This window comes from Lepidochelys olivacea (genome assembly GCF_965140295.1).
Source record: "Lepidochelys olivacea isolate rLepOli2 genome assembly, chromosome: 3".
Lineage (NCBI taxonomy): Eukaryota > Metazoa > Chordata > Testudines > Cheloniidae > Lepidochelys > Lepidochelys olivacea.
Genome location: NC_140413.1, coordinates 1,199,415 through 1,322,497, shown reverse-complemented (window position 1 = coordinate 1,322,497; position 123,083 = coordinate 1,199,415). Strand labels below are relative to the sequence as shown.

The following is a 123,083-nucleotide window of genomic DNA, read 5'->3' as shown; positions in this document are numbered from 1 at the left end:
CTATACTGTACAGATTTCACAGGGGGGGCCACAGGGAAAACAAGTGTTTCTCAAATTGGGGGACCTGACCCAAAAGGGGGCTGCAGGAGGGTGGTCACGGTATTGCCACCCTTACTTCTGCACTGCCTTCAGAGCTGGGCGGCGGGAGAGCGGTGGCTGTTGGCCACACACCCAGCTCTGAAGGCAGCGCCCCGCCAGCAGCAGGGCAGAAGTAAGGGTAGCAGAACCGCAACCCCCGCTACAATAACCTTGCGACCCTCCCACAACTCCTTTCTGGGTCAGGACCCCGACAGTTACAACACTGTGACATTTCAGATTTAAACAGCTGAAATCATGAAATTTACAACTTTTAAAAACCTATGACCCTGAAATTGACCAAAGTGGACCATTAATTTGGTAGGGGCCCTACCCATGGACTCCAGTCTAACTTCAGAGGAATAAGTTCCTCGATGCCAGCTCTCAAACTCCTCAGCGAGGTGGGTGGCTTGAGAGAACAGAAAACAGTGGCTGTGGGAGGCATAATAATCCCCCCAGCTATACAGTGCCTGGGATCCCCAAGTGCTTTGCAGACTGTAGGATATATACAATTACTCACCCGCCAGAGAAATGCAGCCACCTCTGGGTGGAACACAGCAGCTGGCTAGCAGCTGACAGCAACACTGTAGAGACAGGAAGTGATGGAGAAGAGTTAGAAATAGAAAAGGGGAGGGGAAGTGAGGCCCAGAGGGCAGGGAGAGGGATTGGTTTGAATTTGGAAATGCCCTGCCCGGGGCTGGGACTCACAAAGGGAGTTGGAAGGCAGAGGACTTGCTTTCACACAGAAGGTTCCTTTTGGAAACTGGGCACAAGATCCTAGATAAACAAGTCTCTTATCAGCCAGGACCTTTGTGCCTCCATAGACAGCTTCACGGCCCCACCTCCTGGCTGCCAGGCCTGCCCTGTGACACAGGGAAGGTGAAGTAGGATATTTGGTTCTCAGAGGAGGGATCCAAAGGAGAAGGCAGCCCCATGCTGGGCAGGGCCAGCTCGTAGCTTTGCCCCGTCCCAGCCACTCTGCAGGGCTGGGGCAGAGCAGGATTTGAGCTTGTACTTCCACACCCAGGCACTGCAGCGCAGGAATAGCCTGGCGTACAACAAGGGTCGTACGTACAACAAGGGTCTGTGCTGGGAGCTCCTCTCAGCAGCTAGCCAGGGGACAAACACAGCAGATGGGAATGCCAAGCACCTGTCAAGCAGCAGGCCAGGACATCCACATTAAAGAAAGGCTGGTTCCTGGGGGTGGGGAATTGGATCCAGAGCCTTTTCCCTCCAGGGCCTTGGTTCTGAGGGCTGGATGCAGGCGCTGGGCTCCCTCTGTGTCAGCATTCCCACCAAAGCCCCAGAAACCTCCCTGAGGCTGGCAGATTATAAGGGCAGGCTGACACTTGAAACTCTGCCGCTAGGCTTCAGCAAAGACACTCCTGCGAGACGGATGGGAGAGCGCCTCCTGCTGGCGTCACCCACCCCCGTCCGCGAGAGGCGGGAGAAGCCCCCCTCGGCACAGTGCTGTCTGCACCAGGGGAGATGGATTTTTCTCACCAGAGCTGTCAGTTGATGGTCTAGACCTGGAGAATGCCAGGGACCCTGCAGCTCACAGCTGTGCTGGGTAAGCTCACGCTGGGCAGAGTTAAGGTTACACGGGCACCATCACCTCCCCCCACACATGCCCCTGAGCTTTCCTGGGCTCCTTGCGAGGGGGCCACAAAGAACAATGGGGGAATTTACACACCTCGTGTTGCACGCGTGTGTGAGACTCGAGCCTGGTGCAGGGCCCCCGTGAACCCACGGCCAGAGCCCACGCACGGTGCACCTGGGCTATGTCTGCAAAAGGCCAGGGCGGGGGGGTCAGCCCCAGTGCTATCCTCAGCCGCGGGGGCCACAGGCCAGGGCAGTCCCGGGGGGGGCCAGGCCGGGGGGGGCCTAGGCTGGGGGGGGTGACCCCAGCGCTATCCTCAGCCGCGGGGGGCCACAGGCCGGGGTAGTCCTGGGGGGGGCCAGGCCGGGGGGGACCTAGGCTGGGGGGGGTGACCCCAGTGCTATCCTCGGCGGGGGGGCCACAGGCCGGGGCAGTCCCGGGGGGGTGCAGTCCTCGGGGGGGCCAGGCCAGGGGGGGCCTAGGCTGGGGGGGGTGACCCCAGTGCTATCCTCAGCCGCGGGGGGCCACAGGCCGGGGCAGTCCCGGGGGGGTGCAGTCCTCGGGGGGGCCAGGCCGGGGGGGGCCTAGGCTGGGGGGGGTGACCCCAGCGCTATCCTCGGCCGGGGGAGGGGGGGGCCGTCACCATCCGCGCCCCGCCCCCAGCCTAGAGCATCCGCCCCGCCCCCATCACGTGATCCCGCCCGCTCCTGTCACGTGCTGGGGCGGGGAGTCCGGGCTGGTGCGGCGGGGGGCGGGGCTCTGAGCAGCGGACGGGATTGGAGGCGGGGGGCGGGGCTAGGCAGGGAATGGGCGGGGCCAGGGGCGGGGCTAGGCAGGGAATGGGCGGGCCCAGGGGCGGGGCTCGGTAGCTGCAGGCGGGAGCTTGTGGGGCTCAGGCCGGTCCTGACTCAGCCAGCGGGCGGCGGTACCGGGGGGCAGGGCCGTAGGTTCCCCGGGGGGCTGGTGCCGGAGCGGGGGTCGGTGCCCGGGGGGCTGGTGCCGGAGGGGGGGTCGGTGCCCGGGGGGCTGGTGCCGGGTCGGGGGTCGGTGCCCGGGGGGCTGGTGCCGGAGCGGGGGTCGGTGCCCGGGGGGCTGGTGCCGGAGCGGGGGTCGGGGATCGGTGCCCGGGGGGCTGGTGCCGGAGCGGGGGTCGGGGGTCAGTGCCCAGGGGGCTGGTGCCGGAGGGGGGTTCGGGGGTCGGTGCCCGGGGGGCTGGTGCCGGGTCGGGGGTCGGTGCCCGGGGGGCTGGTGCCGGAGCGGGGGTCGGGGGTCGGTGCCCGGGGGGCTGGTGCCGGAGCGGGGGTCGGGGGTCGGTGCCCGGGGGGCTGGTGCCGGAGCGGGGGTCGGGGGTCGGTGCCCGGGGGGCTGGTGCCGGAGCGGGGGTCGGGGGTCGGTGCCCGGGGGGCTGGTGCCGGAGCGGGGGTCGGGGGTCGGTGCCCGGGGGGCTGGTGCCGGAGGGGGGGTCGGGGGTCAGTGCCCGGGGGGCTGGTGTCGGAGCGGGGGTCGGGGATCGGTGCCCGGGGGGCTGGTGCCGGAGGGGGGGTCGGGGGTCAGTGCCCGGGGGGCTGGTGTCGGAGCGGGGGTCGGGGGTCGGTGCCCGGGGGGCTGGTGCCGGAGCGGGGGTCGGGGGTCGGTGCCCGGGGGGCTGGTGCCGGAGCGGGGGTCGGGGGTCGGTGCCCGGGGGGCTGGTGCCGGAGCGGGGGTCGGGGGTCAGTGCCCGGGGGGCTGGTGCCGGAGGGGGGGTCGGGGGTCGGTGCCCGGGGGGCTGGTGCCGGAGCGGGGGTCGGTGCCCGGGGGGCTGGTGCCGGAGCGGGGGTCGGGGGTCGGTGCCCGGGGGGCTGGTGCCGGAGCGGGGGTCGGGGGTCAGTGCCCGGGGGGCTGGTGCCGGAGGGAGGGTCGGGGATCGGTGCCCGGGGGGCTGGTGCCGGAGCGGGGGTCGGGGGTCAGTGCCCGGGGGGCTGGTGCCGGAGCGGGGGTCGGGGATCGGTGCCCGGGGGGCTGGTGCCGGAGGGAGGGTCGGGGGTCGGTGCCCGGGGGGCTGGTGCCGGAGGGGGGGTCGGGGGTCGGTGCCCGGGGGGCTGGTGCCGGGTCGGGGGTCGGTGCCCGGGGGGCTGGTGCCGGAGTGGGGGTCGGGGGTCAGTGCCCAGGGGGCTGGTGCCGGAGGGGGGGTCGGGGGTCGGTGCCCGGGGGGCTGGTGCCGGGTCGGGGGTCGGTGCCCGGGGGGCTGGTGCCGGAGCGGGGGTCGGGGGTCGGTGCCCGGGGGGCTGGTGCCGGAGTGGGGGTCGGGGGTCAGTGCCCAGGGGGCTGGTGCCGGAGGGGGGGTCGGGGGTCGGTGCCCGGGGGGCTGGTGCCGGAGGGGCAGCCCATCCATGGAGGAAAAGCGTATCCTGTGTGTTGGGCTGGTTTGCCTGGACATAATAAGCGTGGTGGACGTGTACCCGGCCGAGGACACGGACACCAGGTACGGGGGCTCGGCTCCCTGGGGACTGCAGCCCCTGGGGAGGCTGGCTTGGGGGCACGGAGGGGCTGAGCCCAGTCCCAGAGCTGGGCTGGGGGTGCTTGGCCGGGTCAGCCCCTGGGCTGCAGGCTCTGGGAGCCCTGCGCTGGCCCCACGAGCGGGTGGGGGGGTTGCCTTTGCCACTCACAGAAAACGTTCCCGGGGTCCTTCCCCTGGGGTGGTTCTGAGCCTCCCCATCTCCGTTTTCCAGCTGGGAGGGGTGAGGCGCAAGGGGCTGGGACTTAGGGACGTGGGGCTGGAGGGAAGGGACTTCCCGGGCATCTTGGCCAGGCAGCCCCGTCACATCAGCCCCTCTGGAATGGGAGCAAGCGCCACCTCACGCTGGCTGGGTTGTTCCCCCCCAGGCTGGGCATCCCTGTCGGAGCCAGGATACGTCGGGCTCTGGCTTCCAGGCCCTTGCTCACGCGCTAGCCCCAGGCCCTCTCTGGGCCATGAAAATCCACCTGGCGTTCAGGTGGCTGGCAAATACCCGGCTGGCAAATACCCGGCTGGCAAATACCCAGCTGGCAGGAGCAGGCCCGCCAGGGGGCTCTGGCCAGTGGGAATCTGGCGCCCTCTCGACCATCTAGAAATGGCTTTGCCTGTAGCCCGACTTCCCGGGCAGAGCAGCCCAGACCCCCTCGGGCCCTTGGGTTCCTCCAAGCCGCTCCCCTGCGCAGTGCCACCCCCGTGCACTGGCCGCGTGCAGCCCTGGGACCCCAGCCCCAAGTGCTCTCTGCGTAGCGCCATTGCCGCAGCCTCCCATTAAACTGGCTGCTCTGGCACAAGCTTCCTCTGCCCCACCCCATGCCTGTCAGCAAGCAGGGAACCCCCGGCCGGCTCTGTAAGTGCTAACTGCTCCCTCACCCAGCCAATGGGCCTGTTCCTGCGTGTGGATCCCGCTGAGCAGGGGCGACTGGGGTCCCGTGCGGGGCCGGGAGCCTGGTGCCCAGCCATGGCTGTCTGTCTTCTAGGTGCCTGTCACAGCGCTGGCAGCGGGGTGGCAATGCCTCGAACTCCTGCACCGTGCTGTCCCTGCTGGGGGCGCCCTGCGCCTTCATGGGCTCGTTGGCGCCAGGACACGCAGCAGAGTAAGTGATGAACCTGGTGCGGGCGGGGTCGGCAGGGCTGGGGTCCCACAGTGAGATGGGAGCCTGAGTGCCCAAGCCGGTGCCTCGGGTATCCTGCCATGGCCAGTGCCAGTCCCACTGGCACAGATCAGGGGGCCGTTATGCAGCTTGGCAGGTGCCCTGGCCCCCAGCACAGTGGAGTGAGAGAGAATCCTTCCTTCCAGGTGACGGGGCCCAGCAAGTTGGGGGCAGGGAGCCCACAGGCAGGACCGTCCCTTTCCTGGGTGGGGAGACGTGACACCTCCGCTGATCATGGGTGCTCTGGCTGCCTCCTTGTGCTAGGGGAAGGGGGGCAGATCAGACTGGGGGCTTCCTTTACCCTGAGTTTTGTGTACTCTGAAGGTTTGTGACGCCTGGTTTCCTACCCGGCCTGCTCTGACACCCCCCTGATGGGCCCTGTCAGGCCTTTTCCCAGTGGCTGGGCTGTCCGGCTCCTCGGCTGTACTGCCCTCACTCGGGGTCTGCATTCCCAGCTGGCAAGGGGCACCGGGATCGGGTGCAGGGGATCTTCTGCAGCGTTGGCAGGGGGGTTAGCATGGGTTGGTGCTTTTCTAAAATCCACATCTCCTTGGTAAGTGGTATGACCAGCTGCCATTTTGGTGTGACCCACCATAACCTGATGCGTCCATGCTCCCACAGTGGTCCCTGTAAATTACATTGCCATGGAAACAAGATGAGAGGGTTCCCCTGGGTCCCATCCAACCTTTTCCTCTGGGACTAAGGGACGCGAGATCCTCAAAGTCTGTTCTCCAGAGCCTCACTCAGGGGAGTGGGTATATCCACAGCCACAGGGCCAGCAGGGACCCCCCTGCCCACTGGCCCCATCTCCCTGCTGGGGAGTGACGGAGCCCCCAGCCCTTCCTGGGGAACCCCTCCCCCTGTCGCTGGCCCCATCTCCCTGCTGGGGAGTCTCTGGAGAGCCTTTCACCCCCACTCCCGGTTGTAGCCCTGGTGCCGCCCATGATCTGTGGGGCTCCCGGTGCAGAGGGGGCAGGTTGGGTGGCCGGTGCAATCGCTGCTGGGGACTGACTGGGCCCCCAGACCCGCTGCCTCCCCTCCAGCCCCCAGGTACTGCAGGACAGCGGCTCTCCCCTCCCGCGCTAACCCTCTCTGCGCCCCCTCCCCGGCAGCTTCGTCCTGGCCGATCTGCGGCGCTATGCAGTGGAGCTCACCCACGTGGTCTCGCACCCCGAGAGCTCCTTCCCCACCTCCATCGTCATCAGCAGCGTGAGCAGGGGCACCCGCACCATCCTGCACACAAACAGGTGCGTAGGGGCCGTGCCCGGTGCCCGCTGTGCCCGCCAGGATCTAACCCCTCTCTCCCTCCCCCCGGTCTCTCCCTCCCCCGCTAAGTTTCGTCATGGCGGACTTCCGGCGCAGGGGTGTGGATGTAACGCATGTGGCGTGGCAGAGCCGGGGGGACACGCCGTGCGCCTGCTGCCTTGTGAACAGCACCAGCGGCTCGCGGACGGTCACGCTCTACGACACGTAAGGCCAGGCACATCCGCCGAGCCGTCGCGCCAATCGCCCCTAGCCGGCGGGCAGCTCCCGTGGGGGGAACCCCAGTGCCGGGCCCTTGGGTCCTGCCTGTCACGGACGGGGGCTCGGGGGCCGTGCCCTCGGTCTCGCCTCGGCACTGCCCCGTCACGGGGGACCCATCCTGCATGGCTGATTGACTGATTCATCCACTGATTCTGCACACAGACGCCCAATCAGCTGCAGCAATGCTAATCCTGGCCGACCAATCAGCACCCGGTAATTTCACTGCCATAATTGGCACATCTCGATGGCCACTTGTCTTAGGAGGGGAAATCTGCATGTGGGACACCCGCTGCCTCCCCCGGGCTTATGGGGGGTTGCCCTGTGACTGCCCCCCTTTGCAGGTGCTCGGCGTACAGGGGGGCCCTGTGCCACCCCATACTGTACCTTGGGCTGGCCGCTGTAGCGGTGACCTCCCTGTGCTTGCAGGGCTGCGTCAGGGCCTTTTGCTGGCCCTGGGACAGGACGTTCCCTTGGGAACTCGCCCGGGCCGCACCAGCCCCACCCCTCCATTTCCTGGTGGGTGGTCTGGCACTGTGCTTGGAACAGGCCTGGCGAGCTGGGGTGCCCCCTGCTGCCTACCTCGGGGGTGAGCCCCATCTTTGTGGGGCTCCTCAGCCCGGCCCAGCGAGTTAGAATACATGGGAGAGGGCATCAGCACCCCAAGGAGATCCCCTCGGCCCCCCCAGTTAACGCAGCTCCCATGTGGGGCCGTCTCTTCTGCCCAGTGAGCTGGACCTCTGGCCCTGCACTGCTGGGACCAGCAGCAGGGACTTTGCCCTGGGACCCTGTTAACCCTTTGCTGGCAGGAGGGTCGAGCTGGGATCCAGCAGCCAGAGAACTGGGGGGAGCGGTTAGTGATTCACGGGGACCCAGTGCCATTGAGCTCTGTTCCCTGCAGCTCTCGTGTGCCTTGGCCCCTCGTTGAAGGGCGTCAGCGGGCACCCCCTGGCCCTGGGATCTCTGTGATCAAAGTCTGGCTGATGCCCTTTGAGATCAGGCCAGGGTCTCTCCTGCCTTCATCCCCTCGGTGGTTAATCATTGAATCTGTGCCTCGTTAACAGCCCAGCGCTGGGCAGAGTCCAGCCCCTCAGAGCCCCATACAGTCGCACCTGCCTGCCCTGTTGCTTGGTCTTTGTACCCCCCAGGAGCCCTGTGTGGGCAGGGGCCCCGCCAGCCAAGCGTGCAGTGGGAGCAGTGCCCAAGGGTACCGGGCACCATGGTGTCCTCTGGGGCAGGCTCCCCCTGTGTAGCTGGGCAGGCCAGGGAGGCTGCGTGGAAGGACTGCAAGTGCCCACAAGCCACGCTGTGTGTTGGGCCCCACTGCCTGGGAGCTCCACATCCTCACCCAGCTGGGGCCACTAGCCCGGATTCCCCAGCAGCTCAGTGACTGCAGGGGCGGGGCGTGAGCTAAAGACTAGTAGGGCCCCCCCCGTCCCCCTCAGCCCTAACCTCTCTGCTGGGAGAGGCCTCGTGCACCTGCCCTCTGACTTCCCTGTGTTTTCCCCCCTCCCCTGTGGGTTAGAAACCTGCCAGATGTGACAGCCCAGGATTTCGAGCAGGTCGACCTCACCCAGTACAAGTGGATCCATTGGGAGGTGAGTCCCTTCTCCTACTGGCGAGGCCCCCAGGGCCGGGGTGGCATCGTGCCACTGACTGTTCAGTGGCTCCCCAGAAGTGCCTGGCGCTGCCCGAGCGCAGAGGGAGGCTAGTCCCTACCCCAGGCAAGCGAAAGCAGACGCAGGCCAGAGGAGTGGGATGGCACATACATCTGCGTCCCCAGCTGCCACATGGGCGTGGTGCCCAGCCCAGGGCCATGTCATGGAGGTGCCAGGAGCTGAGATCTGAGGGGCGGGCCAGGCAGCGGGATGGGGAGGGGCTGGGCTGGTCAGCGTCGGGGTGGCCAGAGAGGGTGGTGACAGTAGCCCTGCAGGAGACGAAGACGTGGCCAGGCGCTCACTCCTTGGCACAGAAAGGAAGGGGCGGCTTGAAGTCGCAAGGAGGAAGCACCAGTAGGATTTAGTGACAGGGAAGGGCCTGGTTGACCTGGAATAGAGACTGGCCCCAGTGCTTCTGGCTAGGGACTGGGGGCCTGGAGGTGGGGTGGGAGGCAGACACGCCGGCTCGCTGCTTTCTGCTCTGCGCTTCCCTCTTCGCAGGCTGCTCCGTGCGGGACCTTGCTCCTGACTGGCTCCGGGTGTGGATGCTGTTATCTGGACTGAGTGCTTGGTGCTGGGTAGCCCTGTGTAGACAGGTCTTTGCTCATGCCAACTCCCGTTCTGTGGCCACATGGCCCAGGCCACCTTCCCATGCAGCACGAAGCTGCCGGGTGGCTTAGGCTGGGGTCTGCACTAAGGCACTGCTTCCCTCAGTCCCCACTGTGGCACTTAGCCCCAAGCCAGGCTGGCGAGCTGTGCCCAGGCCTGTGGGCGCAGGGGGATCAGGGAGACTGCCCTGGCTCTGCTGAGAGCTCTTCCTGCTTCCAGGGCAGGAACGCTGCGGAGCAGGTGAAAATGATCCAGCGCGTGGAGGCGCATAACCGGGCCTGCCCAGCCCACCAGAGAGTCTCTACGTCGGTGGAGGTGGAGAAGTCCCGGGAGGAGCTGTACCAGCTCTTCGGCTACGGAGACGTGGTAGGAACTAATGGTGTAGTGTCCCTGCCATCGACCCCTGTTCCTGTGTCCTGGCATGGGCCGGACACTGCAGGGGCTATCTGGGGGTGGTGGGGAAAGCTGAGCCAGAAGAGACCTCCCACTGGCTGTTGGGGAAGCCTTCCTGTCTGCCAGGGAGGTGGGTCTGGCTAGGGTATTTCACACTAGGCAGGACAGAGCCCTAGAGAATGGGCCGGAGGGACTATCCTGCCCTGGCAGGCCCAGCAGGTCACATCCAGGGTTCTCTGATGGGGCTGAGGAATGACACAGAGAGGACAGGGGGCACTGTCGGAGGGCAGGTGGGCAGGAGGGCTGGGAACCTGCTAGGGGCCAGGAATCTGGAGGTTGTATGAAAATGAGCCAGTGCTCTAAATTGCATATATGAATATGCATTACCTCAATTACACAAATAGCCCAAAGCGGTATCTGCATAACAGGCTGTCACGGAGTCCCCAGGCGATGCTCTGGAACTGCTCCCTACAAAGCCGTCAGGACTCTGGGGCAGTCGCCTTCCTGTGAGCAGCCTGTCTGCAGGACACACAGCTCACCCGGCTTCCACCTTCCTGGGTCTGACCTCGGAGCATTCAGCCTCCTCTGCCCCTCCCTGCGCTTCCCACAGCGAGTCCGCTCAGGCGGGGTCCTGGGGAAGCCCGAGGGTCCTGCCCCCCAACTCCGCAGGCAGACGGGACTCTCAGCCAGCCAGTAAAACAGAAGGTTTATTAGATGACAGGAACATGGTCTAAACGAGAGCTTGTAAGTGCAGAGAACCGGACCCCTCAGCTGGGTCCATTTTGGGGGGCAGCGAGCCAGACAACCACGTCTGCCCTTCACTCCATGTCCGCAGCCAGCCTCAAACTGCCTCCCCCTCCAGCCCCTCCTCCTCTGGGCTTTGCTTTCCCCTTTCCCGGGCCAGGTGGTCACCTGATTCCTTTGTTCTCCAACCCTTTAGCTCTCATCTTGCAGGGGGGAAGGGCCCAGGCCATCAGTGGCCAGGAAACAGGGTGTCGGCCATTCTCTGTGTCCAGACCCCTGCACACACCTGCCCTCTAGGGCTCTGCAAGGATCATACACCCTTATCCCACTGCATAGGGGAAACTGAGGCACCCCCACACAATTCAGAGGAAACATTAAGAACAGTCACACAGGCAACATAGCACTGCCCTGTGTGACCCCTGCAGAGGACATGAACCTGCAACCTCCAGCCTGAGCAGCTGCCTCACCCCGCACCCTTCGCTGCACCCTTCGCTGCACCCAAAACGCTAGATCACACTAGGGTGGGCTGGATTGTTTTGGGGGGGGGTGTTATGCCTTGGCTGGGCGGGGCAGCATTGACCTCAGCTGCATTAATGGGGTGAGGGATCCTCTCTGAAGCCCCATCTCTCAGGATATCTGGCTGCGGCACGAGCATCCCCTGCTCCTGGGGGCGGCTGGGATCAGAGGGGTCAAGGCTGTGGGGGGCAGAGAGCTTGGCTCTCCCAGCCTGTCTTGCTGGGGGGCTCCACTGCCTGGAGGGGGCGCCTATAGCGGGAGGTGTCACGGCCCAGAGCGAGGCCCCTGCGTGGGGGAAGCTAGAGAGTAGCACAACTGAGGCCTGCCCCATGGGGGTGCTGCAGGGGGCCAGGCCCCACCCACACCCGGGTGACAGAGTGTTTCCTTTGCGGGGTGCTCTGGGCAGCTGGCTCGTTCTCCGTGCCCTGGGGGGGGCGCTCTGAGCAGCTGGCTCATTCTCCGTGCCCTGGGGGGGTGCTCTGGGCAGCTGGCTTGTTCTCCATGGCCCGTGCCGGGGGAGGGGGGGCGAGCTCTGGGCAGCTGGCTCGTTCTCCGTGGCCCGTGCCTGGAGGGGGCATTCTGGGCAGCTGACTCATTCTCCGTGCCCTGGGGGGGCGCTCTGGGCAGCTGGCTTGTACTCCGTGGCCTGTGCCTGGGGTAGGGGGGCGCTCTGGGCAGCTGGCTTGTACTCCGTGGCCTGTGCCTGGGGTAGGGGGGCGCTCTGGGCAGCTGGCTCATTCTCCATGGCCCGTGCCCTGGGGTGGGCGGGCACGCGCTCTGGACAGTTGGCTCGTTCTCCATGGCCTGTGCCCGGGGGGGGGGTGCTCTGGGCAGCTGGCTCGTTCTCCGTGGCTCGTGCCCTGCGGGGGGCCGTGCCCGGGGGGGGCGCTCTGGGCAGCTGGCTCGTTCTCCGTGGCCCGTGCCCTGGGGTGGGGGGCCTACGCTGTGGGCAGCTGGCTCATTCTCCGTGGCCCGTGCCCGGGGGGGGCGCTCTGGGCAGCTGGCTCATTCTCCGTGGCCCGTGCCCTGGGGCAGGGGGGCGCACTCTGGGCAGCTGGCTCGTTCTCCATGGCCTGTGCCCGGGAGGGAGGGGGCGCTCTGGGCAGCTAGCTTGTTCTCTGTGGCCCATGCCCTGGGGGGGACGTGGCTTCTGGGCAGCTGGCTCATTCTCTGTGGCCCGTGCCCAGGGTTGGGGGGCGCTCTGGGCAGCTGGCTCATTCTCCGTGGCCCGTGCCCGGGGGGGGCGCTCTGGGCAGCTGGCTCATTCTCCGTGGCCCATGCCCTGGGGCAGGAGGGCGCACTCTGGGCAGCTGGCTCGTTCTCCATGGCCTGTGCCCGGGGGGGAGGGGGCGCTCTGGGCAGCTAGCTTGTTCTCTGTGGCCCATGCCCTGGGGGGGACGTGGGTTCTGGGAATGGCTCGTTCTCTGTGGCCCGTGCCCGGGGTTGGGGGGCGCTCTGGGCAGCTGGCTCATTCTCTGTGGCCCGTGCCCTGGGGGGGTCCGTGGCCTGTGCCCGGGGGGGGAGCTCTGGGCAGCTGGCTCGTTCTCCGTGGCCCATGCCCTGGGGGGGGCGCACGGGGCAGCTGGATCGTTCTCCGTGGCCCGTGCCCGGGGTTCGGGGGTGCTCTGGGCAGCTGGCTCATTCTCTGTGGCCCGTGCCCTGGGGGGGTCCGTGGCCTGTGCCCGGGAGGGGGAGCTCTGGGCAGCTGGCTCGTTCTCCGTGGCCCATGCCCTGGGGGGGGACGCATGGGGCAGCTGGATCGTTCTCCGTGGCCTGTGCCCTGGGGTGGGGGGGCGCGCGCTCTGGGCAGCTGGCTCGTTCTCTGAGGCCCATGCCCTGGGGGGGTCCGTGGCCCGTGCCCGGGGGGGGCACTCTGGGCAGCTGGCTCGTTCTCCGTGGCCCATGCCTTGGGGGGGGTCTGTGGCCCATGCCCGGGGGGGGTGCTCTGGGCAGCTGGTGCCAGCTCACTGCTCTGGGAGGGGCTGTCCAGGTGGGCACCTGCCTGTGGGAGACAGGACAGGTGTCTGGGGTGCCAGCGAGGAGGGGAGCTGATTGGCCAGCTGAGCAGTCTCACTAGCCAATCAGATGCCAGCTCCTGCATGGCTCAGGGGGCTGGGGCTTGTGGCTCCTGCTGAGCTCGCGGGGGGGTGTTGGGGCGGGGGCTGGGCACTGGGGCATCGGGGGCACTGGCTGGGGGGCAGGGGCTTGGTGCTGGCTCTGGGGCATTGGGGTCACTGGCTGGGGCAGGGGCTGGGCACTGGCTCTGGGGCATCGGGGGCACTGGCTGGGGGGCAGGGGCTGGGCACTGGCTCTGGGGCATCGGGGGCACTGGCTGGGGGGCAGGGGCTTGGTGCTGGCTCTGGGGCATTGGGGTCACTGGCTGGGGCAGAGGCTGGGCACTGGCTCTGGGGCATCAGGGGCACTGGCTGGGGGGCAGGGGCTGGGCACTAGCTCTGGGGCATCGGGGGCACTGGCTGGGGGGCAGGGGCTTGGTGCTGGCTCTGGGGCATTGGGGTCACTGGCTGGGGCAGAGGCTGGGCACTGGCTCTGGGGCATCAGGGGCACTGGCTGGGGGGCAGGGGCTGGGCACTGGCTCTGGGGCATCAGGGGCACTGGCTGGGGGGCAGGGGCTTGGTGCTGGCTCTGGGGCATCAGGGGCACTGGCTGGGGGGCAGGGGCTTGGTGCTGGCTCTGGGGCATCGGGGGCACTGGCTGGGGGGCAGGGGCTTGGTGCTGGCTCTGGGGCATCAGGGGCACTGGCTGGGGGGCAGGGGCTGGGCACTAGCTCTGGGGCATCGGGGGCACTGGCTGGGGGGCAGGGGCTTGGTGCTGGCTCTGGGGCATTGGGGTCACTGGCTGGGGCAGAGGCTGGGCACTGGCTCTGGGGCATCAGGGGCACTGGCTGGGGGGCAGGGGCTGGGCACTAGCTCTGGGGCATCGGGGGCACTGGCTGGGGGGCAGGGGCTTGGTGCTGGCTATGGGGCACTGGCTGGGGGGCACTGGTATTGTTCATTGGCTCTGGCTACCTGCCCCCGCCCCCTCACTCCCCTTCTTTCCTGGCAGGTATTTGTCAGCAAGGACGTGGCGAAGGACTTTGGTTTCCAGTCGGCTGCGGAGGCCGTGAGGGGGCTTCACACCCGCGTGAGACCAGGGTAGGCCTGGGCCACGTGGGCCCAAACTGGGAGGCTGAACCTGGCATGGGGGGGCCAGGGACTCACTGCCCTGCCCTGGGCAGAGCGACGCAGCCGTGGGCGGCCTCCAGGCCCTCCTCAGCCCACGCTGCCTGAGGCATGGGGGGAGCAGGACCCCTCTGCTCACCCCAGAGGAGGGGGCAGGGCCCAGAGCTGGCTCTGGAGGGTACCGGGCGCGGCTGGCTGCGGTGAATGGGCCGGTGGGTTCAGAGCGGTTCCCGCGGGGCCCTGCCTGGGCTGGGGGCAGCTGGCCGAGCGGGGGCGGGGCGGGCTGTGGGGTCACGGTCACGCTGCACTGCTGTGCCCCCAGGGCCACTGTCATCTGCGCCTGGGCCGAGGCAGGGGCTGACGCGCTGGGGCCGGACGGGGAGCTCGTCCACTCGGACACCTTCCCCCCAGAGACCATCCTGGACACGCTGGGCGCTGGAGACACCTTCAACGCCGCCGTCATCTTGGCCCTGTCGAGAGGTGGGTCTGCGCTGCTGTCGGGGGCCTCTCCCTGCCAGCTCCGCCACCGGCTGACGGGCGGCTTCTTCTCCCGTGACAGGGCAGAGGCTGCAGGAGGCGCTGACCTTCGGCTGCCAGGTGGCCGGCAGGAAGTGCGGGGTCCACGGGTACGACAGCATCGTGTGAGCTGGAGGAGGCTGCGGCTGGGGCTGCCGAGCTGGGATTTCCTAGGGCGGGAGGGCTGAGCTGCCCGCCGGGTGCCACGCTGCCCTGGCACTGTACCAAGCCCTGTGGGTCCCCTCCCTGTCCAGTGGAGCCAATAAACACTTGGGAACAGCTGCTGCGCCCACTCTTCTCACTGCAGCCGCAGTCCGGCCGCCAGGGCCCGGCGGGCGAGTTCCCAGGGTGCTGCTGAGCTGGCCAGACGGACGTCGGCATGTGAGCTGTGCCCGCCCAGGAGCCCCCTCCCCAGCCTGGGGTGGGCAGTCGGAGCCGTGGTGCAGCTGTTCCTGTGGCTAGCAGACCCTCCTGCCTGGGGTTGGCACTGGCTCCTGGACCCCCAGGAGGGGGCTCCCCGCTGCTCCCCGCCTTAGAGGAAGCGCAGCGGGGGGAGCTGCCTCTCTGCAGAACAGGCTCCTCATGCCAGGGGCTGCCAGGCTTCCTGCCCAGGCCGCTTCCCCCTGATACCAGCTCGAGCCCCTGGCAAGATGGGTGAGGGGTTGGGGGTAGGTGGGGCCATCTGAAGGAGGGGCTGCCCCCGCTCTGCCCTCTGGGCTCCCAGGCCCCAGCCTCCATTCTGACTGTGATTGGGGGTGTCCAGCTGTCGGTCGAAGTGCTCCAGGGCCTGGCTCCCAGGGAGCTCTCCTCAGCATGGTGCCTGCCCACCCCAGCGCCCGGAGCAGGCAGGGCTAAGTCTGGCCTCAGGGGAGCGGGAGGTGCCCAGGAACGGTGGCCATGGGCTGAGTGGAGGGACTGGCCTGGGGCCAAGGGGCGAGGAGGGCCCTGGAAGGCCCCCTGGCTGTTTGGCTGGGCTCTCATGGGGTGGGGCAGTCTCAGAGCTGGCTGGGTGGACCTGGCCTCCTGCCCGCCTCATGGCAGCAGTCGTTAGTGGGGGCAGCTAGACCCTGGCTGGGGGGTACACTGCTCCCCTTCGGGCTGGCCACTGGGGCTGTGGTGCCCGTCTCAGGGGCAGGGCAAAGCTCCTGCGCCAGTCACTGAAGGAGGCAGGGGTTAAACCCCTGGCTCTCCCCAAAGGGAATGGCCCCCGGTATAGCTGATGGAAGCACCCCCACTTTCTCCCACCCTCTGGCTCGGGGCCTGTGGGGCCCTGCAAAGGAGGCAGAAGGCTTGTGCCAGGCCCTGCTTCCAGAGGGATGGGCTAGTTATAGAATCATAGAATATCAGGGTTGGAAGGGACCCCTGAAGGTCATCTAGTCCAACCCCCTGCTCGAAGCAGGACCAATCCCCAGTTAAATCATCCCAGCCAGGGCTTTGTCAAGCGTCACCTTAAAAACTTCTAAGGAAGGAGATTCTACCACCTCCCTAGGTAACACATTCCAGTGTTTCACCACCCTCTTGGTGAAAAAGTTTTTCCTAATATCCAACCTAAACTTCCCGCACTGCAACTTGAGACCATTACTCCTTGTCCTGTCCTCTTCCACCACTGAGAATAGTCTAGAACCATCCTCTCTGGAACCACCTCTCAGGTAGTTGAAAGCAGCTATCAAATCCCCCCTCATTCTTCTCTTCCGCAGACTAAACAATCCCAGCTCCCTCAGCCTCTCCTCATAAGTCATGTGTTCCAGTCCCCTAATCATTTTTGTTGCCCTTCGCTGGACTCTCTCCAATTTATCCACATCCTTCTTGTAGTGTGGGACCCAAAACTGGACACAGTACTCCAGATGAGGCCTCACCAATGTCGAATAGAGGGGGACGATCACTTCCCTCAATCTGCTCGCTATGCTCCTACGTATACATCCCAAAATGCCATTGGCCTTCTTGGCAACAAGGGCACACTGCTGACTCATATCCAGCTTCTCGTCCACTGTCACCCCTAGGTCCTTTTCCGCAGAACTGCTGCCTAGCCATTCGGTCCCTAGTCTGTAGCTGTGCATTGGGTTCTTCCGTCCTAAGTGCAGGACCCTGCACTTATCCTTATTGAACCTCATCAGATTTCTTTTGGCCCAATCCTCCAATTTGTCTAGGTCCCTCTGTATCCTATCCCTGCCCTCCAGCGTATCTACCACTCCTCCTAGTTTAGTATCATCCGCAAATTTGCTGAGGGTGCAATCCACACCATCCTCCAGATCATTTATGAAGATATTGAACAAAACCGACCCCAGGACCGACCCCTGGGGCACTCCACCTGATACCGGCTGCCAACTAGATATGGAGCCATTGATCACTACCCGTTGAGCCCGACAATCTAGCCAACTTTCTACCCACCTTATAGTGCATTCATCCAGCCCATACTTCTTTAACTTGCTGACAAGAATACTGTGGGAGACCGTGTCAAAAGCTTTGCTAAAGTCAAGAAAGAACCGCTTTCCCTTCATCCACAGAACCAGTAATCTCATCATAGAAGGCGATTAGATTAGTCAGGCATGACCTTCCCTTGGTGAATCCATGCTGACTGTTCCTGATCACTTTCCTCTCATGTAAGTGCTTCAGGATTGATTCTTTGAGGACCTGCTCCATGATTTTTCCGGGGACTGAGCTGAGGCTGACTGGCCTGTAGTTCCCAGGATCCTCTTTATTCCCTTTTTTAAAGAAGGGCACTACATTAGCCTTTTTCCAGTCATCCGGGACTTCCCCCGTTCGCCATGAGTTTTCAAAGATAATGGCCAATGGCTCTGCAATCACAGCCGCCAACTCCTTTAGCACTCTCGGATGCAACTCGTCCGGCCCCATGGACTTGTGCTCGTCCAGCTTTTCTAAATAGTCCCTAACCACCTCTTTCTCCACAGAGGGCTGGCCATCTCTTCCCCATGTTGTGATGCCCAGCGCAGCAGTCTGGGAGCTGACCTTGTTATCTGTGCCCTGGCAGCCAGTACCCAGAGCAGGGTCACTGGTCAGCCCACACAGCTGCAGCCTGCTCAGGGCGGGACAGGGGGGAGATTTCCCGATGGCCTCAGCCCCCTGTGGGGATGGGCAGGAGGCACCCTCAGCTGGGCGAGCCCTGCTGGCTGGGCAAACTCCTTTCCCTCTCTCCGCTTCCCCCCACCAGTACGTGTCCTACCCCCACAGCTCCTGGGGGCATGGCGCAGCGCATCCAGGGAGGGGGGCCAGGAGCCCTGGGGCTCAATGTATATTTTTCTCTCTTCAAAGTGTAAGTTACATGATCGATTGCACATGTCCCAGTGCCCCCCCTCCCCCGCCGGCCCCTCTATCCAGGCAGCCAGCTTCTGCCGCTCTTGGGGGCCAAGTGGGGGGACAGTTCAGAGCTGGCGAGGGTAACCCTGCTTTGATGCTTTGCCTGCAGCTCCCGGGGTGGCTCCTGGGTCCCCCAGCCCAATTAGGGGTCAGGTACCTACGGCCCCTTGTCCTGAGGGGTTGCCTCACACACTCCCCACAGGAATTGCCCCCCTGGGGCCCAGGCAGGCTAGACAGGGCTGAGCGCAGCTACTTTCCCCAGGGGTGGGGAGGGAGGCAGCCCCTCGCCACCCCACCCCCCCTGGCACCACTCACAGCCAGATCCAGGGTGTGTGGGGGGGTCCCTGGCAGATGTTTCCCCTCCACCACCTCAGTTTCTCTGTGCACAGCAGCCCCCGCACCTGCATTCCCCGTGCCAGCTCTGATCTGCCCCGGCAGTGCCCTGAGCTTGCCGTGGATCTAGGCTGGGGGCCTAGATCTCTGCATTGGGGGCCCCGGCCGGGGCCCCTGGAGACTCCTTGGCAGCCTCCTCTTCGGGCTGAGCCACCTCTGTCCCCGTCTGGCTCAGCAAGAGACCCCTAGCCTCCGGCTCCTCGGCTAAGGGCCCTGCTGCCTCTGGGAGCTCCACACTGGGGTCTGCTGCCCCCTGGGCGCCTGCGAGCGCCAGGGCCGTGGCAGGTTGCTCTGGCTCCTCACCTGCCCACTGCACAACCCCTTCTCCATCGGGGGCCTCAGTCTGGGCTGGCAGGGGAGGCTGGCTCTGGGCTGGGGGCAGCAGGAGCTCCAAGGGGTTCAGTAACCCGTCCCTGTTCAGGTCCTGAGTCTCCAGGATCCCGTCTACCACCACGATCACCTGCAGGGGTAGGAGAGCAGAGATGGGACGTTTGCACAGCGCTGCGGGGAGCAGACTGTGGGGCGGGGAATGGGGCACGGAGCCTGTCCCCTCTAGGGGGCGCCGGCACCAGGGCAGGGACTGTCTGGCTCAGGGGTGGGGAAGGGGGCATGGGGCCTGTCCCCTCTAGGGGGCGCTGGCTCCCAGCTGGCCCAGGGTGGGGACTGGCTGGCTCTTGGGAGTCAGCCTTTGTGTTGTGGGGTGCCTGAGCTGTCCCCCCTACAGGGGGTCCCCCAAGATGTTCTCCTTGGTGCTGCCCGTGCTCTGAGCGGAGAGGGAGGCTGCCAGTCACCAGCCAGGCCCAGATCTCAGCCCAGGGGAGATGCGCCCACCCCCATGCCTGCTGGCCCCGGCCATGGCATGGACTCCCGCTGGCCCAGAGTCCCGCAGCACCTGGGGGTGGAGGGAGTTCTGAGCGGCACCTACCGCGTCAGGAGAGGGCTGCCCCTGGGCGTGCTGGGCTATCACGTCCAGCAGCAGCTGCATGAACTCCAGCCCGTCCAGCTGCCCAGTCCTGTCGTAGTCGTGTAGCGCGAAGAGGTAGAGCAGCACTGCGAGAGAGGGGGAGTCGGGGGGCATCAGCAGTTGTGGCAGGCAGGAGGGCCGGGGTGTCTGCATGGAGCCTGGGCACCCCCTGCCCAGGAATGGGGCCGGAACATGTCAGCTGCCAGGGCAGCGTGAGAGCCACTGGGCACCTGTGGGGGGCCCTCTCACCACCCCAACCCCACATGAACACAGCCACCCCCTCATGCTCCAGCCCCCCTCCCTTGGCGCTGGCGGGACATGCCCCTTACCCTGCTCTCTCGTCATGTGAGCGGGGTCCTGGGCCATCTGCCGGACGCTTTGCAGGTAGCTCTGCAGCAGCCTGGAACAGGGAGCAGAGTGAGGCCGGGCTGGGGGCTGTGGGGGTGCCAGGGGGGTACGGAACAGCAGGGGCAGGGGAGAGCAGAGAAAGGGCCAAGGCGAGCCAAGGAGGGGGAGGCTGGACAAAGCAGACTCAAGTAATTAACCCCAGGGACAGTTTGCCAAGGCTGGCTAGTCCTCTGCCAGCTCTGCTCTGGGGCAGGCCTTGGGCTGGTGCTAGGCTGGGGGTCAGACCCCATGGTCTGCAGTGCACCAGGCCTGGAGCCAGCAGGGCACGTGTGGTGAGCCAACAATCCCCCATGGGTCCCTTCTGCCCGTCAACTGCTCCCATGGGCCCTGCCCCATCCCTGCTGCACTCACCCCTGGGACCCAGCGGGACCTGACCCAGCCCAGCTCTGGATCAGTAACTGGTTAAAAGGAAACAAAGGGGAGGAATAAATGGTCAGTTCTCAGAATGGAGAGAGGTAATTAGTGGGGTCCCCAGGGGTCTGTGCTGGGCCCAGTCCTATTCAACATTTTCATAAATGATCTGGAAAAAGGGGTAAACAGTGAGGTGGCAAAATTTGCAGATGATACAAACCTACTCAAGATAGTTACATCCCAGGCAGACTGTGAAGAGCTACAAAGGGATCTCACAAAACTGGGTGACTGGGCAACAAGATGGCAGAGGAAATTTGGTGTTGGTAAATGTAAAGTAACGCACATTGGGAAACACAATCCCAGCTATATGGACAAAAAAGAAAGATCTTGAAGTCACTGTGGATAGTTCTCTGAAAACATCCACTCAATGCGCAGCAGCAGCCAAAAAAGCAAACAGGATGCTGGGAACCATTAGGAAAGGGATAGATAGGAAGACAGAAAATATCATGTTGCCTCTATATAAATCCATGGTACGTCCACAGCTTGAATACTGTGTGCGGATGTGGTCGCCCCATCTCAAAAAAGAGATACTGGAATTGGAAAAGGTTCAGAAAAGGGCAACAAAAATGATTAGGGGTCTGGAACGGCTTCCGTATGAGGAGAGATTAATAAGACTGAGACTTTTCAGCTTGGAAAAGAGACGACTAAGGAGGCATATGATTGTCGTCTCTAAAAGCATGACTGGTATGGAGAAAGTGAATCAGGAAGTGTAATTTACTCCTTCTCATAACACAAGAACCAGAGTCACCCTATGAATTACTAGGCAGCAGGTTTAAAACAAACAAAAGGCCGTATTTCTTCACACAACGCACAGTCAACCTGTGGAACTCCTTGCCAGAGGATGTTGTGAAGGCCAAGACCATAACAGGTTCAAAAAAGAAACTAGCTAAGTTCCTGGAGGATGGGTCCAACAACAGCTATTAGCCTGCTCTGGGCATCCCTAGACCAGAAGCTGGACTGGATGACAGGCTACGTCACTCAACAGCTGTCCTGTTCTGGTCACTCCCGGTGAAGTGCCTGGCACCAGCAGACAGGCTCCTGAGCCAGCTGGACCATTGGTTCTGCTGATGCTTTCTCTGATTCCCATCCTCAACCCTCCCAAGCCCACTGACACCCCCCAAACCGCACGGCCCTTCATGGGACTCTGTCCTGCCAACTCCCTGTCCCAGCCTGTGACTCCCCCTGCTGCTCTGCCCAGGCCCCAGCCAGGCGCATCACTGCAGCAAAGCATCCCGCAAATGCTGCGCCCTAAAAAGACAGACAGATCCCACCCCAGTCAGTGCCCCTGCCCTGCCCCCATCGACACATCCAGGGAGTGGGGCCCCAGGGAAACCCCCAGTGCATCAGTCGGCCCCACAGACCCGTCCCACCACAGGCAAGGCTCCCTGCCAGCTGCTCAGCCCCAGGCCCGGGGTCCCTCCCTGGGGGAGTTGGACTCACCGCAGCTCCTCTGGCTCGGGGTGCAGAAGGTTGGGAACAGGCTCCGCAGCAGGGTGCTCAGACCTGGGAGCAACAAATGGGGAAACAGGGCTCACAGGGGTGGGATCCAGCCCCACAGTGCAGCCCAGGGACTCCAGTGCCTACAGCAGCCAGTGGGGCAGTACAGACACCAGGGCTCCCCACAGCACCCCCCTGCAGGCAGGGGTCCGGCCCCGCCCCACCCCACCAACATCCCCCCTGCAGCCAGGGGTCCGGCCCCGCCCCGCCCCACCCCACCAACATCCCTCCTGCAGCCAGGGGTCCGGCCCCACCCCCCCACAGCACACCCCCTACAGACAGGGCTCCGGCCTCTCTCCCCACAATGCCCCCCCAGCCAGTGCTATGGCCCTGCTCCCACAGCACCCCCTGCTGGGAGCTCTCCCCCCCCATGCTCCTGCCCCGCTCCCCACCCAGGCTCCCCCCTGGCAGGGCCGTGGCAGTCCTGCTTTCTCATACCTGTTGACGCTGTCCTTGGGCGCGGCCCAGCCAGGAGTCACGGCCAGCAGCAGAGATGCCAGCAACAAGCTCCTCATCCTGAGACCAGAGTGGGGGACGGCCTGGGGGGGACAAGCAGCCACGTCACCCCCTGCCGGAGCCCAGCGTGAGGGTCCCTGTAACTCACGGGCTGAGTCTCCCTCCGGTGGCGTCCAACTCCGCCGGGGCCTGGCCCTTTGGTGCAGTGCCCTGCTGCGTGGAGTGCCTGGAGCCCAGCGAGGCACCGTGTGGGAAGCAGCCGTATGTGCGGGGTTCCCTGGGCATGCGCCCAGTGGGGTAAGTCACAGCCCCAGGGCCGGCTGGCCACGGCTGTGGGAGGCTGAGCCAGTGGGGAGGCTGCTCTGGGGGATCCAGGCTCCCCGTGCCCTGCTCTGGCACCGTGACCGTTCTGCACCCGCAGCCAGGAGCCCAGGTGGCAGCGTGGGACTGACCTCACCCCATGCCACCCTGTCTCCACTGACCTGGTGCCGTGGCAGGTGCCACTTTCCCAGGGCAGGCGTCAACAGGAGATGGGTCTGGGGGAGAACAAGGCCCCAGCCCGGGGCACAGCATCTCCGTGGTGGGGGCCCTCTGGAGAGGTGCATTATGGGCCGTGCAAGTCCCTTTGCTCTCCACCTGCCCCGCTCCTGCCCCGTTTTGTCCCTCCTCCCTGGCACCCGCTGGCGTGGCCTGACCCTGTGCATCCACCCTGCTCTGAGGTGCCTCGTCTGTTTGAATGCCCCCCAGCCCTGGCACACAGAGTGTACCCAGCATGCACTGGGGCAGAGATGCCCACAGGACTTGCATTAGACAAAGACACCCCGAGCTGGGCTGGGCCAGGCCCAGTGGGCAGGACGGAGCACCCATGTAACATGACTAGGCAATGCCACCACTTGCCCATCATACACACAGACCCGGCCAGGGCGCAGGGCAGGGCGCGTCCCCCACCGGCCCCCAGGGTGGCCCCAGAGCCCTTTGCAAGGGTGACCAGAGCCTGCGGCGGGGCCCCCCTCTCCCCCTGTAGGCAAAACATCCCCTAGACTAGAGCCGGGCCCCAAGCTTCTCCCCACACACACAGAGCAGCCAGCGCCAGGCCCTGGACACCGGGCACAGCCAGACATCACCCGCCGGGCACAGCAACCCAGACACAGGGACCCTCCCACACACAACAGCCTCCCACAGCCTGCCCCACACGACACCCCACGGCCCCAGCCACACGCAGGGCCACGCGCCGGCAAAGCCCCCCACCCCCACACCTGTCCAGCAGCTCCCTGGTACCCCCCTGGCCAAGGCAGGGACACGCCGCACACACTGTGCACACGGAGTCTCACGCCACCACCCAGACCCAGCACGGAGCACCCAGAGCCACACGGCCCCCCACAGCCAGCCCGGGGAGCGCCAGCGTGCGGCTGTGCCAGAAACACACACTGCCATAGTGCAGCCCGGGCAGCCACTGCACGCAGAGCACCCATGGCACCCGCCTCCACGGCACCCGCCTCCACTGTACGCAGAGCACCCACGGCACCCGCCTCCACTGCACGCAGAGCACCCACGGCACCCACCTCCACTGCACGCAGAGCACCCACGGCACCCGCCTCCACTGCACGCAGAGCACCCACGGCACCCGCCTCCACTGCACGCAGAGCACCCACGGCACCCGCACCCACGGCACCCGCATCCACTGCACGCAGAGCACCCACGGCACCCGCCTCCACTGCACGCAGAGCACCCACGGCACCCGCACCCACGGCACCCGCATCCACTGCACGCAGAGCACCCACGGCACCCGCCTCCACTGCACGCAGAGCACCCACGGCACCCGCACCCACGGCACCCGCATCCACTGCACGCAGAGCACCCACGGCACCCGCACCCACGGCACCCGCCTCCACTGCACGCAGAGCACCCACGGCACCCGCATCCACGGCACCCGCACCCACGGCACGCAGAGCACCCACGGCACCCGCCTCCACTGCACGCAGAGCACCCACGGCACCCAGAGCACCCACGGCACGCAGAGCACCCACGGCACCCGCCTCCACTGCACGCAGAGCACCCACGGCACCCAGAGCACCCACGGCACGCAGAGCACCCACGGCACGCAGAGCACCCACGGCACCCGCCTCCACTGCACCCGCCTCCACTGCACGCAGAGCACCCACGGCACCCAGAGCACCCACGGCACCCGCCTCCACTGCACCCGCATCCACTGCACGCAGAGCACCCACGGCACCCGCTGTGTCTGCTGCACCCAGGGCACTCACTGCATTCACATCCGCTGCATCTCTGCCCACTGCCCCGGAGCCCGCACCCCGCGCTGCGCTCACTGCACCCCGCGCCCCGACACACGCACCCGCATCCCGCTGGCTCCGCAGCCGCTCCCGGTCCCGGCGGTTCAGCAGCGGTCCCGCCCCGCCCCCGCTCGGCTCCGCCCCTACGAGGCGAGGCCACGTGGCCGGGACACGTCCCCGCTCCCCCGGGACCCGCCCGCCCCGCGGCCCCCGGCAGACCCACCCCTCCCCGTGCCGCCCCCCGCCCCCCTACCCCGCGCCTGGCCCATCCCCCCCATGCCACCCGCCACCCCCCGCGGCCCCCGGCAGACCCACCCCTCCCCGTGCCGCCCCCCGTCTGGCCCATCCCCACCCGTGACACCCCCCGCCTCCCCTGCCACCCGTCTGACCCATCCCCCCCGTGCCACCCCCTCCCCGCGCCAGACCCACCTCTCCCCGTGCCGCCCCCCGCCCCCCTGCCCCGCGCCTGGCCCATCCCCCCCATGCCACCCGCCACCCCCACCCCCAACGGCCCCCGGCAGACCCACCCCTCCCCGTGTCGCCCCCCTGCCCCGCGCCTGGCCCATCCCCCCCCGTGACACCCCCCGCCCCCTCTGCCACCCGTCTGACCCATCCCCCCCGTGCCACCCCCGCCCCGCGTAAGGCCCACCCCTGCCCGCGCCACCCGCCGCCCCCGCGACCCCGGCCTGGCCCATCCCCCCCATGCCACCCCCCGCCCCCTCTGCCACCCGTCTGGCCCATCCCCCCATCCCATGCCACTCCCCGCCCCAAGTGCCCCCCGCCAGAACCATCCCCCCATGCCGCCCCCTGCACCACCTACCTGGCCGATCCCCCATGCCACCCGCCAGGCCCATCCCCCATGCCACCCCCCTCCCTGTGGCACCCACCTGCCCCATCCCCCCATCCCGTGCAACTCACCTGGCCCACCCCCCCGTGCCACCCCCGCCCCCCGTGCTACCCGCCTGGCCCATCTCCCAGTCACGTGCGACCCCCACACCCAATGCCACCTGCCAGACCCATTTTCCCATCCCGTGCCACCGCTCTGGCCCATCCTTTGTGCCACCCAGCTCCCCCCGCCCGGCCCATCCCTCGGTCCCATGCCACCCCCATGCCACCTGCCGGACCCATCCTGTGCCACCCACCTCGCCCATTCCCCCGTCCATGCCACCCCCATCCTGTGCCACCCCTGTGCCACCTACCAGATCCATCTCCCCACCCCGTGGCACCTGTCCCGTGTCACCCACCACCCAGTTCCCCCTGTCCCGTGCCACCCACCAGACCCATCCCCCATGCCACCCACCAGACCCATCCCCCATGCCACCCCCTGTGCCACCCACCAGACCCATCCCCCATCCCATGCCATCCAGAACCCCCTGGGCCACCCGCCTGGCTCATCCCCCTACCTGGTGCCACCCACCAGACCCATCTGCCCACCCCGTGCCTCCTGCCAGACCCTGCAACCTCCCTGGCCCATCTCCCCACCCTGCGCCACCCGCCTGGCTGCCTGCCACCGATGCTCTGCCCAGGTCCTGCCTGCACCCGGAGCACCTGGGAGATGCTCAGGGAAGGAGTGGGAGAGTGGGGTGCTTTCCCTGGAGGAGAGGGCACCCACAGGAGCAGTGGGCTCTCAGGCTGTGCAGGGGTGGGGCGGGGGTTGGCATGGGGAGGGGAACGGGGCGCTCCAAATCCTAATCGCTTTCTGCCTCAGGGGCAAGTGATGGGAATGGATGTGATCCATCTACAAGCAGCCCGAGGGAATATTTTCTTACCAAACTGACCATCCGGCTGCGGAACGCATGGCCACGAGACGGCGACGAGGCCAGGGGGACTCGGAAAGGGTGAGCCCTTCACACGGCCCGTGAGAGCGTCCGGCGCTGTACGAGCAGAGCCGGGGCACGCGCCAGCCAGGAGCTGGCCGGCTGAGGGGGCCGCGTCCCCTGCTGAGCCGGGGACGGGGGGTTCTTGTGCCATCTCCTGGGGGGCGCAGCCCAGGACGGGAGCGCTGGGTCCCCGGGCTGAGCTAGCCTGGCCGCTCCTCCTCCGGGGCCCAGCCCCGTGCGGCCCGGGCCCTGGGTGGGCTGCTCGGCGCCCGGGGGAGTGCCGGGCTGGCCTGGCCCCAGCCTGGCAGGGCCGCGCACTGTCCCCGGAACAACGTGCCGGCCCCGGGGTGCTCCCGCGCCGAGCGACTCTCCCGGCCCCGGGCCCGCGCTGCCCCCGGCGCGACACGGCCCCGGCGGTGAGCACGGCGCGGGGAACACGCCGTCCAGGGCGCCCGGAGCTGGCGCTGCCGGGCCGTGGGGCAGCGACCCCCACTCGCTCCCGCCCCCCCAAGACCCCTCTGCCCGCGGCTCGGCGCTGCCTGGGCCCTGGGCGCGGGGGGTGCCTGGGGGAGGGGCTGCGCCCAGGACTCCTGGGTCCCGCGCGACCCTCCCCTCCAGCGCAGAGCTACCCTCGCTCCGCGGCCGCCCGGCCCCTACGGGGTTAACCACGGCCGGCCTGGCCTCGCCTCGCCTCGCCTGCCCCTCACAAACATGGCTGCCGGCTTGGCCTCGCCTCGCCTGCCCCTCACAAACATGGCTGCCGGCCGGGGCGGGGCCTGCCCCTCACAAACATGGCTGCCGGCCTGACCTCGCCTCGCCTGCCCCTCACAAACATGGCTGCCGGCCTGGCTGCCCCTGCCCCTCACAAACATGGCTGCCGGGCGGGGCGGGGCCAGCGCAGGGCGGCCGGGAGCCGGGAGGAGCCAGATTCCGGCGGCCGCAGGATGTGTGGGGCGCTGGGGTCCCTGCCCGACCTGCTGCTCCGGGGCTGGGGGGAGCCGCTGCGGGTGCTGCTGGCGGCCAGCGCCGCCTTCCTCTGCTACTACTGGGTGCGCGTCCCGCAGGTCCGTCCGTCCGGTCAGCGCTGCGGGGGGTCGGTCCGTCCGTCCGGTCAGCGCTGCGGGGGGTCGGTCCGTCAGTCCGTCCGGTCAGCGCTGCGGGGGGTCGGTCCGTCCGTCCGGTCAGTGCTGCGGGGGGTCCGTCCGTCCGTCCGGTCAGTGCTGCGGGGGGTCGGTCCGTCAGTCCGTCCGGTCAGTGGTGGGGGTCGGTCCGTCCGTCCGGTCAGTCCTGCGGGGGGTCGGTCCGTCAGTCCGTCTGGTCAGCGCTGCGGGGGGTCGGTCCGTCCGTCCGTCCGGTCAGTGGTGGGGGTCGGTCCGTCCGTCCGGTCAGCGCTGCGGGGGGTCCGTCCGTCCGTCCGGTCAGTGGTGGGGGTCGGTCCGTCCGTCCGGTCAGCGCTGCGGGGGGTCGGTCCGTCCGTCCGGTCAGTCCTGCGGGGGGTCGGTCCGTCCGTCCGGTCAGTGCTGCGGGGGGTCGGTCCGTCCGTCCGTCCGGTCAATGGTGGGGGTCGCTCCGTCCGTCCGTCCGTCCGGTCAGTGGTGGGGGTCGGTCCGTCCGTCCGGTCAGTGCTGCGGGGGGTCGGTCCGTCCGTCCGGTCAGTGGTGGGGGTCGGTCCGTCCGTCCGTCCGTCCGGTCAGCGCTGCGGGGGGTCCGTCCGTCCGGTCAGTGCTGCGGGGGGTCGGTCCGTCCGTCCGTCCGGTCAGTGGTGGGGGTCGGTCCGTCCGTCCGTCCGGTCAGCGCTGCGGGGGGTCGGTCCGTCCGTCCGTCCGGTCAGCGCTGCGGGGGTCGGTCCGTCCGTCCGTCCGGTCAGCGCTGCGGGGGGTCCGTCCGTTCGTCCGGTCAGCGCTGCGGGGGGTCCGTCCGTCCGTCCGGTCAGTGGTGGGGGTCGGTCCATCCGTCCGTCCGGTCAGCGCTGCGGGGGGTTGGTCCGTCCGTCCGTCCGGTCAGCAGTGGTGGGGGTCGGTCCGTCTGTCCGTCCGGTCAGTCCTGCGGGGGGTCGGTCGGTCCGTCCGTCCGGTCAGTGCTGCGGGGGGTCGGTCCGTCCGTCCGGCAGCGCTGCGGGGGGTCGGTCCGTCCGTCCGGCAGCGCTGCGGGGGGTCGGTCCGTCCGTCCGGCAGCGCTGCGGGGGGTCGGTCCGTCCGTCCGGCAGCGCTGCGGGGGGTCGGTCCGTCCGTCCGGCAGCGCTGCGGGGGGTCGGTCCGTCAGTCCGTCCGGTCAGTGGTGGGGGTCGGTCCGTCCGTCCGTCCGGTCAGTGCTGCGGGGGGTCGGTCCGTCAGTCCGTCCGGTCAGTGGTGGGGGTCGGTCCGTCCGTCCGTCCGGTCAGCGCTGCGGGGGGTCGGTCCGTCCGGTCAGTGCTGCGGGGGGTCGGTCCGTCGGGTCAGCGCTGGGGGGGGGTCGGGCCCGAGGAGCCCCCCTTGCTGTGACACCCCCCTCACGGTTCCCCCCCCCCAGCTCTCAGCCCAAATAACTCCTCCCTCCCTGGGAGCCCCCCCGGGCAGACTTTGCCAGCCGTTATTTCCATTATCAGCTGTCCAGGTGGCACCGTGGCCGTGCCCAGTGGCGGGGCAGCTCTGAGCAGCCCCCCTTCTTCGCGCTGTCTTGGCCCTGAGTTCCCCAGTGGAGGGCCCCTCAGGCAGGGGGCTGGAGCGATTTGTGGAGTGGTGCTGGGTGCAGCCTGTCCCGGGCAGTGCCCGTCCCCACCCAGACACCTCACCAGGTACCCGGCCGCGTGCCCCTGGGCATGGCTGCGCTGACCTCGCTCTTCCTCGGAGAGGCCGGGCGTGGAATGAAGTGTCCCTGCCCCACAGCACAGCTGGGCAGTGACTCACTTCCCCCGGGGGGAGCCGCAGTGGCTGGGGGGCACGGGCTGAAGTCGGGGAGGCCCCCTCCACGCTGCGAGGTCACAGCTGAGCCGAGCGCCGCAGCTCCGGGCCGCGCTGGTGTCTGTCTTGGTGTTTTCGGCTGCTGAATGCCAGCTGGCCAAGCTGTGATGAGAACGACCCTCTGGTCGACCCCCACCCCATCCCTCTGCTCTGGGCATTGGCCCAGCAAGGCTCCTGTCTGGCTGTGTCATCACCCCACATACTGGGGGGTGCCTCTGCCTTTGGGGTGTGTGCCCTTGGGGACAGCTACTCCCTCCCGCTCCCAGGCCCCACTCGGTGCATCTCTCTGTTCCTGGTTCCTCTCCACCCTCCTCACGTGGCCCCATCTCACCTCGGCTCAGAACAGTGTAACGGGCTGCCCTGCCCGTGGAGCCAGCTAAGGTCACTCAGTCAGGGTGAACTGCAAACAGAACGGGGCGGACAAACCCCAACCACTGGTGGATATTCCACTCCTTGCCAAAAATCCTTTTAGAAATAGTCCACGGGTTACAGTCCAATGTCCATGTTCAGGGTGACTCCCGTCAGTGACTGGGGATCTCAATCCTTACGGCTCAGGGTTTCCCCTTCTTGAAACCCAGAGCAGATCGGAGATGAAGAAGGATCGTGTCCCAGGGTATTTATACATTTCCAGCAGCCTTTTGGCCTGAGAAAACAATCGGCTTCTCTTTCCTTCTCCCAAACATCCTGGCAATTAGCCCAGGGTCATTTATCCATTAACAGTTCAGATACCGGTTACCACAACCTTCAAAGAGCCATATAGACAATAATACTATGTCACTCCAGTGTCTTCCTAAATGTTAATATTCCCCTTTTGATCTTTGAATCAAAGCCAGAGCCATAGACAAGACTTGTTTGCTGACATCACAAGACCTGAGCACACAGCTCCCCTTCTCTCTCTCACAATGCCGGCTGCGTTTCACAGCTCTGATTGTTTACATCTCATGTGAGGTTAGGAGTGTAATATAATATCTCATTGAAAGGTGACACAGGGCCAGAAAGAGTTAATGAACTTTAGAGACTGGTTAGGAAGATCTGTAAAACCTCTGGACTATTTCTAAAAGGACTTTTGGCCTCTGTAAGCTCAGCTCTGCTCTGCATCTGAACCTCAAGAACTGAACTCAAGTCTGTCTGTATATCGATCTTTTAACCAGCACGCACGCTCTCTTCTTTTTTTATACATTTTAGTTCAGTTACTAAGGATTGACTGTAAGCGTGTATTTGGGGTAAGATCTGAGTTATCATTTGACTTGGGTCTGGCGCTTGGTTGGTCCTTTGGGGTCAGGAGAATCTTTTCTTTTCTATGATGAAGTAAGACTTTCAGAATTTAGCATCCTATGTTTGACGTGTGTGTCTGGATGGAGGCCGGAGGCTGGGCACTTTAAGGGCACTGCGTTGTTTGGACGTCTGAGTACCCAGGGAGGTGCTGGAGAAGCTGGTTTGTGCTGGCTGGGTTAATCTAAGGAGTGGAATATCCACCAGCGTTTGGGGTTGTCCGCCCTGTTCTGTTTGCAGTTCACCCTGATGGAGTGACCTCAGCTGGCTCCCACGGGCAGCCCCGTCACAGTGGCGTAGTCGGCAGGACCCACAGAACCAGGTCAATTAAGCTTTGGGTCAGAACCCCACACTATCCAAATTTGAATTTTGGTAATGAGAGTTCGGTTGGTTAAAGAGCAGTTGCAATGGGTGAGCAAAGAGCATCACCCCTGATATCGGGGGGTGCCTCTGACTTTGGGGTGGCGCCCAAGGGGACAGCTGCTCCCTCCCCCTTCCAGGCCCTACTCAGTGCATCTCTCTGTTCCTGATTCCTCTCCGCCCGCCTCACGTGGCCCCATCTCACCTCTGGCCTAGAACGGCGCCGCCCGTCCCGCCTCAGCTGGCAGTGGGACAGGGCCATGGCCTGGACTCAGGTTGCTCAGGGATGATGGTGTTACACCCTCCCACCCCCCATCTCTGGCCGCTGCCTGACTCCTGCACCTGGGGCCTGGATGGGCAAGCAGGGGCTCCAGGCACGTGTGCTGGGGGAGGAGTCTGCGCTGTTGGGGCGGGGCTCTGTCCCTGAGGGCTCAGCCCCATGTCGTGGGATCTCAGGGCCCGTGTCCGTGGCTTGTGCCAGGGCCTGTGAGCGTGACAGGCTCTGACAAGCCCAGGCACGCTGCAGCTGGTGGGGAGGTGGGGCCTGGGAGCCAGGGCCCGTCTTTTGGCTTGGGCTGGCCCCAGCTCTCCCCGAATCTCTTCCCAGAGGCCCCTGCTGGTGGGCGGGCTGCCGTTCCGTGCCTTCCTGGAGACACACTGCCCCATTGTCAGCGAGCCCTTCTACCCCACGCCCTGGTGCTACGAGGGCCGGCTCCAGACTCTGCTCCGCTTCTTCCTCCAGTCCCGGCCCCTGGTCTCTTACCGCAGGTGCGTGCTGGGCTCTCGGGCTGGGCTGGGCGAGCGCTGGGGACGCTGCTCAGTGACTCCCAGGCTGTGCCCTGGGGTGCTGCCCAGGCCCCTGCTGCTCGGGGCTCACTCCACCCTGTGCTCCCTGCCCAGTGAGTTGCTCCACACAGCGGATGGAGGGCAGCTGCTGCTGGACTGGGCGGACAATGCAGAGAGCCAGCGGTACCCGGAGCCTGGCACATGCCCCACCATCCTGCTGCTGCCAGGCCTCACCAGCAACAGCCAGGCCACCTACATCCTGCACCTGGTGCAGCAGGCCTCCCACGCGGGGTACAGGTGAGACACGCTGCGGGGGAGCTGGGCCCCTGGTGACTGGGGGGGGCTGCAGGGACCCAGCCTCATGGTCACCCCCGGAGGGTCAGGTAGTGATGGGCATCTGGGGCAGTGCCAGCCGGAGGGGGATTGGTGGGGAGAGATGGGGTCGTGGGGGAAGGGGGTTGTGGGGGGAGATGGGGGGGTCGTGGGGGAAGGGGGGCTGGGGGAGTGGGGATGGACGGGTCGTGGGGGAAGCGGGCAGGGAGCTTCACCTGTCTCCTCTCCTCTCCCCCCAGGACTGTCGTGTTCAATAACAGAGGGTGCAAGGGGGAGGATCTGCTGGTGAGTGAGCTCTGTCCCCCGGGGGGGCCTTGGGTCCCAGCTCCACCACAGAGATCCTGGCCCAGGGCACTGGAGGCCCTGGGAGTGGGGGGCCGCACACTCCGTGGGCCCGGGAGGGGAGGGCAGGGCTAGGCCCAGGCCCCTGGGTCCCAGGCTCCTGGGTCCCAGTAGGTCGGAGCTGCTGTCCCATCTATACAGGCAAAACAATGGGTCCAAACTAGCTGTGAGCCCTCAAGATAGATCTTGGCCTCCCTGGGGTGGTTCTCTGAGAACAGCCGCTCAACGGGCAGCAGCAGCCGGACCAGCTACCAGAGCGCGGGGAGCCAGCAGGAGAGGGATGGATAAGAGCAGAAACTATCACATTGCCTCTGTAGAAATCCCCGGGACGCCCAGCCCGGAACGCTGGATGCAGCTCTGGTCGCCCCAGCTCAGAAAAGATCCTTTACAGTTGGAAAAGGTGCAGCAAAGGATTAGGGAATAGAACTGCTTCTGTATCAGGAGAGATTAATAGAACTGGGATTCTCAGCTTGGAAAAAGAGGTGACTAAGGGGGGATAGGATAGAGGTCTATAAAATCACGACGGCTGTGGAGAGAGTGAACCAGGAAGTGTTATTTACTCTTGCTCATAACACCAGAACTAGCGGTCACCCAATGACATTACTAGGCAGCAGGTTTAAAACAAACAGAAGGAAGTATTTCTTCACACAACGCACAGTCAACCTGTGGAACTCCTTGCCAGGGGATGTTGTGAAGTCCAAGACTAGAACAGGGTTCAAAAACAGCTAGATATGTTCATGGAGGACAGGTCCATCAGTGGCTATTAGCCAGGCTGGGCAGGGCTGATGCTGCTGTTTGCCAGGAGCTGAGAATGGGCGACAGCGGCTGGATCACTGGGTGATTCCCTGGTCTCTTCATTCCCTCTGGGGCACCTGGCACTAGCTGCTCCCAGATCTGGGGTCCTGGGCTAGCTGGCCCAGTCTGGCTGTTATGAGCTGCTCCCCGGGGCAGGAGGCGTTGGCCCATCCCTGGCTGCAGTTTGCTCCACCCCATCCTGCCAGTGGCTCTCAGGGCTGAACCCTCCCCGTGCCCCCTGGGGGGCCAGGACCCCCCTCCCTTGCGTGCAAGCATGGGGGATCCAGCAGGAACATCCCGATCCACTCCATGGCCCTCTGTTAACTGCGGTCAGGTGGGGACAGCCCCCCTCCCGCAGCACTGCCCCCCTGGGGACACACACACCCCCCCAGCCTGCCCCAGCACTGCCTCCCCGGGGACACCCCCCCACCCAGCCAGCCCCAGCACTGCCTCCCCGGAGACCCCCCTGCCCCCCTCAGCTCTGCTCTTGCTCTTAGACCCCCAGAGCCTTCTGCGCTAGCAACACGGAGGACCTGCAGACCGTGGTCACCCACATCAAGGCCCAGCACCCGCGGGCACCACTCCTGGCTGTGGGTGTCTCGCTAGGCGGGTGAGCAGGGGACCTGGCCCAGGGAGGTGAGGGGTGAATCTCCCAGGTACGGGGTGGCCTGGGGTGGTTAATGGCTGCCCCCCCTGCAGCTGGGGAGCAGCAAGAAGAGGGGGCTGGCAAAGCACAGGCAGGGGAAGGGTTAATTGGGGGGACACTCCCCAGGGGGAGCAGATCCCTGGCCCCAGCCCACCTGTGGTGCTGTCTCTCCAGGATCCTGGTGCTGAAGTACCTGGCGCAGCGGGGACACGACACGGGGCTGGTGGCGGCCCTGACCTTGTCCGTCCCCTGGGACACCGTGGAGTCCAGCCGCTCGCTGGAGGAGCCGCTCAACAGCCTGCTGTTCAACCGGCACCTCACGGCCAACCTGCTCCGCCTCGTCAGCCGGTGGGGCGGGGCTGGGGGGCTGGTTTGGGGAGGTGGGGCGGGGCTGGTTCGTGGGGGTCAGGTATGGGCGGGGCACGGCTGGTTCAGCAGGGTCAGGTATGGGTGGGTCAGGGTTGGTTCGTGGGGGTCAGTGGGGCTGGTTCAGCAGGGTCAGGTATGGGCAGGTCGGGGTTGGTTCATGGGGGTCAGTGGGGCTGGGGGGGCTGGTTCAGGGGGGTCAGGTATGGGCAGGTCAGGGTTGGTTTGTGGGGGTCAGTGGGGCTGGTTCAGGGGGGTCAGGTATGGACGGGTCGGGGTCGGTTCATGGGGGTCAGTGGGGCTGGTTTAGGGGGGTCAGGGGGACTCTGGGGCTGATAACTGGGGGTCGGGGGGCAGCCCCCCCCCACTGACTCTGGGGCACTTTGCAGGCACAGGAAGGTGATTGCAGAGAAGGTGGATGTGGATCACGTACTGAAGGTATGGGCCCCCTGCCCCTCCCCGGCCAGCCATACCCCACAGCAGCTCCGGCCCTGACCCCTGCTCTCTGCCCCAGGCACGCAGCATCCGGGAGTTTGACGAGCGCTACACGGCCGTGGTGTTCGGCTACGGGACGTGTGCCGAGTACTACCGGGCCGCCAGCCCCTCGCACTTCGTGCATGCCGTGCGCCTGCCCGTGCTCTGCCTCAACGCGGCCGACGACCCCTTCTCGCCGCTGCAGGGTGAGTGCAGGGGGCGGCCGGGGGGCTCCGGGCCCAGGGCAGGAGGCTGGCGGCTGCCTGACCCGCTCTCTTTCAGCCATGCCCCTGGCCGTGGTGCGGCGCCTCCCCACGGTGGCGGTGCTGGTGACGGTGCACGGCGGGCACATCGGCTTCCTGGAGGGGCTCTTCCCACGGCACGGGAGCTACATGGACCGCGTCTTCGCCCAGTTCGTCACGGCCGCCTTCGAGCACAGCCAGGAGCTGGGCCGCAGCCCGAGGGCAGGGGACGGGGCCAGCTGCGTGAGGCCCCAGCACTGACGCAGGCGGGCCCCAGAGCAGGCTGCAGCCCCCCAATAAACCTCCTGCCTGGATACCTCATGTCCTCCATGAGCTGCAGGGAGGGATGGAGCCAGCTGCACGTCCCCCAAAGCCACAGGGCCAGCCAGGGCTCTGTCGCAGTGACACCAACTGCGTGGGGGTGCCAGGCTTCCACCCAGGGGCCAGGAACCGAGGGGCAGGGCTGGGACCCAGGCCCTAGAGGGGAAATACCCCGCTGGAGCCCCTGCCGGGGAGGAGGGGGAAGAGCTCTATGGAGACCAGTTTCCAGAGCCTAACACTGTCCAGGCTCTTGCCTGGGGGGGGATCCCTCCCCCTGAGAGAGACACCCCCACCTGTCAGTCCCCTGTGGGAGGGGCAGGACAATGGCCATACAGCCCAGGGGGCAGCTGAAGCGGGGAGGGCTCCCCACAGCGAGGCTCTGGCTCAGAGCTTGTAGCAGGCCAAGCCTGTAGGAGACGCCCTGCCCGGGGCCAATGGAGCCAACTGCCTGGGGGGTTGGGCCAGTGCCAGGGGCCCCCCCGCAGTGACTGGCCCATCGCACCCCTGCAATTCCTCCATGGGCTCCACAGCCCCCCCACCTCCGGCACAGACAGGCAGGGGAGCGACAGGTCAGACTCCAGTTTTAATGGCAGCCAGCAAGCTGCAGGAGCGCAGGTTGGCCCTGCTGGCACACAGCTGGATGGGCGTCATGGGGCCGACTGGCACAAGCTGGGCTCTGCCCACCCCCCCAGAGCCAGCTCTCAGCCCCGTGCCACAGCTGAGCCAGCCGGGCCCAGCCAGAACATCTCACCGTCACCGAGAGCTCAGCCCAGGGAGATGCCGGGAGCACACGTCCCGCCACGGGCAGCTCACCAGTGGCCTGTGCCCCCTGGCTCCAGCAGGGGTGGGCAGGGCAGGGCCAGGCTCTGAGCAGGAGCACCCGGCGTGGGGCCAAGGGGCTGCAGGTCTCCGAGCTGCTTCACATTGTCCTGGGGGGGAGCCGGGCAGGACCAGGCAGGCGAGGATCCCGCAGCCCTGGGGCGATGTCCCGCCGTGCCCCAGGCAGGGGAGTCTGTTGCTGTCCCCAGGGCCAGGCCGGAGCCCAGCCCCCCGCCTGCGGGGCTCCTCACGGCTACAGGAAGCCGGGGAAGGCCAGCTGCAGCAGCAGGATGGTGGCCACCACCAGGCCAGCACAGAGCAGCAGCAGCAGCCACACGGGGAAGCTGCCTGTGGGAGAGAAGGACACGGCTCAGGGGGGGGACCAGCCACCTGGGGGGGAAGAGCCAAAAAGGGGGGGAGGGGCCAAGGAAGAGGGACCCCCTGAGCCTGGGCAGGGAAGGGGGCCTCAACCCACAGTAGGGCCCCAGATCAAGCAGGGGGCGCGATGTCAGGGGGCTCCGCTAGGATCTAGCCAGAGCAGGGAACAAGTCTGTGCCGGGGCGGGGCGCACGACCCCCACAGGACCCCTCCCCCCACAGGCCCGGGGCACATACGCCTGGGGGGCAGCAGGTGCAGCTTGCAGCGGCTGTCCACAGCGACGCTGAGCAGGGCAGCCTCGTTCTCCACCAACAACTCCCGGCCCCGCCGGCTCTCGGGCAGGAAGGCCACAGCCGTCACCACGATGCCATGCGCCTCCTTCACATAGTACAGCCTCTGCGGGGAGGGCAGGGTCACACGCCGAGCAGCGTCCGTGCGCCCTGCCCAGGATGCAGCTGCCTCTGGGGTGGGGCAGCAGCTGCTTCAGCCTTGCCCAGCCCGAGGCAGGAGCTCAGGAGGCAATGGGGGTGGCCGGAGCCAGGCCAATGCCCAACCCCCACTGGGGCCCTGGGGATTCCCCCCCCAACCCCCACCAGACAGCGCCTCCCGCAGCACAGCCCCCAGGGAGCCCCGCCCCCTCCAGGCGCCCGGGCAGCCAGTTACCTGCAGCGAGAAGGAGACGTGAATGGCAACCGAGCCTGTCACGGTGCCCAGCCCCAGAAACGTGCCCGAGTCACTGGTGGGACAGATGGCACCAAAGAGCTGGTCAGACAGATGGACAGCACAGTGCCCCCCCAGCCCAGCCTGCCCGAGAACCGGGCCAACGCCCCCGCCCTCCCCCCCCCCGTACCTGATGGAGAGGCAGGAGATGACCTCGCCCCCGCAGGGCTGGGTGAGCAGCGGCAGGAAGCTTTTGCCGTCCCACTTGGTGAGGTAGCAGGGTGGGGGGCGGCGCTCACGCTTGTGGGGCACCTGCACCGTGTAGAGTCGCAGCTCCTCTGCCTGGTCCTGCACCGCCCCAAACCTGCCGCCGGGAGCCCGTCAGCCCAGCCCAGGGCCCCCCAGCACCCGTGCCCAGCCCCCGCCCCCACTGGGGGCCTGTCAGCCCAGCCCAGGGCCCCCCAGCACCCCCATGCCCAGCCCCCACCGGGGGCCCGTCAGCCCAGGGCCCCCCAGCACCCCTGTGCCCAGCCCCCGCCCCCACTGGGGGCCCGTCAGCCAAGCACAGGGCCTCCCCAGCAATCCAGACCCCACCACCCAGCCCCCGCCCCCACCAGCAACCCTGAGCCGAGCCTAGCCCCGGGCCCCCCCTGCACCCAGCCCCCATCCCCACCGAGAGCCCATCAGACCAGCCTAGGGTCCTTCTTCCCCGCCCGCCCCCCCCAGCACCACTGAGCCCAACCCTCACCAGGAGCCCCGTCAGGCCAGCCCCAGGGTCCCAGCCCGTGCCCTGAACCCCACCTGTGAGACCAGCCAAGCACCCAGGCCCAGGGGCCCAGCTCAGCGGCCTGTCCCCAGGGATAAGTGAATGTGGCCAGGCCTCGCTCTGGGCCTGGGCAGGGCCCTACCTGCAGGCCTGGTAGCGGTAGGTCTTGTCAGGGACGCCCGGCATGTTCTCATCCCAGCGCAGCCGCAGCACCAGCTGGTCCCTCTGCCACACACAGCATTGGAAATCCCGGCCCGCCGTCACCACCTGCCAGGACACCGCTGTGAGAGTCAGGAGCCATGGAGACCCAGCAGCCTCAGTTTCCCCAGTCCGTCTGGCCTGCACCAGGCTGCGACTCCCCCTCTCCTGTCTAAGGCACCACGGCCGCTCCCCATGTGCCATCTCCCCGGGCCAGCACCAGCATCCTGAGCCCCCGGGGGGAAAGGGCCCAGGGCAGGGTTTGAGTCCCCCTTCCCTGCCCATGGGACCCTGGCGTGTGAGGGGCAGGCCACGAGTGCACCGAGGGGCAGGAGGGGCTCACCCAGGGCTCCAGGGTCAGCTCGGCTGCTCACCTTGTTATCGGGACCCAGCGCAATGTCCTCAATCTCCCCATCATGTGCTTTGAACTCCCACACCTTCTTCATGCTGGGGAACTGAGAGAGAGCCAGGCTCAGCACCACCCCAGCAGCCCCCCACCCCCTGGGGAACTGAGACAGAGCCAGGCTCAGCGACCCCTCAGTGCCCCCCCAAGCCCCCTACCTACTGGGGAACTGAGAGAGAGCCAGCCTCAGCACCACCCCAGCGCCCCCCCCCAGCCCCCCACCCCCTAGGGAACTGAGAGAGAGCCGGGCTCAGCAACCCCTCAGTGCCCTCCCAAGCCCCCTACTTACTGGGGAACTGAGAGAGAGCCGGGCTCAGCACCCCCCCAGCCCCTCACCCGCTGGGGAACTGAGAGCAGGCCAAAAAAAAAAATTTGAAGAGCAACTAGCAAAAGACAAAAACTATCAGCAAGGTTTTTTCTAAGTACATGAGAAGCAGGAACCCTGCCAAACAGTCAGTGGGGCCACTGGACACTGGAGGTGCTAAGGCTGCACTCAAGAAAGACAAGGCCGTTGCACATAAGCTCAATGAATTCTTTGTGCACAGGGAGATTCCCACACCTTAGCCATTCTTTTTAGGTGAAAAATCTGAGGAACTGTCCCAGACTGAGGGGTCATTAGAGGAGGGTCTGGCACAAATCGATAAGTTATTCAGCAGTATGTCCCCGGACCAGGTGGCAGGCCCGAAGAGTTCTGAAAGAACTCAAATGTGAAACTGCAGAGCTGCTATTACTTTAATCAGCCTCTGCACCAGACGACCAGAGGGGAGCTAATGTGACAATGATATTTTAAAAAGGCTCCAGAGGCGAATCTGGCAGTTACACGCCGGTGACCCTGACTACAGTACCAGGCAAACTGGTTGAAACTGTAGTAAAGAAAAGAATTATTCGACACACAGATGAATACAATATGCTGGAGAAGAGTCAGCATGACTTTTGTAAAGGGAAATCACGCCTCACTAATCTTCTAGAATTCTTGGAGGGGGTCAACAAGCATGTGGCCAAAGGGGGATCCAGTGGATATAGTGTACTTAGATTTCCAGAAAGCCTTTGACCCTTACGCCTTTGACCCTCACCAAAGGCCCTTAAGCAAAGTAAGCAGTCATGGGATAAGAGGGAAGGTCCTCTCATGGACTGGTAACTGGTTAAAAGATAGGAAACAAAGGGTAGGAATAAATGGTCAGTTTTCAGACTGGAGAAAGGTAAATAGTGGTGTCCCCCAGCGGTCTGTATTGGGACCAGTACTATTCACCGTGTTCATAAATGAGCTGGAAAAAGGGGTAAACAGTGAGGTAGCAAAATTTGCAGATGATACAAAACTACTCAAGATAGTTAAATCCCATGCAGACTGTGAAGAGCTACAAAGGGACTCACAAAACTGGGTGACCGGCCAACAAAATGGCAGATGAAATTCAATGTTGATCAATGCAAAGTAATGCACAGTGGGAAACATAATCCCAAATACACATGTAAAATGATGGGGTCTAAATTAGCTGTTACCACTCCAGAAAGATCTTGGGGTCATCGTGAATAGTTCTCTGAAATCATCCACTCAATGTGCAGTGGCAGTCAAAAAGCAAACAGAACGTTGGGAATCATTAAGAAAAGGATAGATAATGAGGAAAAAAATATCATATTGCCTTTATATAAATCCCTGGTACACCCACATCTGGAATACTGTGTGCAGATGTGGTCACCCCATCTTAAAAAAAAGATACATTGTTACTGGAAAAGGTTCAGAAAAGGGCAACAAAAATGGTTAGGGGTCTGGAACGGCTGCTGTATGAGGAGAGATTAATAAAACAGGGACTTTTCAGCTTGGAAAAGAGGCGACTAAGGGGGGATATGACAGAGGTCTATAAAATCATGAGTGGTGTGGAGAACGTAAATAAGGAAGTGTGATTTACCCCTTCTCACAACATAAGAGCCTGGGGTCACCCAATGCAATTAATAGGCAGCAACAGGAAGCGTTACAGGCCCATCTAAGCACTGATCGGCCCCCGCCCATCCAGTGGGAGACCTGAAGGATCTGCGGCTGCACAAAGCCAGCCAGGGACCCCCACCTGACATCACTTCCCACAGGGCAGCGGGCTCCACTCCTGCCCGGGCCAGCTGAGCGGCCCAGGCTGTGCCAGGCCAGCTCCTACCTCCCAGACTCGGAGGAAGCCGTCGGCGCCGCCCGTGACCAGCAGCGAATGGTCCGCGCTGACACGCACGGCCTTCTGCAGCGCCTCGGGGCTGAAGTCGGTCTGCACGTTGCACAGCGTCTCCACAGCCACCTCGCCCGTCTCGCTCCTCGTGTCGCCCTCGCCCTTCTCAGAGCGGTTGGAGGCCTTTCGCTTCCGGGGGCCCTTCTCCGCACCGCCTGGGACAGACAGAGCAATGACTGCCTGCACCAGCTGGGCACCTCAGACCCCTGCCCACCAGCCTCTCCCCACAGCGCTCCCTGCTGGGCGAGGCCGGGACAGAGTAGCCAGGCGCTCCCACACTGCCTGCTCCTGCCCCGCTCCCCACAGCGCCCCCTGCTGGGCGAGGCCGGGACAGAGTAGGCAGGCGCTCCCACACTGCCTGCTCCTGCCCCGCTCCCCACAGCGCCCCCTGCTGGGCGAGGCCGGGACAGAGTAGGCAGGCGCTCCCACACTGCCTGCTCCTGCCCTGCTCCCCACAGCGCCCCCTGCTGGGCGAGGCCGGGACAGAGTAGCTGTTACTTTGGTACAGCTGGGAAGCCAGCCCTGGCTAGGAGCTGCAAACACCTGCCCAGGCCGCCCCTTCCCGTGCTGGCAGCGGGGGCTGTGCATCTCACCAGCCTTGCTGGGGGGACTGCCACCGCTTTTCTCGTCGGGCCTCTGCAGGCGGAAGCGGAGGATGTGGCAGCTGGCATCCTGCCCTGCCGCGATGACGTCGCCAGCCAGTGCCATGCTCATGGTGGCCCGGGTCTCCGTGTCATGGGAGTGCAGCAGCGAGGCGCTGAGCTGGCCCCCAATCTGCTCCAGCTGGAGGAAATGCTGCAGGGAGCAGAGGGAGACACCAGGGCACAGGGCGATCAGTTACAGCCCCAGACGGGAGGGATATGGGGCAGGGGAGCCCGGAGGACACCCAGGGCTGGGCCCACCGCGCAAATCCCAAGCAGGCTTCAGGCAGCCCCAGAAGTGGCGCTCTCCAGCCGAGCCGTCGCACCCCAGCAGCACCCGGCACAGGCTCCCACCAAGGCAGCTGCATGGGGGGGGGGGGGAGAAAGGCTCCACACAGGCCCGCTGCCTGCCCCCAAAGCCGCAGGAGCCAGGCCCCGGAGCCCTGGCACAAAACCAGCAACAGCCCAGAAGGTGCTGAAAGAGCATGATCCACACAGCTCTGCAGTGCCCCCCACTCCCGACCCCCAGCCCCGCCCCCCGCAGCTCTGACCCCGCAGCCCTGCCGGTGCCCCCCACTCCCGCCCCCCAGCCCCGCCCCCCGCAGCCCCGACCCCGCAGCCCTGCCGGTGCCCCCCAGCCCCGCCCCCCGCAGCCCCAACCCCGCAGCCCTGCCGGTGCCCCCCACTCCCGCCCCCCAGCCCCGCCCCCCGCAGCCCCGACCCCGCAGCCCTGCCGGTGCCCCCCACTCCCGACCCCCAGCCCCGCCCCCCGCAGCCCCAACCCCGCAGCCCTGCCGGTGCCCCCCACTCCCGACCCCCAGCCCCGCCCCCCGCAGCTCTGACCCCGCAGCCCTGCCGGTGCCCCCCACTCCCGCCCCCCAGCCCCGCCCCCCGCAGCCCCGACCCCGCAGCCCTGCCGGTGCCCCCCAGCCCCGCCCCCCGCAGCCCCAACCCCGCAGCCCTGCCGGTGCCCCCCACTCCCGCCCCCCAGCCCCGCCCCCCGCAGCCCCGACCCCGCAGCCCTGCCGGTGCCCCCCAGCCCCGCCCCCCGCAGCCCCAACCCCGCAGCCCTGCCGGTGCCCCCCACTCCCGACCCCCAGCCCCTGCCCTCCTGCCCCGCCCCCCGCAGCCCTGCCGGTGCCCCCCACTCGCGCCCCCCGGCCCCGCCCCCCGCAGCCCCGACCCCGCAGCCCCGCCGGTGCCCCCCACTCCCGACCCCCAGCCCCGCCCCCCGCAGCCCCGCCGGTGCCCCCCGGCCCCGCCCCCACCAGGCCGTTCCTGACGCCGGTCCGGGCCGCGCCGCCGCCGCCCGCCGCCAGGGCCAGCCCGCGCGGGTGGATCTGCAGCGCGTAGAGCGGGAACGGGGCCCGGTAGAGCTCGGGCGGCCGGCGGGGCCCCATGGCGGCTGCGCTGCGGCTGGGGGTCCCGGGCCGCCCGACGTCCACTGCGCACGCGCGCGCACGCCCGGCCGTCCTCGCCGCGCCTGCGCACAGCAGCCCGCACACGTCAGCACGAGGCGGCGCCGACCGCCGAGGAAGATCCGGGATCACGTGACGCCCGACGCACGCCGCTGCGCCGGCGCCATCTTTGTGCGGGGCGCCTCGAGCCCCCGGGGCCGGCGGGACCTTAAAGGGGCCGCGTCCCGCAGAGACCGAACTGCGCGGGCTGCCCACCCCGCCCCCTCCCAGGCCCCGCCCCCAGGGGCCCCACAGTCCCCCCGCCCCCTCCCTACGCCCCACCCACAGGGACCCCATAGCCTCCCCATCCCCATCCTCCCTACAACCTGCCCCACCCCCAAGGACCCCATATCCCCCCGTCCCCTTCCTACGCCCCGCCCCCAGGGGCCTCATATCCCCCCGCCCCCTCCCTAGGCCCCACCCACAGGGACCCCATAGCCTCCCCATCCCCATCCTCCCTACAACTTGCCCCACCCCCAAGGACCCCATATCCCCCCGTCCCCTTCCTACGCCCCGCCCCCTGGGGGCCTCATATCCCCCCGCCCCCTCCCTAGGCCCCGCCCCTAGGGGCCCGCACAACCCCCCAGCCCCCTCCCAGGCCCGCCCCCAGGGGCCCCCCCAGCCCCCCACCCCCTCCCTATGCCCCACCCACAGGGACCCCATAGCCTCCCCATCCCCATCCTCCCTACAACCTGCCCCACCCCCAAGGACCCCATATCCCCCCGTCCCCTTCCTACGCCCCGCCCCCAGGGGCCTCATATCCCCCGCCCCCTCCCTAGGCCCCGCCCCTAGGGGCCCGCACAACCCCCCAGCCCCCTCCCAGGCCCGCCCCCAGGGGCCCCCCCAGCCCCCCACCCCCTCCCTATGCCCCACCCACAGGGACCCCATAGCCTCCCCATCCCCATCCTCCCTACAACCTGCCCCACCCCCAGGGACCCCATATCCCCCCGTCCCCTTCCTACGCCCCGCCCCCAGGGGCCTCATATCCCCCGCCCCCTCCCTAGGCCCCGCCCCTAGGGGCCCGCACAACCCCCCAGCCCCCTCCCAGGCCCGCCCCCAGGGGCCCCCCCAGCCCCCCAGCCCCCCACCCCCTCCCTATGCCCCACCCACAGGGACCCCATAGCCTCCCCATCCCCATCCTCCCTACAACCTGCCCCACCCCCAGGGACCCCATATCCCCCCGTCCCCTTCCTACGCCCCGCCCCCAGCTAGCTCCCCTGGCCCCAAACAGCCTCCCATAGCCCCCATCCCCATCCCTCCCTGTACCCTGTCCCCAGCCATCTCCCAGAGACCACTATGGGGCCCCCTGCCAGCCCCCCTCCTCACAGGACATCCCCTCGGCCCCCTGCCGTCGCCCCGGAAGGCCGTACCCCCGCAGTGACGCACACGGGCAGGATCCCAGAGCCGCCTGCAGGGGGCGCTTGCCCTGGCCCCTGGCAGACCTGGGTGCGAAGTGCTGGGAGCTGCCACCGGTCCCAGCCCAGCTCTCGGAGCCCCAGGAGACGCCTGGCTGTGGGGCCGGCGCCTTCGATCCAGCGCCCCCATCCCTGGCATTGTCAGCTGCTTCCCCATCCCCCAACTCTGCCTCCTCGGGGCCCTGCTTACAGCCCCAGCTGGGCTCTTCCCAGCCGCAGCCAAGGGTCCAGGACTCTGCCCTCCCCCTGCTCCCTTGCGCCCTGGACTCATCTGTTGGCGCACAGCAGCCCCCTCCTCCAGCTGCTCCCTCCTCCTCCTTCTCCTTGACCTCCGGCCGCCCTGGACCACACGGCGCTCTGGGGCGCTTGGCTCCATCACGGCCTCGCGCCCTTGGCCACCCAGCTCCGCCTCCTCTCAAGGGCTGGCGGCTCCAGACCCCTCCCCTGGGGCTGTGCTGGGGTGGGGGGTTCACCACTCTCTGTCATGCTCCCGGGGTTGGTTTTCCCCGGCTCTGTGCTGGGGGGAGCCAGGCCCCCCAGGAGAGCAAGCTCCGGGGAGCGCAGGAGACGAGGAAGGGGCACAGAGGGGAGTCCCCGGGGAGAGGATGCTGCACCTCAAGATGGGGCTGGGAGTCTCAGGTGGGCCCTGCCCTGCGTGTCGCCCGGTGTGGGGCCAGTGCACAGCCTGGAGCAGGCAGCCCGGCTCCGTCATCGCCACCCTGCCCTTTAATCAGCAGCACGGCCCAGAGCTGAGCTACAGGTGGTCACTGAGGGGGGCTGAGCCGGGTGTTGCAGCCTGGGAGCGGGAAGCCAGGGCGGGGCATGGAGTCCTGGGCCCCCACATGGCAGCGCCAAGCACTCGACCCTGAGCCCAGGCCCAGCATCCCAGCCATCACTGAGGGGCGAAGGACCAGGAGCCCGCCTGCAGCTCCCCGGCACGGCCAGGCACAGGCAGGGCGTGTGGCACCGGGCGGTGCCCTTGCCCTGGAGAGAGCCGAGCTCCCCAGCCCAGGCCCTGGGAGAACTGGAGGGAGGCTCCGACCGGGGCCGCTCGTTCTCCTCCCATGCAAAGTGCCAAGGAGGGGGCGGCCGGGGAGCGTGGGATGCTCGCCCGGATACTGCTCCGAACAGGAACGAGCTGCGGCGTCTCTCCTTACACGTCCCAGGAGGCAGATAAGGAGCGAGCGCTGTGGGGTACTCCCAGCAGCTCCCCGCAGGCAGGGCACCCGGCACGCAGCACCTCCCAGTTCTCCCCAGGACCCCTCGCCTGGCCAGCGCAGCCGCCCAGACCTGCCGATGGGAGCAGGCTGGCCCGGGGCACCGCTGCGCTGGGCATGGCCGAGAGCACCTTTGCAGGAGCGGAAGGGAAGCGAATGGCTGGCCAGGGGCCGGCGACATGCACACCCAGGCCAGCCTCTGCCCCAGCTGGCGGGAAGATGAGAGGCAGCCCAAGCTCACCAAGGCTCCCCCCGGGCTGGAGGAGAGCAAGCCAGCGAGAGGTGGGCAGCAGCCAGGGAGCCACCAACACGCCCAGCCGGTGGCACAGCGCAACGGGGACCCTCCCAGCTGCAGGCAGGGTAAGGACCAGAGGGAGAGTGCAAGCTGGGACTCGCACCCGGCACCCCCAGCAGGGGGCACCGTGGGGAGTGGGGCAGGACTGCGGGTTGTGGGGGGAGCTCCTGGCTCCTCCAGCCCCAGCCCCTCCCAGCAGGGGGCACTGTGGGGAGCAGGGCAGGGCGCAGGTGTGGGGGGGCTCCTAGCTCCTCCAGCCGCTGTCATTCTACGTTTAGACTTTCTGAAACCCTGGGGCACGGCCCCGGCTGGTGGAAGGCAGCCGGCCTGGCTGGGGCGAAGGGAGGAACCTGAAGGCAGGGAGGACCCGTTCCCAGTGGGGTGGGGGGCTCTGCGCCGGCTGGGGCCGTTAATCAAGACGTTAACGACCTAGCGTGGCGGGGACTGGGCGAAGAGCAGGGGCAGCGTTTGCAGGTCACACGATCACAGACTGGAGGAGCTTGGGGCTGCCAGGGCGGCTGACCCAGGGCCGGGCAGCACCAGGGTGGTGGGACTGGACACTCTGGACACGCAGAGTACCGATGTGCCCGCCTTGCACCCCTGGCTGGGCACCACATGGGCGCCAGTCGCTGGGGCAGGGCAGGCCGCGGTGTGGTGGGCAGCGGGCGGCCCAGGAGCGACCAGCCAGCCCGGCTGCACAGCGGGGGCCGGAAAAGGCTGGGAGCTGCTCTGAGAACTGAAGGGCGCCTCGCTGGGGCACGGTGCCAGGGCTGGGCACCCACTTCACTGGAGCAAGCAGGGCCGAGGGGCGGGCAGGCGGCGAGGGAGATGAGGGCCGGCAGGGAGGTTCAAGGCTGGGGCTGCTCAGCGTGAGGGGGGATGTGACGGGGGGCCCAGAACGGGGCAGGGGCAGGGCTGCAGGGCCCCCCAGCCGAGAGCAGTCAGGGATGCTCTGTGGAGCTGAAATCGGCACAGTTAACAGTGATGAAGGGAATGCTGCCACAAAAGACCCTGGAAGCCAAGGGCCCAGCAGGCTTCAGGGCGGGGCTGGAGGTCTCTGTGGGGACCAGGTTAGGGTCAGGGAAGAGCCAGGCTGCAGGGAGTGGCCTGCTCTCCATGCCGGGTCTCTGCCCCTGAGAGGCACTGACAGGAGGGGAAGGGGCAGGCAGCAACTTGTGGCTCCTGATGGGGCCGGGCCGGGGCCATCTCTCGGCTTAGGGCAGGGCTCTTCCCTGTGCCCAGCTGGGTGCCCAGGGAGGGGGCAAATGCTCAGGGTCTGGGTGCTGCCTCCCACATCTGCACTGCCAGGTGCCAGGTTCTCTGGCTCAGCCTGGCCACCAAGGGCTGGCTGGTGTCACCAAGGAGAGTCCCCACGTGTCCTGGGCTCATGGGCCAGGCATAGAGCCGAGACAGGGAGATTAGGGATGGGGTCTCTGGGCCCCAGGAGTGACTGTGGGGCGTTGGGGCAGAGTCTCCAGGCCCTGGGAGTGACCACGGGGTGTTGGGAGGGGTCTCAGGGCCCCAGGAGGGATCGTGGGGTGTCAGGCAGGGTCTCAGGGCCCCAGGAGGGATTGTGGGGTGTAAGGCAGGGTCTCCGGACCCCAGGAGGGACCGTGGGGTGTCCAGAAGGGTCTCCTGGCTCTGTGGGCAGACGTGGTCCCCGCACTTCTCGGGCTGGGGACTGGCCAGGTCACACCTTTGGCCGCGTCCGGGCTCAGTGCCGTCTCTCTCCCCAGGGCCATGCCAGCTGTGCTCTGCCCAGAGGGAGTGCGGGGAAGCTGTGCCCCGAGAATGCAGCCCGGGAGCGCAGCCGCGTGCGGACCCTGCGCCAGGCCTTCCTGGCACTCCAGGCTGCACTACCCTCAGTCCCGCCAGACACCAAGCTCTCCAAGCTGGACGTGCTCGTCCTGGCCACCAGCTACATCGCCCACCTGACCCACACCTTGCACCAGGGCCAGCAGCCCCCCGAGGCAGCCCCACTGGCGAGGGCGCCCAGCTTCCTGCACCCCATGAAGGTAACAGGCCAGGCTCCCCAGCATGCACTGGGCTGCCCAGGGTCCCTGGCTCGCGCCAGCACAGGGCCATGCGTGCTGTGCCCCTTGGCAGGGTGGTGGGCCCTGGGACACCGGCCCAGTTCGAGTGCTGCTGGGAGGCCGAGGGGCGTGAGGGGGGCAGGCAGCTCCGGCTCTGCTCACGGCAGGTCTGTCCCATCCCCCAGGCCCCGCGCGGACGTCCCCCACCCAGAAATGCAGGAAAAGCCCTTTCCGGGTATAGCTCTGCAGGAGGCAGGGGTATTAGGGCTGGCAGCAGCTGGTCTGAGGGAAGTGACGGGTGGGGGTGTCTGGGCCAGGTCCTGTGAGACAGCTGGGGGCATGAACGACCCCCCTGGGTATGCAGAGCCAGGAGGCCCCAGGGCGCCCCATGGATTTGGCCTGGAGTAGCTGCCCTCCCCAACCCCTGGTTGTCTGTCTCCCTCCTGGGGCCTCCAGCCTGGCACGTGGTCCCACTGCAGAGCCCTTGCCGCTGTGTCTTGCAGAAATGGCCCATGCGGTCCCGTCTCTACGCTGGAGCCTGGGGAGCGGATGTTGCTGACCTGCCTGCAGCTGCCCCCGCAGCCCCCGGCAGCAGGATGAGGAGGGGCTGCGAGGGGGGCAGCCCGGAGGCCAGCGGGGCAGCCCTGTGACACCTCCCAGCCTGCAGCCCAGGGCTCCGGCTTCCTGCATGGAACCGAGCCCGGGGCTGGCCGAGCCGGCTGCCTGCGCCCCAAGGGACCCCAGCACTCTGCAGGGTTGGCCCGGACTCGCCTCATCTCTGATCTCCCAGACCCCTGGCAGCAGCAGCCAAGTGCACCGGCCCTGGCTGCCCCGGCTGGCACCGCCTCCTCTCACTGGCTCCAGCCCTCCTCGGGGTCTCTGCTGGCCCCGTTGCCCCAGCTCTCAGCCGACCCAGCCTGGCCATCAGTGGAACGCAGGCAATGGACTGATCCCCTCCCTGCGGGGAGACAGCTGGGCTCCCAGGCCGAGAGGAAGAGGAGGGAAGAGATGGGGGAGGAGGAAGGCCTCAGGCCAGAAAGCAGGTGGGAGCCACATCACAGCGTGCCCTGCCCAGCCCTTGCCATGGTCCTCGACCCACATTCCAGCCCACGCTGTGTGATCCGGGTTTGACGGGCAGCACGGTCTCGTCCTGGGCATCTGGACTCCTGGGTTCTGTTCTCACGGACGCAGCTGGTAGCCTTGGCCGGATCGCCGGAGCATGTAGGGATGGGATCCGAGCCAGGAGCCACCTCGCCCGTAGTCCCGGCTCTCACAGTGGTCAGTGCCAGGCGCTGCACAGGGGAGGTCCCAGAAACCCACCGTGGCAGCTGCAGTTAATCTGCCCCGTGAAGGTCTCCCTGGTCTCTAAGCAGGAGCCACTCGAGGCCTGAAGCTGGGGTTTCACTGGCTGCCCCGAAGTGCTCTTAAGGCCGAGTTCAGGTCGAGTGCTGACCCTGCCATGTGCCCACCCACAGCATGGGCTGCACTGAGCCTTGGTCCCATCTCGGTGCCCTTGGGAGCCCGACCGCCCCTGCAGTGCAGACGGGCATCCGGGACACTCCCTGTGCATGTGGCTTGGAGAGCATTAATGGGGGGATCGCCCCAAGCCCTGCCCAGCACTATGTGCCTGACTCAAGCCAGTGCCCCGGCATGGGGACCTTCGAGCGGTTTGGCTATTAAAGTGGGTGCCTTACGGGCAAACGCCCCCTACCCGCACCACTAACCCTCCTCCCGCCCATGCACGGTGGGCCCGTAGCACCCCCAGGGTTTACGGGCGCAGCAGGATTTACATTTGAACCAGGGCAAAACAGAGCTCCAGCCATTGCGTGTTTTGCTGTATGGTGTGATTTGTACCTGCCCCATGTGGTCTGGGCACGGCTCGCGGTCGTGGGTGGGGGCGCGCTGAGGTCTGCTGCAGCTATTGTGAAAGGCCCTGGCAGTAAATGTTTTCTAGTGTCCAACACGCCTGCAGAGCCCCTCCCCCACGGACCAGCCTGCTGCAGGGGGCGCAGCGTTGGGGGGCGCTGGGTTCGCCTGGCCTGGAGGAGTTTGTGCGGGAAGCGCTTGGTTGGGTTTATTTTCCACGATAAAGGCGAGTTCCTGTTTCTCGGGAGGTCAGCGGCCAGGTGCTGCCTTGGTCCCTGGCCCAGGACTTGCGTGCCAGTGTGGGTGCCCTTCTGGGTGCTCGGACCCCTCCGCAGCTCCTGGCCTGGCGTCGCTCACTCTCGTGCCCGGGGTTCAGGGTGTGGAGAGGAGCATGGGGCACAGGGATCTCCCCTGGCCGCAGCCCCTTCCTTGCATCTTTCAGCTGCCTTTTCTCGCAGCCCTGCTCTTCTCCCGGGCGACTGGCTCTGGAGTTGGCAGTGCCAGAAGCAGGAACTGCTCCCTGGAAAACCGACCACACACAGCACAGCCTGGCCAAGAGCTGCCAGGGCAGGACTCCGGCCTGCAGGGCTTGGGTGCCACCCAGGCGGGCTCAGTGGCCGCAGCCTGCCTGGGAACAGGCACAAGGGACTGCTGGTGGCTCCCCCAGCCTTGCCTGTTTCCCAGAGGGGCCATAGGGGGCAGCAGCTGAAACCAGGCCCCGCGGTGAGATCAGCCAGTCTCAGCCCCAGGTGTGTGCCAGGCATGTTACCAAATGTGGCCGTGTTGGGGTGTCCCTAAATCTCTGGGTCCCCTTGCTGGGACCACAGGGCCTACCGCGGGGCCCCTGAGCACAGCCATTCTCCGGCCAAGCTGAGACACGGGAATTTCCCAGCACTCAGAAGAATCAGCTCTTAAAGAGTGAGCAGGTTTCAACCACTGCCTTCCAAACAGTGACTCTCACTTACACCGGTGCTGGAGAGTCCTGTGAGCCAGAGGCAGCCCCTCTTTTAATCTTGCCAGATACTTGCCTCACAACTTCCTGTGGCAGTGAGTTCCACAGGCTAATTGTGCAGCATGTAACCAAGTCTGCATTATTCCCTTTGAATGTCCTTGATGGTCCCCTTAGCCTTGTGCTGTGGGGTTTGGAGAGCAGAATCTGCCTTCTCTGAGCGTCCTGGTTTTACAGACTTGTAGCACATCCCTTCTCTGTCCCCCTGGAAGGCAACAAGCCCAATTATCTGTCTCTGCACAGCAGAGATTTTCCAGCCCGTGTTGCCCTCTGCTGACCCCCCCGCTCTGCTCTCTCCTTGGCAGGGGAGGGCCCCGCACTGCACATGGTGTCTCTGGATTATTCACCACCTCCTTCCTTGTGCAACCCAACGCTTGGGCTCTGTCCTCCGGGCGCTCCCTGCCCCCATGGGGGGCTGGGCCAATGCACAGCTGGGGTGCAGCCGGGCCCGGCCCAGCGAAAGGGGGGACCTGGCCCAGCCAGGCAGCTGACTCCTGGTGCTGCGGGTGGGAGGCTCTGGAGGAGCTGCCGGTGCAGTGAGAGGAACCAGCAACCCAGCTCCATGGGAAAGAGGCCAGGGCCAAGGCTAGGGCCGTAAATCTGTCCGGCACCTGGACAGTGTCCCGCTCACTAACGAGGCTGCCTTCTCCTCCGCTCAGCTGCTTCTGCCGGGAAGGGGGGGTCCTTCGCAGCACAGCTGGGGCCTGGGGAGCACTGCCCCCCAGCCAGCCCTGTGCCAGCCCTGCGTGCCCCTGGCTCTCAGCAAGGAGCCACTGGGAGCAGAGCCGGGGGGCCCCCTCGCTGGGGATGGCTGGATGCAGCTGCCTCAGACACCTGGTCTCCCCGTCCACAGGCTGGGCCAGGGGTCTGGACGAATGGAGGGACGGACAGACGGGGCCCATGATGCTGAGCAAATGCGGGGGGGGGGGGGCATTTGGTCCTGCAGGGTGTTGGGGGGGCGGGGGTTGGAGCTTCAGCCTCTGGCAGCTGGAGCCTGCCTAGGGGCCAGGACAAATCACCCCACCATTCATGTCTGGAAAGGGGCTGCCCTTGGCCACGGGTTCAGTTCTGCCGTGCCCAGCCCCTGGCACTCAGGGCCCAGCTCTGTGCATGCAGTGACCCCCCCCACCCCAGCCCTCCCCCACGACCCAGCCCTGGGGTTACTGCCTGGCCGGGATTTGACCGGCCTGGCCCTGTTTTTTAGGGATTTGCAGTTGCCAGGAAAAGACCGGCCTGTGCTGGGCTGTTTGACATGGGGCCAAAGCAGCGTTCTCCAGCGGGGGTCGTGCGCTGTGACCCCACCCCGGCCAGGCGGGACGGCAGGGTTTGTGTCTTTGATTTCTAGGGGGCTGGGCGCACTCAGAGGCTTCCTGTGTCAATACAAAACATTTGAGAACCACCGGGCTCCAGCGTCGTGTCTCCTCGTGCGCCGGGCTGGCCAGTGTGAAAGGTCTGGGGCCTTCTCTTCCCACGGCCACAGGCCAGGCGATGCCCGAGCAGCCTGGGGGCCAGGCAGCGGCTGGCTGCCCCCCGCCATGCGAGCGGCCGTGCGGGATTGAGTCACTGCCATGCGCCCTCAGGCGTGCCGAGCTGTGTTACCTCGCTAGGCGCGGCTGCTGGGGGAGGGCAGGGTTCCCTGGTGGGGCTGGGTTTTTTGAAGCTCAAAGGTGGTAACCCTACCTGCCCCACAGCCATGCCCAAGCCCACTGCATTGTGCCAGCCCAGCCCCGGGCACTCCCAGCCCAGTAGCCGGCACCCCTGGCTCCAGCTCAGCAAGGGCTCTGCTCCCCACTGCACACGTGAGCCCCGGGCTGGGCCAGGCTGTGCTAGGAACCACAGCGTGGGCCGGAAGGGGGGAGGGGGCTGGGAAAACAGCTGGAGGTGTGGGGAGGGGGCACTTCCTGCTCTACAGATAAGAGCCCCCAGTGTATTTGCAGCCTGGCTGTCCCAGGGCAGCGAGGGGGGCTGGGAGCACAGCTGGGGTCCCTGCTGCTGGGCGGCACAGGACAGCTCCAAGGCAAGGCAGAGAGAAAGGCTGGCAAGGCGGGGGAACGCCCAGCTGCCCCTCGGAGAGGGCCTGGCATCAGCAGACAGCACAGGGTGCAGCTGGACCCGGGCTGCAGGGGTAGCCACAGGACTTAGGGGAGCCCCTGCCCCCCAGGGAGAGCCTCAGGAAAGCGCTCAGCATGGCCTGCTAGAAGGGGTGGGGTCTTGCAGGCTGGGCGGGCTGGGGGGCTTGGCCTTGTGATGCACTGGGGTGGGGGGGCCTCAGGCTCACCGGTGAAGGGCTGGGGTAGCTGACACCGACCCACATGAGAGCTGGGGGGCAAATTCCCATTGTGTGCCATGCACAACAGGTGGGGCAGGGCAGAACCTGGCACTCGCTCACCCGCACCCCCGGGGCAGCTCAGTGAGGCTGGCAGAAGCCAGCACCAGAAGCAGGCGCAGCCCTTCACCGGCCCGGAGGGACCTCGAGAGTCACCGAGCCCCGTCCCCTGCACTCAGGGTGGGACGAAGGATTAACTAGGGGATCTCCCAACACATTTTCTGGTGGCCTCAGAGTGCCATTAACTTTAGGACAACCAAACAAATGTGCACAGATACGTGTCCAAATCCTGGTGACTTATTTATCTAGGGCTTTTTTTGCTGACTCAGTAATAAAAATAACATACAATTGTCTCTATGCTTTACTGGACCTAAACAGAGTAGACACAAAGAAGGTGCTTTGCACACTCTTGTCTTTTTTGTTGTTCTTTCTTTAGATTCTTTTTGGTTTAGTTTTGCTGGCTAGTAACTCTGCTGCTGTGAAAAGTGATTCTTGTACGTTTACATCACTTTTCACAGCCTCCAGCTAGCTACTAAGTCTGCTGTGAAAAGTGATATTAACGAACATAGAAGTATCCCTTTTCTCAGCAGATTGCCTCAGCCCGGGTAAGCCTGGAGACAAATTAAGCCCTGGATGGGGAGATAGGGAGGGAGGCCGACGGGGAGGTAGTGAGCTGGGGGACGCAGCTCGATGCCCCACACCCAGGGGATAGAGCCCGATGCCCTGTGCCCCAGGGTGGAAGTCTGACACCAGCACCTCCGGGAAGGTGGGGAACTCAGTGGCTGCCTGCTCCACTGTTTGTCTCTCCAGGGGTGGGCAGGGTCCAACCCCTGCTGGGGGCCCTTGGGGAGGGGCCACTGCTTGGCCCCCCCAAAGCAGCACCCAGGAGGCTGTGGCCACAAGAAAAGCCCCTGGTGGCCGCATGCAGCCACGGTGGCCGCATTTGAGAAACTAGACTATCCCTGACAGGTGTTTGTCCAACTTGCTTTTAGAAACCTCCAGCGACGGAGTTCCACCACCTCCCTGGGTGATTTATCCCAGCGCCTGAGCACCCTGACAGGTCGGACTTTTCCCTAATGTCCGACCTGAATAGCCCTGGCTGCAATGTAAGTCCTTGTCCTGTCCACGGAGGTTAACAAGAACCATTTTTCTCCCTCCTCCTTGTAACAACCTTTTATGTACTTGAAAACTGTTCTCATGTCCCCTCTCAGTCTCCTCTTCTCCTGGATAAACACACCCAGTTTTTTCAATCTTCCCTCACAGGTCATGTTTTCTAGACCTTTCAGCATTTTTGCTGCTCTTCTCTGGACTTTCTCCAAATCTTTCCTGAACTGTGGCACCCAGAACTGGACACAATACTCCAGTTGAGACCTAATCAGCGCGGAGTAGAGCAGAAGAATCACTTCTCATGTCTTGCTTACAACACTCCTGCTAATACAGCCCAGAATGATGTTCGCTTTTTTTGCAACAATGTTACACTGTTGACTCCTATTTAGCTTGTGATCCACTACGATCCCCAGATCCCTTCCCGCAGTACTCCTTCCTAGGCCGTCATTTCCCATTTTGTACGTGTCCCACTGAGTGTTACTTCCTAAATGGAGTACTTTGCATTTGTCCTTATTTAATTTCATCCTATTTACTTCAGACCATTTCTCCAGTTTGTCCAGCTCATTTTGAATTTTAATCCTACCCTCCAAAGCACTTGCAGCCCCTCCCCGCTTGGTATCGTCTGCAAACTTTATAAGTGTACTGTCTATGCCATTATCTAAATCACTGAAGCTATTGAACAGAACCAGACCCAGAACCGGTCCCTGCGGGACCCCACTCGTTATGTCCTTCCAGCATGACCGTGAACCACTGATAACTACTCTCTGGGAACGGTTTTCCAACCAGTTTTGCACCCACCTTATAGTAGCTCCATTGAGGTTGCATTTCCCTAGTTTGTTTACGAGCAGGTCATATGAGACAGTATCAAAAGCCTTACTAAAGTCAAGATAGACCACATCTACCGCTTCCCCCCCATCCACAAGGCTTGTTACCCGGTCAAAGAAAGCTCTCAGGTTGGTTTGACACGATTTGTTTTTGACAAATCCATGCGGACTGTTAGTTATCACCTCATTATCTTCTAGGTGTTTGCAAATTGATGGCTCAATTATTTCCTCCATTATCTTTCTGGGTACAGAAGTTAAGCTGACTGGTCTGTAATTCCCCGGGTTGTCCTTATTTCCCTTTTTATAGGTTGGCACTCGATTTGCCCTTTTCCAGTCCTTGGGAATCTCTCCTGTCTTCCACGACTTTTCAAAGATAATCGCTAATGGCTCAGATATCTCCTCAGTCAGCTCCTTGGGTATTCTAGGGTAAATTTCCTCCAGCCCTGAGGACTTGAAAGCATCGAAGGACACGTCTTCAACAGCAACGTGGCTGTGTAGTCGTGGCAGAAAGCTCTCCCAGTGCTGTAAAATACCCACCCCTGCGCGGCTCCCAGCGCTGGGCCAGTCTACACTGGCGCTTTGCAGCCCTGAAACTTGCAGCGCTCGGGGGCGGGGGGGCTGGGGGTTTCACTCCCTGAGCGAGAAAGTCGCAGGGCTGTAAAATGCCAGTGTAGACAAGGCCTGACTCACGGGCTCTTTTAGCCTCTGACCCGACCTCCTTTGCGCTGGCATTCACTGGTAGACGTCCAGTCGCCACCCACGGTGGTGAAACCCAGAACAGAGACGCCACGCAGCAGCTCTGCCATTTCCCCACGCTCTTACTGCTTCCCCCCTCGCTGAGTAATGGGCCTGCCCTGTCCTTGGGCTTCCTCCCGCCTGGAATGTATCTGGAGGATGTTCCTTGTTCCCCTTTGTGGCTCTAGCTGGTTTAATCTCCTTTTGTGCCTGGCCTCTACCTGCTTGTGTTGCTTTTCAGCAACATTTGCTACAGGTCACTGAGGTCCCGTCTTACCCCCCACCCCCAGGGCTGGCTCACCCCCCTTGCAACCCACACCCCTGGGCTCATTTCAAAGGCAGCAGGTGATGGGCTCCCAGTCCTCCCCCCTAGCGTGCCCAGCTCCCTGCCGGGGAGGCTCTCGGGACCAGCCAACTCTGTCCCCCCTGCCCCTTTACAGCGCCAGCCCCTGGGCTTTCTGCCCTGCCCAGCGAGCTCAGGCAGCCTCAAGGGCCCTGACGCACCATCAGAGCCGCGACTGGCTCCTTCTGCTGCTTGGGGCATCCAGCCCAGGACAGTCAAAGGCTGGGGAGCAGCCCACCCCCACCTGAGAGACGGGGCCACCACAGAGCCAGCCCCAGCCCCCAATGCTGGGCTGGCCCGGCTCCGGGCACACGGGTGGACAGCCTCGGCCCGTGCCGATTGGCACCATTGGTCCCACCCGTCAGAGCTGGGCCCAGCCCCGGCAGCCCCCACACAGCCCTGCTGCTGGCTGCAGCCGCCTCCCTGGCCCGTGGGCATGTGCGTGGGCAGCATTCCTGGCAGGTACCCGGAGCTCAGGAGTGCCCCATCCCTGTGTGCGCCCAGGCCTGAGCTCCTGCGCTGGGGGCCAGCACACCCCTGGCTGGGTCTTAGGCGGGGGAAGGGGTCCCTTTCCCTGCAGTTGGGTGGGGAAGGGTCCGCAAAGCAGGGCCCAGACCATGACACGGCAGCGTCATCGCAGAGAATCACTTTACTGAGACGACAGCCCCCGGCGCTGGGGGCTAGAGACAATTAACGAACCATTAGAACAATTAATTAAACAGAACCAGGGAAGGGCCTGGAGGCAAGGAGGGGGTGGGGGGTCTGAGAACAGGGGGCACTGGCTGTGGGGGGGCTGCAAGCAGTGGGTAGGAAACAAGGATGGGGTGGGGGGGGCGGCTGTGGGGTGCTGCAAGCAGGGGGAAGGGGGCTTCGAGTGGGGAGCAGGGGTGGGGTGTTTGGGAGCAGGGGGCACTGGCAGTGGGGGGCTGCGAGTGGGGGGCAGGAGGCTGCAAGCATGGGACATTGGCTGTGGAGGGGGCTGCCAGCAGGGGGTACCATTGCAAATTGTAGCTGCACCCCCACGTACCCGCAGCGGGGCAACCAGCGTACGGCTGCCCTGCCCCAGCTGGAGCACCCCTGCCTGGGGTCCGCATTGGGACACATCAGTCTACTCTGCAGCACAGTCACTGACCCCTGGGGTAACGGGGGGGCACAGGCCGGGCTCTGCACCAGGCAAAGGGGAGCCCAAGATGGCGCAGCACCAGGCGCCAGCAAGGGCTGGAATGGCTGCTCCGAGCCCAGGTGGCAAGGGCAGAGCTGCAGCCCCCAGGAATGCAGCTGGTCCATCATCTCCCCTGCGAGCAGAGCAGGGGCCTGAGCGGACTACGGCCCCCAGCACAGACTGCAGCCTGGGGCAGAGCCTGGCCTGGGGGCCGCTGCATGCTATGAGATTGTAGTGCAGAATCCCAGCACCCCCCAGCCAGAGCGGGAGGGTGCCGTCCCAGGCTGGGCCCACGCAGCCACCTGCCAGCACCCCAAGGGACTGGCTCACAGCCTCGCTTCCCCCTTGTCACGAGCCGAGCCGACCCGAGCCCAGGGCCCGGTGGCACTTGGCTCCGGGGGCAGACAGCCCAGACCTCAGCCAATGAGTGGGGTCCAGGGGTCCTGCAGAGACCCCCTCCGCCCCCCATGGGCAGGTGAGGCCTGTGCAGGGATGGACGGACTCCAGAGATTAGCGCACATAGAAATGAGGGCCTGATCCGGGGCACGTGGCCCCACACGACGGAAGGCCAGCTGGTCCCCTCACAGCATCGCCTGATGCATCAGTGCAAGGAAGGCCCAGCTCAGGCCTGGGAACCAGGGGGTTCCCACCCTGCCCCCAGGCTTGGCACATCACAGCGTTAACCCCATGCCACCCAGGGCCGGGGCCTGACTCCCATCAGCCGGGCTCCGGTAGTGCAGGTTGGGCCCCAGACAGCCCCATGGGTCATTTGGTACTTTGCGGCCTGAGTGTGGGTGGAGCCCACAGCAGGAACAGCGTGGGGGGGCCCGGGAACCCGCCCAAGGAGGGGAGCAGCCCAGCTGTGAGACGAGTAGCCCCCTCGCACTGTGCATGCTGAGCGGGGCTGTTCCCAGGGCAAGCCCGGTGCTCGCAGGGTGGCCTTTGTGCTCCACCCCCAGCAGCCGGACACCATCTCCCACCCTGGTGCCTGGGGCCCTGTTCAGAGCGACGTCTCCTGCAGGACGTAGGTGTGAGCGCCCTCCACCCTGGCAAAGCCCTCGCCCTCCGCCTCCTCCACACGGGCCAGGCCCCCGACAGGGCCGTTCAGCATCCCATTGCTGGTCTTCTCTGGGGCGCAGGGCGCGGGCTCCTCACAGCTCCCGGGCTCCTCGCAGCTCCCGTCCTGCGCAGGGAGAGACGAGCGTGAGAGGGGAACTGGGGTCTTTCCCTGCTGGCAGGCACTGGCCCCTATCTGGTCCAGGGGGAGTGGACCGGTGGGCTCAGGGGGCAGGAAATAAGACTGGCACCACAGACCTGCTATCTACGCCTACCAGCCACCAGCTGCCTTTGTTCCCAGCATTCAGGACAGGCCCTGCTCGAGGTCCGGTCTCGAGCCAAGCGCTGGGCAGAATCCTGGGGCCACTCCTGCCTGGAACAGCCAGCGCCTCCCTTCCTCCTTCCAACCCACAGCCGCCTGCCCACCCTGCAGGGCCCCACCCTGAGCCGCCGGCTCTAGCCCAGCGGTTAAAGCTCCCAGCCCTGAGCTAGCTCAGAAAGCAGTAAACTCCAGCCGGCTACCTGGAGCGAACGTCCCGGACCCGGCCCAAGCTGGACTGGGACCAGGCCCTGGGATGGAACCCGCCCTAGAGATGCTGATGGATGGCTCCCGCCTGCCAGTGGACAGAGGTCAGACACCCAACCTTGTCCTGCGTCCCCTTGGCTGAGCTTGACCTGCTGACCAGGGCACGCTTGGCTCGCCCGAGAGTAGAGGACGGATCCAAGGGAACGCGCTGAAGTGGGCTGAGTCCTTCCTGGAGGGATGCACCCAAAGAGCAGGGTTGGGAAGGGCCGCTCCCCCCAAGCCACTCCCTGGCTGTGCGCTGCAAGGACCAGGTCTCCTTCGGGCCCGTCTCAACAGCCACCTGCAGCCGCCAGGTGAGCCGGTCAGACACCGGGGCTCCAGCACCACCTCCCGCTCTGTCTGCCCTTTGCCACGTTCCACCCCACACGACCCCCGAGATGGCCCCGGGCCTGGAGAACAGCTGGCTGGCAGCACCCGCAAGCCAGGCTGAGGAGTTCTGGCCCGGTGCCATCTCCACGGGTGAGGGTCAGGTCAGTCCCTGGCTGGTGGTTCATGTTCTTGCGTGATGTACGTGCGGTGTGTAGTAAGAGTTATGGATACACACTGGAATTACACTAACGGGGGTTTAAACCAGGCACGTCAGGGGGGTTGGTAAACAGGTCTGCCCTAGACAAAGGAAGGCGTCTTTGCTTCTACGCCCAGCCCAGGGTCAAGCAGAGACAATGCAGGTCCACTGACGTGTCAGGCAAACGAAGCCCCAAGCTACCAAACGGGGCAGGAGAAAGCTCCCAGCAGGGAAGAGAAACTTTATCTGGGCTATAAAGACAGGGGGTCTGAACATCAAGTGCTAAGCAATTGGATCACCTGATTGTGTCCAATATTTCTGGGTTATAACCGTGTATGGAGTGAGGTGTTTAGTGAAGGCCTGGCACACTAGTGATTAACAGCATCACCAAATGTCTGCACGGCCGTGACACTCCATCAGGAACTTTGGGCACTCATGGACACTGGGCTTCACAGAGTGTCCTAGCAAAGGAGAAACGGGTCTTTCCCCGCCAGCAGGGAACGTCACCACTGTCCACCTGTCTCCTATGTCCATTAAGTGTGGTGAAGTCACAACCTGGAAGCCCCATTTTCAGGCAAGGGATGGGAAAAACATCCAGACAACCGGCCTCTTGAAACAAGGTCATTGGCCTTTGGGAGACATCGGCAAAACCAGCTGCCATCTGTGACACCTGGCACTAGGCAGGCACAAGGGAATAGGGCTCTGGCACGCAGAGAAAGGTGGGTCCTTCAAGCCAGAGGAGGGGGCATGAAATCTCTGCAAACTAAATGCAGGTGAGACACCTGCGTAGGCCAAGAGCTTTCACCAAAAGAAACCAGCCTCTTACACGTCTGTGGAGAGCCAGCCAGCCATGGCTGGGAAGGAGAAAGGTCGGTAAGAAATCCACCTTGAAGAAAGCCCAGGTCACTGGAAAGTGTAGATGGTTGTGTTTTACTGGTCACTGTCTGCCTCCATTCCTTACGCCCAAAATCCCTTACCCTGCTGGCTACGTTGTGAATCATTTGTTTATTTGTACAATAAACCAGCTCTGGGTGGTTTGTGAAGAGCAGGGTGGATTCGCCCCGGTTAGGGTTACAAGATGTATTCTGCTTTGGTCTCTCTAAAGGAGCAAGGAGCTGTATTATGCTCTGAGTGTGCGGGGGGGGGGGCTGGGCGCTGCAGGGCACAGGGCTTTAGGGACATTCAGGACTGGGAGTCTGTAGGGGTCGGGGACGAAGTTGGGAATTTTCTTGTGTTTTGCATGAACACTGTATGTGCCTCAGTTTCCCTGGGTGCTGCGTGTGTAACGAGAGGGTGGAAGAGGGGGGGTTGCAGAGGACCAGGTGTGACTTCGCCTAGCAGCCGGGACCCTGGACACAGCCTGGAGCTTGGGGACCCAGTGACAGGTGCCTGGGAGGCCCAACCCAGCTCGGGAGCCAGCCGGTTCTGGCCAGTGGGAGGACAGTGGGCTGAGGAGAGAGGGGCCGGGGGGACCTGCCCCACTGGTTCCAGCCCAGGTGGGGGAACAAAGGCTGGGAGAGAGTCTCCAGGCGGCCTGTCTACCTGGGACAGAGGACACAGGACAGAGGAGGGACTGGTGGGGGAGGGGAGATAGAGGCTCGGCTGGAAGGAGGGGGCTGCACTGGGACAAGCTACTTGAAGCTACTAGATCGCATGCCCTGGTTCTCATGGGTGACTTTAATTTTCCTGATATCTGCTGGGAGAGCAATACAGCGGCGCATAGACAATCCAGGAAGTCTTTGGAAAGCGTAGGGGACAATTTCCTGGTGCAAGTGCTAGAGGAGCCAACTAGGGGGAGAGCTTTTCTTGACCTGCTGCTCACAAACCGGGAAGAATTAGTGGGGGAAGCAAAAGTGGATGGGAATCTGGGAGGCAGTGACCATGAGTTGGTTGAGTTCAGGATCCTGACGCAGGGAAGAAAGGTAAGCAGCAGGATACGGACCCTGGACTTCAGGAAAGCAGACTTCGACTCCCTCAGGGAATGGATGGCCAGGATCCCCTGGGGGACTAACTTGAAGGGGAAAGGAGTCCAGGAGAGCTGGCTGTATTTCAAGGAATCCCTGTTGAGGTTACAGGAACAAACCATCCCGATGTGTCAAAAGAATAGTAAATATGGCAGGCGACCAGCTTGGCTTAACGGTGAAATCCTAGTGGATCTTAAACATAAAAAAGAAGCTTACAAGAAGTGGAAGGAGTTGGACATATGACCAGGGAAGAGTATAAAAATATTGCTCGGGCATGTAGGAATGAAATCAGGAGGGCCAAATCGCACCTGGAGCTGCAGCTAGCGAGAGATGTCAAGACTAACAAGAAGGGTTTCTTCAGGTATGTTGGCAACAAGAAGAAAGCCAAGGAAAGTGTGGGCCCCTTAATGAATGAGGGAGGCAACCTAGTGACAGAGGATGTGGAAAAAGCTAATGTACTCAATGCTTTTTTTGCCTCTGTCTTCACGAACAAGGTCAGCTCCCAGACTGCTGCGCTGGGCATCACAACATGGGGAATAGATGGCCAGCCCTCTGTGGAAAAAGAGGTGGTTAGGGACTAGGTAGAATCTCCTTCCTTAGAGGTTTTTAAGGTCAGGCTTGATAAAGCCCTGGCTGGGATGATTTAACTGGGAATTGGTCCTGCTTCGAGCAGGGGGTTGGACAAGATGACCTTCTGGGGTCCCTTCCAACCCTGATATTCTATGATTCTATGATTCTATTTAGAAAAGCTGGACGTGCACAAGTCCATGGGGCCGGACGAGTTGCATCCGAGAGTGCTGAAGGAACTGGCGGCTGTGATTGCAGAGCCATTGGCCATTATCTCTGAAAACTCGTGGCGAACGGGGGAAGTCCCGGATGACTGGAAAAAGGCTAATGTAGTGCCAATCTTTAAAAAAGGGAAGGAGGAGGATCCTGGGAACTACAGGCCAGTGAGCCTCACCTCAGTCCCCGGAAAGATCATGGAGCAGGTCCTCAAAGAATCAATCCTGAAGCACTTACATGAGAGGAAAGTGATCAGGAACAGCCAGCATGGATTCACCAAGGGAAGGTCATGCCTGACTAATCTAATTGCCTTCTATGATGAGATTACTGGTTCTGTGGATGAAGGGAAAGCAGTGGATGTATTGTATCTTGACTTTAGCAAAGCTTTTGACACGGTCTCCCACAGTATTCTTGTCAGCAAGTTAAAGAAGTAGGGGCTGGATGAATGCACTATAAGGTGGGTAGAAAGTTGGCTAGATTGTCGGGCTCAACGGGTAGTGATCAATGGCTCCATGTCTAGTTGGCAGCCGGTATCAAGTGGAGTGCCCCAGGGGTCGGTCCTGGGGCTGGTTTTGTTCAATATCTTCATAAATGATCTGGAGGATGGTGTGGATTGCACTCTCAGCAAATTTGCGGATGATACTAAACTGGGAGGAGTGGTAGATACGCTGGAGGGGAGGGATAGGATACAGAGGGACCTAGACAAATTGGAGGATTGAGCCAAAAGAAATCTGATGAGGTTCAATAAGGATACGTGCAGGGTCCTGCACTTAGGACGGAAGAACCCAATGCACAGCTACAGACTAGGGACCGAATGGCTCGGCAGCAGTTCTGCGGAAAAGGACCTAGGGGTGACAGTGGACGAGAAGCTGGATATGAGTCAGCAGTGTGCCCTTGTTGCCAAGAAGGCCAGTGGCATTTTGGGATGTATAAGTAGGGGCATAGCGAGCACATCGAGGGACGTGATCGTTCCCCTCTATTCAACATTGGTGAGGCCTCATCTGGAGTACTGTGTCCAGTTTTGGGCCCCACACTACAAGAAGGATGTGGATAAATTGGAGAGAGTCCAGCAAAGGGCAACAAAAATGATTAGGGGTCTGGAACACATGACTTATGAGGAGAGGCTGAGGGAGCTGGGATTGTTTAGTCTGCAGAAGAGAAGAATGAGGGGGGATTTGATAGCTGCTTCCAACTACCTGAAAGGGGGTTCCAAAGAGGATGGCTCTAGACTGTTCTCAATGGTAGCAGATGACAGAACGAGGAGTAATGGTCTCAAGTTGCAGTGGGGGAGGTTTAGGTTGGATATTAGGAAAAACTTTTTCACTAGGAGGGTGGTGAAACACTGGAATGCGTTACCTAGGGAGGTGGTGTAATCTCCTTCCTTAGAGGTTTTTAAGGTCAGGCTTGACAAAGCCCTGGCTGGGATGATTTAATTGGGGATTGGTCCTGCTTTGAGCAGGGGGTTGGACTAGATGACCTCCTGAGGTCCCTTCCAACCCTGATATTCTATGATTCTATAAGCAGCAGCCTGGGCCCACGGGGACAGGGACAGACCCAGCTAGCCGGGGCTGAGACTGGCCAGGCCCAAGGCCCCTGAGAACGGCCTGGCTGGGTCCAGATGCTCAAACCTCTGGTGTGACGCTGGCTGAGTCACTGCTGGCTACAGATCGGGGAGGCGCTGCCCCCTCTGGGAGGGCGGCCCTGGGGGCCCAGAGCGAGGGGGCTCCCTGAGGGGGCCCATGGCAGAGACAGGCGTGCTGGAGGCTCAGAGGGGTGGTGCCGGGAGGTGGTGGGGCCAGAGGGCCTAGCCCCAGAGCCCGACGTGGGGGGCCTGTCGCACTAAAGGGGGTTCCTCCCAGCGGTTGTACAGAGCCCAGAGCTGGGGGGCTGGCAGTCTGGGACAGGGCCATCTGGCCTGTGAGCACGAGAGGGGCTGCAGCCAGGCTGCTGGGTGCGTGACTGGCAGGCTGGGAGTTCCAGGGCGCAGGGTGAGGGGTGACAGCCCCCGAGCGCTCTGACCTGCCCCTTGCCGAACGCTCCCCACCCCCTCCATGGCTAGGAGACCCCGCCCCAGTTATTCACGTTTCAACCCCCCCTCTGCATTACAGCAACGCGACACACCTGGGCAGGGGGCCCGCGGGGACTCCAGCTCGCTCAGCCTCTGCACCACGGCTCCTGCCAGCACAGCCCACCTGCCCGCCGCCCCCTAGGCTGGCTGCCCACAGGCATCAGGTCAGGTTCAAGGTCTCGGCCCTTCCCTCTGGGGCGCGCCTGGGATCTCGGAGCCAAAAGCTCCAGGGTGGGGATGGAGGTCGACAGCTCTGTCCTCAGGCCCCCATCAGGGCGGGAGACAGAGCTGCCACGGGGCCTAGTCTGGAACCAATTCCCCTGGGAAGCCAGGACCAGCCAAGCGCCCTCGGCCGCGCCCAGCCCCAGGCCTGCGGTGCCACTTGCCCGCCTCTGACAGAGCCGCCAACCAGCCCCTGCTGGCGCCCAGCCCCCCCGACAGGGGCTCAGTGCCCGGCGACGACGGGGTGTCAGGCGGGAACCGTATGGAACAGTGGGGGGCGCCAGGGGTGCCTCGCCGGGCAGGGCCAGTAACTGGGGTCCCGGCCTGCACTGCCCTGCCGCACTCACCTCCGCGGAGCGGCCGACCCCACAGCTCAGCTGCTCCCGGTACCTCTGGGGCAGGCAGCACAGCAGCTGGGGCAGCACGGGGTAGATGGTGCGCGGGTTCACGGTCGCTCCCTTGGTGGGGCCTGCCCGGGCAGAGGGACAGAGCACAGCGGGTTACACGGGCCCTCCTCACCCCTCCAACTGTCCTGCTCCCAGTGCCAGGCCTGGCCCTACGTCCGCACTTCAGCCTGCCCTTCCCCAGGCCAGGGGCGCAGAGAGCCCCGGTGCCAGGGGAGGCAGGGTTGGGTCTATTCTCTCCTTCCCTGCCCTCCCCGGGGGCTACTGAGCCCAGCCCAGCCAAGGCCAGGAGCCCGCAGCCCCACGGCACCCAACAGCTGTTCCTGGAGCAGGCCGCAGCCCCCATCCTCAGGACAGACGCCCCCCCCAAGGGGCAGCACTACATGCTGGGCTGTATCCTCTGCTCTCCGGTCATGGGCCAGGCCCAGGCTGCGCTGCCAGGGGCGTCCAGCCCCCTGTCCTAACAGGGAGCCCGGGGGGCCCAAAACCGAGCTCCTGCCAGCAGCCACGAGCCCTTCATCCCCCCTCCCACCCCCAGTCCCTCCCCCTGTCCCAGCCAAGAGTGGGATTTTCTGTCCTGTCCCTGACCGACGGGCCTGGCTGTGACCCGCCGGGCTCAGGGCTGCCAGCCCTTGGGGGCTGCTCTTGGGTAGGAGACAGGAGGTGGGGGCACGGCCCCATCGAGGGCTAGGACCAGCTACAGCCACATCCAGGCAGACAGCAGGAGCCCAGGACAGACCCACAGACAGCAGGGACCTGGTTCCTGGAGCAGGCTGGCTCCAGGGGCCCTGGTGTCGGCCAGCAGGGACTTAACCCCGACTTCTCTGGGCCAAGCCGAGGGCCCCCCACGCCGCGCCCAGGGGGCCAAGACCGGCTCTGGGGGAAAGGCTGCCTGGCGTCTCTGCAGGCACTGGCGGGCGCAGGGGGCCCTGCAGAGCGGCCGCGTCTCTCCCGGGCGTCTGGCTCAGCGGGGCAGAGCTACGGGCTGAGGCTGGAGCCCTCCCATTGCGGGACTGGCACGCCAGGGCCTGCTTAAAACTGGGGTGTAGCCAGACCCTCTGGGTCCATGAGAGCCCCTCCCAGGGCACGTACCCGTGAGCAGGCTGACCAGCAGGCCCACCAGGATGACGGTGGAGGAGTTGTGGGCGCTGTACCACATGTACGACAGGTTGTAGAACTTCTGGAGGCCCGAGAGGCTGCGGGGGAGGAACAGCCGGGTTAGGGGGCAGCCGGAGGCCTGGCACACAAGCCGCGGGCTCCAGCTGCCACTGGACGCCTCTGCTCCCTCCGCAGGCCCAGGACCCCGCGCACCTGCGTCTGCAGCCTGGCAGGATGTTAACAGGCCCTGGCCGGTTTGCGGCTGCGCTTCGGAGCCCCCAAGGCAGCCTGGACCCACCAGCTCCGGCCCAACGACCCTTCGCCCCGCCGGGGGATGCTCCTTCTGTCTCCCAGCAGCCTCCAGCCAGGGCCCAGCACCCTCCCCTGCGCCTGGCTGGTACCAGAGCCCTGTCCCCAGCACCCTCCCCCATGGCCAAGATGCTCAGGGAAGGGCTGGGGCCAGACTCCCCCCGCAGCACGGCTCCCCCCACTCACCGCCTGGGGGCCGGGGCCGAGGTCAGCAGCGTGGTCGCGATGGCTGTGGTCAGACTGCTGGCCTGGGGGAAGTCGGTGCTGTTGGACAGCGCCGGGACCGAGGGGGCCGCCTGCAGGTTGGACACCAGGCTCCCAATGCCGATCCAGAAAGCCATGGCCAGCCCAGCTGCCAGCCCGGTGATCGCACCCTGCACGCGGGAACAACAGTCAAGGGCAGCCCATGCAGCTCCGGGGCCTTCCCTGACCCCGAGGGGCACTGAGACCCCAGCCCAGCCGGCAGAGGGGCCATGCCCCAGCTGAATCCATCTCCCCGCTGGGCACAGCCTCAGTTTCCCCCGTGGCGTGTCATTTGTAGCGGAGCTCAGCGATTCACAGCAGCTGGGGCCTGGCCAGTACCAGGCCTGCTGCGCTCCTCCCAGCCCAGCTCGGAGGCCAGGCCCAAAGGGGGACGGAGGCAGGCCCAGCAAGGGGCAGGGGCCCAAAGACCCTAGGGAGGGGTCCAGGAGGGAGAGAGACTCACGGTGGGGTTGGCACACGGGAAGAACATCCCCAGGCAGAAGAGTCCCAGCAGCGGACCGCCCACCATGCCGAAGATGCTGATGGCAGCCTGTGGGTAGAGAGCATGTCACCCCTGCAGCCAGGGCGCAGCCCCCCGGGACAGAGGGCAGCTGGGCTCCCTGCCTCAGGCTGCAACACACAGGCTGGGGGAAGACACGCACCAGGAGCAAACCTCTTAGGGCACCTGCCGGGCGTTCAGAGGCACAGGCCAAGAGACAGGGACGTGCTGGTACCGTTACACAAGGCACGGTGCGCTGGGGACGTCTCCCTTGGAAGCAAGGGAGGAGGAGAGACCCGGGTGCAGGGGTCGATCACAGGGGGACTATGAGCCGCCAGCGTGATGCGACCGTGAAAAAGGCTAACACAGTTTTAGGGTGCATCAGGCGAGGGATTTCCCGGAGAGATGGGCAGAGTTAGTATCACTCTACCAGGCACTGGTGAGCCCTCAGCGGAGCACTGTGGGCAGGGCTGCTCTGCCACGGGGAAGGACGATGAATCCAGACTGGAAGAGGTGCAGAGAAGGGCGACGAGGCTGATCGGAGGAATGGAGAACCTGCCTTACGGGAGGAGACTCAACGAGCTCGGCTTGTTTAGCCTGACCAGACGCAGGCCGAGGGGAGATGGGATTGCTCTCTCCAAATCCACCCCAGGGATCAACACCGGGCTGGGGGAGGGGTTATTGAAGGGGCACAGGAACACACGGCTAGAGACTAGCCATCAGCACGTTCAGACTTGCAATTAGATGGAGGTTTCTCACCACCAGAGGAGTGAAGTTCTGGAGCAGCCGCCCAAGGGGAGCAGTGGGGGCAAAACCCCGAACTGGCTTCCAGCCTGAGCGTGATCAGTTTATGGAGGGGGTGGTGTGATGGGGCTGCCTGCGATGGCATGGAGCTGATCTGCGACCGCTAGCAGCAAATCTCCCCAACGGCCGGTGATGGGGCACTGCGGGGGAAGGGCTCTGAGTTGCTGCAGAGAATTACTTGGTGTTTACCTGTTCTGTTAATTCCCTCTGGGGCACCTGGAATTGGCCAGTGTCGGTAGACAGGATACCGGGCTAGATGGGCCTTTGGTCTGACCCAGTAGGGCCATTCTTATGTTTCTTATGTAATTCTTCCCCAGCTGTCTGGCTGGTGGGTCACACCCACATGCCCAGGGTCTAATTGATCCCTGGATTTAGGGCGAGGAAGGAATTTTCCCCAGGTCAGGTTGGCAGAGACCCTGGGGGGGTTTCGCCTCCCTCTGCAGCCTGGGGTCCAGGTCACTCGCTGGTTTGAACTACTGTGAATGGTGGAATCTCTGTCATGTGAAGTCTTTACATCCTAATTTGAGCACATCAGTGACTCAGCCAGAGGCTCTGGGTCTATTGCAGGGGCGGGAGGCGGTTCTGGGGGCTGCAGTGGGCAGGTCTGACTGGAGGATCAGGATGGGTCCTGCTTTTGAGCAGGGGGTTGGACTAGATGACCTACTGAGGTCCCTTCCAACCCTGATATTCTATGATTCTATGGGCCCTTCTGGCCTTGAAGCCCAGGAGTTTATGAATCTGAGCACAAAGTCCTTTGACAAGTGGCCAGAACACCAGCTCCCCCCCACACCCGCTCCGGGCTGAGAGTCCCGAGGGGCCAGGTCCTACCTGCAGCATGGGGCCCATCATGGAGGAGAGGTAGGCCATCCCCAGGCAGAGCAGACCATAACTGAGAGCTGGGGATGGGGAGGAAAAGGGGGTTAGAAGCTGCAAGCATCCCAACCAGCATCACTCAATACAACCACCTGCCCCGGGGCAGGGCACAAGCAGGAGCCTGGGGCAGCAGGGGCTGCAGGTCAGGACTAGAGGGCACTGGCAGAGCTGGGGAAGCAGATCCAGATGGGGAAGAGCTCCCACAGACCTGCCTGCCCTGGGGCTGGCTCATGGCAGCGTTGGTCTTTCTTTGCATGGCTACTGGGACCTGGCAGCGGATCAAGGGGCTGGGAGGACACCCCTCCCCCCAGAAGTGTGGCACGGACCCCCAATAGGGAGCGCAACTCACCCAGCAGCTTGGAGAGCAGCGTGGCCCGGGACTCCCGCAGGCCGGGGAAGTAGGGGTGGATCAGGTCCTCCATGGTCACCGTGGCCAGGGAGTTGAAGGCCGAGGAAATCGTGCTGCAAGGCAGAGAGAGGAGCTGGGGCCGGCTGGGAGGGGCCTGCTCCCGTCACCCCCAGCCTGGACTCAGGGGACTCTCCGCACCTGGCGTTGGGCGCTGCCCGGGCACAGGGCACTCACCTCAGGGAGCCGCTGAAGAGGCAGGCGACAAAGAGGCCAGGCAGGCCAGGCAGGTCCTTCAGGACGTCCATGACGAAGTACAGAACCAGCTGCAAAGGCAGGAAGCTGGTCAGGGCACCAACCAGGGGATGGGAGAGAGCACAGGAGGTCAGGGCACTGGTTGGCCGGGGGGGTGTGGGTGAGAGGCCAGGGGCATCCAGGGGAAGGGAGAGCACATGAAAACAATCAGCAGCACCGTCGCTAGCAGCGTCACCATCACTCAGAGCCACCATCCTTGGGTTTCAGAGTTAACGCCCTGGGGCTACGCAGTGCCGTTCCCCTGCCCAGAGCTGTCTTTGCAGGCTCTCTGCTGACTCAGGCGGGCATCGGGCCACTGGGAAGGTTTCCCTTCTAGCAGTGAGCCCATGGGGCCCCGATGGGAGCAAGGCCGAGGGGCCATCTACATGCAAGGAAGAAAGCTGCCCAGTGCTCTTGCAGACTAGGGGACTGTCATAAATATAAAGGGAAGGGTCACCACCTTTCTGCATACAGTGCTGTAAAATCCCTCCTGGCCAGAGGCAAAACCCTTTCACCTGTGAAGGGTTAAGAAGCTAAGGTAACCTCGCTGGCACCTGACCCAAAATGACCAATGAGGGGACAAGATACTTTCAAATCTGGAGGGGGGCAGTGGGGGACACAAAGGATCTGTCTGTGTGATGCTTTTGCCAGGAACAGATCGGGAATGCAGCCCTTGTTAAGTTAGTGAGTAATCTGGCTAGAACATGCGTTAGATTTCCTTTTGTTTAATGGCTGGTAAAATAAGCTGTGCTGGATGGAATGAATATTCCTCTTTTTGTGTCTTTTTGTAACTTAAGGTTTTGCCTAGAGGGATTCTCTGTGTTTTGAATCCGATTACCCTGTAAGGTATTTACCATCCTGATTTTACAGAGGTGATTCTTTTACCTTTTCTTTAAATAAAATTCTTCTTTTAAGAACCTGATTGATTTTTCATTGTTCTTAAGATCTAAGGGTTTGGGTCTGTGTTCACCTGTACAAATTGGTGAGGATTATTATCAAGCCTTCCCCAGGAAAGGGGGTGTAGGACTTGGGGGGAAGACGTCTCCAAGTGGTCTCTTTCCCTGGTCTTTGTTTAAAACGCTTGGTGGTGGCAGCATAGGGTTCAAGGACAAGGCAAAGTTTGTACCTTGGGGAAGTTTTTAACCTAAGCTGGTCAGAATAAGCTTAGTGGGTCTTTCTTGCAGGTCCCCACATCTGTGCCCTAGAGTTCAGAGTGGGGAAGGAACCTTGACAGGGACCGTGGGCCCCAGCCCTGGCTTTAGGCCAGGGGGTCGATCCCAGCCCAGCCCAGCACTCACTTGGTCCGAGGAGGCCTGGCTCTGGGCTGCCGTGGGCGGATGCTCCTGGTAATAGGCGAACATGACAAGGCCCGTCAGGCAGCTGAGGCACAGAACCACCTGCTGGCAGGGGAACACGGCGTAGCAGGAGCTGTGAGGGACGAGGGCGTGTTACAGGGGTGCGTGCAGGCAGGAACCCCTGCGACCGGCTCGCCAGAGCGCCTCGCCAGCAGGAGCCGGGCCCAGCACTGGGAAGACGCCGGGGTCTTGATGGTCCCAGTGCTCCCCAGGCACAGCCCTGACGGGCTTGGCAGGCTATAGGGGCCAGAGGGGACTCTGAAGGCCTTGGCTGGTGGGGTTCCTGCCCCGCTGGAGGAGAGTGGAGCCCGCACAGAGCACCTCCCAGCTGTCCCCCACTGCTACACAGTGGTGAGCTGCCCACGGCCCGGCGGGGCTGGCCAGCCCGCTGGTGGGACTCTGCCCGGCTGCAGGCTCCCTGCGCCCCCCATACTCACAGCACGGCCTCCCGCTCAGTGCGGGAGCTGAGGTAACGCTGCACCTGGGCCTGGTTCACGCCGTACAGCGACAGCATCATGAAGACGCCCCCGACGGCCAGGGTCCAGAAGGTGTGACGCTCAAAGGGGTCGGGGCTGAGGCTGCAGTGAGACACAGATGGGCAAGTGCTGGAATCTGGGCGTGTGGGGCTGGGAGTGATGGGTCCCGGCCCCTACCAAGCACTCGGGGGCTGGGAGCACAGTGCGGCTGCTCCCCACGGCTACAGGGCAGGGCAGGTCCCTGGGCTCTGCTCTACGGGACCGTTTCTCCTGCACAAAGTGGGGTCTGCATCTGGCCATGGCTTGTCTAGCGCCCCACGGGGCCTTTCCTGACCCGCAGCGCAGACAGGTCCAATGGGCGTGGGCTGGGTTCTCCCCACCACCCCATTAACCAGGGCTGAGTGGGCAGCTCCCAAGGCAGCCAGCCTGGGGGACTAGGCAGAGGTTACAGGGTGTGACAGCCGGGGACCCGGGGGAGCCAGCGGGGGGGGGGGGGGTCTCCAAGATTCCACTTACTCGATTCCAGAGATCTTCCCCTGATCAGCTGCCAGCTGCCAGACCCGCCCCATGCCGCCCACCTTGACAGTGCCCACCACGATGACGGCCAGCTGCCCTGCGAACATCACCAGCGTCTGGAAGACGTCAGTCCATATGACGGCCTTCAGCCCGCCCTGTGGAAGGAACGGGGCCCACAGCACAGCCCTGAGCACAGGCCAGGAGTGTGGGGGCCGCCCTCCATCAGCCCCACCCAGCAGGGGCCAGTCCCAGAGCTCTCCGGGGAGCGGGGGCAGTGAGCCCCCAGCACACCTGGGGCCGGGGAGAGCCCTTGACACAGAGGGGCAGGGCACCGACACCAGGTTGGGGGCAGACACGGGGCATCACCAGAGGGCGGGGGGGGGGGTCAGGGTGACTCTGGAGAGACGGGTCTGGCTGGGGGCAGGGGAAGGGCTAGGGGCTGCTCCCTAGCAGGGAGATGGGGAAGGGCTGGATGCCCCATCCCTGGGGTGTCCAGAAGCAGCCCTGCCCTGGACACACAGGGAGCTGCCTAGCTGGGACCCCGGGGGGGTCTCTCCGTCGCCCCTTGGCCCGCTGGTGCTTCTTGCCCCAGGCCAGGCTGGGCGCTGACAGACCCCGGGCCACGGGGAACGCGTGTCCGCTCCCGTCTCGCCTCCCGGCCCAGGCAAGCACCGTCCCCGTCCCGCATCCCACACGGCCCCACCAAGGTTCCCAGAGCAGCCCCGGTGCTTACCAGGGTGGTGTACAGGGTGCAAACCAGGCCCATGGTCAGCACTGCCCCCCAGAGGTCAAACTGAGTCACTGCAAGCAAAACACCAGCCATCAGCAAAGTGTGGGGACCAGGCAGCCAGCACACCCCAGAGACCCCAGTCCTGAGCCTGGCCCCTCGGCCTGCTGCCCCTGCTCACACCGGGCACGCTGGGGCGGGAACAGCCCCCGCCAGCCTGGGAATGGGCCTCGCCCTCACAGCAAGAGGAGCATGAGCTGCACGGCCCGGCCGCACCTCGCCCCTGCTGGGGTGGGGGAGGTCTCACTGTGCCCTGATAGCTCCCCGCCAGACCCCTGGAGCAGCGAGAACAAGCCACCTGGACCTGGCACACGGAGCTCCGGCCTTGGGCCACCGCAGTGCCAGGCAGGGCCACCACAGGCCTCACCACTACCACTACAGGCCCCTCCAGCCATGGTCCAGATGCGAGAGATGTGCGGGGTCACCTGCCCCCCGCGGCTCTGATAACTAGAGATGGGATGAAACGCCAAAGCAGGAGGTTTAATCTCCCTGCCAGACGGTGTCGCACTCACCAGCCTAACGCTGGATATTCTGTGAGCCAGAGAAACGTCCGATCCCTCTATGAATCTCGCTAAAATCTCGACCTCAGTGACACCCAGTGGCAGTGAGTTCCACAGGCTATGGGAACCTTGGGTGAAAACCTCTTTCCTCTCATCAGTGTCACTGAATGTCCCCTTATCCCTCTGTTAGGAGAGCAGCTGCTCCCAATATCCCTCAGCCACGGCCTTAGGTACGTCTATCCCCTCCCCTCCGTTCATCCCTCCCGCCCCTCGTCTCAGGGCCCCACCCTCCCTGCGTTACCTGCATTGAGAGCCAGCGCGGGCGCGTAGAGAACAACCCCCATGTAAATTACCTGCAGGGGAGAGAAGCGGCAGCAGTTACGGTGCCCAAGTGGCCTGAGCCAGCCAGAGAGACACGGAACAGAGGCAGCCAGGGCCCAGCCGGGACCCCGCAGGGCCCCCCACAGGCCAGTGCAGGGCCCAGCCGGGACCAGGCTGATGGAGGGTGCGGGGAATTCAACTCCCAGGAAGCGTGAGGATGAGCAGCACTCCTCAGAGCCAGGTGTGGGGCAGGCCCCCTCATGCCCCACGTGCAGCCCCCTGCCAGCGTGGCCCTGGCCAACAGAGGCTCCCTGTGCTGGGGGTTTCTCCTGGAGGCCCCGGGAGGGAAGTGCTGGGTGAGACCACAGCCAGGGCAGGTTCCCAGAGGGTGAAACACTCAGGCCTGTGCTCCCTGAGCCCAGGGACCCCGAGGGGCTGCTGTCCATCCCACCCCAGAGGCCTGAGCTAGCAACGGGAACGGACTCGAGCCCACGTCCATGCCGGCCCAGCGAGCACATGGCCACTGGGGTCCTGGCCGAGACACGGAGCTCCAGCCCCGAGCGCCTGCCCTGGCCGTCCCGGCGCAGGGGCTCCCCCGTGCACACTCAGCCCCGGCAGGCCCCACGGTGCGGAGCGGAGTCTGGGATCGTGGGCGTGCGCTTGGGACGAGCCGGGGCGACCAGCCGCAGCTCCCGGGATGGGAGATCTCTGACCCCACTGCACGCTGGGGCCTGCGTCGGCCCCTCACCTCCCAGCAGAGCCCAGCCACCCCACGTGCCGGGGGCCCAGGGCAGAGCCGGCGCTGGGGGCCAGTCGGACGTGCTCACCATCTGGAAGATGAAGGTCACGGTGCCGCACACGCGCACAGCCTTGTTAAACCGCAGCTCCAGGTACTGCCAGGGGAGAGGAAGGCGGGTGAGCGGGGGGGGGGGGGGCAGGGGGGCTCTGTCTACAGGGCTCACTTCTGCCCCCTTCTGGGCCCACGGTGCCCGCTCCTGCTCCCGCATCCCACAGCCCACTAGTCAGCTCATCGCCCCGCCCACCCCACCATCACCGGCCCATCACCCTGCCCCCCACCTGCTCCATCACCCCGCCCACCCCGCCCCCCACCTGCCCCCAACCTGCCCCCTCACTGGCCCATCGCCCCGCCCACCCCACCCGCTCCATCGCCCCGCCCACCCCACCCATCACCTGCCTCCAACCTGCCCCCTCACCGGCCCATCACCCTGCCCCCCACCTGCTCCATCACCCCGCCCACCCCGCCCCCCACCTGCTCCATCGCCCCGCCCACCCCACCCATCACCTGCCTCCACCCTGCCCCCTCACCGGCCCATCACCCTGCCCCCCACCTGCTCCATCACCCCGCCCACCCTGCCCCCCACCTGCCCCCAACCTGCCCCCTCACTGGCCCATCGCCCCACCCACCCCACCCATCACCTGCCCCCTCGCCCCACCCACCCCACCCATCACCTGCCCCCTCGCCAGCCCATCGCCCCGTCCACCCCACCTGCCTCTTCTCCAGCCCCCTCACCGGCCCATGACCCCTGCCCCCACCTGGCCCATCGCTCCGCCCACCACTCTGTCCGTCCTGCCCGCCGGGCGCTCACCTCGTAGGTGCTGGTGAGGTGGAGGCGGTAGAAGACGGGGATGAAGACGTGTGCCGGGATCAAGAGGCCCAGGAAGTAGCAGCAGCCCAGGAACCAGTATTCGGTGCCGAAGCGGTAGATCTCGGCCGGCACGCCCAGGATGGCCACGGCTGACTGGAAGGTGGCCAGCAAGGACAGGGCCACGGGCAGGAAGCTCATGCTGCGGTTGGCCAGCAGGAACTCCTGCACCGTGCGCTGCCGGCCGCCGCTCAGGGCGTAGAACAGCCCGATGGCGGAGGAGAGCACCAGCAGCAGCACGAAGACGGTGTAATCTGCCACCGTGAACGCCATGGCAACGCTGCCGGCCGGCCGCGCTAAACCCTCCTGCGCCCGCCGGCTCTGCCCAGGCCGGCCATGCCAGCTGCGCCGGCCTCGCGCTCGTCTCTACCTGCCCCAGGCCATGCAGGGGCTCCGCCGGCCCCCCTCACCGACCCCCCGCGCCTCCGGCCCGGGCCTCGGTCCCAGCCGCCATCATGCACAGCCGCTGAGCTGGAAGAGAAGAGAGGGGTCGGTGAGCAGCGAGGGCTGGCAGCTCCCACTGGCTCTGCCCTGGCCCCAGTGCCCAGGGCTGGCCCATGGGGAGGGGTCACATGCCGCAGCGCAGCCAGCTGCAACAAGGTGCCCTCGCCCCAGGGCTGCCCCCTCACCCACTTCCCATGGGCAAGCCGCCAGCGAGGAGATAGCGCAGCAAGGACCTTTGCTCGGCTCCGGCTAATCTCAGCCTGTCTCAAGGACCCAACTGCTCCAGGCTGCGCTGGGCCCTCTGCAGGGATGGGGGGCCAGAGGAATGCCACATTAACCATTTCACCGCTGCTGAGCCGGGCCTCTCCCTCCCAGCCCCTCAGCACCCACGGGGAGCTGACACCCGCCCAGATTTCACCTCTGCGGCCCCGCCGAGGCGGCAGCCCCTCGGGGCATTTCCAGGGCAGCGGGCCTGTGCCTAACCTGCCCCCTCCTCAAGGGCGGCGCAGCGGGGCCATCTCTCACCATGACTCTCATGGGGCCGCAGCAGCCCCGGCCCCGCGATGCCGTCCTGAACCTTGCCGGCTCCACAGGCAACAGGGAAACGCTGCCAAAAAACACAGGCAGCGCGGCTGCAGCAACAGCCCTGCCCAGCAGCTACAGCACGTGGCAAACCAGAGCCCCACCCACCCCTCTCCCAGAGCCAGGAGAGAACCCAGGAGTCCTGGCTCCCAGCCCCCTGCTCTAACCCACCAGCCCCCACTCCCCTCCCAGAGCCGGGAGAGAACCCAGGAGTCCTGGCTCCCAGCCCCCTGCTCTAACCCACCAGCCCCCACTCCTCCCCCAGAACCCAGCTCCTGGGTTCCAGCTCCCCTGCTCGGGGAACCCTCTTACACCTTGTGTAGCATGCCCCAGAGCAGGGATGGCATGGCACGGGCCTCACCCCCAGGTCCTGCTCTGGGCCTCTGGCTGGTCCCTCTGCTGCCCCCAAAGAGCTGCTGCCTGGCCCCTCACTGCAGAGCCCCCGAAGCCGTCACCGCGGCCAGGCTCCAGGGGTGTCAGAGTCTCTGTTCCCTAGGCCCCAGGGCTGCTTCCCGTGTGGAGTGACTGGCTGCCCTAGAACTGTTAGGCTTTGGTTTCCTTGGCAGTCCCTCCCCGGCAGGCGCCGCTCAGCGAGCTCCCTGCGGAGAGGCTGGGCTGGGCTCCGCAGACACCCGACAGCCCAGGGGCCAGCATTTCCCCGGGTCAGGGAAGGACGCTAAGCAGCGGCTGCTCCGGGGGCGGGGGGGGTCCTGCCCTGGGAAACATTTCCTGCTGGATCCAGCCCTTCCTAACAGTACTCCCGGTCCCCACAGCTCTGTTGTTGCGCCCCCCGACACACACACGGCTTCTCTGTGCTCCGGCACTGTGACCAAGGGGAAATGTTCTGTAATATCTTTATGACCCTGGTGTGCCCCTCAGTTTCCCTATATTTTGCATGTTCACCCAGAAGGCGAAAAGGAGCGTTTGCTCTCAGGACAGGCTGGGAGACCGTCTCCTGGCTGTCTGAGCCCGGACAAGTCATTGCGAAGGACTGGCCGAGGCAATCCCATAACACTGGAAAATCCAAGGAGACAATGAAAAAGTGCGTCAGAGCTCCTGGGGTGAAGCAGAGGGGCTGCTGCCCCAGAGGTTCAGACTCGGGAAGTGCTGAGGCCAGGTGGCTGACCCGGAAGGATGAGTGGGACCCGTTGGGGGTCTGGCCCATCGAAGAGACAGTTCCCAAGCTGGGGGTAGCTTGGAAACTGCACAATAAAGTCAACGGATTTCAAGAAGGCAGACTTGAGCAAACTCAGGGAGTTGGTAGGTTAAATCCTAGGGGAAGCAAGTCTAAGGGGAAAAACAATTGAAGACAGTTGGCAGTTAGAAAATTAGGAAGGCCAAGGCACAAAACGAGATCAAACTAGCTAGGGACATAAAGGGTAACAAGAAAACATTCTACAACTACATTAGAAGCAAGAGGAAGACCAAGGACGGGGTAGGCCCGTTACTCAATGTGTGTGTGTGTGGGGGGGAGAGAACAATAACAGAAAACGTGGAAATGGCAGAGGTGCTTAATGACGGCTTTGTTTTGGTTTTCATGACGAAGGTTGGTAGTGATTGGACGTCTAACGTAGTGAATGCCAGTGAAAATGAGGTAGGATCAGAAGAGGCTAAAATAGGGAAAGAACAAGTTAAAAATTACTTGGATAAATTAGATGTCTTCATGTCACCAGAGCCTGATGAAATGCGTCCTATAATACTCAAGGAGCTCACTGAGGAGATATCTGAGCCATTAGCGATTATCTTTGAAAAGTCATGGAAAACAGGAGAGATTCCAGAAGACTGGAAAAGGGCAAATCGAGTGCCAATCTATAAAAAGGGAAATAAGGACAACCCGGGGAATTACAGACCAGTCAGCTTAACTTCTGTACCCAGAAAGATAATGGAGCAAATAATTGAGCCATCAATTCACAAACATCTAGAAGATAATAAGGTGATAAGTAACAGTCAGCATAGATTTGTCAAAAACAAATCGTGTCAAACCAACCTGAGAGCTTTCTTTGACAGGGTAACAAGCCTTGTGGATAGGGGGGAAGTGGTAGACGTGGTCTATCTTGACTTTAGTAAGGCTTTTGATACTGTCTCATATGACCTGCTCATAAACAAACTAGGGAAATACAACCTAGGTGGAGCTACTATAAGGTGGGTGCAAAACTGGTTGGAAAACCGTTCCCAGAGAGTAGTTATCAGTGGTTCACAGTCATGCTGGAAGGACATAACGAGTGGGGTCCCGCAGGGACCGATTCTGGGTCTGGTTCTGTTCAATAGCTTCAGTGATTTAGATAATGGCATAGACAGTACACTTATAAAGTTTGCAGACGATACCAAGCGGGGAGGGGCTGCAAGTGCTTTGGAGGGTAGGATTAAAATTCAAAATGAGCTGGACAAACTGGAGAAATGGTCTGAAGTAAATAGGATGAAATTAAATAAGGACAAATGCAAAGTACTCCATTTAGGAAGGAACACTCAGTGGGACACGTACAAAATGGGAAATGACGGCCTAGGAAGGAGTACTGCAGGAAGGGATCTGGGGGGTCATAATGGATCACAAGCTAAATAACACTGAGTAAATAACACAAGCTAAGTAACACTGTTGCAAAAAAAGTGAACATCATTCTGGGCTGTATTAGCAGGAGTGTTGTAAGCAAGACACAAGAAGTAATTCTTCCGCTGTACTCCATGCTGATTAGCCTCAGCTGGAATATTGTGCCTAGTTCTGGGTGCCATGTTTCAGGAAAGATGCGGAACAACTGGAGAGAGTCTAGAGAAGAGCAACAAAAATGATTAAAGGTCTAGAAAACATGACCTATGAGGGAAGACTGAAAAAATTGGGTTTGTTCAGTCTGGAGAAGAGAAGACTGAGGGGGACATGATAACAATTTCAAGTACATAAAAGGTTGTTACAAGGAGGAGGGAGAAAAATTGTTCTCGTTAACCACTGAGGACAGGACAAGAAGCAATGGGCTTAAATTGCAGCAAAGGAGGTTTAGGCTGGACATTAGGAAAAATTCCTGTCAGGGTGGCTAAGCACTGGAATAAATTGCCGAGGGAGGTTGTGGAATCTCCACCATTGGGGATTTTTAAGAGCAGGTTGGTCAAATACCTGTCAGGGATAACACTTAGTCCTGCCGTGAGTGCAGGGGACGGGACTAGAGACCTCTCAAGGTCCCTTCCAGACCTATGATTCTGTGATCCTGTGGGTCTTTGACAAGCCCCATTTCCCAGAGCCAGGTCCTGCCTCCAGCCAACCCCACCAGTCCAGATTAGCCAGCCAGGCAATAGGCAGGAGACTGGCTCGGAACCTGCCACAGCTCGGGCCAGCAGGGCTCTGTTGCCTGGGGCATCCCGACTAGGGAACTGACTGGGACAGAGGGGGCTCTGGGGGGGTCACTGCAGGAGCTGGGGCAGAGGAGTGAAAGGTGTCCAGGTTGGGTTCCCCACCCTCCCTGGGGCTCAGGAGACCACGGGGTGTCGTCACTGCGGCCAGCACCACCCTGGCCCCGGGCTGGGCAGAGCCCCCCTTCCTCCACCACGCTCAGAGCAGGCATGGGCAGTGCCCAGGCTGGAGCTGGTGGCGTGCCCAGCCGGACGCTGCAATCACAGGACACGCAGGGCAGCCCCTGGGCCCGGCCTGCAGGGCACAACAGTGGGTCATGGCTGCAAATGCCTAGTGCTGAGGAGGGGAGACACCGCCCACAGGGTACCCCAGCACTGCCATATCGGGGGAGCGGGATGGCCCCAGCCCTGTAGGGGACACCTCCCAGGAGATGGCTAAGTGGACGACCTGCTGGCTAAGATGCAGGGAGGAGGGGTGAAGGGCCAATTCCCTGCCTGCAAAAAGGGGTCAGTGGGGGCCCAGGGCCCAGGTCTGAGCCTGCACAGGTGCCGGGGGCTGGAGATGGCTAGAGGGGAGCACAGATGGGGCTCCTGGCCCCTGTGCAGGGCGAACCCCACAGCACCACCCCCACACCACGGCAGGGAGGCAGCTTTCCCTCTGGAGGGGGAACCCGGGGGGAGCAGGGCCAGAGCCGGAGGGAGTGGCAGGTGGGACTTGGAGCTGGGGCTGCATTGCTCAGAGGCTTTGTGGCGGGAGGAAATTTCTGGGGCATATTTGCTGGGATTACGGCTCAGCCCAGGATGGCCTGGCACCTCTGCGAACGGCTTGTCTGGGCTCGCCTGCGGTGGGGTGAGCTGGGGGGGCTCTGGGACCGGCCAGGCAGTGCCAGGACAGACCCCCTGCGATGGGCACGAGCAGCTCCCCATGTCACCGAGCCAGGCCCATGGGTGGGGACAGGAGGCGGTGCCCTGCCTCTACCCTCCCAGCTCACAGCGGGGCCACAGGAAGGGCGACACTGAGCAGGGTGAGTGCCAGGGGCTCGAGGGCTGCGCCCCACAGTGGGGCCAGGGGGCTGGGAGCCTTGAGAACCCCCCAGTGTGTTATCCCCACAACTGCTCTCCCCAGACAGGCCCCTGGCAGTAACTAGAGGCCCTGCTGGGGGGGTGAGCATGGTTCTACCCAGCCCCCAGGGGGAAGGGCTGCACGGGGGGCCAGCATATAATCATAGGTCTGGAAGGGACCTCAAGAGTCATCTCGTCCCGTCCCCTGCACTCAGGGCAGGACTAAGTATTATCTAGTCCAGGAATCTCAAACATTAACAACCTGTGAACCCCTTTCACTGAAATGTTGTCTCTCTCGAACCCCCTCCTAAAAACGAATATTTCCAGGGATTTTCTCCTTTACCTGAGTATAAATTAGAAAAGCAGTGATCTTGGAAATAGAAAATTTGTTTTTATGACATGCTTATTGCATACCATTTATTATTATTCATTACAGTATTTTTATTACGTTATGAAAACGGCAACACTCTTCCAAGAGCTCACTTTCGTAGCTTGTATCACTTGGAATAAGCCTGTTATAGGACAAGGCTCGTACGTTTCCTCCAGGAGTATCCGATGTGAAACAGCAGGAAGGGATTTAAGAAGCCAACTCAAAGAGGTCCCCCTATACAAGCACTCGGGTCTTGAGCAGTCCAGGCAGACAGCGCAGGTGACAACAAAGCTTAATCTTGTTCTTCAGAATAATTTTAAAAACAACACTAGCTGCCTATTCAATTTTAAAAACAGCAAAAATATCCACCTCCCTTTCCATTTCTTCTAAGGAGTCTTGAAGTTTAGATCTCCTCAGTGCAATAGAGATGCTTGCTTTGACCTGCTCAGCTCTTGGAAGTCCCGGGGCCCCGGGCTGCTGGCCCTGGGCTGCCCGGGGTCCCTAGGGACAGCTCTGTCCGCCATGAGGGAATTTTTTCCCCAAGAACCCCCTATAACGTTGGGTTCACGAACCCCAGTTTGGGAACCACTGATCTAGACCATTGGTTCCCAAACTACGGGGCGCGCCCCCCAGGGGGGTCGTGAAGAAATTCCAAGGGGGGTGCGAGGCTACCCGGCCCTTCAGCTCCCGGCCGGGGAGGCTTGTCCCCGGCCCCTCCCCTCCTGTCCACCCTCCCCCTCAGCCATGCCACCACATGGGCAGTGCGGCTTGCGCCCGCCCACCTCCCAGGCTTTCCAATAAGCCAGTCCTGCCGCTCTGAGCGGCCTGGTAAGGGGGCGGGGAGGTTGGGTAAGGGGCAGGAGGTTCCGAGGGGGAAGTCAGGGGACAGGGAGTGGTTGGATGGGGCGGAGGTTCTGGGAGTGGTGCTCAGGGGATGGGGACTGGGGGGTCAGATAGGTGTGGGAGTCCTGGGGGGGGGGCGGGGTGTGCACAGGGGGCGGGGCAGTCAGGAGACAGGGAGCAGGGGGGTTGGATAGGGAGTGAGTTCCCAGAAGGGGGCAGTCAGGGGACAAGGAGCAGGGGGGGTTGGATGGGGGTGGGGTCCTGGGAGGAATGGTCAGGGGACAATGATATGGTGGGGTTGGATAGGGAGTGGGGTCCCCTGGGGGCGGGGGCCACAGTTAGGGGCAGGGGAGTCCCAGGAAGGGGTGGTCAGGGACAAGGATCGGGGGGGGGGTTGGATGATGGTAAAGGAGAGGTGGGGGGGTGTGAAGGTTTCTCGAAAATTAAAAAGGGGGCATGATGCCAAAAAGTTTGGGAACCACTGATCTAGACCATCCCTGAGAGGGGTTTGTCTAAGCCGGTGGTTTTCACACTGTGGGTTGTGGAATGGAAGGCACTGGGTCGCGGCGGCTCTGGTCAGCACCACTGCCCGGGCTGTTAAAAGTCCCGTCGGCGGTGCTACCCGGCTAAGGCAGGCCAGTTCCTACCTGTTCTGACACCGCGCTGTGCCCCGAAAGCAGCCAGCAGCAGGTCCGGCTCCTAGGCAGGGATGCCACGGGGCTCCATGCGCCGCCCCCACCCCGAGCACTGGCTCCGCACTCCCACAGGCTGGTTCCCAGCCAATGGGAGCGGGGGGTGGGGGGACGTGCCTGCGGGCGAGAGCCACGTGGAGCCGCTTGCGTGCCTCTGCCTAGGAGCCGGACCTGCTGCTGGCTGCTTCTGGGGCGCAGCGCGGTCCACAGTGCCAGAACAGGCAGGAAGCCTCTCTTAGCACCCCCGCTGCACTGCTGACCGAGAGCCACCCGAGGTAACCCCACGCCCCAACCCTGCACCCCAATCCCCTGCCCTGAGCCCCCCCAACTCAGAGCCCTTTCCTGCACCCCAAACCCCTCATCCCCGGCCCCACCCCAGAGCTTGCACCCCCAGCCCAGAACCCTGACCCCCTCCTGCAAACCAACCCCAGCCCTGAGCCTCCCCAAACCCAGAACCCCCTTCTGCACCCCAAACCTCTCATACCTGGCCCCATCCCGCAGGCCTCACCCCTTCAACCCAATCCTCTGCCCCAGCCCTGAGCCCTCCCACACCCCAAACCCTGGCCCCACCCTAGAGCCTGCACCCCAGCCCAGAGCTCTGACCCTCTCCTGCACCCCAACCCCAGCTCTGAGCTCCCCCAAACCCAGAACCCCTTCTTGCACCCCAAACCCCTCATCCCTGGCCCCACCCCACACCCCAACCCTCTTCCCCAGCCCTAAGCCCCTCCCATACTCCAAACCCCTCATCCCCAGCTCCACTGGGTCACCAGAAAAAAGTTTGAAAACCACTGGTCTAACCTGCTCTTAAAAACCTCCAATGACAGAGATTCCACAACCTCCCTCGGCAATTTATTCCAGTGCTGAACCACCCTGACAGTTAGGAAGTCTCTTCCTAATCTCCAACCTAAACCGCCCTTGCTGCAATTTAAGCCCATTGCTTCTTGTCCTGTCCTCAGAGATTAAGGAGAATAATTTTTCTCCCTCCTCCTTGTAACAACCTTTTATGTACCTGAAAACTTATGTCTCCTCTCAGACTTCTCTTCTCCATACTAAACAAACCCAATTTTGTCAATAGGTCATGTTTGCTAGACCATTAATCATTTTTGTTGCTCTTCTCTGGACTTTCTCCAGTTTGTCCACATCTTCTCTGAAATGTGTACTCCTGGGGGAATTCTGCACCACTGCACATGCACAGAATTCTCCGCAGATTTCTTTGCTTCCCCGCAGAAAAATGACTTTCTGATGGGAGAAGCAAAGCCAGCAAGTCCCTTCCCCTCAGGGGCAGGCCCACACCACACCACACAGCCCCCCCTCGCCCCCCTATGGCCAGAGGCCCCTTGGACCCACTATGCCCAGCACCCCCCCAGACCTACCCACAAATGCACAGCACCTTGCACAACACCACCCCTGCCCACAGCCCCACCACAATTGCCCAGCACCCCCCACAGAACCCCCACTCCCTAGTGCCCCAACACACACAGATCCTCCCCGCCCCTTCACAGCCCAGCAACCCCCATACTCCCCATTCACCCACTCCCCCAAGCCCTGCCTCACGGCCACACTCACCAGGCCTGCTGGGAGGCGACTGTCTGCCGGGCTGAGCCGGCAGCGCAGCCAGGGCCAGTCCCAGGGCTGGGAATCACCCCAGCCCCTTGGGAGTGGTGCGATCAGCCAGGCCAGGACCTGCCCCAGCCGGGGACCCAAGATGCACTTGCCTGGAGGGCCCCAGCCAAGCCCTCCACACTATTCCCTCTCCACCCGGCTGAGACTGGCCAGGCTTCTGCACCAGTCCCAGGTGGCTCAGCTCTGGGGAGACGGGTGGGGCCCCACCGGCGGTGGGAAGCAGAGACTGCCCAGAGCCAGAGGTGCACTGGGGTCCGGCCAGGGGGCTGAGAGGAGCAGCAGGGTGGGACAGGGAGTGGAGAGGAGCTCTGGGCCAGCCAGCAGGCAGGCCGAGAGGAGCAAGTGGTGGGCGGGGGAGGCAGTTCGGTTTTGGGGCACAGTGCAAACGGAGCAGGCCGGGGCCCCTTCCGAGCAGGGGCCTGGCTCCATGGAGCCACTGGCTCCACTACAAACCCCTTCCGGATCCCAAACAGTGGAGGAGCAGGCAACCAGGATGAGTTCTCCACCTTCCTATGGGTGGTGGGGCTCGGGCGTCAGCCCTAGGGAGGTGGGCAGAAGGCCCTAGCTGTGCGGCAGTGGGCTCCATCCCACAGCCACCGGGCTCTGGCCCTGGGCTTGCCCTCCCATGTTACCCCTGATCCCACTGCCTCCTCCAGTCCCCAGCAGGACCCCAGGCTCCAATCCCAGGCTCACCTCCCCACCACTAATTGCCCTGACCCATGCTGCCTCCTCCAGGCCTCCACAATTCCCTATCTATCTCCCCAGACAGGGCTTAATTTGCCCTCCAACTTGCGGGGGCCGAGTAAGTCTGCTGTGAAAAGTGATATTAACCAATATACAACGACCCATTTTCATAGTAGCAAGCTTACTAGCTAGCCAGTCTGGGGAAAACCAGCTGGAAAAGCAGAGCCAGCAGGTGTGCCTCGTCTGCTTCGGCCCAGCAAGGAACACAGAGGACCGTGTATTCCCCTTGGCTGAGCCGGCATCAACCCGACACAGACAAATGACAACGATTTGGACACGTCTGTGGGCGCGTTGCTTTGTTTTTCCTAGAGTCAATTAAGTGTTTTAGGAAAAAACTGTCAGAGCGGCACCAGCACGAGTCCGCGGTCGCCCTCGGGGACCACCGCTCCCCGCCCCAATTGCCCCTGCAGCCCCCCGGCGGGTACCGAACCCGGGGTACCGCCCCCCGCCCGGTCCGGCTGCCACCGGCTGAGCTAGCACCGCTGCCCCCCGTGCCCTCCCGCGGGGTCCCCGCCGCCCCCCGCCTCTCCCCGGGGCCCCCCCGCGGGGTCCCCGCCGCCCCCCGCCTCTCCCCGGGGCCCCCCCGCGGGATCCCCGCCTCTCCCCCGTGCCCCCCCCGTGGGGTCCCCGCCGCGCCCCCGTGCCCCCCCCGTGGGGTCCCCGCCGCGCCCCGCCTCTCCCCGGGGCCCCCCCGCGGGGTCCCCGCCGCGCCCCGCCGCTCCCCGTGCCCCCCGCCTCTCCCCGGGGCCCCCCCGCGGGGTCCCCGCCGCCCCCCGCCTCTCCCCGGGGCCCCGCCGCGGGGTCCCCGCCGCCCCCCGCCTCTCCCCCGGGCCCCCCCGCGGGGTCCCCGCCGCCCCCCGCCTCTCCCCCGGGCCCCCCGCCTCTCCCCCGGGCCCCCCCGCGGGGTCCCCGCCTCTCCCCCGGGCCCCCCCGCGGGGTCCCCGCCGCCCCCCACCTCTCCACAGGACCCCCCCCGCGGGGTCCCAGCCGCCCCCCGCGCCCCCCCACGGGGTCCCCGCCGCCCCCCGCCTCTCCCCCGTGCCCCCCCGCGGGGTCCCCGCCGCCCCCCGCCTCTCCCCGGGCCCCCCCCCGCGGGATCCCCGCCTCTCCCCCGGGCCCCCCCCCGCGGGATCCCCGCCTCTCCCCCGGGCCCCCCCCCGCGGGGGTCCCCGCCGCCCCCCGCCGCCCCCCGCGCCCCCCCACGGGGTCCCCGCCGCCCCCCGCCTCTCCCCGGGGCCCCTCCGCGGGGTCCCCGCCGCCCCCCGCCTCTCCCCGGGGCCCCCCGCGGGGTCCCCGCCGCCCCCCGCCGCTCCCCGGGGCCCCCCGCGGGGTCCCCGCCGCCCCCCGCCGCTCCCCGGGGCCCCCCCGCGGGATCCCCGCCTCTCCCCCGTGCCCCCCCCGCGGGGTCCCCGCCGCCCCCCGCGCCCCCCCACGGGGTCCCCGCCGCCCCCCGTGCCCCCCGCGGGGGGCCCCGCCGCCCCCCGCCTCTCCCCGGGGCCCCTCCGCGGGGTCCCCGCCGCCCCCCGCCTCTCCCCGGGGCCCCTCCGCGGGGTCCCCGCCGCCCCCCGCCGCTCCCCGGGGCCCCCCGCGGGGTCCCCGCTGCCCCCCGCCGCTCCCCGGGGCCCCCCCGCGGGATCCCCGCCTCTCCCCCGTGCCCCCCCCGCGGGGTCCCCGCCGCCCCCCGCCTCTCCCCAGGGCCCCCCCGCGGGGTCCCCGCCGCCCCCCGCGCCCCCCCACGGGGTCCCCGCCGCCCCCCGTGCCCCCCGCGGGGTCCCCGCCGCTCCCCGGGGCCCCCCCGCGGGCTCCTGACCCCCCCAGGTCACTCACCGAGGAAGCTCCGAGCTGCCCGGCTCTGCCCCCTGCGTTCCCCCCACACGTGCTCGGGCCGCACAGCGCAACGGGCGGAGGCCTCCCGCTCCCCCGGCGCAGAGTGATGACGTAACGCACGGGCACTGACGCCCTTTCCCTCCTCCCGAGCCGCCATCTCTACTCCTGGCAGCGTCACCTACCCCGCCCCCGCCAGGCGCCTGCCCGCCCCCAGCCCCTCCCCCACGACCAGGGCCCTTCCAGCATCCGAAACCTGGGGCCCAAAGCATGGCCTGGGGTCAGAGCCTCGCTTGGGAGCTGCAGGGCATGGGGCATGGTTGCAGTGGGGCAGCACAGCCTGGGGGGGGAGGCCTAGGAGCTGGGGGGCAGCAGAGCAGTGGGGCGGGAACCAGGGGGGTGTGGGAGCTGGGGGGCAGCAGAGCTGGGGGGTGGTAGCCCGGGGACCCTGGGCCAGCAGAGCTGTGGGGCATGAGAGCCATGGGGCAGCAGAGCCGGGGAGCGGGAGCCATGGGGGCACTGGGGCAGCAGAACCGTGGGTCGTGGGAGTCATGGGGGCACTGGGGCAGAACCGTCGGTCGTGGGAGCCGGGGCGGGGGGGCAGCAGAGCCATGGGGCAGCAAAGCCATGGGAGCTGGGGGGCATGGGGGCGCGGGGGCAGCAGAACCGTGGGTCGTGGGAGCCAGGGGGCGGGAGCTGGGGGGGGCAGCAGAGCCATGGGGCGGGAACCCTGGGGGCCCTGGGGCAGCAGAGCCGTGGGGCGTGGGAGCCGGGGGGCAGCAGAGCGGTGGGGCAGGAGCCGGGGGGGGGGGGACCCTGGGGCAGCAGAGCTGTGGGGCTTGGGAGCCATGGGGCAGCAGAGCCACCAGGCCTGAGATTTTTCTGCCCTTTGCACTGAGCCGAGATTCTCCCCTAGTCCCGGGGGCGGGGGGCCCTGCTACATGCCCTGCTGGGGCTTTAAGGAAAACACCAAATATCACAAGGGCCGGCAGCACTGCCCAGCTGGCCGTCTCTGTCACCCTGGCATCTGAGCTCCTCCATGAACCCCTCCAGCGCCGGGCACAGGCTCCCGCTGAGCTCTGGTTCCCATCCTGGCTCCCCAGCCGGCCCCGCCGAGATGTCAGCCAGACAGATACACACCGAACGTGAGAACGGCCACGCTGGCTCAGACCCATGGCCCGGCTAGCCCACGATCCTGTCTGCCCACCGCGGCCGGCGCCAGGTGCTTCAGAGAAAGCGCCCAGAACGGGGCAATGCTCGAGCGATCCAGGCCTGTCACTGGTCCCAGGCTCGGGCGGTCAGCAGCTTAGGGACACTGGTATTCCAAGATGGAGTCCAGTACCAGGTGACCTGGTCACATGCCCCTGTAGGGCCACCGCAGCCATGACTCGGAGGCTGTTTGTAGCATCCTCAGAAAGGCTCCCAGGTGGGAGATTAGCATCTTCTAAGACCTGTTGTTCTCCCTAAGAGCCCTTCCCAGCCCGTGGTCTAGACTGATTGCATGCTGCCTAGTGGGTGCTCCCCAGGTGTAAACACATTTGTAATAGGATCCAAAAGCTGAACCCGGCAAACCGCTCCAAAGCCATAAGGGAGATCCTTGACGGGCCCTCACCCTGCTGCACGATCCCATCTGAGCGTCTCTACAGCTACGTCAAGGACGTGTTCGACCGCACAGCCCAGTGCCTCCGCCCCCTGCCCCGTGTCGACGAAGCAGGTGTCCTGGAAACTGACTATACGCCCAAGGAAGTGATGGCCAGACTCTCAAAAACAAAAAACACAGCTCCCGGAAAGACGGCATCCACTACAGCCTCCTGAAAAAGCGAGATCCCGGCTGCCTGGTCCTCGCCACGCTCTTCAACCAGTGCAAGCGATTCCGCCGGACTCCCAGCTCCTGGAAGAAGGCCATGACGGTACTGGTGTACAAGAAGGGTGAGCGGGATGACCCCAGCAACTGGAGGCCCATCTCCCTCTGCTCCACGATCTCCAAGCTCTATGCCAGCTGCCTGGCGTCGAGGATCACGGAGCGGTCAGTGAGCGGGGGAGCCATCAGCTCCACCCAGAAAGGCTTCATGTCCTGCGAGGGCTGCTATGAACACCACTTTGTCCTCCAAACCACCATCGAAACAGCCAGAAGAGTGCGGAGGCAGTGCACGGTAGCATGGCTCGACCTGGCTAACGCCTTTGGGTCCATGCCCCACCACCACATCTTTGCCACGCTCCACGAGTTTGGGATGCCAGAGAACTTCCCCCTTGTGATCGGAGAGGTGTACGAGGGATGCAGCATCACCATTCGCTCGGTCGAAGGGGAGACCGCCGAGGTCTCGATCCGGAGCGGAGTTAAGCAGGGCTGTCCCTTCAGCCCCATCATCTTTAACCTCACCATGGAGCCAATGGCTTCAACCTCCACGGTGAGAGGGTGAGCATCCTGGCTTATGCGGATGACCTGGTCCTGACCGCGGACGACCCAGAGAACCTCCAACCTCTAGATGCCACCAGTCGAGCTGCCGATTGGATGGGGCTCCGCTTCAATGCAAAGAAGTGCACCTCTCTCCACATAGACGGCAGCAAAAGGGACTCGGTGCAGACGACTGGGTTCCAGATCCAGGGAGAGCCCATCATCCCCCTGGCAGAGGGGCAGACGTACCAGCACCTCGGCACGCTGACGGGTTTCCGTGTCCGGCAGACACCCGAGGACACCATCCAGGAGAGCTTGCAGGATGCCGCCAAGATCGACACCTCCCTGCTAGCACCATGGCAGAAGATAAACGCCCTGAACACCTTCCTGATCCCCCACATCTCATTCGTCCTAAGGGGATCCGCCGTGGCGAAGGTACCCCTCAACAAGGCAGACAAGATCGTCTGGCAGCTGGTGAAGAAGTGGCTGTTCCTTCCCCAGAGAGCCAGCAACGAGCTGGTCTACGTCGCCCACAGGCATGGCGGTGCCAATGTCCCCCGCATGGGTGACCTGTGTGACATCGCGGTGATCACCCACGCCTTCCACCTGCTGACGTGTCGCAACGCCATGGTAAGGAACATCGCATCAAACGCCCTCCATGATGCAACAAAGAAGCGGATCGGCAGAGCCCCCTCCAACCAAGACACCACCAGCTTCCTGAGTGGCTCCCTGGATGGCAAATTCGGATGGGATGGGCGTGACATCGTTTCACCGTGGTCCCGCACTCGCCCAATGCCACGCGTTGCCTGGGGAAGCACGTTGGCTGGCGCAGGGTGTGGTGCGAGGAGCGCCAGGAGCTGGGAGTCCTGGTGCCGCAGATCAGGTCCGACGACAACACCATCGTCACCCCGAGCGCCAGGGGCATGCTGGAGGGGACCCTGAAGGCGGCCATCCACTCGCTGTACATGGAAGCCCTGAAGCGTAAACCGGACCAGGGTAAAGCCTTCGAACTGACCAGCAAGAGGGACGCCAGCAACCACTTCCTCGCCGGAGGCGGCTTCACCCATTTCACCAACTGGCGGTTCATCCACCACGCCCAGCTCAACTGCGTCCCGCTCAACAGAGCCGTCCGCCACGGGAACCGAGACGAGTGTTCCAGGAAGTGCGGCTACTCCAACGAGACCCTGCCCCACGTCCTGTGCAGCTGCAAGCCCCACTCCAGAGCCTGGCAGCTGCACCACAACGCCATCTAGAACCGCCTGGTGAAAGCCATCGCACCGCGCCTGGGGGAGGTCGCCATGAACTGCACCATCCCCAGGACTGACAGCCAGTTGCGACCTGACGTGGTCATCACCGACGAGGCCCAGAAAGAGATCATCCTCGTCGACATCACGGTCTCCTTCGAGAACAGGACCCTGGCCTTCCGCGAAGCCTGAGCTCGTAAGCTGGAAAAATACACCGCCCTGGCCACCACCCTGAGAGCAAAGGGCTACGAGGTGCAGATGGATGCCCTGATCGTTGGAGCCCTGGGCGCTTGGGACCCCTGCCACGAGCGTGGGCTGCGGACCTGTGGGATCGGTCGACGCTACGCACGGCTCATGCAACGCCTCATGGTCTCAGACACCATCCGATGGTCCAGGGACATCTACAAGGAACACATCACCGGCCACCGACAGTACCAGGAGGTGTGAGCCGGTACGGCATCGTGCATCCACTATGGGAAAGGGACTGAGAGGCTTTTTCCACTGGTCTGTATGAACTGGAACCATAAACTCACTGAACATTAAATCCCACCAAATGAGGGTAAATCCATCCTCATCCTCGTATCCGCTCATTATACTCCACACGTGAACATAGCCATTATATGGACAACATACCCCCATAGCTCAATGTCTGTACTTTGACCCGTTAACCTTTTACCCCCAATCGGGGAGATTGCAGATGATGTATTCCTTACGCCACCCGCTCCTAAACCGAATTTCGCACCCCTTAATAATCTGTACCTTATTCCCTGATAACCAGAAACTTCTATGCCTAAACTCTGTACCGTTTTCTTTCTACTTCAACATTATCTTAATAAAATTATTAAATCAGAACAGGAGGGCTTGTGGCACCTTAGAGACTAACCAGTTTATTGGAGCATGAGCTTTCGTGAGCTACAGCCCACTTCATCGGATGCTCACAAAAGCTGATGCTCCAATAAATGGGTTCGTCTCTGAGGTGCCCCAAGTCCTCCTGTTCTTTTTGCGGATACAGACTAACACGGCTGCTCCTCTGAAACCTGTCATTTGTGATAGATGCATAGACAATATTCCTAATTCAGATATCAAAAGGATACACGCCTACAAATAGGATAATCGTATTCAGTGACTCAGAACCTTTCCAGGTTTCAGAGCAGCAGCCGTGTTAGTCTGTATTCGCAAAAAGAACAGGAGGACTTGTGGCACCTTAGAGACGAACCCATTTATTTGAGCATTTATTTGAGAACCTTTCCAGTGACATCTCCCATGCCCTGGCTTGCCTAGAAGTGCCGTAACGTATCACCCTAAGATCACTCGGAGGAGTACGGTCTGCAATGCCACACCCTTGGCCTGCCTAAGCAGTAGGGCACCGGCTCCAGGTTACAGAGGGGAGCTGTGACCCAGAGACACTGAGTGACTCACCTGGGGGCGGCAGGGGAGCTGCTCCTTAACTGCCAGGCTGATCTTCCTCCCTGTGTTTTGCCCCCCAGGGCCACACGTCAGCCCAGCACCTCCTTCTGCCCGCTCTGCGGCTGCTCTGATAATGTGTGTTGGGCCCTGGGGCCTGGATAGCATCCAGGACCCATGAGTGTGCTGCCAAGGAATGCAGGGCAGCAATCTCCCTGCCCTGCACGATGTCCCTCCCCTTCTGCCCCCTCCTGCTGACCCGGGGCCGGGGTCACACACAGCAAGGGCAGCACTGGTGGCCAGTCTGGCTGGGAGCTGCAGGGTCGAGCCCCTTGGGCCACACGCTGGCTCGAGTGCGGAGGCGCTGGTGGTCAAGGAAAGGATGCTGTGTCCCGTGTCCTCCTCCCCAGTGAGCTGGGGGCCCCCCCAGCCACTCCAGGGTGTATCCCCCACCCCCACCCCCAGGCAGGGCGTTAGTTCAGAGTCCTTAGCGCAGCAATTTGCCCCCCACAGCCAAGGACGGGCAGGCTGGGATGACGTGAGATCTCCCGTTACATCAGAGAGCAAAGTCCATTTCCCTCCTGCTCTTTCTAAGCAGGACTTGTGGCACCTTAGAGACTAACCAGTTTATTTGAGCATGAGCTTTCGTGAGCTACAGCTCACTTCATCGGATGCATACTGTGGAAAATACAGTGGGGAGATTTATATACACAGAGAACATGAAACAATGGGTGTTACCTACACACTGTAACGAGAGTGATCACTTAAGGTGAGCATAAGCTTTCGTGAGCTACAGCTCACTGCATCCGATGAAGTGAGCTGTAGCTCACGAAAGCTTATGCTCAAATAAATTGGTTAGTCTCGAAGGTGCCACAAGTCCTCCTTTTCTTTTTGCAAATACAGACTAACACGGCTGCTACTCTGAAACCTTTCTAAGCAGTGAGTTCCTGGGAGGGACAAGGGGCTGGGCAGGCCTGGCTCGGACTCAGAGAGGAGTTTAACACCCAATGTCAGCATTACATTTTAACCAGAATGGCAGCTCTCTGCAGCCCAGGCAAACAGGGCCACAGCCTGCAGGCAGGTCCAAAGGGCAGGGAGGGAATGCTGCATTCGTTAACCTGCCATCCGAGCTGCAGGAGGGAAAACAAGGGGCAGTGACTCAGGGACAGGAAATAACAGAGGCAAAGAGCATATGACCAGTGAATGTGTGCACAAGCATCTAGGAACAAGTGAGCGTGCCTGGGAGCGAGCGCGTGCACGAGTGTGTGTGTGCAAGCGTGTGGGTGTGAGCACGCTTGGTGGAATCCTGGGGGGTGGAAGGGGTGCAGCACCACACGGGAGCAGGAGTCGGAACAGAGGTGACTTAGTGGGAGGGCAGCTCTCCTGTGCCAGGGGTTACATAGAGGGAGGGCAGTGCTCCTGCTCTGGGTTGGGGAGGGTCACCTGTTCTGAAGTGGGCAGGGGTCACACAGGGGTAGGCAGTGCTCCTGCTCTGGGGGGGGGGTCACACATGGGGAGGGCCGTGCACCTGTTCTGAGGTGGAGTGGGTATGATGAAGTTGGAATATTTTTGTAATATTTGTATGAAGCCTATGTATGCCTCAGTTTCCCCTCTAAGCATCATTGTTACCTAGTGGGGGGGAAGATCTGTTTGCTCTCTGGGCAGGCTAATACACAAGTGATGGCAGAGGTGGGATGCTGAATGCACAAGAAGTACTTTGCAGGAAGTGGTGTGCGGCTGTAAAACAAGGCTAGTTAAAGGAAACAGCAAGAAAACCATCTCCCTGAGAGGGAGGTCGCAAGCCTGTGCAGGGAGAGACATTACGTGTGGGGCAGCTCAGCAAGGGGCAGCTGGTCACACAGCTGGAGGACGGTCGGTGCGAGAACCAAGCAGGGCTCCAAGAGGCTCGGAGAGTGACAGAAGCAGCAGCAGGGCAGGGGCAGAGAGAGCAGCCAGGGCCTCAAGACCCAGTTCCCCATGCAGCTCCAATCCCCACTTCTTCAGCTCTGTTGACGGGGGCCAGGTCCCTGGTGGAAATGACCCTGCTCCGTTCGGTCACAAAGTGGGGAGAGATGTGACCCAGGAGGAATTTTTTGTCATGTTTGTATGAAGCGTGTGTGTGCCTAAGCCCCACATCCACGGAGCACTGGGAGGCCATGGACAAGGCCGGTCACCAGGGCTTTGATACCTAGCAACCAAGATGGCCCAGAGGGACAGCGACTTCCCCACCTCTCCTTAGGAAACCCAGAGATACCAAAGTCCCGGTGATTGGATCTGCCATTGTCTTCTCAGATCCTCCACTGAGATGGGACCTAAGGCCCCAGACAGCTGGACACCATTCACAGCAGTGTCTCTGAGCCTCTGCTGAAAGCAGACTCCTCCCTCCAAGTGACAATGGAGCACACTGGGGAAACTGAGGCATGCATAGCCTTCATAGAAATGTTATAAACTTTGTCACATCTTTTCCTGCTTCCAGACTGAACTGAGCAGGGTCCTTGTACCAGTGACTGGGATTTAAAGCACTGGGAATTGGAGCTCCAGCCACAGAGACTAGCAGACTGAGAGAGGGAATGAGTTGGCCAGAAGCAGTGCAAGCATGACCTGGAGCTGGAGAAGCCGAGGGGCAAATGCCCCCACAAGGGGTAAATGGGGAAAGACCCCAGGATGCTAATTCCACAGGGAACCAAATTGTTGCCCCAGTTTAAGGTATTGTGTTTGCCCAGCTTGTGAACAAAATACTGGGGAGGTGAGGGTGAGGGGGGTGGCTAAGAGTTGGCTGCTGAGGGCTTATTGGGGGCCCACAAACTGGGACAAACAGGGGTTAGAGGGACAGGGCTCTGTGCTAACCAGGACGGACTCTGCTGTAACTTTCTTTTCTCTGGGCTACCCAAGGGCTGCCTGTGCCATGTGCCAGGCCACGGATACACCCGCCTGTCTGCCCGCGCTGGCTGGGTGTCCCTGCAGACGCTGGTGAGGGGGCGGGGGACGCTGCTTCCCCAGATTGTACAAGTCTTGCCCAGGGTCTGTCCCAGACTTGCTGCCCAGAGCTCCCGGGGGGCTGCAGGCCCAGGGGCCCAGTGTCAGGAGGCAGTGAGGCCGCGTGAGGTTATTGACATAATCTGTACCTGTAGCGATCACTGTTGCGAGCACTGTTCTATATTTGCAGCACATGTTGTACAGAGGTTGTCGTGTAAGGGGTCTATGGAGAGGTGATGGTTGGCTGGTTAGGACTGTGCTGTCTGGATGTGGGTATCATTTTGTAGTGGAAGTTACGAATATTGGCTCTGTCCTGTCTGTGGTTCAAACTTGTGCTCTGCTTCCGGCGGACACCCCAGACACGTTGGCCTCAGCTCTGCCCAGCCGGCTGGACGGCCCAGTAAGGACCATCAGGGACACAACTGACCCTCTGAGAGAAGGCAGACGCGCCTGGGGACTCAGCAAAGTGTGCCGGGACTTGCCCCTGTGACTCCAAACTCCATTTTGCTGTAATTTTCCACAGTAAGAACAAAGAGGGGTTCTTACACCTGGAGGAGACTATAAAAGGCTGATGCCTCGTCTCCATCCAGTCTTTAATCCTGCTTCATACTCTGGAAGGACTGGGCTACACTGAAGCTTTGAACCAAGGACCGAAGGACCCCTCCCAGCTGGGGATGTTCTCCAGAGACTTGATCTGAACCTGCCGTTTATTCCATCACTGCTGCAAGCCTCAGCCAAGCACTTTGCAATGACTGTATGTCAGTGATTCCATTTCACCAATTCTAGCTCTCGTCTCTATCTTTTCCCTTTTATGAATAAACCTTTAGATTTTATATTCTAAAGGATTGGCAACAGTGTGATTTGTGGGTAAGATCTGACTTGTATATTGACCTGGGTCTGGGGCTTGGTCCTTTGGGATCGAGGGAACCTTTTTTCTTTTACAGGGGTATTGGTTTCCATCACCATCTGTCCCCACAACGAGGGGCACTGGTGGGGATACTGGGAAACTGGAGTGTCTGAGGGAATTGCTTGTGTGACTTGTGGTTAGCCAGTGGGGTGAGACCGAAGTCCTCTCTGTCTGGCTGGTTGGGTTTGCCTTGGGGTGCACAGAAACCCCAGCCTTGGGCTGTGACTGCCCTGCTCTAAGCAATTTGTCCTGAATCGGCACTCTCCGTTGGGTCCCGCCAGAACCAGCATCGTTACATCACTCACTGGGGGAAGAGTGAGACCCCGGGGGGGTCTGAGTCACTGAAGGCCCCTCCCAGAGACTGTTCCAAGGCTGGGCCATAGCCCCCAACCCTGTGAATCATGATGGGGGGGTCACACATGGAGAGGGCAGCGCTCCTGCTCTGGGGTGGGGGGTTCACACTCGGGAAGGTAGTGCTCTGGCATGGGGGTCACAGAGGGAGGGGGCACTCAGGGGGTCACAGGAGTAGGGTGGTGCTCTGGGGTGGGGGGGTCACATGGGGAGGGAGGGGCTCTGGGGGGGTCACAGGAAAGCAGGGCTCTGGGCAGGGGGTCACACTGGGAGGAGGGACTCTGGGTGGTCATGCTGGGGGGAGCGGAGTTCTGCAGTGGGGGGTCACATGGGGAGGGAGGGGCTTGGGGTCACTCTTGGGAGAGCAGGGTTCTGGGCATGGGGGTGTGACATTTCCCAGGGGACAGTCTGCACTGTGACCAGCTGTGTCCCCTCGGTTCTCCAGCCTGGGGTGCCTTTTACACCGCTTTGCGGGGGAACAGCCACCCCTGGCCGGCTACCACCCAGCCTCCAGCACGTGTCTTGCTCCCAGGGACACAGCACCGAGTGCTACCAGCATGGCAGAAGAACCGCAGCAGACTCTCCAGCCCCAGGCTTTCCCCCGGAAACGTGCGTCTTGTACTGCCCAGCACCTTGCCGGACAAGGCCGGCTCAAGTCCGTCCTGTCATCAATGGAAACGATAGGCCCCAGCTCCGTTGTCCCAGGCGGAGCCTCCCGTGCACTGTCACCCAAACGCACTGGCTAGACACAAGTTCAGCGGCCACAGGAGGAACAGACAGATTTGAAGTAACTGCAGCTAATGAGGTATGGAAGTCCGGATTGGTTACAGAGGAAATAAAAAGCTAAAACACGAGTTAATGCCGAACTGAACAACTCCGTAAACTCACAAGCAAAAGGTTTTTCTCCCCAGAAGCTGAGAGCAGTCTGTACGGGCTGAAAAGCCTGCAGCCAGGACTCCCCCGCCCGCCATCTGTGAGAGTCCTCGATGTCACGAGCAGAGATGAAGGAGGAGCGTGAGCTCAGGCGTTTTCTGCCCCTCTTTATAATTCAACGTCTCGTGTTGGAAACATCCTTGCTGAGTCCTGGGGACAAACGCCTCTTGTGGCTGTGAGGTTTGAACCCTCCTTGTGATGAAATGTAACTGTCTTGCTCACACCTTCCCCCGCCAGAGAATGGCCCTTGAAGCAGCTGATGGTCCATTAACATCTGGCTGAGGTGCCAGTGTGTCTTTGTCTCTGAAGACTAGTTTGGGCCTGCCTTTCTAACTCTGGAGTACCTTACAGCAGTGGTATACAGGAGAATCTTGTACCCGTTACATACAATGTGGATACACACATTTTACCGGGACAATATTGTTCAGCAGATTATGAGTTTCCAAATGAGACCTCGCAAGGCAATTTTGTACTAAATTTACAATAGTCTTGTAAAAGTGGTGACGATCATGGTATAAACTGTCACACGGGGAAGGAGGGGTTTGGGGGGGTCACTCTTAAGGGGAACGGGGCTCTGGGCAGGGAGGTCACATGGGGAGGGCAAGCCTGGGGGGTTCACAGGGTTACAGGGAGGGGCTCTGAGTGGGGGGTCACTGGGGGGCAGGGGGTTCACAAGGGGGTAACAAGAGGAGGGCAGGGCTGAGGGTACAGGGAGGGGCTCTGAGTGGGGGTCACAGGGGGGCAGAGGGGTCACAAGGGGAGGGCAGGACTTGGGGGTAGAGGGGGGGCTCTGAGTGGAGGTCACGGGGGGGCAGAGGGGTCACAAGGGGGGCAGGGCTGGGGGGTACAGAGAGGGGTCTGAGTGGGGAGTGGGGTCACAAGGGGATGGCAGGGCCCCAGGGGGTACAGGGAGGGGCTCTGAGTGGGGGTCACATGGGGAGGGCAGGGCTGGGGTACAGGGAGGGGTCTGAGTTGGGGTCACTGGGGGGCAGGGCTTGGGGTACAGGGGGGACTCTGAGTGGGGGTCACATGGGGAGGGCAGGACTGGGGGTACAGGGAGGGGTCTGAGTGGGGGTCACTAGAGGGCAGGGCTGGGGGTACAGGGAGGGATCTGAGTGGGGGTCACTGGGGGGCAGGGCGGGGGGTACAGGGAGGGGCTCTGAGTGGGGGTCACTGGGGGGCAGGGCTGGGGGTACAGGGAGGGGTCTGAGTGGGGGTCACTGGGGGGGCAGGGCGGGGGGTACAGGGAGGGGCTCTGAGTGGGGGTCACTGGGGGGGCAGGGCGGGAGGTACAGGGAGGGCTCTGAGTGGGGGTCACTGGGGGGCAGGGCGGGGGGTACAGGGAGGGCTCTGAGTGGGGGTCACTGGGGGGCAGGGCTGGGGTACAGGGAGGGCTCTGAGTGGGGGTCAGTGGGGGGCAGGGCGGGGGGTACAGGGAGGGCTCTGAGTGGGGGTCAGTGGGGGGCAGGGCGGGGGGTACAGGGAGGGGCTCTGAGTGGGGGTCACTGGGGGGCAGGGCGGGGGGTACAGGGAGGGCTCTGAGTGGGGGTCACTGGGGGGCAGGGCGGGGGGTACAGGGAGGGCTCTGAGTGGGGGTCACTGGGGGGCAGGGCGGGGGGTACAGGGAGGGCTCTGAGTGGGGGTCACTGGGGGGCAGGGCTGGGGTACAGGGAGGGCTCTGAGTGGGGGTCACTGGGGGGCAGGGCGGGGGGTACAGGGAGGGCTCTGAGTGGGGGTCACTGGGGGGCAGGGCTGGGGTACAGGGAGGGCTCTGAGTGGGGGTCACTGGGGGGCAGGGAGGGGTCTGAGTGGGGGTCACTGGGGGGCAGGGCGGGGGGTACAGGGAGGGCTCTGAGTGGGGGTCACTGGGGGGCAGGGCGGGGGGTACAGGGAGGGCTCTGAGTGGGGGTCACTGGGGGGCAGGGCTGGGGTACAGGGAGGGCTCTGAGTGGGGGTCACTGGGGGGCAGGGCGGGGGGTACAGGGAGGGCTCTGAGTGGGGGTCACTGGGGGGCAGGGCGGGGGGTACAGGGAGGGGCTCTGAGTGGGGGTCACTGGGGGGCAGGGCGGGGGGTACAGGGAGGGCTCTGAGTGGGGGTCACTGGGGGGCAGGGCTGGGGTACAGGGAGGGCTCTGAGTGGGGGTCACTGGGGGGCAGGGCGGGGGGTACAGGGAGGGGCTCTGAGTGGGGGTCACTGGGGGGCAGGGCGGGGGGTACAGGGAGGGGCTCTGAGTGGGGGTCACTGGGGGGCAGGGCGGGGGGTACAGGGAGGGCTCTGAGTGGGGGTCACTGGGGGGCAGGGCTGGGGTACAGGGAGGGCTCTGAGTGGGGGTCACTGGGGGGCAGGGAGGGGTCTGAGTGGGGGTCACTGGGGGGCAGGGCGGGGGATACAGGGAGGGCTCTGAGTGGGGGTCACTGGGGGGCAGGGCTGGGGTACAGGGAGGGCTCTGAGTGGGGGTCACTGGGGGGCAGGGCGGGGGGTACAGGGAGGGCTCTGAGTGGGGGTCACTGGGGGGCAGGGCGGGGGGTACAGGGAGGGCTCTGAGTGGGGGTCACTGGGGGGCAGGGCGGGGGGTACAGGGAGGGGTCTGAGTGGGGGTCACTGGGGGGCAGGGCTGGGGTACAGGGAGGGCTCTGAGTGGGGGTCACTGGGGGGCAGGGCGGGGGGTACAGGGAGGGGTCTGAGTGGGGGTCACTGGGGGGCAGGGCTGGGGTACAGGGAGGGCTCTGAGTGGGGGTCACTGGGGGGCAGGGCGGGGGGTACAGGGAGGGGTCTGAGTGGGGGTCACTGGGGGGCAGGGCGGGGGGTACAGGGAGGGGTCTGAGTGGGGGTCACTGGGGGGCAGGGCTGGGGTACAGGGAGGGGCTCTGAGTGGGGGTCACTGGGGGGCAGGGCTGGGGTACAGGGAGGGCTCTGAGTGGGGAGGGGGGTCACAAGGGGGGCAGAGCTAGGCTCACTGGGCTCGGGTCACACTTGGGGGGGTCGGGGGGGCCCCATCTTCTGGCTCGCGGGGCTGCGGCAGGGTCACGTGGCGAGACCCCGCCCCTAGGCGGAGCCTGCCGCGGGGAGGTGCGGGCGGGGCCTGGGGGCGGGGCTCAGGGTCTGGGGGCGGGGCCGGCTCCTTCGGCGCCGGGCGGGAGGTGCCACGTGACGCGCCGGCTGCGATCATGTGACGCCAGAGGGGCAGCGCGCGTCACATGACCCGCGTCCGCGTCACGTGTCGCTTCCGAACGGGAAATGGGGTGTCCGGGGGCGAGCGGGCCTGGGCCCCGCGCCTGGGTCCTGCGGCTGCTGCTCGGGCTGGCGGCCTGGCGGGGCGGCGCGGGAGGGCGGAGCCCGGTGAGGGCGGGGGCCCGGCCCGGTCCGGTCCGGGGACCCGGGTGTCTGGCCGGACCCTGCCGGGGGTGGGGGCTTGGCCCGGTCCGGGGACCCGGGTGTCTGGCCGGACCCTGCCGGGGGTGGGGGCTTGGCCCGGTCCGGGGACCCCGGTGTCTGGCCGGACCCTGCCGGGGGTGGGGGCTTGGCCCGGTCCGGGGACCCGGGTGTCTGGCCGGACCCTGCCGGGGGTGGGGGCTTGGCCCGGTCCGGGGACCCGGGTGTCTGGCCGGACCCTGCCGGGGGTGGGGGCTTGGCCCGGTCCGGGGACCCGGGTGTCTGGCCGGACCCTGCCGGGGGTGGGGGCTTGGCCCGGTCCGGTCCGGGGACCCCGGTGTCTGGCCGGACCCTGCCGGGGGTGGGGGCTTGGCCCGGTCCGGTCCGGGGACCCGGGTGTCTGGCCGGACCCTGCCGGGGGTGGGGGCTTGGCCCGGTCCGGTCCGGGGACCCGGGTGTCTGGCCGGACCCTGCCAGGGGTGGGGGCTTGGCCCGGTCCGGTCCGGGGACCCGGGTGTCTGGCCGGACCCTGCCGGGGGTGGGGGCTTGGCCCGGTCCGGTCCGGGGACCCGGGTGTCTGGCCGGACCCTGCCCGGTCGGCGCGGTCCGGTCCGGGGATGCCGGGGGCACCGCGCTCTGGCCGGACGCTGCGTGGCGCCGCGCTGAGCTCAGGCAGTTGCGGGCTGGGATCAGCCCTGGAGTGGGGCCAGGCACCGCGGTGGTGGCTGGAGAGTTTGGGGGGCTGCTCGGCCCCTGACTCCCCCTGCCCTCCCCCCCCCAGGTGTGCGGCTGCTGCCCGGGCCCGGCGCGGAACGGCTCCAGCGTGGCCAGTTACTGCAGGGCGCACCCGGCCTTGGAGCTGCGGGGACGCTGCTGCGTCGGCCCGGAGCCGGGTGCCATCGTGGGGTGAGTGAGCGAACGAGCGGGGCGCCCCTGTGCCTGGCAGGGCAGTGGGCCCTGGGCACGCGCGGCCCCCAGGCGAGTGAGACCAGGGTGAGCAGCCAGCAATGGGGCAGCCGGGACGTCTACCCCCAGAGGTCATGTTCTGGGCGTTGGCAGCGCCCGGGCCCCAGTGGGTCTCTGCTGCCAGGCTGAGGGGGCGGCTGGTTGTGAGATATGTAGGAGAGGCGCAGACTTGGGCAGGGGGGTGCCTCACCCCTACATCTGCTGAGTTCCTGGGGGGGCAGGGAGCAGCCCCCATAGGCGACACCACCTGGGTTTCTGCATCCCAGAAGAACCAAGTGCAGGTCGGGAGAGCCCAGAATCTGCTGTTGCCAGTAGGAGCTCCCTGCCTCCGAGTGTGAAAGGCAGCAAAGCCCTTCACGGAGCCAGCCCTGCCCAGCTCAGACCCTCCGGCCTTGTGCCTGCCTTGGACAGGGGAAATGTTGGGGTGGGGAGAGGGAGGCCTTGGGTTGCATGGAGAAGGAAGGGGTGGGGCGGGGTGTATGGAGTCATGTGCAGGGCAGGTGGGAGGAGGAAGGGATGGGGGAGGGGATAGCATTTGTGGGGGTGCATTGGGGCTCCCAGTGCCTCTGACAGTTCTGCTTTCCCCAGGCTGGATCTGGGCAACTGCTCCCTGACGCTCCTCTGTGCTGGGTTCCCGGATGCCAGTGCTGCTGTTGTCATGTGAGTCCAACCACCGCGCTGGGGCTGTAGGGAGGCCTGGGAATTCAAGCTCTAGAGCAAGGGGTGGGGAGGGAGCTCCTTGCCGGGGAGAGGCTGGGTGCAAACCCCAGACCCTCTGTGCTCCTCTGGCTCGGGACCTGCTGCATCACCATCCCCCACAGACTGCTGGAGAAGGGCGAGGGGGGACTAGACCGTCCCCTCTCAGCACGAGCCTGAGCTTGTTCTGCACTCACTGGGGGGATGGTCCCTGCCCCATCTCCCTGCTGGAGAGCAGTGAAGCGCCCAGCCCCTCCTCGGTGCTCCCCCAGCCAGGCCCCCCTCTGCTGGGGGAATAGCTTTGTGCCTGACTCCTGCTCTGGCCTCCCATCCCTCCTGCCCAGCTGGCTGCTCTGAATGCTGGTCTCTGTGCTCCTGGGTGTGGGAGCTGTGCCCTCTGGGGGTGTGTTATGCTCCCTTCCCCCTTTGTTAACTATGGCAGGTCCCTGCAGTGCAACACCCCCCTTCCCCCCAGGAGTGAAGGCACAGGAATGCTGGGGGATCCTCCCCAGGAGTTGGGGGGTGGCCTGGTGCGCCTGCTCGCCCAGCCCTTGTTACAGCCTCACCCTGGACCTAGAGGGTCCCATTGTGCTGGGCACTAGTCTCGCTGGGATGGATGGCCCCAGTCTGATAGGACTGGGTGGGGTGGGAGGGGAGACAAGACAAGACAGACCCAGGCAGGGCAGAGACTCTCCTGAGGTCTCACAACAGGGCGGGGGCAGAGCGGGAATAGCAGCCAGAGTCCCAGCCCAGAGCCCTGTCTAGGGTGGGGAGGGGACCCCAGCCCCAGGGAAAGCGCTCTTTCCAGGCTGGGGGAAGGCCTGAGTGCGCATGTTCTCCCAGGGTGCTGGGCAGGCCCTGGGTGCAGCGGGGGGAGCGGAGGCTTAATGCTGAGGGATCCATCTGTTTGCAGTGACCTGACAGAGAACCCCCTGGAGAACATCCCCAACGCCTCCTTCCAGGGCTTCACCAGGCTGCAGAGCATGTGAGTGCCGTGCTGGGTGGGGCCTGCAGCCCTGTGGCCTGGGGGCAAGGAGGGCACCAGTGCTGTCCTGCTGGGAGGAAAAGGGGGGCATGGATAGGGGCTCAGCAGGGAGACTTGGGGAAAGGGGCTCAGAGCAGCCCTGCTCCTGTGAGCACGTGGCTGGGTGCTCTGCCCCCCACCTCTGACTGTCTCTTGTCCAGATCCTTGCCGCTTGCCCTGGAGTGCCCTGGAGGGAGTATGGCCTGGGACCGCATCACCACCCACAGGGACAGTCGAACCTGCCAGGGGCAGAGGAACCCCTGCAACAGCTCGGGGGAGCTTGGTACAGTGCAGGGGAGAGAGGGGCTCAGTATTGGGGGGCCCAGGAAGGAGTGGGGAGGGCCACAGGATGGGTTGGGGGGCTTGGAAAGGTGCTGGGGTGAGGGCCCCCATGACTGCTCCCCTGAGGCCCCAGGCTGGAAGACCCATGGCAGCTGAACTGGGAGGCACCAGGGGCAGGATCCCGGGCAGGTGTCCAGGGCAGGGCTCCCTCACCACCACCTGCAATGGAACATGCAACAGAAATACAGACCCACCCCCCGCTCCTGCTGCCAGCCTTTGTCCAGTGCTGCCTCCATGCGTGCCTCCCTGCCCCGGGCTCCCCCGCCCGGCCTGGGCCCAGCACCACCCACCCTGCACGCGCCTCCCTGCCCCGGGCTCCCCCGCCCGGCCTGGGCCCAGCACCACCCACCCTGCACGCGCCTCCCTGCCCCGGGCTCCCCCGCCCGGCCTGGGCCCAGCACCACCCACCCTGCACGCGCCTCCCTGCCCCGGGCTCCCCCGCCCGGCCTGGGCCCAGCACCACCCACCCTGCACGCGCCTCCCTGCCCCGGGCTCCCCCGCCCGGCCTGGGCCCAGCACCACCCACCCTGCACGCGCCTCCCTGCCCCGGGCTCCCCCGCCCGGCCTGGGCCCAGCACCACCCACCCTGCACACGCCTCCCTGCACGCGCCTCCCTGCCCCGGGCTCCCCCGCCCGGCCTGGGCCCAGCACCACCCACCCTGCACACGCCTCCCTGCACGCGCCTCCCTGCCCCGGGCTCCCCCGCCCGGCCTGGGCCCAGCACCACCCACCCTGCACGCGCCTCCCTGCCCCGGGCTCCCCCGCCCGGCCTGGGCCCAGCACCACCCACCCTGCACGCGCCTCCCTGCCCCGGGCTCCCCCGCCCGGCCTGGGCCCAGCACCACCCACCCTGCACGCGCCTCCCTGCCCCGGGCTCCCCCGCCCGGCCTGGGCCCAGCACCACCCACCCTGCACGCGCCTCCCTGCCCCGGGCTCCCCCGCCCGGCCTGGGCCCAGCACCACCCACCCTGCACGCGCCTCCCTGCCCCGGGCTCCCCCGCCCGGCCTGGGCCCAGCACCACCCACCCTGCACGCGCCTCCCTGCCCCGGGCTCCCCCGCCCGGCCTGGGCCCAGCACCACCCACCCTGCACGCGCCTCCCTGCATGCGCCTCCCTGCCCCGGGCTCCCCCGCCCGGCCTGGGCCCAGCACCACCCACCCTGCACGCGCCTCCCTGCCCCGGGCTCCTCCCGCCCGGCCTGGGCCCAGCACCACCCACCCTGCACGCGCCTCCCTGCCCCGGGCTCCTCCCGCCCGGCCTGGGCCCAGCACCACCCACCCTGCACGCGCCTCCCTGCCCCGGGCTCCTCCCGCCCGGCCTGGGCCCAGCACCACCCACCCTGCACGCGCCTCCCTGCCCCGGGCTCCTCCCGCCCGGCCTGGGCCCAGCACCACCCACCCTGCACGCGCCTCCCTGCCCCGGGCTCCTCCCGCCCGGCCTGGGCCCAGCACCACCCACCCTGCACGCGCCTCCCTGCCCCGGGCTCCTCCCGCCCGGCCTGGGCCCAGCACCACCCACCCTGCACGCGCCTCCCTGCCCCGGGCTCCTCCCGCCCGGCCTGGGCCCAGCACCACCCACCCTGCACGCGCCTCCCTGCCCCGGGCTCCTCCCGCCCGGCCTGGGCCCAGCACCACCCACCCTGCACGCGCCTCCCTGCCCCGGGCTCCTCCCGCCCGGCCTGGGCCCAGCACCACCCACCCTGCACGCGCCTCCCTGCCCCGGGCTCCTCCCGCCCGGCCTGGGCCCAGCACCACCCACCCTGCACGCGCCTCCCTGCCCCGGGCTCCTCCCGCCCGGCCTGGGCCCAGCACCACCCACCCTGCACGCGCCTCCCTGCCCCGGGCTCCTCCCGCCCGGCCTGGGCCCAGCACCACCCACCCTGCACGCGCCTCCCTGCCCCGGGCTCCTCCCGCCCGGCCTGGGCCCAGCACCACCCACCCTGCACGCGCCTCCCTGCCCCGGGCTCCTCCCGCCCGGCCTGGGCCCAGCACCACCCACCCTGCACGCGCCTCCCTGCCCCGGGCTCCTCCCGCCCGGCCTGGGCCCAGCACCACCCACCCTGCACGCGCCTCCCTGCCCCGGGCTCCTCCCGCCCGGCCTGGGCTCAGCACCACCCACCCTGCACGCGCCTCCCTGCCCCGGGCTCCTCCCGCCCGGCCTGGGCCCAGCACCACCCACCCTGCACGCGCCTCCCTGCCCCGGGCTCCTCCCGCCCGGCCTGGGCCCAGCACCACCCACCCTGCACGCGCCTCCCTGCCCCGGGCTCCTCCCGCCCGGCCTGGGCCCAGCACCACCCACCCTGCACGCGCCTCCCTGCCCCGGGCTCCTCCCGCCCGGCCTGGGCCCAGCACCACCCACCCTGCACGCGCCTCCCTGCCCCGGGCTCCTCCCGCCCGGCCTGGGCCCAGCACCACCCACCCTGCACGCGCCTCCCTGCCCCGGGCTCCTCCCGCCCGGCCTGGGCCCAGCACCACCCACCCTGCACGCGCCTCCCTGCCCCGGGCTCCTCCCTCCCGGCCTGGGCCCAGCACCACCCACCCTGCACGCGCCTCCCTGCCCCGGGCTCCTCCCGCCCGGCCTGGGCCCAGCACCACCCACCCTGCACGCGCCTCCCTGCCCTGGGCTCCTCCCGCCCGGCCTGGGCCCAGCACCACCCACCCTGCACGCGCCTCCCTGCCCCGGGCTCCCCCGCCCGGCCTGGGCCCAGCACCACCCACCCTGCACGCGCCTCCCTGCCCCGGGCTCCCCCGCCCGGCCTGGGCCCAGCACCACCCACCCTGCACGCGCCTCCCTGCCCCGGGCTCCCCCGCCCGGCCTGGGCCCAGCACCACCCACCCTGCACGCGCCTCCCTGCCCCGGGCTCCCCCGCCATACCCCATAATGAAACATGCAACAGAAATACAGCCCCCCACCGCCCAGCCTGGGCCCAGCACCGCCCCTGCCCTCGGCAGCCTGGCTCTGCCCTCCCCCACCAGGCTGGGCCTGTTCTCCCACCCCCAGTGCCCTGAACCTCGCCGCAAGGGCACCCCTCGCCGCCGAGCCCCAGGGGCTGGGCTTTCCCCACACTGTCAGCGCGTAGCTCCCTGCTGCAGCATGGGGGTCTCGGCCCAGCCCCGGTTCCAACCTCGTCTCTTGTCTGGTTCTGCTCAGCCTGGCTGTGCCCGGAGAACTCCCTGTGTAGCCCCGACGGCCCTGGGCTCGTCCAGTGCCTGTGCGCCGGGAGCTATCATGGCTACAAGTGTCTGCGCGAGGTGAGGGGCCGGGGGGCTTGGCCGTGTGTCGGGCGGGTGCCCATCTCCGCTTGTGGGGAGACGTGTGGAGGGTGCAGCACTGGGATCCCCGGGGCTGGGGCCATCCAGACTCTCTCCCCGTAGCATCTGGCGCTCTCCGGCAGGGGGGCTCAGGGCGTAGCGTTGGCTGAAGGAGCGCCAGCCTCATCGGGGGGAGGTGGCCAGGAGGCCGCAGGACTCCAGCTGGCTGCGTGCCAGGATCCTGAGCCAACGCAAGAGCTGCTGCAGCTCAAGCCAGGGCTGGAATCTCCTCTGGGCTGGCCCCAGGGCCGGAGACGTGCGCTGGGCGGGGGGAGCAGACACCCAGACTTCCCTTCCCCGCCCCCCGGTCATTCTCACCCGCCGGCTTCGCTTTGCAGGGCACCTTTCCCATGCTGCTCTTCTATGGGATCCTGGGAGCTGTGACGACCACCCTGTCCCTGCTGGCCTGGGGCACCCAGCGCCGAAAAGCCAAGGCCTCCTGAACCCCTCCTGGAGGACGGGGGAAGGGCGGAGACTGGGCTGGGGGGCTTGTGCTGGGGCTTCTCCCCAGCCACTGAGCTCGCTGTGTTGGCTCCCTCGCTTCGCCTGCCGATGGACTCTGGGGGGCAGCGCCCTGGAACGGTCTGCGCTGGCTGCCTGCACCCCCTCGTTCTGTGCCAGTGGAGGAGACCCAGCCCCAGCCTGCACTGGGCATCCCACCTTGCCCCTCCCCAGACCACCCCTAGGGTCCCCCAATCTCACTGCCCTGCCCCCTCAAGGTGAGTCTCCTGCAGGGTGCTCTGCACAGCTCACACCCACTTGGAGCCTGCGGCTGGGGAGCAGCCCGCTCCCCGAGCACAGATCTTCTCTGAGCAGGACGTGGGCGCTGGCCTGCAAGGTCCCCTGTGGAGTGGAGGCTTCTGGGTCTGACACCCTCCGCCCCAAGTTTTGGACCCACAGGGCTGGGCTATGCCCCAGCCTGGGAACAGTCTCTGGGAGGAGCCCTTCAGTGGGCCAGAGCCCCCGGGGTCTCACTCTTCCCCCAGGGTGAGCCACACAGCCTCACCTCCTTCTAAGACTGGGTCCCTGGGACTGCAGCCCCCCACCCCACCCCAGGAGCTCCAGGCAGCGAGTCTGGGACAGACTCTGGGGAGACGTGTATCATCTGGGGGAGCAGCACCCCCAGTGTCTGCAGGGACACCCAGCCAGCGCGGGCAGACAGGCGGGTGTATCTGTGGCCTGGCACATGGCACAGGCAGCCCTGGGGTAGCCAGGGAAATGAGGATTAAAGGCTGACCAAGCTGCAGTGCACCCCATTTTCAGGCTCTGTCTCTGCCTCCCTTCCTTGAGCAGCTCCCCTGGGAGAGAGTTCCCATGCCTGCCAGAGCCCAGCCCGCCCCAGGCCTTTGTTCTCAGCTGGGGTTTCCCCTCCGCTGCTCTACTGAGAGCAGGGAAACCCCCCGGTCAGTGGAGCTGCTCTGGCTTCTCGGGCCCTTTCCTGCTGGGGGACAGTTTCAGCCAGTCCCTTAGCGCCTCTGTTCTCCGGCCAGGTTGGCACGAGGCAGAATCAGGGATGTGAAGTCCCCCCGCCCCGGCACTACTGTTATGGTGCCCTAATGCACGGTGTGGCCGGCGCTTGCTGGAGGGGAGAATTCTGCCAAGGCCGGAGCTCCTGCCTGGGGCGGGGGCTGCCCACGGCCGGGGAGCGGCCCCGCAGCTGAGGCAGCATCTGCATTGAAGCTTTGCAGTGGGCCAGCTTTCTACAGGTGAGCGCCAGCCTGGTCCCTTTCCCTGCCCTGGGGCTGCAGTGCGGGCGGGGGCGTGGATGAGCGTTCATGTGTCCCTGCCTGGGCCGGGAAGCTGAGGATCCAGCCAGCGGCCTGCATGCGGGGGTGAAGCCTGGGCCCGTGCCACCAGCCCCATGCCGTGCATGCACGAAGAGGAAATGCCGTGCGCAGGGAAATGTGGACGCGGGATTTCTAGCAGATGTTTCCACTTCCACAGCTGGGTGGCCTGGAGCCTGCCTCCTGGAGAGGTGCCTTGGCCCAGCTCTGCAGCTCCTGGGGAGCAGGGTGACCGCGAGAGCTGCTGGCCCCCATTCTCCTGGAGGGGCCAAGAGCTGGGCCTTGCCCTGCCCCCCAGTGTGAAATTGCCACAGGCTCCTGGCTGTCGGGCCATGCTGCCAGGCCAGCTCTCTTGGTGGGCTGGCGGGCACAGCCTGCTGCTGGGCACTGCCCGTTGGACTCTCTTCCCAGGGGTCGGGGAGGGGCTGAGCCGGGTTTCCCAGAGAGCTAGCGCGATACAGGGCCTTGCTTTCTGTGTAGCCGGGTCCATGGCACATCAGCTGAGTGGGCCTGTGGGGCAGAGCACTCCCGGAGCCAGGCCCTTTGCAACAGCCAGCAGTGGAGTGGGGGGCTGACGGGTGTCCCAGGGCAGGGGGCCCAGCTGCCATCGTGTCTGGGGAGAAGTTCTCAGCCTGGGGTTTCGTGCTACTTAGAAGCATCAAGAAATGCCAAGTGCAGCCAGCCCTGGCACCTGCTCCGGGAGCTTGCAGCACTGAGCGCCCTGGGCAGAGCCCCTGTGCTTGCCCCCTGCATTGCGGTGTTGTGCCTCCAGGCAGGAGGGGGGGGGCAAGGACACAGGGGCCTAGTGCGAGGGGGCTTCATCGACACTTGTGGTCTTCCATCCCCTCAAGTTACCTAGTGGCCATGCCCCAGTGTTCCCAACAGCGGGGTGGCGCAAGGGAGGGCCCCAGAGACCATGACTGGGGCCAGGAGCCCAGGGGCTTCACCCTCCCTGTGTGACACAGGGTGGGGTCCCCCCAGGCTGGGCTGAGGGGCTCCCTGATCCACGGCCTGGTTCCGCAGAGAAAGCGGGACCGGGGCTGCCCGGCACCTGGATCAGGCAGGTGCCGGAGTCAGAGAGACACTGGCTGGGCAGGGAGCCGCACAGACCTCCTCTGCCCAGTGCACAGGTGCCCCACACGCCAGCAGTGCCAGGGGTTACGAGGGCAGCGGCGATGGGGGAGGGCTCCTTCCCTGCCCCAGCCAAGGGGCTTCCTGGCCAGCGGGTGGGCTGAGAGTGAGGGGATCCCAGCACTGGCCCAGCCTCCCTGTCGGTGCTGTGGGGAGCGAGCAGCGCAGCCCTGGGAGTGGGGTCCAATGACTGAACCCCAGGGGCTGAGTGGGGGGCCGGCTGCAGCTACAGGAGAGTCAAAGCGTGGCCAAGCCTAGCCCCGCTGCAACTGCTACAGGCCTGGCCTGGGGGGAACAGGCCCAGTCCGTGCTGCCCTCTGCCCCACCGTCTGCCCTCTGCAGGGCCCAGCACCAGCCGCAGGGCCCAGCACCAGCCTCAGAGCCCCCGGCTGCCTTTGGCAACCTACGGGCAGGAGGAGAGGGCGACGGGTGCGTTTCTGGGACCGGGACCCCACTTACAAAGGGGGCTGAGGCCCCAACTCCTGGGACGGCTGGTGCAGCCTGGTGCATTGAGGGCATTCTGGAGGTAACCTAGCTCCCTCCTTTCACTGCACTAACCCCGTCACGTCATCCCACGTCCCCTGGAGCCAGGCTGTTCCCCAGTTACCCCCTGGCCCCTCTGGGCAAGCGCTGGACAGAGATTAGCTGACCGCGTGGGGTCTCTGTACCTCCCTAGCTTCCCAGCACCTGTGGGGCTCTGTCCCGGTGCTTCTAACTGGGCGGGGACGTCCCTGGGGTGCGGGGCCTCAATCAGCAGCAGAATGTTCCTTTTTGGTCAGGGTTAGTGGTGAACTCCCTGAGGTTCACCCAGGGCTGGTTTAATAGTGGGGGTGGGGGGACTGAGCAGATCCCCTTTGTGGGCCCCCTGGGGGCAAAGAAGCACAGCACGGTGGGGGTCAGTCCCCAGAGCAAGAGGCCGGCCAGGGGCAATGGGGCATGGCATGGTGGGGCCGTCCCCGCTCCACCCAGCCCAGCGCAAGGGCACTGTCTACAAACCAGCAGTTGCCAGACACACACTGGCCCACCCGGCCCTGTGCTACCAGCCTGCCCCTTCCCCTCGGGGGTGGGCCCAGGCCGTGCCACACAGCCCTGGACTCCTGATGCCCAGCGTTCCCTGGAACTGCTATGCCCAGCAGCTCCCCACACAGACCCTCCACCACTGCCCCCCAAGAGACCCCCCCACTGGCCAGCAGCCCCCCCCCACACCTCCAGAGACCCACTCCCTCACACCCTGCCCCCTGGCCACACTCACTGGCCCTGCTGGAAGGCGACGGTGTCTGCCAGGCTGAGCTGGCAGCGCAGCTGGGGCCGATCCAGGGCCAGGGCGGGGAATCGCTCCGGCCTCTCAGGCGTGGCGGGACTAGCCGGGTAGGGAGCACACACCGTACGTGTGCAGTGGTTAGACAGGAAACAGCAAGGAACTGGACTGGGATTGAGTGAAGCTGTACCTGTCGTGTGTGTGCCAGAGGACTGTACGCTGGAGAGAGTTATGTGGGAAGTGGAGGTTTTAAGTGGGCTTTTAGAGGAAATGGAATGGAAAGGCAGCAAAACCGGGATCCCAGCTTTTTAAACAATCCTCCGACAACACACCAAAAAAGCTCATGTCTAGTTACTCATTCAAAATGAGAACAAAGGCACAGCAAGATTTCATCATAAATGAAGTAAACTCCTAAAGATTTCAGAACACAACGGCTCTGAGGAGACACCAGGGACGCAATACAGAGTCCACCTTGTCACAGAGAAACACAGTTAGACTAGTTTCAGAGTAACAGCCGTGTTAGTCTGTATTCACAAAAAGAAAAGGAGGACTGGCGGCACCTTAGCGACTAACCAATTTATTTGAGCATAAGCTTTCGTGAGCTACAGCTCACTTCATCGGATGCAGTTAGACTAGTCCTCTTTTTTGACCCAGCATAGTCTCCCCAAACAGAAGGGCACTGTTCCTGGAGAGGGTTTTTCTTGTTGGCGTAGGCCATCCACCTCCCCGAAAGGTGGGAACGAGGTGGAAAGAAGAATTCTTCCGCCCACAGCCCGGACTTATGTTCCCCGTGCAGACTAGACCTGAGGGTTGGTGCATGATGAACAGTTAAGTCAAAATAGCTCCGTCCGTCAGGGGTGTGTAAAAGGGAAACCCGCTCCTGGGCGACACAGCTACACCGACCTAACCCCCAGCGTAGCTAAGGGCATTCGGGGAGGCGGTGGGCCTAAAGCGAGGGAAAGACCTTCTCCACCATGGGGTTGTGCCGGCCTAGTCTCCGTAGCACAGACTGGGTTGCCAACCCAAGAGAAAGAACAGAGAGCAAAAGCCAAGGCGGCCCTAGGGCAGGGGGTAAGCCTGCACGTTGGACAAGGGGACCAGGTGAGACAGGCATTTCCGACAGGCCGCCCTCCCGTCAGAGGAGGAAGAGCCCAAGAAAGAGGGAAGGGAAAAAGCTGCAAACAGGGAAAGAGACAGAGCAGCCAGGCAGCTCCCCTTAGGGCAAAAGAAGGCACTGGTCCAAGGCCCCCTGTGACGAAGCGGGACTGTTCTTAATGTTTCCTCTGAATATTGTGGGGGTGCCTCAGTTTCCCCTAGGCAGTTCTTAAGTATCTATGGGGTGGTATAAGGGTGTATGATCGTTGCAGAGCCCTAGAGGGCAGGTGTGTGCAGGGGTCTGGACACAGACAATGGCCGACGCCCTGTTTCCTGGCCACTGATGGCCTGGGCCCTTCCCCCCTGCAAGGTGAGAGCTAAAGTGTTGGAGAACAAAGGAATCAGGTGACCTCCTGGCCCGTGAAAGGAACAAAGCCCAGAGGAGGAAGGGCTGGAGGGAGTTTCAGTTTGGGGCTGGCTGGGACATGGAGTGAAGTGCAGACGGGGTTGTCTGGCTCACTGCCCCCCATAATGGACCCAGCTGAGGGGTCCTGTTCTCTGCACCTACAAGCTCTGTGTTAGGCCATGTACCTGTCGTCTAATAAACCTCTGTTTTACCGGCTGGCTGAGAGTCACGTCTGACTGCGGAGTTGCGGGGCAGGACCCTCTGGCTTCCCCAGGACCCCGTCAGGGCGGACTCGCTGTGGGAAGCGCACGGAGGGGCAGAGGAGGCTGAATGCTCCGAGGTCAGACCCAGGAAGGTGGAAGCCGGGGGAGCTGTGTGTCCTGCAGACAGGCTCCTCACAGGAAGGCGACTGCCCCAGAGTCCTGCCTGGCTTCATGGGGAGCAGTTCCGAGCCCAGGCAAAGGCAGACCCAAGTGCAGGGCAAATCCAAAGTCCCAGGGAAAGACAAGACAGGAAAGCAATAAAGAAGCCAGCAGCCGGATCTCCCATTACCATCCGAGCTCTGCTCTCCAGAGCTCTCCCTTGTTGCACCGAAGCAAGGCCCCAGGCGGCTACTCGGCAGAACAGAGCCGTCAGGGGCAAAGCCGACAGTAACACACAGGGCCCCGCTTTCGCTCGCCGAGAACGTGCAGCGCCGCGCACGACTCCCCCCACGGAACCGTTTCTCTGTCTTTCACCGCACGCCAGGGGAGAGCGCGAACGCAGTCCCCCACTACCACAAATTATGCAGTCGAGTTTCCCGCATTTGGGGAAATCGCAGGGGTCAGCACACCCGCAGTGCAATGGATGAGCCTCGCCCTGGGAAAACCACCTTCCTGATCATGGTGTCTCCCCTGCCAGGTAAGTATGACTTGGGCAGCCCCGGCCGCCGCTCCCCCTCGCTCGCCCCACACTCTCAACCCACGGTGGGGCCCGCCGCGACACGCCCGCCGGACCCGCCCGCGCCGGCCCCCGCTGCCGCGACCTGCCCCGGGGTGTCCCCGGCCCCACCCTTCTCCCCGCCGAGCCCCGCCTGCCGAATTCGGGCCCCGCTCGGCAGCCGGCTCCCGCTCCCACAGTGCTCTGCTCGCACACAGATCTGCATACGGGCTCACGCGGCTCCGCCCCCTCTCGGGCCCCGCCCCCTGCCGGCCGGGCCGGGCGCTCTCCCCAGCCCCGCCTCCCCCGCGCTCCGAGCCCGCGGCCGCCCCTCCCCCTCCCCCGCCAGGCGCCCTGGCCCAAGGGCCGCCCGGTCCGGCCGGGCCCGATCCCCGCGGCGGGGTCCGAGCCGCCCCCGGCCTCAGTAACGCGCCAGAGCCCGGCGGCCCTAGAGCCGTAGCCGGCCCGGCCCCGGGTCCAGGCTCCCGGAGAGACCCGGGCACAGCCGGGATCGGGGCCCCGCCTCTGCCGGGGGGAGGTGGGGGGAAGACGCTGCGTTTCGCTTCCCCCTCCCCGAGGATGGTGCGAGACCCCAGTGACCCCCCCGTGAACCCTCTGAGGATGGTGCGAGACCCCAGGGACCCCTCAGTGACCTCCCCCCGAGGGGGGTGCGAGACCCCAGTGACCCCTCAGTGACCCCGTCGAGGGGGGTGCGAGACCCCAGTGACCCCCCAGTGACCCCGCCGAGGGGGGTGCGAGACACCAGTGACCCCTCAGTGACCCCCCCGAGGGGGGTGTGAGACCCCAGTGACCCCTCAGTGACCCCGCCAAGGGGGGTGCAAGACACCAGTGACCCCCCAGTGAACCCCTGAGGGGGGTGTGAGACCCCAGGGACCCCTCAGTGACCTCCCCCCGAGGGGGGTGCGAGACCCCAGTGACCCCTCAGTGACCCCGTCGAGGGGGGTGCGAGACCCCAGTGACCCCCCAGTGACCCCGCCGAGGGGGGTGCGAGACCCCAGTGACCCCCCAGTGACCTCCCCCCGAGGGGGGTGTGATACACCAGTGACCCCTCAGTGACCTCCCCCCCGAGGGGGGTGCGAGACCCCAGTGACCCCTCAGTGACCCCGCCAAGGGGGGTGCGAGACCCCAGTGACCCCCAGTGAACCCCCCCGGAGCTGGGTGCGATACACGAGTGACCCCCCGGAGGTAAATGTCTCTTCACCGGGGAGAGGAGGAAAAGAAGGATCCAAACCACGCCGTCAGTTCTGGGAAGTAGCTGAAGGAGAGCGGCTGAAGAACAAACTGGGAATAGACTGAGAAAGCAGCTGTTTAACTGACCTGCAAACAATGAGAAAGGAAAAGCTGCAAGAGCAGCCTTGCAACTCAGAGGCCTAAGAATAAGACGTTACTAATCGCGAACCAAAGAGTTACAAATGACTCAAAACCATCCGCTTAGTACAAACCAAATGTTAACACAGCCAACCGCACATTACTTCGCTGCTCTTCGACCATGAGATTCTCCCCATCGGGAGGTCCACCGTCCCTGCGGATTCAGTCCTGCAGCAACAGGGCGATGTGTGCTGTGGATGGAGCAAGCTGCTATTCCATCTCCCAGTTCCAAAAATCAGCTGAATAGATAGTCCTCGGACAGAGGAAGTAGCCACTATTAAAGTGATAAGAACAGATTTAAAATTTATAGTCAAGCTAATGTTAAAAGGATCTAAAATACAGGTTAATAAAAACATTTCTAGTCCTCTGTGTCTAATGCTTAAATTATCCAAAAATAGCAAGTTTGGTTTAAAAGGTCCTAAAAGGCCCATCATCCATAGTCCGATACTTGGTGAAACCTAGGGACAGAACACACACCAATGTGGGGATTGTGCCCTGCTTCTTAACAGTCTGCCCTGAGGTTGGCACTCCCAGCCACGAGCTACTGCGGACGGCTGGAGCCCTCTGATGGAGCAGTGGCTGGGTAGCAGATAGGACACAACGGATAGGAATAGATACTTTTCACAATGGAAAGGGGTAAATCGCAGGCTTCCAAAGTATGAGACGAGAGGACAGACCTTAGGGCTGGTCAGTTTAGACAAGAGATGACTAAGGAGGGTGTGACGGAGCAGGGAGTGGGGCGGATTGACCTGGGGATGTCGCAGGGGAGGTTTACTGGGACTGTCTGCATTGGGGATGGGATAGCAGGGTGGGGCTTCACTGGAGGGACTGATACCTGAGCCTGTCACCTGAGCCCAGGAGGGGGGTGGGGCCAGGTGACACCTTCTTCCTGGAGAAGAACAGGAGGACTTGTGGCTCCTTAGAGACTAACACATTTATTTGAGCATAAGGTTTCGTGAGCTACAGCACCTGGGAAACTGGACAACGGCTGGAGGAGGAGCCGGGGGGTGTGGCTGGGTGAGACAGCTGGAGGGGGTTTCAGTTTGGAGATGGCTGGGGAAAGAGAGGAAGGCCCAGAACTGGGGTCTGGCCTCCCCCCCCCCCAAGATGGACCTGACTGAGGGGTCCTGTTCGCTATAACTACAAGCTCTGTTTTGGACTGTGTTCCTGTCATCTAATAAACCTTCTGTGTTACTGGCTGGCTGAGAGTCATGGTGAACCGCAGGAAGTTGGGGGTGCAGGGCCCTGACTCCCCCACACTTCGTGACAACTAGGGATACGATACAGCACTGGTTCTCAACCGGTCATCTGCCAAAAGAAACTTTGCCTTGACCCACCTCCAACTCACCTCAGCAGGCCACTGAGCCCGTTTGCCTGGTTTGCGGGGGGGAGGGTCACAACAAAAAATCTCAGTATCCCTGCAGAAGAGAGATCTCCCCCTGCCATCGGTGAGGATTGCCTCACAGCCACTGACCCCATGAGCAGGCAGCAGCTAGCCAAGGAGACAAGACACTGCTCTGCCCTGCTACATTAGCAGGGGGAGGGGGAGCAGGGGACCCCGTGTGCTACCCCTGCTTCACGTCTGGATGGGGATCCGCAGGGCTGTGTATTTAATTTTAGAGGCCCCTGGTAAAAAAAGGGTTGAGAACTATAAAAGCATGAATGAGGTGGCTAAAATGAAGAGTGAAGTGTTATTTACCCTGTCCCACAATAAAGGTAGGGGGGACCCACCTGACGAAATTAATGTGCAGAACTCCCTGAGGGTGAAAAGTATCACTGGGTTCCACAGAGCATGAGATAAGTTAATAGAGACTAGGTCCATCAAGAGTTATTAGTGAAGTGGGTCAGTGATGCAATCCCATGCTTGAGGCAAGCCCTGAATCTGGGACTACACAGAGACTAGGAGTGGAAGATGAGGGTGGATTACTTCAAATTGTCCTGTTCTGTACACTCCACTGGGCTAGACGGACCATTGGTCTGACCCACTCTGGCCTTCTTACAGGAAATCATGGGGGTGAAAGAATTAATTGCTAATGAGCTCTGCTGCCTAAGGTCATCTAGAATAACCAGTATGAATACCCTTTTTGTACCATTAAATATTAACACAGAAAACATGGGGATTCGTTATTCTAATTCCTTCATTTGGGAATAAATTTATGCATGAAAAAAATGAAACATGAAAATATATCTGAAATTTATTTTCTACATTATATAAGCCTTGCCTTGGCAAATCACTAATGCCAAAAACATATGAAACCAAACCAATAGATCAGTGGTTCCCAAACGTCAACAACCTGTGAACCCCTTTCACTAAAATGTCAAGTCTTGCGAACCCCCTCCTAAAAACGAATATTTCCAGGGATTTTCTCCTTTACCTGAGTATAAATTAGAAAAGCAGTGATCTTGGAAATAGAAAATTTGTTTTTATGACATGCTTATTGCATACCATTTATTATTATTATTCCTCATTACAGTATTTTTATTACGTTATGAAAACGGCAACACTCTTCCAAGAGCTCACTTTCGTAGCTTGTATCACTTGGAATAAGCCTGTTATAGGACAAGGCTCGTACGTTTCCTCCAGGAGTATCCGATGTGAAACAGCAGGAAGGGATTTAAGAAGCCAACTCAAAGAGGTCCCCCTATACAAGCACTCGGGTCTTGAGCAGTCCAGGCAGACAGTGCAGGTGACAACAAAGCTTAAACTTGTTCTTCAGAATAATTTTAAAAACAACACTAGCTGCCTATTCAATTTTAAAAACAGCAAAAATATCCACCTCCCTTTCCATTTCTTCTAAGGAGTCTTGAAGTTTAGATCTCCTCAGTGCAATAGAGATGCTTGCTTTGACCTGCTCAGCTCTTGGAAGTCCCGGGGCCCCGGGCTGCTGGCCCTGGGCTGCCCGGGGTCCCTAGGGACAGCTCTGTCCGCCATGAGGGAATTTTCCCCAAGAACCCCCTGTCACATTTCACAAAGCCCAGGCTGGGAACCCCTGAGCTCGATGAATACAAAATAGCCCCTCGCCGGAGAAGGCCTTACGAGCACAAGCCCGAAACGACTGTCAAGTGCAGGCCTCAGAGCTCCGGTTTCCTTTCGACCACAGACGCGGCACGCCGTGAAGAGCAGAGCCTGCTCCTCTCACACCCAGGGAGAGCAGCCCCACCGAAGCGACGTCTCGGAACCTGGGGTAGACACTCGCAACTGCTCCTCTCCGCGGAACCCTTCGCTGCAGAGCGAAAGATCGACACGGGCTGCAGGAAAACCAGAGCCTGTGAAACGCGCCGGGGAGGCGCTGCCAGGGCCCCAGCGCGTTTTACCAAAGTCACGGTGAGGAGGCGGCCAGCCCGCGACTCCTCCTGCTTGCAGAGGAAATGTCACTGACCCGCTTCAGATCCTGAGTTTGCTCACCGGAACCGGGGACACTGGGAGCAAAACGAGCCCCTGGCCCCCTGCAGTGACACGGGCCAGGCAGGGACTAGGCGGGGGGGTCACTGGTGTCTCACACCCACCTCGGCGGGGTCACTGGGGGGTCACTGGTGTCTCGCACCCACCTTGGCAGGGTCACTGGGGGGTCACTGGTGTCTCGCACCCCCCTCGTGGGAGGTCACTGGGGGGTCACTGCTGTCTCGCACCCCCCTCAGCGGGGTCACTGGGGGTCACTGGTGTCTCGCACCCCCCTCGGGGGAGGTCACTGGGGGGTCACTGGTGTCTCGCACCCCCCTCAGCGGGGTCACTGGGGAGTCACTGGTGTCTCGCACCCCCCTCAGGGGGGTCACTGGTGTCTCGCACCCCTCTCAGGGGTTCACTGGGGGGTCACTGGTGTCTCGCACCCCCCTCGGGGGAGGTCACTGGGGGGTCACTGGTGTCTCACACCCCCCTCAGGGGTTCACTGGGGGGTCACTAGTGTCTCGCACCCCCCTCAGCGGGGTCACTGGGGGGTCACTGGTGTCTCACACCCCCCTCGGGGGAGGTCACTGGGGGGTCACTGGTGTCTCGCACCCCCCTCGAGGGAGGTCACTGGGGAGTCACTGGTGTCTCGCACCCCCCTCAGGGGTTCACTGGGGGGTCACTGGTGTCTCGCACCCCCCTCAGTGGGGTCACTGGGGGTCACTGGTGTCTCGCACCCACCTCGGCGGGGTCACTGGGGGGTCGCTGGTGTCTTGCACCTCACTGGGGGGTCACTGGTGTCTCGCACCCCCCTCAGGTGTTCACTGGGGGGTCACTGGTGTCTCACACCCCCCTCAGGTGTTCACTGGGGGGTCACTGGTGTCTCGCACCCCCTTCAGGGGGGTCACTGGGGGTCACTGGTGTCTCGCACCCACCTCGGCGGGTTCACTGGGGGGTCACTGGTGTCTCGCACCCCCTTCAGGGGGGTCACTGGGGGTCACTGGTGTCTCACACCCCTCTCAGGGGTTCACTGGGGGGTCACTGGTGTCTCACACCCCCCTCGGGGGAGGTCACTGGGGGGTCACTGGTGTCTCGCACCCCCTCAGGGGTTCACTGGGGGGTCATTGGGGTCTCGCACCCCCCTTGGCGGGGTCACTGAGGGGTCACTGGTGTCTCACACCCCCCTCAGGGGGGTCACTGGGGGTCACTGGGGTCTCGCACCCCCCTCGGCGGGGTCAGTGGGGGGTCACTGGGGTCTCGCACCATCCTCGGGGAGGGGGAAGCGAAACGCAGCGTCTTCCCCCCACCTCCCCCCGGCAGAGGCGGGGCCCCGATCCCGGCTGTGCCCGGGTCTCTCCGGGAGCCTGGACCCGGGGCCGGGCCGGCTACGGCTCTAGGGCCGCCGGGCTCTGGCGCGTTACTGAGGCCGGGGGCGGCTCGGACCCCGCCGCGGGGATCGGGCCCGGCCGGACCGGGCGGCCCTTGGGCCAGGGCGCCTGGCGGGGGAGGGGGAGGGGCGGCCGCGGGCTCGGAGCGCGGGGGAGGCGGGGCTGGGGAGAGCGCCCGGCCCGGCCGGCAGGGGGCGGGGCCCGAGAGGGGGCGGAGCCGCGTGAGCCCGTATGCAGATCTGTGTGCGAGCAGAGCACTGTGGGAGCGGGAGCCGGCTGCCGAGCGGGGCCCGAATTCGGCAGGCGGGGCTCGGCGGGGAGAAGGGTGGGGCCGGGGACACCCCGGGGCAGGTCGCGGCAGCGGGGGCCGGCGCGGGCGGGTCCGGCGGGCGTGTCGCGGCGGGCCCCACCGTGGGTTGAGAGTGTGGGGCGAGCGAGGGGGAGCGGCGGCCGGGGCTGCCCAAGTCATACTTACCTGGCAGGGGAGACACCATGATCAGGAAGGTGGTTTTCCCAGGGCGAGGCTCATCCATTGCACTGCGGGTGTGCTGACCCCTGCGATTTCCCCAAATGCGGGAAACTCGACTGCATAATTTGTGGTAGTGGGGGACTGCGTTCGCGCTCTCCCCTGGCGTGCGGTGAAAGACAGAGAAACGGTTCCGTGGGGGGAGTCGTGCGCGGCGCTGCACGTTCTCGGCGAGCGAAAGCGGGGCCCTGTGTGTTACTGTCGGCTTTGCCCCTGACGGCTCTGTTCTGCCGAGTAGCCGCCTGGGGCCTTGCTTCGGTGCAACAAGGGAGAGCTCTGGAGAGCAGAGCTCGGATGGTAATGGGAGATCCGGCTGCTGGCTTCTTTATTGCTTTCCTGTCTTGTCTTTCCCTGGGACTTTGGATTTGCCCTGCACTTGGGTCTGCCTTTGCCTGGGCTCGGAACTGCTCCCCATGAAGCCAGGCAGGACTCTGGGGCAGTCGCCTTCCTGTGAGGAGCCTGTCTGCAGGACACACAGCTCCCCCGGCTTCCACCTTCCTGGGTCTGACCTCGGAGCATTCAGCCTCCTCTGCCCCTCCGTGCGCTTCCCACAGCGAGTCCGCCCTGACGGGGTCCTGGGGAAGCCAGAGGGTCCTGCCCCGCAACTCCGCAGTCAGACGTGACTCTCAGCCAGCCGGTAAAACAGAGGTTTATTAGACGACAGGTACATGGCCTAACACAGAGCTTGTAGGTGCAGAGAACAGGACCCCTCAGCTGGGTCCATTATGGGGGGCAGTGAGCCAGACAACCCCGTCTGCACTTCACTCCATGTCCCAGCCAGCCCCAAACTGAAACTCCCTCCAGCCCTTCCTCCTCTGGGCTTTGTTCCTTTCACGGGCCAGGAGGTCACCTGATTCCTTTGTTCTCCAACACTTTAGCTCTCACCTTGCAGGGGGGAAGGGCCCAGGCCATCAGTGGCCAGGAAACAGGGCGTCGGCCATTGTCTGTGTCCAGACCCCTGCACACACCTGCCCTCTAGGGCTCTGCAACGATCATACACCCTTATACCACCCCATAGATACTTAAGAACTGCCTAGGGGAAACTGAGGCACCCCCACAATATTCAGAGGAAACATTAAGAACAGTCCCGCTTCGTCACAGGGGGCCTTGGACCAGTGCCTTCTTTTGCCCTAAGGGGAGCTGCCTGGCTGCTCTGTCTCTTTCCCTGTTTGCAGCTTTTTCCCTTCCCTCTTTCTTGGGCTCTTCCTCCTCTGACGGGAGGGCGGCCTGTCGGAAATGCCTGTCTCACCTGGTCCCCTTGTCCAACGTGCAGGCTTACCCCCTGCCCTAGGGCCGCCTTGGCTTTTGCTCTCTGTTCTTTCTCTTGGGTTGGCAACCCAGTCTGTGCTACGGAGACTAGGCCGGCACAACCCCATGGTGGAGAAGGTCTTTCCCTCGCTTTAGGCCCACCGCCTCCCCGAATGCCCTTAGCTACGCTGGGGGTTAGGTCGGTGTAGCTGTGTCGCCCAGGAGCGGGTTTCCCTTTTACACACCCCTGACGGACGGAGCTATTTTGACTTAACTGTTCATCATGCACCAACCCTCAGGTCTAGTCTGCACGGGGAACATAAGTCCGGGCTGTGGGCGGAAGAATTCTTCTTTCCACCTCGTTCCCACCTTTCGGGGAGGTGGATGGCCTACGCCAACAAGAAAAACCCTCTCCAGGAACAGTGCCCTTCTGTTTGGGGAGACTATGCTGGGTCAAAAAAGAGGACTAGTCTAACTGCATCCGATGAAGTGAGCTGTAGCTCACGAAAGCTTATGCTCAAATAAATTGGTTAGTCGCTAAGGTGCCGCCAGTCCTCCTTTTCTTTTTGTGAATACAGACTAACACGGCTGTTACTCTGAAACTAGTCTAACTGTGTTTCTCTGTGACAAGGTGGACTCTGTATTGCGTCCCTGGTGTCTCCTCAGAGCCGTTGTGTTCTGAAATCTTTAGGAGTTTACTTCATTTATGATGAAATCTTGCTGTGCCTTTGTTCTCATTTTGAATGAGTAACTAGACATGAGCTTTTTTGGTGTGTTGTCGGAGGATTGTTTAAAAAGCTGGGATCCCGGTTTTGCTGCCTTTCCATTCCATTTCCTCTAAAAGCCCACTTAAAACCTCCACTTCCCACATAACTCTCTCCAGCGTACAGTCCTCTGGCACACACACGACAGGTACAGCTTCACTCAATCCCAGTCCAGTTCCTTGCTGTTTCCTGTCTAACCACTGCACACGTACGGTGTGTGCTCCCTACCCGGCTAGTCCCGCCACGCCTGAGAGGCCGGAGCGATTCCCCGCCCTGGCCCTGGATCGGCCCCAGCTGCGCTGCCAGCTCAGCCTGGCAGACACCGTCGCCTTCCAGCAGGGCCAGTGAGTGTGGCCAGGGGGCAGGGTGTGAGGGAGTGGGTCTCTGGAGGTGTGGGGGGGGGGCTGCTGGCCAGTGGGGGGGTCTCTTGGGGGGCAGTGGTGGAGGGTCTGTGTGGGGAGCTGCTGGGCATAGCAGTTCCAGGGAACGCTGGGCATCAGGAGTCCAGGGCTGTGTGGCACGGCCTGGGCCCACCCCCGAGGGGAAGGGGCAGGCTGGTAGCACAGGGCCGGGTGGGCCAGTGTGTGTCTGGCAACTGCTGGTTTGTAGACAGTGCCCTTGCGCTGGGCTGGGTGGAGCGGGGACGGCCCCACCATGCCATGCCCCATTGCCCCTGGCCGGCCTCTTGCTCTGGGGACTGACCCCCACCGTGCTGTGCTTCTTTGCCCCCAGGGGGCCCACAAAGGGGATCTGCTCAGTCCCCCCACCCCCACTATTAAACCAGCCCTGGGTGAACCTCAGGGAGTTCACCACTAACCCTGACCAAAAAGGAACATTCTGCTGCTGATTGAGGCCCCGCACCCCAGGGACGTCCCCGCCCAGTTAGAAGCACCGGGACAGAGCCCCACAGGTGCTGGGAAGCTAGGGAGGTACAGAGACCCCACGCGGTCAGCTAATCTCTGTCCAGCGCTTGCCCAGAGGGGCCAGGGGGTAACTGGGGAACAGCCTGGCTCCAGGGGACGTGGGATGACGTGACGGGGTTAGTGCAGTGAAAGGAGGGAGCTAGGTTACCTCCAGAATGCCCTCAATGCACCAGGCTGCACCAGCCGTCCCAGGAGTTGGGGCCTCAGCCCCCTTTGTAAGTGGGGTCCCGGTCCCAGAAACGCACCCGTCGCCCTCTCCTCCTGCCCGTAGGTTGCCAAAGGCAGCCGGGGGCTCTGAGGCTGGTGCTGGGCCCTGCGGCTGGTGCTGGGCCCTGCAGAGGGCAGACGGTGGGGCAGAGGGCAGCACGGACTGGGCCTGTTCCCCCCAGGCCAGGCCTGTAGCAGTTGCAGCGGGGCTAGGCTTGGCCACGCTTTGACTCTCCTGTAGCTGCAGCCGGCCCCCCACTCAGCCCCTGGGGTTCAGTCATTGGACCCCACTCCCAGGGCTGCGCTGCTCGCTCCCCACAGCACCGACAGGGAGGCTGGGCCAGTGCTGGGATCCCCTCACTCTCAGCCCACCCGCTGGCCAGGAAGCCCCTTGGCTGGGGCAGGGAAGGAGCCCTCCCCCATCGCCGCTGCCCTCGTAACCCCTGGCACTGCTGGCGTGTGGGGCACCTGTGCACTGGGCAGAGGAGGTCTGTGCGGCTCCCTGCCCAGCCAGTGTCTCTCTGACTCCGGCACCTGCCTGATCCAGGTGCCGGGCAGCCCCGGTCCCGCTTTCTCTGCGGAACCAGGCCGTGGATCAGGGAGCCCCTCAGCCCAGCCTGGGGGGACCCCACCCTGTGTCACACAGGGAGGGTGAAGCCCCTGGGCTCCTGGCCCCAGTCATGGTCTCTGGGGCCCTCCCTTGCGCCACCCCGCTGTTGGGAACACTGGGGCATGGCCACTAGGTAACTTGAGGGGATGGAAGACCACAAGTGTCGATGAAGCCCCCTCGCACTAGGC

General features: G+C 64.2%; 7 protein-coding genes and 1 long non-coding RNA gene across 19 annotated transcripts; 5 read left to right on the top strand and 3 right to left on the bottom strand.

The window, feature by feature from the left end:
* The first annotated feature begins 4,008 nt into the window (after positions 1–4,008).
* On the top strand, positions 4,009–14,738 carry KHK (ketohexokinase). Of its 3 annotated transcripts, XM_084625086.1 has the most exons (9): positions 4,009–4,136; positions 5,147–5,263; positions 6,433–6,567; positions 7,007–7,057; positions 8,367–8,439; positions 9,328–9,474; positions 13,825–13,913; positions 14,263–14,420; positions 14,500–14,738. In XM_084625086.1, exons 1-9 carry the CDS (start codon positions 4,045–4,047, stop codon positions 14,583–14,585), a joined length of 948 nt encoding a protein of 315 aa, XP_084481212.1. In that variant the 5' UTR covers positions 4,009–4,044; the 3' UTR covers positions 14,586–14,738. The 3 variants fall into 3 exon arrangements, with proteins under 3 accessions (XP_084481212.1, XP_084481213.1, XP_084481214.1); XM_084625087.1 differs by lacking the exons at positions 6,433–6,567; positions 7,007–7,057 and adding an exon at positions 6,656–6,790; XM_084625088.1 differs by lacking the exon at positions 7,007–7,057.
* A 2,395-nt stretch (positions 14,739–17,133) lies between these two features.
* Positions 17,134–26,095, bottom strand: CGREF1 (cell growth regulator with EF-hand domain 1). Of its 3 annotated transcripts, none has more exons than XM_084622575.1 (6): positions 25,961–26,095; positions 21,883–21,983; positions 21,388–21,450; positions 19,458–19,528; positions 19,090–19,214; positions 17,134–18,624 (listed from the first exon to the last, which is right to left on the bottom strand). In XM_084622575.1, the coding sequence occupies exons 1-6, from the start codon at positions 25,970–25,972 to the stop codon at positions 18,244–18,246; spliced, it is 753 nt and encodes a 250-aa protein (XP_084478701.1). In that variant the 5' UTR covers positions 25,973–26,095; the 3' UTR covers positions 17,134–18,243. The 3 variants fall into 3 exon arrangements, with proteins under 3 accessions (XP_084478701.1, XP_084478702.1, XP_084478703.1); XM_084622576.1 differs by lacking the exon at positions 25,961–26,095 and adding an exon at positions 24,254–24,348; XM_084622577.1 differs by lacking the exon at positions 25,961–26,095 and adding an exon at positions 24,165–24,269.
* Positions 25,901–35,313, top strand: ABHD1 (abhydrolase domain containing 1). 3 transcript variants are annotated; one of them, XM_084622572.1, is made up of 9 exons: positions 26,931–27,075; positions 31,190–31,350; positions 31,483–31,665; positions 31,941–31,986; positions 33,336–33,448; positions 33,659–33,832; positions 34,240–34,288; positions 34,365–34,530; positions 34,607–34,880. In XM_084622572.1, the coding sequence occupies exons 1-9, from the start codon at positions 26,956–26,958 to the stop codon at positions 34,825–34,827; spliced, it is 1,233 nt and encodes a 410-aa protein (XP_084478698.1). In that variant the 5' UTR covers positions 26,931–26,955; the 3' UTR covers positions 34,828–34,880. The 3 variants fall into 3 exon arrangements, with proteins under 3 accessions (XP_084478697.1, XP_084478698.1, XP_084478696.1); XM_084622571.1 differs by lacking the exon at positions 26,931–27,075 and adding an exon at positions 25,901–26,029 and having other exon boundaries at positions 34,365–35,313; XM_084622570.1 differs by having other exon boundaries at positions 34,365–35,313.
* A 144-nt stretch (positions 35,314–35,457) lies between these two features.
* On the bottom strand, positions 35,458–42,502 carry PREB (prolactin regulatory element binding). Of its 2 annotated transcripts, XM_084622574.1 has the most exons (9): positions 42,228–42,495; positions 40,912–41,113; positions 40,256–40,473; positions 38,083–38,163; positions 37,653–37,777; positions 36,935–37,108; positions 36,748–36,820; positions 36,321–36,480; positions 35,809–36,054 (listed from the first exon to the last, which is right to left on the bottom strand). In XM_084622574.1, the coding sequence occupies exons 1-9, from the start codon at positions 42,357–42,359 to the stop codon at positions 35,960–35,962; spliced, it is 1,260 nt and encodes a 419-aa protein (XP_084478700.1). In that variant the 5' UTR covers positions 42,360–42,495; the 3' UTR covers positions 35,809–35,959. The 2 variants fall into 2 exon arrangements, with proteins under 2 accessions (XP_084478699.1, XP_084478700.1); XM_084622573.1 differs by lacking the exon at positions 36,321–36,480 and having other exon boundaries at positions 35,458–36,054; positions 42,228–42,502.
* A 1,250-nt stretch (positions 42,503–43,752) lies between these two features.
* TCF23 (transcription factor 23) lies at positions 43,753–51,170 on the top strand. The gene is made up of 3 exons (XM_084624084.1): positions 43,753–45,408; positions 47,080–47,358; positions 47,880–51,170. The coding sequence occupies exons 1-3, from the start codon at positions 44,896–44,898 to the stop codon at positions 48,024–48,026; spliced, it is 939 nt and encodes a 312-aa protein (XP_084480210.1). The 5' UTR covers positions 43,753–44,895; the 3' UTR covers positions 48,027–51,170.
* A 1,348-nt stretch (positions 51,171–52,518) lies between these two features.
* On the top strand, positions 52,519–54,766 carry LOC311518679. The gene is made up of 2 exons (XR_014711065.1): positions 52,519–53,683; positions 53,841–54,766. It is a non-coding gene; the product is annotated as an uncharacterized lncRNA (long non-coding RNA).
* Positions 54,767–56,217: 1,451 nt separating this feature from the next.
* On the bottom strand, positions 56,218–91,171 carry SLC5A6 (solute carrier family 5 member 6). 5 transcript variants are annotated; one of them, XM_084623858.1, is made up of 17 exons: positions 85,945–86,035; positions 84,243–84,422; positions 74,365–74,892; positions 73,585–73,650; positions 72,738–72,789; positions 71,883–71,950; positions 71,150–71,304; positions 70,595–70,735; positions 70,101–70,230; positions 68,746–68,834; positions 68,512–68,624; positions 68,118–68,185; positions 66,450–66,536; positions 65,930–66,117; positions 65,429–65,532; positions 64,280–64,401; positions 56,218–57,931 (listed from the first exon to the last, which is right to left on the bottom strand). In XM_084623858.1, exons 3-17 carry the CDS (start codon positions 74,692–74,694, stop codon positions 57,749–57,751), a joined length of 1,896 nt encoding a protein of 631 aa, XP_084479984.1. In that variant the 5' UTR covers positions 74,695–74,892; positions 84,243–84,422; positions 85,945–86,035; the 3' UTR covers positions 56,218–57,748. The 5 variants fall into 5 exon arrangements, with proteins under 5 accessions (XP_084479984.1, XP_084479986.1, XP_084479985.1 ...); XM_084623860.1 differs by lacking the exons at positions 84,243–84,422; positions 85,945–86,035 and adding an exon at positions 91,000–91,171; XM_084623859.1 differs by lacking the exon at positions 84,243–84,422 and having other exon boundaries at positions 85,945–86,042.
* An 8,166-nt stretch (positions 91,172–99,337) lies between these two features.
* ATRAID (all-trans retinoic acid induced differentiation factor) lies at positions 99,338–107,119 on the top strand. Its single transcript, XM_084624093.1, has 7 exons — positions 99,338–99,491; positions 100,306–100,430; positions 101,079–101,150; positions 102,100–102,171; positions 102,372–102,493; positions 105,703–105,803; positions 106,202–107,119. Exons 1-7 carry the CDS (start codon positions 99,390–99,392, stop codon positions 106,304–106,306), a joined length of 699 nt encoding a protein of 232 aa, XP_084480219.1. The 5' UTR covers positions 99,338–99,389; the 3' UTR covers positions 106,307–107,119.
* The last annotated feature ends 15,964 nt before the right edge of the window (positions 107,120–123,083 follow it).

What these genes read in the sequence shown, in the direction of transcription:
- SLC5A6 (XM_084623860.1), bottom strand. Translation starts at nt 74,694, where the DNA reads ATGGCGTTCACGGTGGCAGATTACACCGTCTTCGTGCTGCTGCTGGTG. An exon ending in GCACCCTGTACACCACCCTG is followed by an intron (nt 71,305 to 71,882) that starts GTAAGCACCGGG and finishes TTCCTTCCACAG; the next exon opens with GGCGGGCTGAAGGCCGTCAT. An exon ending in CTCTTCAGCGGCTCCCTGAG is followed by an intron (nt 68,625 to 68,745) that starts GTGAGTGCCCTG and finishes TCTGCCTTGCAG; the next exon opens with CACGATTTCCTCGGCCTTCA.
- ABHD1 (XM_084622570.1), top strand. Translation starts at nt 26,956, where the DNA reads ATGTGTGGGGCGCTGGGGTCCCTGCCCGACCTGCTGCTCCGGGGCTGG. An exon ending in GCCTCCCACGCGGGGTACAG is followed by an intron (nt 31,666 to 31,940) that starts GTGAGACACGCT and finishes CTCTCCCCCCAG; the next exon opens with GACTGTCGTGTTCAATAACA. An exon ending in GCAAGGGGGAGGATCTGCTG is followed by an intron (nt 31,987 to 33,335) that starts GTGAGTGAGCTC and finishes TCTTGCTCTTAG; the next exon opens with ACCCCCAGAGCCTTCTGCGC.
- ATRAID (XM_084624093.1), top strand. Translation starts at nt 99,390, where the DNA reads ATGGGGTGTCCGGGGGCGAGCGGGCCTGGGCCCCGCGCCTGGGTCCTG. An exon ending in GAGCCGGGTGCCATCGTGGG is followed by an intron (nt 100,431 to 101,078) that starts GTGAGTGAGCGA and finishes TGCTTTCCCCAG; the next exon opens with GCTGGATCTGGGCAACTGCT. An exon ending in TTCACCAGGCTGCAGAGCAT is followed by an intron (nt 102,172 to 102,371) that starts GTGAGTGCCGTG and finishes TCTCTTGTCCAG; the next exon opens with ATCCTTGCCGCTTGCCCTGG.
- PREB (XM_084622573.1), bottom strand. Translation starts at nt 42,359, where the DNA reads ATGGGGCCCCGCCGGCCGCCCGAGCTCTACCGGGCCCCGTTCCCGCTC. An exon ending in CCGGCGTCAGGAACGGCCTG is followed by an intron (nt 41,114 to 42,227) that starts GTGGGGGCGGGG and finishes TGCTCCCTGCAG; the next exon opens with CATTTCCTCCAGCTGGAGCA. An exon ending in TACCGCTACCAGGCCTGCAG is followed by an intron (nt 37,109 to 37,652) that starts GTAGGGCCCTGC and finishes TCCCGGCGGCAG; the next exon opens with GTTTGGGGCGGTGCAGGACC.
- KHK (XM_084625086.1), top strand. Translation starts at nt 4,045, where the DNA reads ATGGAGGAAAAGCGTATCCTGTGTGTTGGGCTGGTTTGCCTGGACATA. An exon ending in GCGCCAGGACACGCAGCAGA is followed by an intron (nt 5,264 to 6,432) that starts GTAAGTGATGAA and finishes CCTCCCCGGCAG; the next exon opens with CTTCGTCCTGGCCGATCTGC. An exon ending in CACACCCGCGTGAGACCAGG is followed by an intron (nt 13,914 to 14,262) that starts GTAGGCCTGGGC and finishes CTGTGCCCCCAG; the next exon opens with GGCCACTGTCATCTGCGCCT.
- TCF23 (XM_084624084.1), top strand. Translation starts at nt 44,896, where the DNA reads ATGCAAAGTGCCAAGGAGGGGGCGGCCGGGGAGCGTGGGATGCTCGCC. An exon ending in CCCTCCCAGCTGCAGGCAGG is followed by an intron (nt 45,409 to 47,079) that starts GTAAGGACCAGA and finishes CTCTCTCCCCAG; the next exon opens with GGCCATGCCAGCTGTGCTCT. An exon ending in GCTTCCTGCACCCCATGAAG is followed by an intron (nt 47,359 to 47,879) that starts GTAACAGGCCAG and finishes TGTGTCTTGCAG; the next exon opens with AAATGGCCCATGCGGTCCCG.
- CGREF1 (XM_084622575.1), bottom strand. An exon ending in CCCAAGGACAGCGTCAACAG is followed by an intron (nt 21,451 to 21,882) that starts GTATGAGAAAGC and finishes TGTTGCTCCCAG; the next exon opens with GTCTGAGCACCCTGCTGCGG. An exon ending in GGCAGCCCTCTCCTGACGCG is followed by an intron (nt 18,625 to 19,089) that starts GTAGGTGCCGCT and finishes CTACCCCTGCAG; the next exon opens with GTGATCGTGGTGGTAGACGG.